Here is a 143505-nt window from a genome sequence, read left to right on the forward strand (position 1 = left end):
TTCACTTCAGCTCCGCTCCACGTCTTGCTTCGTCCAGTCCCTGAATCCAACTCCCCTCTCTCCTCGCGTCTCCCCAATTTATCCCCGCTCTCATTATTCCCCAATTAATTAGCCCGCGTCCCACCGATGCTCCGCGTCCTCGTGCACCTGTTCCTTGCCCAGACATTAAGACGCCACTTCAGCCCTGACAACAACACCAGCCAATCACAGCCGTCTCTGGCTCCCTAGCTTAATTGGTCTAATTATAACCTCATCGTCCCAACCATCACATCTGGCTGTCCCAATCTCACCATTTACCCCCATGCGCATATTTATTCCACTACATCACCCCCCCCCCCCCCCCCCGTGATGAAAAATCTAGCCGTCCCGGCTACGACAATAATTCGACTTCCAGGTAGTGGAGTACAACAATGACATAACAACAACAATGCATCACAGAAGAACATTGTACAACAGCCATACGAGACATAGAGATAACGGAAGGTTCTTCCTTGGGAGTGAGTTCCAGCTGCCAGCCCATTTCTGTGGGGCAAGGGCGGGGAATGCTCCCATGTTAATTCAGGGCTGCGTCCGGTCCTTGACACATGCCCGTCCCTGTCACGGCGACCATCCGCTGGCGGGACCGCCCCCCGCCCCTGTGCGTTCCGGACAGTATCCCGAGGTTGCGGCCGGTCAGCCAGCTTCCGGCCAATAAATCTGCCAGAACCCTCTCTCCGAGTCAATAGGGGTGGTCCTGCAGGCACACGGGAGGCAGACTTCTGAGGCGCGTTCACATGCGACCGTACCACAAGTTCGTCGGACACATCCAATACAGGCCACTCTGGGATGGGAGATGACGCGTCGTAGGGTGATATAAATTTCTTAAGGCGCGACGGATGAGCATACTATGTGCGACGACCAAACCGAATCCGTACACTCTGGTCCCGGAGAGCATCTACAATCTCGACGGGACCCTGCCAGGGCCGAAGGAACTTCGGAGACGTTCCCACCGGTACCATGGGGCAGTGCAACCAAGCCCTGTCCCCCACACGCCAGGGCTCTCGAGGAGGCTGCGTACCATGCAATCGTTCGTTGGCAGCTTGCCGCCGTGCTGTGTTACCCAACAAGGCCTCCTGAGCCTCCTTCAGACGGTCCAATGCCACCTGCATGGGAGCAGGTACCGTCGACGACTTCCCTTGTGTTCGCACACCCAATTTAACCAAGGCCGGTGCCTCCGGTTCGTGACCATACATCAAATAGAAAGGCTAGTACCCCGTCGAGGCATGCGGGGCCAGCCTATAAGCGTCCAGGGTTGCTTGAACGTGTAGGTCCCAATCATCCTGCGAGGAGTTAACCTGGTGGCAAAGCATATACGTTAGCGTCCTATGCAGGCGTTCGGCCATCCCGTCGGTTTGCGGGTGGTACGGTGACATTCAAATCTTATTAGTCCCCAACGAATCACACACCTCTTTAAGTAATAGGGACGAGAAATTCCGGCCTTGATCGGTGAGCAAGTGCTCCGGGGCGCCCTTATCGAGAACGTATCCTTGTAGCAAAGCCTCTGCGATCGACCCCGCAGATTGGTCCACTAGCGGCCATGCCATAGGCCAGCGAGTAAGGTACTCTACACCCACGAGGGGGTGACGGGAAACGGACCCAATATATCCAGGGCGACAATTTCGTTGACACGTGAAACCCGTATCGATTGCAGCGGTACGCGATAGGGTTGCGCCGGCGCCTTCCGCCGTGCGCATTCGTGGCATGCCTTAACATCTCGTTGTACATCTTTATGCATTCCCGGCCAGTAAAACTCTTTCCTCAAGGTCAGCATGGTCTTTTTCTCCCCTAAGTGCATCAGTTTGTCATGGGTATCGCGAATAAGCTTCCCGCGCAACGCCAACAGAACAACAATACAGAATCTTTGCACTTCGACATCCCAGCGAACGAGGAGACCGTCAACGAGTCGCAGAAAGGGGCGATCTTCTGATCCCCTTGAACGAGAGGCCCGAAGCCTCATTCTGGCCAGGGAGGAATCCTCTGCCTGTAAGTGTTTCCACTGGGCCAGAGTCAACCCCAATAAACCCGATCCCACAGCGGGAATCGCTTCTGCTCGAATTGAATCCGCTGCAGCGACCATAGCCGGAACGCCCTGCAGCGGCGGACCGCAATGCAGCGAACCCTCCGCACACCGACACGAACCCGTCGGTTGCGGCAATCGCGACAAGGCGTCAGCGTTGACATGACACGTCCCCTTCCTATGCTGAATTGTGAAAGAATACTCCTGCAGGATTTGGAGCCAACGGCCATCTGGCCCGACGGCTGGTCAACCCGCAACGAGTATTGTAGCGCCGCGTGATCAGTGCGGATCAGAAATTCCCTGCCATACAAGTACGGTCGGTACAATCGAACATAGTGCACGATGGCCAGCAGCTCCCTGCGCGTCACACAATATTATTGCTCAGCCGGAGACAACACGCGGCTGCCGTACGCCACAACTTTCTCAATACCGTCAACATTTTGCGACAAGACTGTGCCTATGCCCGTGTCACTGGCATCCGTGTCAAGAATAAACATTTTCGTGAAATCAGGATATCCAAGCGGCGGCGCGTCTGCCAAAGCGGCCCACAGTGCCTCAAACGAACGTTGTTCTTCGTCCCCCCACCGAAACTTCATGCCCTTACGGGTTAGCGTGTGCAGCGGCCGCGCAATCGTGGCAAAATCTTTAACGAACCGTCGATAATACGACGCGAAGCCCACGAAGCTACGCACTTCAGCTACTGTCTTTGGTACTGGCCATGTTCGCACGCAGCTCGTCTTTTCCGGATCGGTGGCAACCACTGACGCGCTAACAACGTGACCCAAATATTTAACAGACGTCCTCAGCAAATGGCACTTTTGGGGCTTAAATTTTATGTTAGCGCGCCGCACTCGGCCAAAGACGGCACGCAACCGCTGCAAACGTTCGTCAAAATCCTTACTGAAAACAATAATGTCGTCAAGATATATTAAACACGATTCCCACTGCAGTCCGGACAACACGAGTTCCATTAATCATTGGAAGGTGGCCGGCGCGGAGTGAAGCCCCATCGGCAGCACGTTGAATTGGAACAACCCTTGTGGTGTTCGAAAAGCGGTCTTTGGCTTAGACTCCTCGTCCAGGGGCAATTGCCAAAAGCCCGACAACAGATCGAGGGTCGAAAAAAATTTTGTGCCGGACAGGGCGTCTAGTGAATCATCGATACGTGGGAGCGGGTACACCTCCGCAACGGAAACCTTATTGAGTTTCCGATAGTCAACACAAAATGGCATGGCCCCGTCACGCTTCTTAAAGAGTACAATGGGAGCCCCCCACGGGCTGGAGGAAGGAGAAATGATCTTCTGTTCTAACATCTCATCAACGGCTTGCCGAATACAATCCTTCTCCAGCGGACTCACGCGATGGGTATATAAGTGAATCAGGGTTGCATCCCCAGTATCAATGTGATGCCGCAACAAGGACATATGACCAATATCATATTTGCCAGAATTAAAAACATCCTTAAACTCCACGAGCAGCCCATGGAGACGCAACCGCTGCACAGGTGTCAGTTCGGGGTTTTGCATATATAGATCTCGCAACCAGTCCGGATTGTCTCCGCCCAACGGCAATGTATCATCTTGTCCCGTTGCCAAACACGCCTCCCCCTCCGGACCCAGCGCTGCCCGTCGCATGCGCTAGCATGGTACCCTCCTGAATGACGACGGGCTCGTGCCCCGCATTTACAATTTGTATGAAGGGGTCGCAATTTGCCGGTACCATAGTTAAAGCCCCAACCAAAGCGGGCATGCGCGATACCGCGTTGGAGGGCGTCAGCAATATGCCCCCCCTTTGATCGTCTAAAGGCAGGCGTTTTTTAAAGCGCAGTGGCACGAGCATCTGCGTGGCAGGCGGAATGCGAATGGTGCGGCTAACCACGACCTGCACCACGGCGTTCGCCACATCGAATTTAGACGGAGTACCCAAGAAATTAAGACATTTTTCAGATGCAATTCCAAACACCCCTTTTCTATGGAGATCTTAAGCGGCATCCTCTGTAAAAAATCTGTTCCCAGCAAACACGGCACCGCCAAAGCCGTGAAAACCAAAACATTTCCCGTTACGCACAACTCTCCAATCTGAATTGTCGTGACAATACGGCCCAAAATCCCAAGACTACCACCATTTGCTGCTATGCACGGCCCGTCAACGGTTCTAGGGCCTGGGGCGAAGTTGGCAACGAGCGAAAAGTTTGTAAAGAGATAAGGGAGAAGCCCCGGTATCGACAATGACCCTGACCATCACCCCTTGAATAAGCGCCATCACGTCCGACGAGCCCGGCGCAGCGTCCAAAACACGATGTACCAATGCGCCCCACACGTCCTGACTGTGCAAAATATATGAATGCGAGGTTATTGGGTGAGATGACGCAGATGGGTGATGTGGAAAAAGCGGCCATGTATTGAATGCATCGCGACTTACCCGGACACCTCGGTTCGGGGGAAATCCTCGGTTGTAGCTGGTCGGCGCCCTTGGAAGGCCGCTCCTGCGCCGCCAGCAGTCGCGGGCGAGGTGTCCTCTCCGTCCGCACTCGTAGCACGTCCGCTGCGTGCCACCTCTGTACACCGCAGGGTGACGTAGTATGTCCACGGTTGGCAATCCGGCCGTCGCTGCAGTCGGCGGCGTCTCCTCCACCTCCACCGTGCTCCCGAACGCGGTGGCGCTCAGCATCAGAGGCCGTGCACCCGCCACTGCTGGCTCGTCACGGAGATCCAGGTTGACTTGGATGTTCCTGGCGATCTGTAGAGACGACATGTCGTCGTCGTTGTTGCTGTCGTGTAGCGAAAGGACGATGCGTAGCTCCATCGCCAACTGTAAGAGCTTCTCCTGTAGCAAGGAATCTAGGGCCTCCTGGTCCATCGCCAGGTATACTGCCTGTGTGAGGGCCAACAGCGCGCTGCGGAATGCGAGGGGGGATTCCGTGCCCTCCCACTTCCTTTGCTGGAATCTACATTTGGCGACCGACCGCGGCTTGTACACCTTCCGAATCGCCGCGAACGCCCCATCCAGCGTCGAGCGGACGGCGGCCGGAATCCCATTAAACGTCGCCAGCGAGTCGTCGTCGAGGGCAGTCGGCAGTGCCCGAACGCGTCGCCCTCAGTCCATTCGAGTGATTGATATGCCGCTCGGAACCGTCTCATAAACACCGTCCAATCGCCAACTTTGGCCTCGAAGCGCTGGACGTGAAGTCGCCGTCCCGCTCTCGATGGCGGTGCTCCATCGTCGTCCGATTCTGCTGGCCGTTCCCCGGAGGGTGCGGGTCCGTCGTCGGCGCGTTCCGACGCCGCGGGAACAGCTGCAGCACGACTTGACACCGTCGATAGCACTCACTCCGTCGTCATAAAGCGGTCTCCCACTGGGCCATGAGGACTCTCCATTCACCTGTCGGCCCCGGGGTCTCGGCCCCGCTTGAGCCGCCGTTCTGTTCTGCAGACAATTGCTCGACCAGGTCCTCTGGAGGAGTAACAGCCACTTGGCCGGACACGGGAATCACGTCCACGTCGTTGCTGTCGTCGGACGAGTCCGTCGGCAAGTTCTTCCTCTTGGCCGATTTCTTCGACATGTTGGCGTGGTTTTGTAGTCACTTCTGACACCGAATGTAGTGCTTGATTTCACTCGGACAACTTTTGTCTTTCTTCCAACACCACTTTATTTACAGTTCTCCACATGTCCTCAATGCTTCACAGTTCCCCTGCTTGCCACGGCTCGCTCGCCGCTCCTCACTCGACTCACCGCCTTTGCCTCTCCAATTTCTGCTTCTCCGTCAGCTCCGCTGTCACTGCTTCTCCGTTATCGCCACTATCACTGCTTTCTCCACTGCTGGCTGCTTCGTCTCTGCTCTACACTATCACTGTGCTTTCTCCACTGCTGGCTGCTTCGTCTGTGCTCTCCGCTCTCTGCTATCACCGTGCTCTCTCCACTGCTGGCTGTCTTCACTTCAGCTCTGCTTCCCTCTCTCCACTGCTGGCTGACTTCACTTCAGCTCCGCTCCACGTCTTGCTTCGTCCAGTCCCCGAATCCAACTCTCCTCTCTCCTCGCGTCTCCCCAATTTATCCCCGCTCTCATTATTCCCCAATTAATTAGCCCGTCTCCCACCGACGCTCCGCGTCCTCGTGGCCCTGTTCCTTGCCCAGACATTAAGACGCCACTTCAGCCCTGACAACAACACCAGCCAATCACAGCCGTCTCTGGCTCCCTAGCTTAATTGGCCTAATCATAACCTCATCGTCCCAACCATCGCACCTGGCTGTCCCAATATGACCCATACTGTCCTGCCCCCGCGCGATCTCACCATTTACCCCCATGCGCATATTTATTCCACTACATCAGTATGCTAGATTAAGCTCGGCTTCATTGTCTAGGGTTGTATTATCAATCGGGATAATACAATTATTCTCGCTTTAACATTTACTGATTATGTCTTAGTGTTATTATGTCAGGTATCCAAATTCAAATCTCATCGCAGGATACATTTCTTATAATTAAGATTATTACGCATGAACTTAGGAAGGTACCACTCAGACACTTCTTTGTTAAGCAACTTTAATTTTTAAACAAAAACATATCACTCTGATATGCGAACTCTATACTTGGAATTTTCAACACAGTACTCCTGGAAATGTTCTCCTCATTGATCCATACATTTAACCCTCAATGATCACGTTTTCTCAGAGTAACGCGAGCATATACAGTGATAGGAAAAAGTCCTTAAAAATGCATGCGACGATATTCATACGAATGGCAATAAAGAAGCATGTCCCGAAGGCAAAAGTATACGGCAATGAATTAATTGGCAAGATTATGCAATTAACGAAATGTCTTGGAACAATGGTGTGCAGCAGTATGCCTGTTTCAGCAAATACTTATCAATTGACTAAGGCTTCAATAAATTCGCAGGCCGATTATGTGATCAAGAAAAAGATTTCAACACAATATTCTCCCTGTGAGTGTGTAGATTCGTAATGTAGGTTTCTAAACGTTTAGTTTTCATCAATGAATTCATTGGTAATATTTATGCAAATGAAAAGAAACATAACTACTACAATACTTTTAAATGACCGTATCCATGTAACTCAATGGGCAGCAATGTTCTTCACGATCAGTTGATATTTAACGCAATTTATCATTAGACTTCTTCTTATTAGTCATGTGGGTGTGTTGGTTTGTCTCCTTGATCAATTATTTGCATCAAGCAGACGCCGAGGTTGGGCATCCCTTGTATCAAAAATTAGTTTGTTCCCTGCGGAGCGATGAGGGTGTGAATATGGGCGTGTCATACAAACAGCTCCGTTGGTCTCTCTTGCTCGGGGCGTCGGCTGTAGCTGCTTCTGCTGGATGGAAGAGTCGGCACGACGCTCGCCGTCGATGCACGATGATCCCGTCGTCAAATAGCGCCCGCAGATTGTCCGCTGGCAGCTGACACCCTTGCTTGGTGACGCTGGTGGTATTGCGGCATGCTCTCTCCTGCTCCGTGCTCTCTGGCGGTGCTGATTGCGCGTGCAGCTGGTTCTCTGTGATGCTGGCTTGGTCGATGCTTGGCGCTTTCCGCGCTTTCTCGAGGTTGATTGCTTGACGTTGCTCGCCGTCGCAGAACTCTTCTGTAGCTGGCGGTTGACTTCTGTAGCTGACGGTTATCTTCTGTAGCTGATGGTTGTCTTCTGTAGCTTAAAGTATTCTTCTGTAGCTGATCGCAGCCTTCTGTCGCTGGTCGCAGTGTCGACGTATGGGTCGTATCTCTGTTTTTATGTGAAATTCTCTCCCCTCGGCTCGCCTTCTCACAAAGGACCTTTGATTTCGCTCTCAGCCTGTAGGAATAGCTGTTTGTCCGGCCTGTGTGTGTGTTCTAATTTTATTGAAGTAATATAAGTTTCATCAAGGCCTGGTTCCTGTCGTCTTCCTCAAGCCATCCCGCCATCAAAAGGAAACAGATGCTCTAGATTGCCCCCAAGTGCGTCCTTCTTCCCCAACCCTCTGGAATAATTAATCTGGAAGGAGGGGGGGTTCCCCCTGTTCTCCCCCCTCTTCTCTTCCTTCCTGGTGTTACATTCTTTTGCCTCTCACAAAGGGGTGTGTTGTGGCTTTTGAAGTTGTATTCTGTTGTGCGGTTTGGAAGTAAAAAAATGTATTTTGCCTCTTATAGCTTGATACCGTACCACTTTGTAGTTATGATTCTGTAAGTGACTCAAGGTATGTTTGTAGCAGTGTTTACAGTACTTTTAAGGGGAGATGCCCTCTGCATGCGTATGCAAATTTCTATCACGTGCTGCTGGGAGACAAAGGCGGCTGGGAGGCTTTCTCTATGGAATACATTTGATCTCGGTCACGTGATCGACCCACCTCGCCCCATCTCCCCTGGATGACCCCCGGCTTAACCCTTCATAATTATTATATGGTTTATGTTTTCCAAGATTCGTGATTTAACATTGTCCTTACCACGTATGTTCCTACGGTTTTATCAACCTTTGTTCCCCCGTCTGTATCCAGGGATCCGCGCTGCTATACTCGAGTTATATTTTGATGTCCTGAGGTTAGAGGTAACACATTCCTGCGAAGGGAGCTGGTAGGAACGTTAGGTTGCTCGGTCAATGGCCAGGGTCAACAGCGGCGTGGTGTATTCCGCAAAAATGCCCGACTGTGAGGGCGGGCACAAGCCGGCGTGAGTAGGTTAAACGTTGAGTTTTATAAGGCCACCACGGGGTGACCAGCCCCTCCCCACCCAGCCCCACCCCTCCCACCCTCCACCCAGCCCCACCCTCCCCAGCCCCTCCCCACCCTCCCCACCCAGCCCATCCCCACCCTCCCCTCCCCACCCAGCCCCACCCTCCCCACCCAGCCCCTCCCCACCCAGCCCTCCCTCCCACCCAGCCCCTCCCCACCCTCCACTCTCCACCCAGCCCCACCCCTCCCATTTTTGGATGCACGACGGACGGACGGACACAATAATCCCCTGTGGGCTGGTGTAACCAGGAGGTTCCTACCAGTATAACTAAGTCTCAGTCAAGATTCTTGACTGCTGGAATTCATATTCCTTGGTTTCTAGGTAAAGTCACGTAGACAGCAAGATGTAATAGAAATTAAGGTGAATAACATTAGTATTAAAATAATATATATGAGAAGTAATAACCCACTAATGTAGATTGTAGCCTGGTTTTTAATCGGGAGTGAGTGTGTGGTTCTATGATGTTCACTTCTTCGTGTCGCTATATTTTTTGACTTTCTGTTCATTAAAATAACCTCAAACTCGTCTGTTTGGTTATCGCCGCCCGGGAAGTTGGCGAGCCTGTTGTTTGTACGGACTTTGAAGCCGTGTAGGGATTAGCAATTCCCCCCCCCCCCCTTCACTTTTATTTTGGGTTATTATTATCTTTTATGGCTTATCTCCGGTTGCCTGTTTCCGAGTGAGAAGGGCAGCTGCTGTGAGGGGAGGGGGGGGGTTCGCATCACCACCTTTTGCCCCAAGCAACACCGCGATTGTTAAAAAAAAATTGGCAGAATTATTCTTAATATCAATTTTGGAAAAAGGCCTATGTATACAACACTCCCCCTATACCAGCCAATAGGCTGCCCAGGAAAACTTCCCTGATGAATTTGCGTTAATTTGTTTTTTCGTGTATGTGCGTTCGTTGTGTAGCCCGTGTGAGCTTATCTGTGATGAATCGCACGTATAATTGGGCACTCTGCTACGTGTTGATAGAATTGCTACAGAGCCAGGTGCGTTTTTTCATTATTATAAGTGAAGGCAATGATGATGATTAGAGATCGGACCCCGAGCCTCACGTGCACAGTATGCCACGTCCAGCAGTATTCAGAATACAGGGCACACTTACAATTTTAGATTTGGGGTGGTGAGATACATATTACATTTGTAGACAACTTACAAATCTTCAACCCCTTATTAGTGCCTACCTTATTTCAAACGAATTCAAACCTTATAAATCTCAACGTTCATCATACAAAGTCCCATCACAAGAAAGAACAAGCAAATCGACAAAAAACATGTTTTGCCCATATTTAAACGGCTGTACGCCATATGGACATACAAACTAAATTTCCCTCTACAAGAATACGGGTAAAATGTATGCGTTGACAGATATGAAGATATATTTTGTGATAGTGAGGGCAGAGCTTTGGTCTGAGTCAGAGTGAGCGCTTCAGCTATAACTGGGTCCACCAGCACAAGGCCTGTTGTAATATCAGAGGGGCACCGATGCTTTAATTGCAACCACCTTAAGCACATCTCTGTTGACTGACCATTACCACGTAAACCTCGCATTCGCAGCATCTGTAAGTGGGAGAGACATGGCTCTTCAACCTGCTCCGAATGGCCACACCAGAGTGGCCATTTCATGGGTAAACCCACATTAAACGTATTGAAATTCATCAAACCAGCCCTGGTCAACGGTATCAGTTTGGAAGCAATGACTGACCCACAAAGGGGGACATGTACGATGCGGGTGACTGCTGCCCTACACTGTCGAGCAAGGATTAAAGATGCATATGCATTCGTATTCGGCTTCGGCAACACAGAGTCAGCGGCAACCACAGTACTGGAACGGCTGACTAGAAATTGAAATTGATCATGCAAAGTGAACAAAGATAACTTTCCTTGTCGTGCCAGACATGGCGCAACCAGTGGATCTGTCGGTTGCACATACATGGACCAAGCAGACACACATTGCCTACATCCGCACGGATGACCAACTTAAGATTGGCTACCGAAACGAGTCACGTTTCAACCAATTAGAAGTTGGCGACAATCCGAAGCGCCTCACCCTTACTGTGGAGTGTCACTCTGCCAAGAAACCCAATTAACTGGATCACCGTCGGTTTAACACGTAGAAGGCTTTCGCGACCAATATTATTCATAATAAAGGTTTTTGGGTTAGATCGCGTTATTTATAAATGTGTTGTAACCCTCCACCACCCGACACAGCCAATCAGCAAATAAGTGTCACGTTGACAAAATAGTTCACTACTTTAGCCCACCGATGTGTTGAAGAGTGAATCCACAACATTTACAGTTTGAGTACGATGTTTCGCTGGTAATTACATCCAGCATCATCGGGCAATTCGCCAGAATGTTAAAGCCCTCAGTTGCTCCCGATCTTAAATAGAGCAGCAGGGTGACGTCATCATTTAACTCATTTCAGGTGCAGTGATTTGAGGTGGAGGGGGGGTATTGTAATTATACAGTGAGGGAAAAAAGTATTTGATCCCCTGATGATTTTGTACGTTTGCCCACTGACAAAGAATTGATCAGTCTATAATTGTAATGGTAGGTTTGTTTGAACAGTGAGAGACAGAATAACAACAAAAAAATCCAGAAAAACGCATGTCAAAATGTTATAAATTGATTTGCATTTTAATGAGGGAAATAAGTATTTGACCCCTCTGCAAAACATGACTTAGTACTTGGTGGCAAAACCCTTGTTGGCAATCACAGAGGTCAGACGTTTCTTGTAGTTGGCCACCAGGTTTGCACACATCTCAGGAGGGATTTTGTCCCACTCCTCTTTGCAGATCTTCTCCAAGTCATTAAGGTTTCGAGGCTGACGTTTGGCAAATCGAACCTTCAGCTCCCTCCACAGATTTTCTATGGGATTAAGGTCTGGAGACTGGCTAGGCCACTCCAGGACCTTAATGTGCTTCTTCTTGAGCCACTCCTTTGTTGCCTTGGCTGTGTGTTTTGGGTCATTGTCATGCTGGAATACCCATCCACGACCCATTTTCAATGCCTTGGCTGAGGGAAGGAGGTTCTCACCCAAGATTTGACGGTACATGGCCCCGTCCATCGTCCCTTTGATGCGGTGAAGTTGTCCTGTCCCCTTAGCAGAAAAAACACCCCCAAAACATGTTTCCACCTCCATGTTTGACGGTGGGGATGGTGTTCTTGGGGTCATAGGCAGCATTCCTCCTCCTCCAAACAAGGCGAGTTGATTGGATGCCAAAGAGCTCCATTTTGGTCTCATTTGACCCTAACACTTTCACCCAGTTGTCCTCTGAGTCATTCAGATGTTCATTGGCAAACTTCAGACGGGCATGTATATGTGCTTTCTTGAGCAGGGGGACCTTGCGGGCGCTACAGGATTTCAGTCCTTCACGGCGTAGTGTGTTACCAATTGTTTTCTTGGTGACTATGGTCCCAGCTGCCTTGAGATCATTGACAAGATCCTCCCGTGTAGTTCTGGGCTGATTCCTCACCTTTCTCATGATCATTGCAACTTCACGAGGTGAGATCTTGCATGGAGCCCCAGGCCGAGGGAGATTGACAGTTCTTTTATGTTTTTTCCATTTGCGAATAATTGCACCAACTGTTGTCACCTTCTCACCAAGCTGCTTGGCAATGGTCTTGTAGCCCATCCAGCCTTGTGTAGGTCTACAATCTTGTCCCTGACATCCTTGGAGAGCTCTTTGGTCTTGACCATGGTGGAGAGTTTGGAATTTGATTGATTGATTGCTTCTGTGGACAGGTGCCTTTTATACAGGTAACAAGCTGAGATTAGGAGCACTCCCTTTAAGAATGTGCTCCTAATCTCAGCTCGTTACTTGTATAAAAGACACCTGGGAGCCAGGAATCTTTCTGATTGAGAGGGGGTCAAATACTTATTTCCCTTTTTAAAATGCAAATCATATATATAACATTTTTGACATGCGTTTTTCTGCATTTTTTTGCTGTTATTCTGTCTCTCACTGTTCAAACAAACCTACCATTACAATTATAGACTGATCATTTCTTTGTCAGTGGGCAAACGTTCAAAATCAGCAGGGTATCAAATACTTTTTTCCCTTACTGTATAATCGATTGGTAATCAGTCAATGGTTATGATTAGTAATGAGTTGTAGATTAGTAATTAGTTGTAATGTGTGTTATTCTGATTATATGCTACGTTAGTAATCCGTTCAATAGTATGTGTTTCACTGTACTTGCTCCGGTCACAGAGGATTATGTAAAAATCATTTACTAGGATGTGATATGAGGCAAATAATTTCGACACAGCAGGGGTCACAGAACTGCCCATCATAAATCAACTTGTCATGAGGCCAAGAGCCACAAGGGAGAAACATTTGGACATGCTGAAATCGTCCAGACTATTTGCAATATTGTGACACCAAAAGAGATGAACCCGAGTGTTCCACCACAAGAGGTCACGCAGGAAACAGGCTTACCACCAGCATTGGATGAGCAGACCACACTTCGCAGTCCTATCACCGGCCACCAGCTCAATGTGGGACGCAGTCTCTCAGAAAGCGAGCATTTTGCTCACCGTGCAGAACCCCTGAGTAGGCTGTGCAGAAAATGTCGACTTCAAGTGGACAGATGAGCAAAAGGCAGCATTTGAGGACCTCCGATTGTTGCAGCTGTATCCTACCCGCAACACCTCATCACACGATTTACTCAAAGCGCTGACATCTTTCATCAACGAGCACGAACTACCTGCTCGCATCATCAGTAAACCGAGGTTCCTGTTTCACCTTAAGGGAGTTTACCGAGTTCTGCGAAACACATGGAATTAAGCACACTCTCAAATGACCAAACAGCCGCAAGGCAATGAACAAGTGGAGCGTGTGAATAGAATGGTCACACCTCGCATTGCGAAGGGAAGACGATCGTGATTGGGACAGCAATATTAAAATAATTGAACGCAATCTAAACTGTGCTGTCGACTGGATGACAGGAAAGAACCCCTTCCATCTGTTCCATTTCTACAAACATTTCGACGATGGAGTCATGTGCATGCTGACATATGTGGACGATGTAAAGCCTTGGCAACCACCAGCTGAACTTCAAGTGTTGGCACGCCAACAAGTGGAACGGAAACAGTGATATATGGAGGGAGCCTAAGATAATCATCATTGCAGCAATACGAAGTTTGCTATGGGCGATATTGTTTTCATGCGACAGGAGTCGGAACACACCGGGCAACCGACGCGCATGCATCCCAAGTACAACGGTCCGTTAGTTGTCACGAAGGTGATGCCTTCCGTTGAGAAGCTGGATGAATAAACCAACCGATGATATGCAACAACATGTAACGTGTCTCAATTGGAGTTGTGGCACAGCTCTAGTGAGAGAGGAGATGTCACCTGAGACACCATCGCGACAACATCAGACTGACACCTGCAGTGTCAGTCTGATGTTGTCGCACACACCGGCAGTGCGTGCGACTAAAAGAAGAAGTGCTTATTCACCATAAATTGGTTTACGTTGCTGGTATATAGCAACTAAATTTGTTTTTACTGTTAATGTGAATGTTATAGTTTTTATCGCAAATCGAGGCCGATTTAACTGTAATAAAATGCCGATTGTAGACAACTTATATTTTGGGATAGTGAGGGCGAAACTTTGGTGTGAGTCGGAGTGAGGCCGTGCTTTGTGGCTGTTTGTGCTTTTCATTATTGTTACAGAGTTTTATGGTTAAAATGCCATCCTGAGTGCGATCATCTTTAACTACACTAGTTAGTATGGTGCCGAATTAGGAAATAGACGACACATCAGCTCTAATAAAATATCAAATATAACTGAAATTAATATTACTTGAATGTTAATTGACTGACAGGAACTCGGCAATGTTAATTGACGCTTGAGTTATTCGGCGGTTTCCTTTGGATAGGTTTCATTTGCTTTATGCAAGCCACTCACTTTTATTCAGCACATCAAATTTGGTTATTTCTGGCATCATAATAATGTATTTTCTACTTTTGAGTACAAATAAAAGTGTGCATTTAAAAACTAGTTTTTTTTTACCAATTGTTTTACGTTTCAGTGCCATTTGCATTCACTTAGTTAAGACTTCAACGTAATTTCTGGTCATTTGCATATAGTAAGCTTATATAATGTTGAAGTCCAACAAATAAATACAGCATTCGTCTCTCTGTTTATGCAGGTGAAAATTTATTATCAGAGTTGCAGGGTGAGAACATGGAAACGCCAAATATGCAGGCGTCAGGGTTATAATCGCACGCACGACCTCCTGTATACCTGGTTGAGATAGTTAACATCTCGCCACCGCGAGATGTAAACTGCTAAGAACAGTGCTTCGCAAAACTTATCTTTGGAGTTTTAACAAAAAAAATGTCGTCCCTGCTTGGTGAGGAGCTGCTCTGGATGGCCTTTGTCCATCACCTACCCGTGAAGGAACGCATCAGTAATTGATGCTGCCGTCTGGTCAGGCAGTGGCCAGGCCATTGGCCACCTTTTGAGATCTTTAACCCCTACCAGGATGCATTTATTTCCCGCTTAGTGAGCATGGAAAAGGACCGAGAATATCGATAAGCGACCAATTCGTTGACTCTAGAGACAACAATGAGCCGTAAGGGAGGTTGTGACCTGTGTGCTGGTGGTTTCCGATGCGCACACTCCGTGCAACCCGCGACCAAGTAATTGACATCAGCAGACACACGTGGCCAGTAATGATCACGTTGCAGGGTCAATAGCGTCTTTTGGCATCCCAGGTGCAGTAGTTTGTTTGCGCGAACCTCCCACGTCAACCTGCCTCACACGGATGTGGGCACCACCAAAAATCACTGGTGAGATGATCCCATCCCACCACATCAACCATCCTTCGCGCAACACAAACTGAGACCCCCACTGGGGAGGTTGACGCGGATATTTCTGCCTTCACCCGGTGGCGCAAGAGTGGCAGGCTGATGTCGTCGACCTGCAGCTGTCCCCACTTTGTGTAGGTCAGGCCCAAAGCATAGTCCCTGTACGGTTCCCTTCCCGGTAGCTCCACGGGATGAACCGCTGCTATCGTTGCCGGCGTTTTTCGGGATGATAGGCTTACATCGGCCAGCACCCGATGTACACACACACGGATCCTCTGGAGGCAGCCTTGACAATGCGTCGGCATTTTCTGTTTTAGGCCCTTACTATGTATAATTTGATGCTCCTGCAATTTCTCTAGCCAGCGCGCCAGCTGACCTGACGGCTGGTCTATGCGGAAGGAGTACTCTAGGGTGGCGTGATCGGTGCGGAATGTAAATTGTCTGCTGTGTACGTACGGTCTGTATAATTGTACAAAGTACACAATTGCTAGAAATTATCAGCGAGTTGCACAATAACGCTGCTCTGCCAGCAATAGAACGCGACTACAGTAGGCAATGACCACTTCCACCCCGTCCTTCATCTGAGAGAGGACAGCCCCTATCCCCAGATGATTGGCATCTGTGTCTAGGATGAAGAGAAAGAGAAGTCCATCAGCCTTTGGAACTGGCTGGAGCGGTTTGAAGACCAATCGGGAGACAAATTGGTATAGGCCTTGAGGTATACGGAATGCTGTTTTGGGCTTTGAGGCCTGGTCCAAGGGCAATTGCCAAAATCCCAAAAATAAGTCCAATGTGGGAAAAAAATTGCGCCTGACAATGTGTCTAATGAGTCGTCAATACGCTGGAGTGGATATGCATCAGCCAACGTAACCTTATTTAGATGGCGAAAATTGACACGTACAACAGGAATCCTCCCAAGGTCTGTAGGGAGAATTCCTGTTGTACGTGTCATTCACAGCCTGTTGCATGCGTAGTTTCTCTACGGGGCTCATGCGATAGGAATTTAGCCGAATATGGGGAGAATTTCCTTTTTTTAATGTGATGCACCACCAAGGACGTACGTACTCTGTCTTAGGTGGAAAAAGGACATTTTAACCACCTTATTTATATGTGCCTCAAAAGATAATGACTAGTCAAACTGAACACCAAGGTTTTTGACCTCCCGTGTGGGACTTACATCGTGACCATCAATCAACAAACGAGGTGAATAAATTTTAAAAAAATGCAGAGGGGAGCCGATTAATATGGCTTTAGTCTTGTTGACATTTAGTAGCAAAAAGTGTTGGCGCAACCATGAATTCACCACTGTTAGTGATGCAGATAGCGCAAAAGATGCTGTTGCATAGTCTGATCCAAATCAGATATAAATTTGAGTATCATCTGCATAGCAATGGTAGGATAAGCCAAAACATTGGAACAGAATACCCAATGGTGCCATGTAGATGCTAAAAAGTGATGGGCCAAGCACAGATCCCTGCGGAACACCACAGAAAAACCGGTCTAATTTGTGACTTGAACCCATCCTTTGTAACGAAGTACCTACGTTTCTTTAAGTAAGAGTGGAACCACAGCAAAGCTATGCCAGAGATCCCCATTGAAACTTCCACTTGCTCAAGGAGAACCCCGTGATCAATGGAATCAAATACCACGCTTAGATCTAGCAGAATGAGGAGGCTGAGAAAGCCTTTATCTGCTGACAAAAGTATATCATTGACCACCCTTACCAGAGCAGTTTCGGTGCTATGCGCAGGTCTGAACCCTGATTGAAAGTGGAAAAATAGATCGTTTGAGGCCAGATGATGATGTAAACAAGTGACCACAGCTCGTTCCAGAATTTTATACATATACCGAAGGCTGGATATTGGGCGAAACATTTCCAGAAGCTCGGGATCAAGACCCTGCTTTTTTAAACCAATATGGGTCCCGTCAAGACAAGCTCCCAATTTTTTTCTTGTGTATCGATTTGGCCTATGATTCCCATCTTACCCCCATTCACCGCTACATATGTACTGGTGACTGGTGTCAAGAGGCAGCTACTGGGCGGTAACATATCAAATATGAAGTTAGAAATAACATTGGCTGACGCCCCCGTATCAATCAGAGTGCATACCTCTATCCCTCCGATCGAGCCCACTACCCACTATCAACGAGGTACCTGCGGCTGTGGCTACGACTCGCCAAGCCAGCTTCCTCCACTAGGTGCTCGACTCGGGCCACCAGTGGAGAAGCAAGTCCTGACCTTCCCTTGTGGCTTTTATAACCCCGTGATCAACGACACCCCCAATACAGATGTTACATCAAACGTGGTGGTGGTCAGAGGTAATGAGTTCCTAGATGCATGAGGTAAATTATCTAGCCGGCTATCCGGAGTGTCGTGACTCGCCTGGTGTTGTAGCATAACAGCCGCCGATGAAGAGGTGAACGCCATCGTCGCTGATGGCAGAGGGTCGCTCCTGCAATCCTGCGTAATGTGGCCGGGCCAGCCGCAGTGATGGCAAGTGATGGGTGGGCCCCACCGTGAAGTCGCTGTCTCCCCTCTCGGTCCCCAATCTCGAGGTCACTGCGGAGTCGCCCCGTCCGACACCATCCATCTGCGGACTGCCGCCACCACCTCCTCTCGCGGACCACCGCTGCTATTGACTGATGCCGTGATGAGTGGGCTCCCGCCGACAGCACCCCTTGTCCTGAAGCCCGGGCAGGATGTGCAGGCAGCAGTCTCTGAGATCCCCTCCACTCGGGCCACTACCCGGGTCCGTCGATTCATCTCCTCCTGGGCCTGTAGACACCAGGCCACCCACAAGGAGGTCTGCGCCTCCTCCTCCACTATTGGCAGTATCACAGCCATCTCGTGCACCAGTGACAACATTTTCTCCATCACCAAGGAGTCCAGCGCCGCTTCATTCAGCCGAGGGTAGACCGCCTGGTCGAGCACTGCGATAGGAGAGGGGCAACTCGGCTTCATCTCGCCTGTGCTGCTGAAATTTTATTTTGGCATTTGATGGCAGGTTGAAGACCTCCGCCATCTCGCGACAATCCGTTTTCAGTATCGTCCTCCGCTCCGCCGATATCACCTTGAAGATGACAAGGGCCTTGTCATTCAAGGCATTTAGCGTTTAGGCCAAGGCCTAATACGCGGCCTCAAATTGTCGGATGAAGGCCCCCCAGTCGCCGCCTGCTGCCACAAACTCCTTCACCGGCCCCAGCTGGCAAAGTCAGTCGGCCACTCTCTTTTTCGCCGCCTGGGCTGTCTCTGGCGATGGTGCCTCAGTCGCTACTGCTGCTCCGGATGTCGCTGGCTTCCCGGTCTCCGCAGCAGTCGGTTGGACGGCTCTGACCACCAGTTCTCCCGTCGTCATCACCGCCGCTCCCTGTTTGTCCTCCCTCCCAGCAAGCTGTACCACCAGCTGGGAGACCGCGATTGTTAGGTGGTCGATCCACCCCTCCAGCTGCTCCCATCCCTGGGTCGCGAGCGGCACTTGATTTGGCAACCACTCCGGTTGCTGTGGCTAGCCCGCCATTGTTACCACCAGCACCACCGCAGTCTCTCTCACGCTTCCTTGGTTAGTTTCCAGATCCTCTTCGCCTGGGACGTTCTGCTGGAATACCTCGTCATCGCACGTCATCGGTGGGTTTGTTTGTCTGCTTGGGCGCTACATTCTTCTGACCCCCCTCGCTGACACCAGTTGTAAAGACACCGACACACAAAGTTACTCGGAGCCTTTTATTTGACACAGCACCAACACTAGGGCCGGGCTTCTTTGATTGAAGCTCGTACTCTCCCTAAGCGTCTCTTGCTCTTGTGCTCACCCCTTTTTTTACCTTTCGAGCCTGCTCTCTCGAAGCTTCCCTCACCTCACTCCTTTCGGCCAATCCTTGTCCTCCTCCACGAACGGTTGTAAACTGTCGCCTCTCTCGTCAACCCTGACTTCCTGCATTTTACATTTGAATCTCCCCTCCCATCCTTTTTGAACCTTGCCTCCCGATTGATCCATTTGGAGGCCTCTCTGCACCAATAGGAGGCTTTGGCCTACTACCTGACTGTCCGTCTGCCCGTACGCTTGCCTCAGGTGAGTGGTCTGTTGCCTTGGTCATTACATATGGAAGACAGCAAGACACATGAACTGCAATGCTATAACAATGCGCACATATGCACAAGTGTATATATTGCGTCAGAGTTATGTAACGTGCAGACAGTTAGCACTTTAATTGAAAGGATTTATATCAACAATCACGAGCAGAACATTGTCAATAAAAATAGAGATAACTGAACATTTAAATCTAAATCATGAGCACAGTCCTCACCTGCTCGCTCAACTTCAGCGCGTCGGAACGGGCGTCAGAAAACAAATGATGCTACTTATTACGAATATAACTATGTAATCATGTTAAGAATAGCAATAGCAGTAATTATTATTAACAATGGAATTGTTGGTCTTGCGCTGAGGGAGAGGAGAAGCAGAGCGGCCGCTCCGGCGCCATGACGAGCAGCGATATAAGCACGTGACTTGCATTGGCCAGAGGTACCCCACCAACAAGAGCGGCCGCTCTGATTGGACAATACGTTTCCCCGCGGAGTTGGGGCACGAAATTTCGTGAAGGGGCAGAATTTACGAGTTATAACTATTAAAATAAAAAAAAGAAACGCGAATAGGCCCTGGATCGGCGGGACCTGGACCGTTTTTTTTTAATGAAATCTTGAATGCGACGAATCTGTAGAAAATGTCAGCTCGTTAGGCTTCGTAGATCCGAAGATCTACATCATGGGACCTCCTTTGCCAGTTCCAAAATATGATAACAGGTTTTCCCCTTTTTTCTGGCAACAAAACAGGTGTTAAGATGTTAAAACTCAAACCTTTTACAAGGAATTATGTCTGCATTAAGGGGCCGTCCATAATGACGTCACGCGATTTTGGACGATTTTTGACCCCCCCCCTCCCTCGTCACACGGCGTCACAAAAAGTCAGACCCCCCCTCAAATATGACGTCACAAAGCTCTGCCCCCCCCCCAAAAAAACATATTTTGAAAATAAAACATGCTTAAAATCTCTTTAAACTATTGTCATTGTAGTGCGTATTTAATGTGGTGCTGCACTCTGATATTGTAGGAGTGTTTTTTTATTATTTTATTGTTTCCCTTCTACGTGGTGACTTTACTGAAAGAACCAAGAATACGAATCCCTGCAGTCACGAAAGCTTTAAATAAAAAAAATCTTAACACCTGTTTGGTTACCAGAAAAAAAGGGGTAAACCGCTATTATCAGATCCGAAGACATTAAGATTTGAAAGACTTAACAGCCAACAGGGCGATTTCAATAAAAGTGCGTAATAAAAAAACGTGCCATATCCATTCCAACATTTGGAACCGGGGAATCGAATTAGTTTTTTTTTTATATAGAATTAACGATCCCGATCGAGCGGGATGTCCGTGGGCACGTTGAGTTCACGACCGCCCATCCGTTTATCGGCACCCCTCCACCCCCAACATCCCAACACTGTGTGTGGCAGGGGGGGTTGCTCGTGCGTGCCTATGACGCAGCAGCTCACGCCGCATGCGAATTGGTTAAAGCCCCTCGCTCAAATTGTGCACAGGGGGATCGATCAACGCCGCATCGGTGGGTGGGTTCATCGTCGTGTTGTGTTGTTTGCGAGTGTTGGGTTCGTAGCGATGCGTTTGCGTTTTCTCAGTGGCTGTGCACGCTTTGAAGTTTGAGCAATTGCGCTTATTGACGTGACTTTGCGCATTCAAACTGTCGCGACTTAAGGTAAGGAGAATTCTATACCGGTGATCGTATTCACGAACGTCGTCACCATCACTGATATCATCATCACTGACATCATAGTCACCAAAGCCGACATTGCCTTGAACAGCCAGCATAGCATCATCATAACGTTATCATCACATCAAATTCACTCACCGTCACTGAAATATTGGCGTCATTGTCACTCACTGGCGTTGTCGTAAATGTATGTGTTATGAAGGGCCATTGCCTGAAACGTCACCCTATTTGTTTTAGGTCGTTATGCAGCTGCTACGTGGGTTACTGCATCGCGGAATCGTGAGCAATGGCAAGGGCTTAGCAAGGCATTCATCCAGCAGGGGATTGACCAGGATGATGATGTACAATCTTGTCATTTACAATCTTGATACTACTGACTCGGTTGTATCTATATATATGCCTACAAAATAAAATACAAAATATTTTTTTTTAGGAGAGGGTCAACTATTTTTGGAACCCTGTTGGATCAACTTTTTACGCCCACATCCTGGGGGGGGGGGGGGGTGGGAAACTTTCTATAACTTACATTTTTATTTAAAGCTTTCGTGACTGCAGGTATTCATATTCTTGGTTCTTTCGGTAAAGTCACATAGAAGGGAAACAATAAAATAATAAAATATATAACTTGTTGATTCAGGAGGGCTTCTGAAAGGTTTTTATAATTTAGTTTAACACGTAGGCTTTCGCGACCAATATTATTCGTAATAAAGGTTTTTGGGTTAGATCGCGTTATTTATACATGTGTCGTAACCCTCCACCACCCGACACGGCCAATCAGCAAAAAAAGTGTCATTGACTGATTACTAATCGATTATATAATTACAATACCCCCCCTCCGCCTCTAATCACTGCACCTGATATGAGTTAAGTGATGACGTCACCGTGCTGCTGCTCTATATAAGACCGGGAGCAAGCGAGGGCTTTACCATTCTGGCGAATTGCCCGATGATGCTCGATGTATTTACCAGCGAAACGTCGTACTCAAACTGTAAATGTTGTGGATTCACTCTTCAACACACCGGTGGGCTAAAGTAGTGATTTATTTGTCTTTTGTCAACGTGACACTTTTTTTGCTGATTGGCCGTGTCGGGTGGTGGAGGGTTACGACACATTTATAAATAACGCGATCTAACCCAAAAAACCTTTTATAATTTAGTTGACGGACAAACAACGCAGGGCTTTTATAATAAATACCACAGGCTCTTTAATGTCCACCGTGAAGGAGACGGTGTGTATTTAAGGACAGTACAACTGCAGGATTAACCAGGGGTGGCCGGGAGACTGATACTATGAACCTCTGCAACAAGCTGCAAATGCACTACTGCTGGACCATGTCACTCCCCGTATTATGTTATATCATTGTGTTGTATTGTACAGTATTGCATTGTGTAGAGGTGATACATAATGGCCAGCTCGGTGCTGTTCGCGTCCTCCTGGGTCGTGGGGTTCCTCGTCATCGCCATCATCGGTCTCGTCCTGTTCGTCACACGGAGAAGCAGGTGAGTGAGCCTCACCACACCTCACCACTGCTTACCACACTGATCCGCGCCTCACCACGACTCAATCGCCACACCTCATTGCTCCTCACGGTTACTCACCACTCCAAACCAATAAACACTGTGCCATTACACACTCACCACACTTCACCATACCTGACAATTACTAACCAAACCACGCCACTGCATATTGTCTCAAACCTCACCACACCATTATACACATTGCTACATCTCAACAAATCATACCAAGAGCCGCGCCATTCGCCACTAAGTGACAGCGACGTCACCACGGCGCCTGTGCCAGGCCAGGTGCACTTTGAGGCCACGTCAAGTGTTGAAGGCTTGCTTACGGGATACCATATCTACACAACTTTACACCCCATTACACTCCTCACCAAACTAGTAGGCACCGTGGCCAACTGGGCCATAATACTGGTAACACACCCCGACTCCTGTCCCTAACGCCCAAACTCTTTCTCCGGCCCCCTCCCCTCATTTCCTGGCCTTGCGCCATTCCCACCACTCAGTGCCCACATGCCCCCCCACCTCAATGCCGACACCCCCTTCCCCATTGCACACTCACCACTGCTCACCTCAGCACTACACACCTTTCCACCCCATTACACACCTCATCATTACACACCTCACCAAACTAGTAGGTACCATGGCCTACTGGGCCATAATACTGGTAACACACCCCGACTCCTGTTCCGAATGCCCAAATTTCCTCCGGCCCTCTCCCCTCATGCGCCATTCCCACCACTCAATGCCCCTCCCTTCCCCACCCATCGATGCCCTCTGTGCCCCCAGGCGACCAGGAGAGCCTCCTCTTGATAAAGGCCTCATCCCATGGCTGGGCCACGCCATCGAGTTCCGGAGGGACATGTACGCCTTCCTGCGGCGCATGCAGCACAAGCACGGAGACACCTTCACGGTCAGCAGCAGCAGTGGGGGACAGTGGGAACAAATACACGTGGTACAAATACACGGGATATATGATAACCAAATAGGACAGATCAATGGCGTAAGCCCTTACACGAAGATCTGCCTCCGAGTCTTCATTAGCACCTTAACATTTGCATAATTCATATTCTTAGTTTTTTCGGTAAAGTCACGTTGAAGAGAAACAACAAAATAACAAAATATATATAAAACAATAAAAAATTCTCACGACGTTTCGACCATAACTCAAACGGTCATCATCAGGTGTGTCATGCAAACCGACACACCTGATGATGACCGTTTGAGTTATGGTCGAAACGTCGTGAGAATTTTTTATTGTTTTATATATATTTTGTTATTTTGTTGTTTCTCTTCAACGTGACTTTACCGAAAAAACTAAGAATATGAATTACTGCAGTCACGAAAGCTTTAAATCAAAATTTGCATAATTATAACATTTTATTAGCAGTCAATTTGATATCTCTAACTTGCACATGTCCTTTCATTCATGTCCCTCTTCCTGTCTCTCAGTGTAAATCCAAGTATGCACCTCCTCTCTCATGCTTTTTTGCAGCCTCATCAGCGTATATATTACACTTTGTCAATGTGCATGTTTCTGACTCAATGTGTACGATTACACGTTTTATTCTTTAAGACATCAACTTCCTGGCTCTTGGTTTGAGGATGGTGTTGGCAATCGTCAGCTGTTTTGCTGGTTCTTAATGTTCTTAATTGATTCCTCCAGTCTAAATAAAGATATATAAAAATTCTGATTTTGATTCACGTGGCTTCACATTTCAATACGGGACCCACAACGCTTGTCAAATTGAATGCTATTTGGGCTGATCGAGATCGAAGCAATCTTTGTTCTTGATGCCGCATCTCACTGTGCATCGCGATTCTTGTTAAAAATGTGGACGCCCGCTTTAATGTCGCGCAGTCCCACACACTGCAGGCAATTGCCAGCTATTCAAACTTCTGTCCGACCTTCACGTGTGCTCACTAGCAGCAACTCATTTCAGCAGCCTGCGTAGGCCTTACGCGGGACCTTTCATTGTCCTTGTGTGTCTGCCCCCTGCGCCACGGCAGGTGTGCTTGGCCGGGAGGTACTTCACATTCATTCTGGACCCGCATGAAATGACGGCCGTGGGGCGGGAGCCACGCTCCATGCTGGACTTCATGAAGTATGCGTACGAGCTCATTTCAGACGTCTTCAGCGTTAACTACAAAGCCGAGTACCGCAAGCCCACCGGCGCCATGAACATCCGGTGCGGCACCTCGAGTGACAGCTCACTCTCGATCTTGTACCTGTGGGCACAGAGTGGCGTGCAGTGGTAACACTCGTGCCTCACAGCAAAAAGAGCCTCGGTTCGATTCCGAACTCGGGCGACTTTCCGCGTGGAGTTTCTGTGTTGTGTCCCTGTGTGTGCGCAAGTGTCTGCAAAAATCCCTCATCACACAGTGAGCTACGCAGCAATACCATCCAAATGTGGACTTGTCTAAGACACCTTTTTTGTCCAACATGACTCCAGAATGTGTGAAGATTACCCTGTTTCTTGGCAAGAGTTTGTATTTGTACTTGCCTCCTCTGACTTCGCGGTTACCAGACGTCTCACCGTTTCATGGGCCCTGGGAAATGATATGGCTTCTCGAGTAGGTTGTGACTTTGGAAAGTTTGGGAACCCCTGACCTAGAAAACCCCACGTGCTCAGTGGGACCAGTTCGGCACTCCGAGCTTTGAGCCATCCGGCCACCTCCTAACAAGATTTCTTTAACAAACAATAAACACAGACCACACATTGACCGCGATTGTACGAAGGTATTTTTTACATCCCAATTTACATATATTTTATTCAGGCCACTCCTCCCCCTGAACTCAACCAGTGCAGCGAGCATATTGGCGACATATTCCTGCCAAGCTTGTGAGCAACAATGTTTTTGTGTGCATTTCTGTTTAGCATAGGGTGCAATACTGCGGGAATAAGGTCAGGTCCACGTCACAGAGCGACCTTGTCAAATTGCCTTGGAAACTTTCTGTAGTTCCACATGTAACTATCCTCCATAACGGTCCCGACAACATCAGCATTCCCTTCTTCCTACCATGCTGATGTCAATCCCTGCACCTACTTGGCTGGGAGTAACCCCCTGGTTATCATGGGGCCAGGGGGAGGTAATGGGAGAGAGGACCGTGGAGATAAAATGGCAAGTTGGAGGAGGGACGTGAGGAGAGAGCTGTGTATGAAAGTGGGAGCTGTGTGTGATGGAGGTGGAACAAACAGACTGGGACCTTTACTTGTCTCGGCGTGTTGGTGGGGAGTGTCCACTACACACAAGAAGATGCTGGGCATTGGATTGGAATCGCTGAAAGAGGAATAAATCTAACACCCAACATGTTTAATTAACATGTATATGTGTGATTGTGTTCATGTGGGGAGCGGTAATATAGTGGTTAGTGAAGTGACCTGGGTTTAAGTGAAACTCATGGCCAAATATACATATCTGTGTGTTCTCACGCGTGCATGGTCGTGTGTGCGTGTCACCTCACAGCCACCTGCAGGGCGAAGGGCTAGTGGGCCTGACGGACGCAATGGTGCACCAGCTGCACCTGCTCATGGGGCCAGGTTCGTTTGACGAGGGAAATAGACACATGGGGAACGGAGGGCACAGGGACACCAAGTGGCACGAGTCCAGCCTCTTTGACTTCTGCTACAACATCGTGTTCAGGTGCGCCGCGGCAAGCACCGCTCCAATCTCCTGCCCCCCTCTTGGAATTCTTGCGCTATTTACATTGCGTTTCTTCACACCATCACCATCGGCGTCATGATCAGCGCTGTTTTATTGCCCTCATGATTGTTGTCATCATCGCTGACATTCTTCATCGTCGGCATAGTCATCATCATCGTTGCCATTATCATCATTATTGAGTAACCACTGTTGGTGCTGCACATAGGGCCGGCTACCTGACTCTGTTTGGCCAGGACCTAGGCGGGTCGGCTGTGCAGAACACGCGCTCCCTGGAAGTGTTCAAGGAGTTCCGCAAGTACGATCAGCTGTTCCCCACCATTGCCTCGTCCACGCTCTGGCCCGGTATGACACAACGTCCACAATACGTCTCTCAAGTATCTTTTGATTTAATCAGGTTTCTATAATCAGGTCACCATCGAAAATGATAATTTTTTTCCCAGTGGGTTTTACCTGTGGCAAATTAAACCTCAACAGTCAGCGTTGAGGATAGTACTACAGGCCAACAGAGATTTCGACCCGAAAATTGACTCTCATTTGTCCCGTGTGTGCTATCGGTTTTGCAGGTTCTGCTTTGTTCTGTCTCATGTGGCCCATGAGCAATAACTGTAACTGCCCAGCCACCCACTCATATCGTCACCCACCTGCTTACTCACCCGCCCACTTACCCAGCCACTCAATCACCTGCCCACTCGCTCACACACTTGCTCCCCCGCCCACACTGATCTGCTCACCCACTCACCCACCTACCCACCAACTTATGCACCCGCTCACCCACCAACATACCTACTTGCTCGCCCACGCACACACCTAATTTCCCACTCACTTATCCATCCACTCACCCACCTACCTGTTGACCCACCCACTGACTTACTCAACCACCCACCCGCTCATCTGCTCGACAGCCCTCTTGTCCCTCTGCTCACTTATCCATGGGTTGCGTGTTTTTACCAACACCCTCTTCCTCTGCCCCCCTCTCCCCCTTGCTTTTATCATGGCTCAGCCAAGAGGAAGGAAGCAGACCGACTCAAGTCGTGGTTCTGGGAGCACTTGACGGTGTCGCTGCTGCGTGTGCGTGAGCACGTCAGCCCCTGGATCTTGGGCCGCGACGAAAAGCTTGCCGAGCTGCAGGCCGACAAAGAGACCCGGGATCGCACCTTGTTCATGCTGCTCTGGGCCTCGCAGGTAAGGCCCCTGAATCAGCCCTGCAGCAGAGCCTTATGCAAAGTGGGGGGGGGGGGGGGGGTGATGTACAACACTCTGGACACTGACAATATGAAACACGTATTAAACATAAACTATTAAACATTAAACAATGAATAGCAATGTAATTTTTGTTGCCAAAAAGCCACACTGAGTCTAAGGACTCTTATTCAGCTGCGTCCTACATTATGAGTTTTAATTTTAAGATGTTTTCACCCAAAAAAAACCTACTGTTTATGCATGTAAGAGGAAACCAGAGAACTCGGAAAAAATCCATGCATGCATGAGGGTAAATTATAGATGGGACAGATGATATTAGTCGACACTTGCTGTGCCCTTCTCCTGGGCAGCCAGGGGTGTGGTACCTCGACACCCATGAGAATGGCGTCATGCAACATTTGTGTGATCCAGAAACCCTCGCCTCCAGTGCTGGATAACAGACTTGCACTGCCCCGGAGAGCATGCATTCTGCTCGACCTCTCACCCCATATATATGAGAAATGGCACGACAGCCATTATCTAATTGCCGCTTATGTTAAATATTATACCAACATTTATTTTTTGACTCGATTGTAAGAATGTCGTATGGCAAGGCAGGAGGTGACCCCCCCTCAATGCGAACAGGTACGATCAGTTTTGTTGACAAGCGCTGGATTACAGGTGTGCAGCAGAGAGACCACAGGCTTGAATGTCGCCCGTGTGAGCAGGGTAACGCGGGCCCCGCATCGTTCTGGACGCTGGCGTATCTGATGAAGCACGCGGACGCCATGGCTGCCGTGCGCGCCGAGGTGCAGCAGCTGCTGGAGGCGACGGGGCAGAGCGAGGGCGCGGAGACGCGAAAGATCTCGCTGACGCGCGACGCGCTCGTCAACACGCCCGTGCTTGGTGTGTCCACTCACCCGCTTACTCACCTGCTCACCCACCCACTCACTGGCTTACCCACCTGCCCACTCTCTCACTCACCCCGCTCTCTTACCCACCTATTCACACTCGCTTACCCACCTGTCCACCCACTTGCTCACGCACCCACTCATCTGTGTAATCACCTGCTTAAATACAAAGATCCCGATGTATAGCGTTTAACAAATTGTCGTGGCAAGTGCTGTTAGCGAGCAACTATGAAGACTAACACAGTATACGAGTGGGTTGGTGGCCAGCACCGCAGACGGCCGCCTTTGTTTCCCCAGTGCTGGTGTTTTCACACTGCACCAAGTACTTATTTAAGGCTGACTCGGTCTAGGGGGAAAGTGCGCAGGAACTGACTGTCACCGGAGGCGATCACTGTGAAGTAGACGGAGGAGAAAACTAGTTCCGAGACTGTCCGACTTACTTATAAAGAGCCATCTGCAGATCTGCAAACCGACTCATTATTGAGTCCCACAGATCGTTTTAAGCTCTGCGCAATCAATGAGTTGGTTCGCGTCCCCCCTGCTCTGTGGCGCTTCGTGAAGGGTTTGCTTGCACTCCAACCACTCATCAAATAGTCAACCCTGTCTCTGCACAGTACTTGCGATGCTCTTCAGAAAGACAATAGTGATGATCAAGATGGAAGTTTATAACTTGAAGGCAATGCATTCTCCTGGTCTGCCATCTGAGTTTGATCAACCTGGCATCAACGTCAGTAGCAGAGGTGTCGACGTTCATCGCACGTCTGCAAAATAAGACATCGCTACTCGACTATATCCACACGCCGATTCTCAAATCGTACTCGGACGTGCTTGCACCGCTGATTGTCCACCTGGCAAATCTTTCGTTCAGCGAGGGCTGTTTCCCATACCGGTTCAAAATGGCGCAGGTAACGTCGCACCTGAAAAAGGTTGGCTTGAGCTATAGTGCCCCATCAAAATATCGCCCGATCTCAAACCTGAGCACGATTTAAAAGGTTGTATAGCGTCTTTGTCTGAAGCAGTTACATCCCTACATTGCTGCGATGTGTAGATTCAACCCATTGCAGTCGGCATGCCAATTATACAGCATTGAGGTGTCTGAACCAAAGATAACTTGTCCCATAGATGTAACTGCTCAACCCGAGCTATAAATGCGCCGATACTTGCATTGACATTGTGCTGTTCACCTTTTGGCGGTCTCTGGTCAAACAGTGATGAGACGAGACCATCAAGAAGGCTGTCTCTGGTGTAGACCAATCAATTTCAAAGACAATGCCCATATATTAACAGACTTTGTTTGTTTGCATGTTCTACCACAATTATGTGTGGTTAATACAGACTTGATGCCTTGCAAAAGGTATCTATTTGGTGTTTCAACATCTTAACACCTATTTTATTGCCAGAAAGGGTAAAACCTATTTTTGGTACTGGCAAAACATGTCCCATAGATACCACTGATTACCTCTACAGGATCATGGATGACTGGTGTGCTGCAGCGTTTTTTGGCTTCGATCTCTAAGCCGTCTTCGACACCAACGTCCATCGGATACTCATCGGGCGGCTAGTTTCAGTTTTTTTTTATCTTGGTATAGCCCTGTGAGCCATTCGGCTCTTGAATCGGGTGCAACCACAACAAACAAAAACACAAAAACATGAACAAGAAAAACATCTTAAAGGGACTATGTGTGACTGTGCAAACAGAAAATCCATGAAAAAAACAGCAAAATATTCCTGAAAAATGCACCGTACACCAACGCTGTGTGCAAAAAATCCCAGTGGGATTCAAGTCAAACAACAACAACCACAAGAAAACTTAGATTAAGGCCATCAGTCTAACTCCGTACTACAACAAAACAAACATGTCCAAACCAAAAAACTTTTCCAAATCACCAAAAAAATAAAGCCATAATTGCAACGTAACAGTGATCACAGGGACTGTGACCGAATTTTTACAATAAACTACATAAATAACATGTAACACCAAATCCTAGGGCCATAGTTGGCTGCATGAGTTACTCCACAACAACAGAAGCATCAGTTTAAGATCAGCACGCTAAATCAAAATACAGATAATACTTTGCAGCGTCATCCGGAGCAAAACATTTTATTTTATTTTACGCCAATGAATAGCAGTGGCAGCGAGGGGTGTACAACTCCTCTAGAGCAGTTTTGAGAGAAGATCTCATTGGTAGCGATTCAAGTTGGAGTTTATTGGCAATAGCATTCTAGACCCTGGGGGCATCAATAGCAAAGGCCCTTCCTCCAGTTTTTGTACGGCAATAGGGAATGTGAAGCTGGTAAATGAGCGAAGACCTGAGGTCAAATTTGTTCTTTGAAACATTGAGGAGATCCAGTAGGTAGTCTGCGGATTTTTTTGTAAGTACATCGTGAATAAATAAGATCTGGTGCACAAGCTGTCGAACATTAAGAGATGTTAAGTTTGACCCAATCTAGAGATCACAGTGGTGAGTCCTATATGGGCAGTTCAATGTAAATCTTAAGGCCGAGTGATAGATGGAATCAAGCTTCTTCAGTACAGTATTTGGGGTTGATTTATACACGATGTCACAGTAGTCAAGTAGAGGCAGTATGGTAGCTTTTATCAATTCCAAACGGAACATCGGGCGGAAGCAGTGCTTGTGTCGATACAGAAAACCTATTTTTATTTTTGTCTTTTTACTAATATAATCAATGTGATCTTCAAAATTCAGTTTTGAATCCAGGATGACCCCAAGATACTTATAGATCTTGACTTGCTCTATTTGATAATTATTTAAGGAATGCAATTGGGGAAAAATAACTTCCTGCTTTAGTCCTGGTGAGAAGCAGAGCACCTTGGTTTTGGAGGTATTCAGGACTAGTTTAAGAGCAACTAGCTGATGTTGTAGTTTGTTGAAATCACCCTGTAGCTTAGCAATCACGTCATCTGGAGAGCGGCCAGCAGTAATCAGTATCGTGTCATCTGCAAAAAGATTTACTCTGGAATGATCCAGGTCAGTGCCCAAGTCATTGACATAAATAGGCCAAGGTTCGGTGTATCGGGTACGGCACTGGGGTGGATTGAGTCATACCTACATGGTCGATCACAGTTCGTCAAGCTGGGAGATGAACAGTCATCACCTATGCCGTGCCTAGTTGGTGTACCACAGGGGTCTGTCCTCGGGCCCTTCATATTTTCAACATAGTCTCTCCATTCGCCGATGTCATCTCATTGCATGACGTCAAGTTCCATCAATATGCTGACGATACACAATTGTACATCACGGTGAAGTCAAAGTTAAATGTGGAGAGCCTCGGTAACCTCGCAGTTTTCATGCGAGCGGTGCACGTGTGGTTTGCATGGAATGAAATGCTACTTAATCCAGAAACGCTCTTCCGTTATTAGGAAGCCACTGGAGCTGTGCACTTTTAAATCTAGATTGAAAACTCATTTCTTTAGAACTGCTTTTTGTGTTTAGTTGTACTTCCCTCGCACCTCCGATTAGCACGGTTGGCTACGTACGATGCAAAAGAAGTTCATACATATTTGTCACTGATGTTGGCCTTGAGGAAGAATCAAATTTGCGTCACCGGGTTCGTAGCGCAGTGCATCAACCAATGCTCTACCACCCCTCACGTGCACCTGTACACCCACCTGCTCACCCACTCGTAACGTGCGTGCCTGCATGTGTGGCGTGGCTTCACGGGGACTCCTTCCCACCTACCCCCTCGCCCCTCTCCCCCATGCAGACAGCGTAATTGAGGAGATGCTGCGCCTTCGCTCGGCTCCCACCCTCATGCGTGCCGTCCAGCAGGACATGACGCTGCAGGTTCCAGGCGCCAGCGGGCCGGGCACCAAGCTCCGCGCCGGTGATCGCCTCGCCATGTTCCCTCACCTGAGCCCCCACATGGACCCCGAGGTCCACGCGGATCCCAAGGTGGGGGAGGCTGCTGTCCGTGCGTGTCTGTCGTAGAGGCCAGGGCAAGTGCTCCGGTCTCCGCCCACCCGAAGAAAAACACTCGTTAAGATGGAATGATCAAGACGGCCAATTAGGTGGCAGTATAGCGAATAATTATAGTAACAATATTGTAGTAATGCTGTAAATACACCTGCACTGGGATTTTTTGTTTGGTTACATTATTTTGTATGTAGGAGGGAGCCAAAACACCAGGAGAAAATTCACCGTTCTTATGGAGGTTAACGCTTAAAACTCCGCACACATTTTTTTCTGTTGTAAATTGCTGGCCTGCCCTGACTGAACATCTATGAAAAAGAGCTTCATAGCTCATCTGATCCTTCCAGGATAAATAAATATTCCAATTCTTCAAATCCCAATTCTCTGCTACCATCTCATGCTCAAAATTCTGCACATACAGTATTTGTTTAAGAACACCTGATTCCCTGAAATACAATGTTTCCCAGTACTAAAAGACTCAGTCCTCTTAGCTTCTTAGATTTGATGGGTACATTCATTGTGATTTGGTCGTAGGCCACTTGATTGCTGATCTATTTCAATATTAATTTGTTAAATTATCCTTATGACGGTACCCCGGGGTACCAAATAATAAAAAATGGCCGAGGCAATTAATTATTTTATTTCTGGGACACTTTTTTCCAGGGGTGTACTTAACTCCGCGACTGGGGTATCAATCAATCCGAAATCAGTGCTACTCCACGATGTCGAAACGCAGCGAGCACAATTGCGCTGAAACCCTGAACGCTTGTATGCACCATAGTGCATCGTGTACAGCTCATCGAGATGAGTCGATTACCGCATCACCGACCATCAACAGACTAAAAATGACTGCATCACGGACATTATACCGCCATAAGGTTCAAATGTGGTATTCGCTAAACCATTCAAAGCATGATCATGAAAGGCTTGAGACCCAGTGCCTCCGGTAAGTTGACTCAGTCTTAAATAAGTACCTCTGATTGTCTCAATATTATCCTGGAAAATGAGCTTCCCATTAGGCCATTCTATAGATCCACTCAGCTTGAAAGGACAATTGGTCCCATACCATTCGTCCTGCCTTGCCATTACCTGCTCCTCCGTGATGTGTCGTCCCGGCAGGAGTTTAAGTTCGATCGCTTCCTGAACAAGGACGGTTCCAAGAAGACGGACTTCTTCAAGTCTGGGCACAAACTCCGGTATCCCACAATGCCCTGGGGTACCGGTGTGTCCATCTGTCCCGGGCGGTTCTTCGCAATCAACGAGATCAAACAGTGAGTTCACCTTTTGTGATGAGTGCCGGATTAACGGAGGGTCTTGAGGGGATGCGAGCCGGGCCAACATTTATGTTACCCCTATAATCTTGAGCTTTAAGTGGGGGTTCGTCGTGTTTTTGCACATGTGTCAATGTGCGTGTGCCAATGTGCGTGCGTCAATGTGCGTGCGTGCGTGTGTGCGTGGCTCTGCTCAGGTTCACTGTGCTCATGCTGATCCACTACGACATCGAGTTATGCGACCCCACCACTAAAGTGCCAGACATCAACGCGTCGCGATTCGGATTCGGCATCATGCAACCAACGCACGACATTCGCTTCCGTTACCGCTCACGCTTCTGAACAGCGGTCACCACTCCCCTCCTTGCCCAGCCCCTAACCCCACCATGCTGCTCCTTTTCCCTTTCCTCTGTGAAGATGCTGTTTGCATTTCCGACGTTCTCGAATGTAACTCATTCTTAGTTGTGAATTTGACGATGATGGCTGTTGAAGTTGATTTAAGACTGTTCGTGCCTCTTTGATCAACCTGTTTTGATTAAACGTTTGTCCATTCTACCACCTGTCCATCTGTCAGTCAATTTGTTTGTCCATCTGTCTGACCACCTGTTTGTTCACTTGTCTGTCCAACTGTTTGCCTCCCGGTTGTCCATCCACCAGGTTGTTTTTTTCTCCTCATTCATGTGTCTGGTCACGAGTGTATCCATTCATCTACCCTCCAGCAGTCCATCTATCATTCTTTCATCAGTCTGTCATTTAATTTTCCAAGTGCAACCCAGGCCTCCTGTGTTGGTGAGCTTTTTGTAAACTTGTATGAGTGGCGATTATAGGTATGAGGTGGCAGGCTTTCAAACTGCAGCTCCATCTGCTCCGGAAATCGGAATACTTCGTACGCTATTGAAAGAGTCTATAAAAAAAGATTATACGCTGGGAAACAGACAAATGATAAGGCACATATTCTACTTTGTGAAGTTTTTGGAATACGTTTTTACAAAACTGTACTCATCTGTTTTTTGTTCGTAATATTTAGCTTGCCTTTTGTTTTAAAAGATGAGCGATTAGTTCTTGTGTGGAAGCAAAATGGATTTCCGCATCACAGGACCAGACCATGAGGAATGATGATGGCTTGGGAAGATGTTTAGCATTATATAGACCATGACTGATGATGACATTGTAGATTTGTTATTTTTAGGTAAACAAAATACAAAAAATATATTGTATTTATTTAAGGGTAACAAGTACACAAAATAATATATTTCCTTTATAAAAATAAGGCAATTGACCAATTTTTACTCAAAACTAAAGATAATATAACCTTAAGATAACATCAAATTTAACTTCAAATTTGGTATATTTTGCATGTATTCAAAATATTTTAGCACTGACCTCAACTGACAACACGTGTCACCATGCATGTATGTATGTTGAACTTCTTTCGCACCGTACGTAGCCAACTATGCTAATCGGAGGTACGAGGGCAAATGGGTCATTGGCACGATTGTGACGAAATGTGTAAAATGTACGATACAATAACAAACACAATTCGTGTTACTGGGCAGAAAATGTAATTAGATTATATAACCTCCTGAGTGATTTGACCTGTACTTAACCCAATCTAAAGTCAACATGGAGTGATGAAATTGCAACCAAGAGGGGAGGAGTTACCCAAACCACATTCAGATGTATGTACGTTGAACTTATTTTGCAACTTTACGTAGGGATGGTTTCAACGGGTTTTCAATATAAGAGTGGGGGTGTATTAAACAAAAACGGAGTTCACATTATGTCTGGGTGACGAAGCGAATGCAGCATTATGGAGGACAACATTTTGGTATCGTCATCTTGTTCAGCGAGGGCTAAGTGTAAGTCAGACGGAATGTAGTCTCTCCGCAGTACACTTACATTGATGTGTCCAGTGAGTGAATATACTTAATTAGATGTTGTAGGAGAAGAAAGCAAAGCATGTATATTATATTTTAGGCTTTCAGGAGTCCCAGGGGCAGGACACCAATGAAGGTTCATGTCTGGTGGACAAGACTTATCAGGCCGAACCAAGCGGGTCTCCAGAGTAGAGGCCAGACTTGGAGAGAGCACGCAAGTTGACACTGTGTAGAGCAACGGAGGGGAAAAATGATTAGATGCTCGCATGAAGGGATTTATATATATGGGTTTTAGGGGGTAAATCTAATTATCTGAAAGAATCCTGAACTTTAAATATATCGCTTTCTTTGTGTTGGATACCTAGTAAAACATGTGTGAAGCATTATTCCTGCTGAATGAAGAGTATTGTGGTGATGCCAGTTATTGTTATTTTAAAGCATTGCTGATAGTTGGGTGATTAAAACTGATGGAGGGAAGCCAAACAGCTCTTAGCCAACCCACAGTTATATGAACCAAGCACTTTTCAAATATTAATTCCTGTTCTGACCACCATCGAATGACGCGTAACACCCTGCATTGGCACCATCACTGATGCATAAAAAAGTAGTGATCTACAACAGTGACAACCATAAGTGACACAGCATTGATGCTCGACACCATCACTATCACATAAGAATCAGTGATATCTATCATTGTCGCATCACAAGAAGCAGTGACACCATCGGTGTCACATTACAACAATCGGTGACACCATCAGTGTCACATCACAATAAGCAGTGACACCATCAGTGTCACATCACAACATTCAGTGACACCATCAGTCTCAGTGTCACATGACAAGAAGCAGTGACACCATCAGTGTCACATCACAACAAACAGTGACACCATCAGTGTCACATCACAACAGTGACACCATCAGTGTCACATCACAACAGTGACACCATCAGTGTCACATCACAACAAACAGTGACACCATCAGTGTCACATCACAACAGTGACACCATCAGTGTCACATCACAACAGTGACACCATCAGTGTCACATCACAACAAACAGTGACACCATCAGTGCCACATCACAACAAACAGTGACACCATCAGTGTCACATCACAACAGTGACACCATCAGTGTCACATCACAACAAACAGTGACACCATCAGTGTCACATCACAACAAACAGTGACACCATCAGTGTCACATCACAACAGTGACACCATCAGTGTCACATCACAACAAACAGTTACACCATCAGTGTCACATCACAACAGTGACACCATCAGTGTCACGTCACAACAGTGACACCATCAGTGTCACATCACAATAGTGACACCATCAGTGTCACATCACAACAAACAGTGACACCATCAGTGTCAAATCACAATAGTGACACCATCAGTGTCACATCACAATAGTGACACCATCAGTGTCACATCACAGTAGTGACACCATCAGTGTCACATCACAATAGTGACACCATCAGTGTCACATCACAACAGTGACACCATCAGTGTCACATCACAACAAACAGTGACACCATCAGTGTCACATCACAACAGTGACACCATCAGTGTCACATCACAACAAACAGTGACACCATCAGTGTCACATCACAACAGTGACACCATCAGTGTCACATCACAATAGTGACACCATCAGTGCCACATCACAACAAACAGTGACACCATCAGTGTCACATCACAACAGTGACACCATCAGTGTCACATCACAACAGTGACACCATCAGTGTCACATCACAACAAACAGTGACACCATCAGTGTCACATCACAACAGTGACACCATCAGTGTCACATCACAACAAACAGTGACACCATCAGTGTCACATCACAAACAGTAACACCATCAGTGTCACATCACAACAGTGACACCATCAGTGTCAGTGTCACATCACAACAGTGACACCATCAGTGTCACATCACAACAAACAGTGACACCATCAGTGTCACATCACAAACAGTAACACCATCAGTGTCACATCACAACAGTGACACCCACTCACACAACGGCGCCCTCTGTCGCCATCTCCATAATAACTCCATCATCATCACCACCACCACGACCATCTTCACCACTGCACCGCTGCATTATTATTAATTACCACACCGTATTAATTCACCTGCTATACCAAACCCCACGTGCATAAATCCACGCAAACAGCACAAACAATAATCAAGTTTTTTTTCTTCAGTAAAACATACACTCCTAGCGGACCCGCCGTCCTCGACTAGTTACCCTGCCGGCGAAGCACTCTCAAACCGGGCGAAGCCAAGTAGGCCGCACGCGCCCTCTCGACCACGCCGAGATTTATAATTATAAAAACCGAAAGAAGTCAAGGTTTGACAAAGCCCTGAGCAAGACGTCATGTCCAGTGAGTTCAATTTATCTGTCAAGTTGCTGAAAATTTCTTTTATTGCTTCTGTACATGAAATCACCTGTCAACCCATACGTTTTACCCCGTATTCTTGTACAGGGGAATTGAGTTTTCAGCTCCATACGGCGTACAGCCGTTTTAATACGCGCAACATTTGTGTTTGTCTTATTGTTTGTGTTTCTCCCTTGTGGTGGGACTTTGTAGGATGAACGTTGAGATTTATAAGGGACACGGGGTGACCAATAAGGTCTGAATTAATCTGTAATAAGGTAGGGACAACTGGGGTTGACAGATCCGGGAATGATCCCGTTATTCGTTATGTTTGTATACAGTACGATGGGCTTTAAATACCCCAGCTATTAACAATAATACTCGCAAAGATCACGCGTGTATTTAGAGTGTTCATACGTTAAGTACAAATTTTGTACCGTGTACATTTTCGTTTTGTTCATTTTTTTTGTTAAATTCGCGGTGCTGTTCCGTACTGCATTTTGAGATTTTTTTTGGAAAAGCACGTTTGTATTGAAATGTAATTTTGGTTTATCTAGCGTTTAATATTAACAATCTTTCGGGGTTTTTTTGTTGTCTAAAATTGTTGATTTGTGGCTTCCTTCCATCACGTTACAATTGGTCATTAATGTATCGTATACAGTACAGTATTCATTTGAAACCGGGTAAAGAATCCAACTGGTAAAATTTAGGACATCTGGCAGTACTTCATCATTGTGAGGGCATTTTCCTATTTATGAGCCTCAAGGTTGCCTGCATCGATAAATACTGCAGAAAAACCTCGGTGGGAAATATTTATAAAGTAGTTGCAATGTATCGTTGTGGATAATACAGTACAGTATAAGCAACAAAATACATTCCCAGACGTGGGATAGAGCGAGGTTCAGGGTTAAAAGACATGGCACGTGTATAATGTAAAGACTGTATAATCGTTGTTTGTGTAACTTCATGACCCATCCCGACTGGACATCTGTGGAAAAAAAAGCTTCATAGTTCATCTGGCTTCTCCAGGAAAAGTAAATATTCTCATTCTGACTGAATTATTGCCAGCATTGAGCAAATCATTTACTTGGTGTCGAATGTTCATGGGGCTTATATGGACCCAAAACTATACACGTAATTATTCGTAACCCCCTTGCAAATGCTTGAATTGTCTTGATTCGATTCATGAATCTGGGTTTACTGCCTCATTTTATATTGTTTCTTGTTTTGTCTCATTTATACAGTTTTGTCCTCATCATTAGCCTGAAATGTAACATTAGCAAATCGTGCTGCACACAATTTCTTTCAAGCGTAAATAACTCAGACACATTATTGCATTACATGCATCATAAGCGTACACATTTATTTGAATCCATGTATCATCGATGCATCGTTAAATGCGCACATAGAACCCGTTATGTACGCGGATCAGTCTTGAAGTTGGCCCAAAGATCAGAACATTCTAGACACCCGGTCTACAGATCTACATTCAAATTCGCTTTTGCAAAACGGAGATGGTGGCGAGATAGTCATGTGGGTGCGGATTTACAGTCAGAGTTGTATTTGCAAGCACCTTACGTGTGTGCACTTGGGATATCCATGTTCTTAACTGGGTATTGTGGTCGCCTTGGATTGGGAGGACAAAGGCACTTTCCTCCTGGAATTAATGAGATATAAAAAAGACAATTACTGAGACCCAGATGGAGACAAATTGGTGGAGCGACGGGATTGGTTATGGAAAAAGTGAGATAATGAATGTCACTAGTTGGTGGATAATTTTGTATAATATTCTGAGAGCAACAGCATTAGAGACACGAGTAAGAGATTATTGTCCAGGGAAGAAGAAGAGAGAGGAGGATGATATGAGGACAATGATAAATCTAATGATGCAGAGAGCTTGGTGGTATATTGAGAAACAGCTAGAGAGGGCAGCTGGGAGGAGGGGCAAAGAGTGGGAGGGTGCAGAGGTTGGCAGGAGAGGCGGGCAGACGATCGAAGCTGCAGATATTCAGGTTCGAGAGTTCGTGCCAGGGTCAGGAGTAACAGAGGCACGGCTGTGAAACGGTGATGGACACGTCTAGTGCTCAATGGTGCCCATCACATACCGGTAATGCTCGCCCACACACACGCGCACATGCACAGGCGCGCGCACGCATGCCACATGCGTTAGCTTGCTTACTCGCGGAAAGCCTTGTTAATCTGTCCACGTAGCGGGGCTGCGATCACAGTTGCTCATTTCTTGTACGACTCAAATGCTGCCTGCTAGCCTCACAAAAACTGCAACAGGAAAGGAAAAAAAAACATTCACGCGCGATAGCTCGCAAGCAGGGAGGGAAGCGAGCGAGATTGGCAGTGGGGTTGGTTACACGATGGTCTGTTGGAGCATTTTGCAGATGTATTCAGGATCCAGGATTATGCACACGCTGTGACAAATCACATTTATCATTCATTATCTATTCTGCCAATCTGCCGCCAAGTCTGATGCCAGTGTTTGTCGGTCTTTCAACTGGGTGGCTCAGGGGTCTCATAATATCTATGTTAGTAAACACAAATGAGACTCAAAAAAGACTGTGTGAGAGAGATCAAGACTGAGAGATGCAGAGGCAGAGATGGGATGTGAACAGAAATAGTGATTGTTCAAGAAAAATAGAGAATTCTTCGTAGATTTATGAACTGACACCACTTAGATCTGATTCATGCAACCACAGCCAGGTCACGAATTATTACACGAAAATCCAAACACATGAACAACTTTCTTCGTTGTTAAATTTGATCTCTTGTCAATTACCTGACTCTTGGTAAACCTCGCGTTGTATTGCAAGACGGAGGGATGCGGTAAGAGAGATCTATTATTTTGTGACAGCAGAAGTAATTATGTATTGCTTGTGGGCGGCTATTCCTTGTTGGTGATAATGTGATGCTGTGCTGGCTGACCCAAAGATTCCGTGACGTCATTTGAACACGATTAGACCAGTGCATGTCGGCCTCATGGGAATCAAAATTCAGTGGGGGGGGGGAACTAAATTAATGAACTTACAATTTATTTTTCCATCATGAACAACGGCTGAAATTAGCAGCGGATAGGTTCTAATTAGTAACCAAAGCAGAGACAGAGTGGTGAGTGTGCGATAGGGTGCACCATCACGCTTACATATTCACTATATCAGCCTTGATAGGTGCTCGCTGTCTTAACTTGCATCAGCAGACTGTTCATGCTAACATTGGGTTTGGGGGGGGGGGTTTGTGTTGCAGGTGTGTGTGGCTGCTGTGGAGCTCTGCGACCTCGTTACAAGCAGCTAGTAGACAATATATTCCCAGAGGATCCTGCTGTGAGTGAATCACACACACACAGAAGCAAACACACAAGACACAGGCACACAAACAATCTCGCAAACCCCAGCTGACATAGAGGCAACTATAATCCATGGTAAGTGTTCTCTGTTTGTCTCTATCTCACCGCTTTTATCTCTCCTCTCTCCATTGTCCTCTCTGTTTTATTCTTCATTGTCCTCTGTCCTCCATTCGCTTTATTTTCCCCCTCCACATCCCAGGAGGGGTTAATGAAGGCCAACATGGAGAAGCTGACGTTCTACGCACTCTCCGCACCGGAAAAGCTTGACCGGATCGGGGCATACTTAGCGGAGCGGCTCAGCCGAGACGTGGCACGGCACTACCGCCATGGGTACACGCGAATATTAACATAAGCACACGTGGGCACGCAGACGCATACGCTACTCGTTTCAATTAGAGCTCGGATACCTATTTAAGTAATTAATTATTTAACGGCTATTTAAGTAATTAGGTTGGTTTTAGAGAAGGTTTTTATACCATTGACCACATGGAAATTACAGATTCTACGGTAGACAAATACATATGGCTTTCCGTTATTCATAGCTTTTTGTAGATCACGAAAATAATTTTATTCAGTAGAAACTGATGGGCGCCATCTCGGCTCTCGCAAACCAATGCATTTAAGAGATGACCGGCACAGACAAGTTGGTACCAATAGTGGGCTGCGATGGGTCTCCAGCCTTATAGAGGTCGATCTTTTAAAATGACTGCTGATTAGCCGATTAGTTAATAATAACGTCAAGTTTTTAATAGTGTCATTCATGCAAATTGCCACTCACAGATGAGTTGGAAGGCAGCCAGGCTGTGTGCCGGTGTCAACAATTGCCCAAGCTCTGCATTCCTCTATATATTTATGTTTTCAGCCAATGAATGATTGTTTAAGAAACATTGTTATATATTTTTTTATACATATAAAGGATGCATTTATTCAGCTTGCAGATGTGTTCACCACCTGATCGCACATTTCCTCCACGTGTCTCCCAGCTACGTGTTTATTGCCATGGAGGCGCTGGACCAACTGCTCATGGCGTGCCACTCGCAGAGCATTAACCTCTTTGTGGAGAGCTTCCTGCGCATGGTGGCGAAGCTCCTGGAGTGCAGCGAGCCCGAGCTGCAGGTTCTGGGCACCAACTCGGTGCGTTCTTGCCCAGCTGCCTCTCACCCCAGCTCATCTCGTTCACTGGATAAGAATAACAATGATGATGATGATTATAATGATGCTGATAATGCGAACAATTATTTACTTGTCATGTACAGAGTCACCTCTCCCCACACCACCTCCCGCTCCAGAGAACTGATATGTTGTCACAATTTGGAGGGTGCAATTCTAATCATCATCTAATAATATTATCGCCTCATTTTTGCCATCTAGTGTTTTTCCTTATGACTGCTTTCCGACTGAGGTTGAAAGCGTTTATGCATTATCTCCATCTGTCTGTTGCGTTCATGACGCTTGTGAAAAAATATCTAAAGTTTCAAATATGCAAATGCATTTTATCCCCTAACAGCTTCCTGTCAGCTGTCATGCTGCTGGTTGCATATAAAATGCATGTTGCAAACCATTACGTAAACCATGCATGTGATTTTTCATAACTTGTTTTGATCTGGTTGCACATTTCTGTTCGCTATGCTTGCCAAAACGTAATAGAATATCATATGCATATAATTTACATCAAATCTAATTTTTCATGATTGATTTTTGGTTAAGCTACATACTGATCATTAGAAGTACTCAATAATATACGAGCCTATAGCAGTGGTATTATGTTAACCGAAGCTTAAACTAAGTGTTAGAAGTAGCTCCATGTTCTAGCAAACATTTGGACACGAAATATTCACAGAGACATGCAAGGGAGCTTACACGTGTTCTTGCCAACCACAACTTACCCATTAATCAAGACGTCAACAATGTACCTCTATGCCATCTCAAGTCCAGATCCCCCTTCTCTGATCGGGCTGTCACCATCCTAGAATCTCACCCAGATTTGGAAAGAACTCTGACAAACAGAGTGGAACAATGCGGACGTCTCATTCAAGACTCAAATATCATCGCACCTATGTGGCCATGCAAGCCAAACTATGGACAGTATAGTAAACCATTGTAGTCTGCACTCCTTCGATTGACGAATAGCAAAACTACACAAACGCTCTCTTGATGCTCTCTCAAGGCTTGCAGACCTTGGCATTAGCATTTTGCTATTGAACATATTGCCATGTACGAGAATGGAATAGAATTGCATATATTGCCTACTTCTTAATAATTTGTTTCCAAACCACACTTATAACTATCTGCTCAATTTAAGTTATTTTGATATTTGTGTATCCATTCTCACACATGACTCTATTCATTTATAGTGAACATGATAATTTCTTTTAAGCAATTCATAAATGTGCTGTTAAATGCCTTTTATTATTATTATCTCAAGAAAGCTTCACCCAGTCTTAATACTATATGGTTGTGTGAAGTTCTCTCTGGGTCCTCCGGTTTTTCCCTCCACATTTAGAATTATGCGTTTAGAGGACTTGGCTGCTATACGTTTCCAAATGATAAGCCGCCACGTTGTTGAGCTATCATTTTTGGCCAGGTGGCTTCTGAAAAAGAGCTATATAGCTCAGTGAGCCTTACCTAGTAAAAAAAAACAAAGTGTATTTTATAGTTTAGTTTATCTCCGTGTCATTACTCCCACCCCTATCTCCTTCTTTCTTTCCTTCCCTCACCCCATCGCACTCAAAATCTGCGGCGACAGTTTGTGAAGTTTGCCAACATTGAGGAAGACACCCCCTCGTACCACCGCCGCTACGACTTCTTCGTGTCAAAGTTCAGCGCCATGTGCCACCAGAGCCACGATGATCCGGACGCCACCAACAAGTGCGGTCGCCCTACCCTCCGACCTCTCATCCCATCCCTCAAGCCTGATCTCCAATCTTTGACTGCTCCTCCTTGACCCTTCCACTCTTACCCCTCCTCTATTGGTGATGGTTTCAGTGACGGTGTCAGCGTTGGTGGCAGTGTTATCAATAATGTTTATGTTTATGGGCAGTGACTTTAGCAATGTTGTTGACGCAAGATGAAAGTATCGGTGATGCTCGTGGTGGTGCTGGTAATATCGTCATTGATGGTAACAATGATGTTGGTGCCCAGGGTGCGTATGGCTGGCATCAGGGGCCTGCAGGGCGTCGTGCGTAAGACCGTGAAGGATGAGCTTCAGGCCGACATCTGGGAGCCGCAGCACATGGACAAGATCGTACCTTCCCTGCTGTACAACATGCAGCACGCGGACCCAGCCGACAGGTCCGTGGCGCCTGCCAGGCAACGCTACACCACTTCGCACTAAGCTACTCCACACTACGTCTCTCCACAGTACGCCACTACAATGAATGCGTGTGCTGGCATGCGCAGCCGGTCCCCGTCCCCGCTGCAGGTGACGGAGAGGGAGCGAGACAGCCCCGCGTGTCTCGGGGAGAGCTGTCTGCGTGACCTGCTCGGCCGTGCCGCCTATGGCAACATCAAGAACGTCATCCGGCCCGTCCTTGTGTATGGCACACCTCCCTCCCTCCCTCCCATCGCAGGGAGCCAGACTTCCAGCTCCTTCCCATCCCTATCTGTCCCCATCCCTCCCTCCCATTCTGCCATCCCCGTCTCTCCCTCCCCATCTATCTATCCTCATCTCTCTCCCCCTCCCTTCCTTCCTCACTCCCTCCACTCCCTGCTGTCCTCCCTCCCACTCACAACTCCTTTCTCCCTCCCCTCTTCCCTCCCTCAATCTCGCCCTTCCTCCCAACCTCCCACACCCTCTACCTTGATTCCTGCCCGCTTCCCACATTCACTCTTCTCACTTTTCCATTCCCTCCCTCTTTGACTGTGGCTAGGAAGCAGTTGGACAGACCTCAGAAATATTCCCCGAGGTCAATTCCTCCTTAAATCAGTACCTGTTGCTGTATTCGAATATCGGCATTGGGGAGACCAAGGTAGGTGGGTGTGATGTAGGCCACAGCACCCCTTTATGTGTCATACCGGCCTTAATAGGTGCTCCCCACCATACTTGTATGAATGTTCAACCTCTTTCACACCGTACATAGCCAACCATGCTAATGGGAGGTGCGGGGGAAGGACAACAAACTAAACACAAAACGCAGTTCTAAAGAAATTAGTTTTTAAACAAGGTTTAAAAGTGCATAGCTCCAGTGGCCTTCCAGTATCGGAAAGAAGAGCGTTCAAGACGTCCGCAGAAGCGCATCTGAAACCGCGCGAAGCGGTGACCGTCTTTGTTCCATGGTTAGCCAAAAACCGCAGCGAGGATGACCGGAATTCGCGTGATGGTTTACGCTCCTAGACGAGGTCAGTAAGGTATCGTGTGGTTCATTTGTGGCAAGCACTTTGTGTGTTATGAATTAACTCAACAGTCAATGCGAATGCAGGATCTTTGTTTGCACACACACCTTCCAGACACCTGGACAACCATCAGCTCTGGGACCCCAACGCTTTTGCTGTACGATGCTTCAAAATCGTCATGTACTCCATACAGGTGCGTACACATGCAACACCTCCTGTGTCTGTTCCAACAGCATTGCTGTGAGTGATTGACTACTCAGGTGAGACAAAACACAGGGTAGGGGGGTGATAGGACCAGCATCGGGCGGGATCGACAGTGGTCACCTCTGTTCTTCGATATCGGCTTCACATGGTCCTGGCTTACGTCAAATTGACAGACTTATCTACGCCATTGGAATCTGGAATTTCCTTCAGTAGCTCTTTTAGGCCCTCACTAGAGATGAGCGGTGCCTAACTCTCGTTTAAACAGGGATGCACTCTGTTGACGTGGGTCAAGGTGAAGACTACCACTTTGTGGAAATCAACAGCACGTGTCCTGTGGAGAAACTATCCTCACCATGAGAATGTGTAATTTCCACCACCGGCTTAGCGCTGTGTCACCCCATACTTCTTTTAGCAGGGAGACAGTTTATTTGACTTTTAACTTGGACTAGGTCAAGAGGTCATGATGACGATAATGGTACCCTAGCTTCAAACTCGTTAGCACTGGTCTTGCGTGCGTCAGCGAAGTGTGGCTGGCACGGACCCGAGTACAAGGAATTAAATAGGGCCCCCTATTTACTGCCACTGGGCTATCTCACCACATGACTCCTCACGCCAGTGGCACCTTCCAAGAATCTGCCACCCATGCCTTTCCCCTATTCATAACCCGGGACCTGTGCCCCTCCAGCTAGTAGGCCCCGGCGCAGTTGCTCCACCTGCACACTGAACAGCTACGCCCCTAGTTTCTATGTCTAAATTGAAAACTCATTCCTTTAGAACTACTCTTTGTGTTTAGTTTGTTGTAATTCTCCCGCACCTCTGATTAGCACGGTTGGCTACGTACAGTGCGAAAGAAGTTCAACATATACCTACATACATGTTAACCTATGGGTCCTATGTTAGCCTTTTGGTTCCATTATTTGTGGATCTTTGTGTATGTGTAGGGGTCTCTGTGTGGGCCTCTCGGTCACTGTAAGACTAAGGGTTGCTTTGTGAGTTGGTAGGTTACGAAATATGTTCATGGGTGTCGGTAGCGTGTGTGGTTGGCATGGTGCCCAGCACGGGCGATGAAATGTTGCTCCCTGTCTAATTTATCCCCTCCCCCACTCTCCATAGCCAAGCGCCTGGGCCCCTCTGAACCAGGAACCCAAGTGCACTTGCACCGCATGCACACACTCAATAACTACACAGCACCTCCGATTACCACGGTTGGCTACATACGGTGCGAAAGAAGTTCAACATACATACACAACACAGCTTTCCATGCTGTGTGCTGCTGTACGTGCAGGCACAGCACTCGCACCTGGTGCTGCAGCAGCTGCTCGGGCACCTGGACACTCACAGCAAGGACAGCGCCCGCGTGCGTGCAGGGCTGGTGCAGGTGCTTGCCGAGACCGTGGCCATAGCCGCCGGCGGATCCGTGGGTACGCGCATTTGCGTGCGTGTGACTATGTGGAGGAGGTTTGTGGAGGACAATGCTGGGGAGTTGGAGGCAGTCCTCCAGAAACAACGGAGGGCAGGGGAGGGACGCTCACAACAACGAGCGGAGCGTCGGGCGGCTAAAACGCAGAGAGTTGGCACACCACAGTTGGTGCATCTGCCAGTCATCCCAATTAGTCAACCCATGGCACCTGGGTCTATTTCGTGACCTCCTGCCAGCGGGCCTTCAACACTTCACGTGGCCTCAAAGTGCACCTAGCTTGGCACAAGTGCCATCACTGCCACTTAGTGGTGAACGGCGGTTGTTACGAGGCTTCAACCATAACAACAACCGTGATGTTATTGTTGGAGAAGCCTCATGAAGGATGCTACAGAGCAGTAAGAGGCAATTGCCCGTCAACAACACTCGAGGGGGGAGCAGCGATTCAATGGCGAGCGGAGCACCAGATTGACATGGTGGGGAGCACAAGTGGTGCAATGGCCATTCATGCAGTCAGTTAACCAAAAACATCTGGGTCTGGCCTTGACCGCCAGTGTTTATAATTCATTCAGGATTTGAGGCTTTCGTAACTGCAGGAATCCATACTCTTTGGTTCTTTCGGTAAAGTCACGTCGGTAGAAAAAATAATAGATCACGATGTTTCGACCGCAACAAAAGCGACCATCATCAGGTGACTTCATAGTTCATATTTGTAAAAAAAAATTATACTAGAATTTTGGCGGCCTATGGCCGCCTTATTCAATCTCCTGCAGAGGGCTTATTGATGCTTCACACCTCGCCCCTTCCCCGTCGCCCCCACTGATGTCTTCTTCTTCCCACTTTCGATACCTTTTTGCTTCATGCATTCCAAAGGGCTCTTATAATTTAGTTAATGGACAAACGGAATGCCGGGCTTTTATAATAGGTGAATCACATACTACTTAATTGGGAAGCCACTTAGCAACTTCCCCCGACACCTCGACTGGCAGACCAATGCCCACTTACCAGCCGGTGCTGCGATTACCTTGTGCCTTCACAGGGACAGCTGCCTCTGGGGGACCCCTATCATAACACAGGGTACTTTGAGATGTGCTGCATAGAAGGTGTGGTATAAACATGAAGTGATGACGATGATGATGATAACGATATCTGACAGCTGTTGACCATTATGTGCCCCCAGGCCCCACGGTGCTAGAAGTGTGCAACACGCTCCTCCGCCATGTGCGGCTCAGTGTCGACTTCCAGCTGACGGGCCGCGGAGGCTCCCACGAGGACGAGGACACGGAGTACGAGGAGGAGAAGATGTTCCAGGAGTCGCTCATCAAGACCATCGGTGAGGTGGCCGGCTGCCTCTAGGGAGCTCACAATGGCCATGTCACAGAGGTAGTCGTGCAGCTCAGAAGGTGAACACTGTGTATCGGAGCACTCAGATGGCACGGTTGAGATCTCGGATTCAAATCCAGTTTTCAGAGCCACCCGTCATGAAAACTGAGTTCGCAAATATAGCGATGGTCTCAGCGCAGTCACGTATGACTGTATGAAATTTTCAAACAATTTGAAATGTGGTTTATCACTTGCAGGGCATGAGAGGGTGGTGTGATCAGCAGGATACCCCATCATCTTTATTGATCCTATGCAGGTGTTTACACACCACGTCAGATACTAAGTTAAGGCTGACTTTGACCTAAAGGAGACCCAGGACACATTCTGAAATTACTCGCCACTGATGCAGACAAAGACACACAACAACCGCCATTCGCTACTAAGTGGCGGTGACGTTACCACAGCGCTTGTGCCAGGCTATGTACACTTTAAGGCCACGTGAAGTGTCGAACGCCCACTGGCAGGAAGACACGGGACAGACACACACACAGATATACATACCTGTGCACGTAATCGCAACCTGAGACAAAGACACGGGCAAACATACACACACGGGCACACAAAGACATGCAGAAATACACTCAGATACACAAAAAGTGATAGGCATGCACAAGCACACGTACATACATACACACATAGGCAAGCATATGCACAAATGCATACACAACAAGAACAGCAGCCGCCATTTACCAGTAAGTGACTTTCATGTGCAGTTTGAGGCCATGTGAAGTGCGGAAGGCTCGCTGCCAAGAGGTCACGTGACAGGTCCCCGTTTTTATGGGTTCTGACTGAGATGACTGACAGATTCACCACCAACTGTGCTTCTCACTGTGGCAATTTGCTGTGTTTTAGAGACCCAGCACTCTGCTGTAGTTGTAAGCCTCACTCCTCCACCCTCCATTGTCTTTGGAGGTAAAATACATCTCAACTTCCCAGTAGCATCATATTTGTGAGCCTCTTCCACAGACATACACGGACACACTGTGCCGGCTTTGGTGGCATTACTTTGGTCCGTGTGGGACGAGATGACCGGTTGTTTTGTGCGTGCTTCCTGCCAGGTTCATTTGCCACCACACTGCCCAACTACCAGCGCTCAGAGATCATGTTCTTCATTATGGGCAAGATGCCTCTTCCAGGGTGCCAGCCCAGCCTCTGTGCTGGCCACGGCGGGTACGTTTACAATACACACACACACAGAGACATGTACGGTGAAGCACACAGTCATACATTTATATATATACACATATGCTGGCATGTTTGCAAGCACACAGCACACACAGACACACGGAGAGAGACACAGTCACATTTATATACACGTGCATGTCCACATACACTACTTACATTTAAGTGTATACACTACAGAGGCATGCACACACTCACCATTATTACGTAAGCTGGCATGATCACACCCACACTATATGAAGACAAAAATCCCCCAAATAGCGTGAACAGACTGTTGGGGCAAGTGCTGTTAGCAAGCACCTATAAAGGCCGGCATGGCACACGAGGGGGTGGGTGGCCAACACCACGCCCGGCCGCCTTTGTCTCCCTAGTGTCGATGTTGACAGACTACACCAGGCTGAGTCGACCTAGGGGAGGCCCAGAACCGGTTCAGATCATCATCACCGTTGTTGGCCATGAGCGGGAATAGACCTCGGGCTGCCAGGTTCGTAGTGCAGCACGCTAACCGCTACACTACCGCTTCCCACACCATTCACAAAGACAAAGAACCCCCGTATTGCCTTAACAGACTGTAGGGGCAAGTGCTGTTAGCAAGCACCTATGAAGGCCGAAACGGTACACGAGGGGGTGGGTTGCCAGCACCACGCCCGACCGCTTTTGTCTCCCCAGTGGCGATGTTTACACACCGCACCAGATACTCATTTGAGGCTCGCATAATAGCACACACATTGACATGTGCACCTGTGTACACAGGTTTTGACGCACACTTCCACGAACACACACACTCACTCTTATACACACTCAAATCATTGGGTTGTACGTGCATACACACACACGCACATATTTACCAAACTCCACTGCTTTCACACTCAGGAAAAAGGGGGACAATACAAAATAGTGCGCCACATTAACGCACACGATTGCACAAAAGAACAACTAAGACAAAGCCGACGTGGAGTTTGATGCGTGTGTGTGCGTGCCGTTAGGCCAGACTCTGCGGTTCCTTTCATGGAAACTCTTTCCCCTCCCTCGCCTCCCTGGGGCCCGTCCCTGTGCTTGGAGAGGTAGCTTCCCACCAAGTGCCACCCCTGCCTTTCCCTACCCACTATCCCTTTCACTTACTCATGCCATCCCTTTCCCTTCTCATAATCTCCCCCTTACTAACTGCCGCCCCTATTAATGATTTCCCTTTCCACAATCCCCCTCGATAGCGACTGCACCTTCCCTTACTATCCCATAATCCCCCTTTCTGACTACGAACCCATTCCCTTCCCACAATCCCCATGAACCCCCTAAGCATACTGTGTGTGATGTGCCCTGCGCCCTTGCTTGGTGTGGCTAACACAAGCGGTGCACACTGAGTCACCCCTTTGATGTTTCTTGGCATGATTTTTTTCATGTAAGATCATGCCTCTGGAGATCTTTTCGGTCCATTCAAACAGAGCGGCATGCATGTTTATATAATGCTTCAACAGGATCGCGCGAACGATTGTATTCGTGTGCACGTACATGTGTGCAGTGTGAGTGTGTATAACAGTGTGGCCTGTTAATGGAATTGTGTATGTGCGAAACAGTGCACAGGAGTGGTTCACGCAGTGCACGACAAATTTGGCGACATGAGTTCAGTTCCCAGCTAACATGAGTGACATGTGGTGTCTAAACCAGTAAATCATTGCACGCCTACGAACACCACTGTATGCAGCAGTCTTGAATAGATTAAATGACCCAGAGAGGGGGGGGGGGTCTTTATGTGCGGTTGCAGTGAGGAGGCCATGTATCTGATCCAGACGATGCTGCTGCGTTCTGTGCTGCAGGTGAGACCTGTGTGGCGTTTGCACCGTAACCTGTACACATTTGTCCATGCTTCTGGGTGTTTGTACAAGTTCACACTGGTACAGTGAGGGAAAAAAAAGTATTTGATCCCCTGCTGATTTTTTGTACGTTTGCCCACCCGACAAAGAAATGATCAGTCTATAATTTTAATGGTAGGTTTATTTGAACAGTGAGAGACAGAATAACAACAACAAAATCCAGAAAAAACGCATGTAAAAAATGGTATAAATTGATTTGCATTTTAATGAGGGAAATAAGTATTTGACCCCCTCTTATTCAGAGAGATTTCTGCCTCCCAGGTGTCTTTTATACAGGTAACGAGCTGAGATTAGGAGCACACTCTTAAAGGGAGTGCTCCTAATCTCAGCTTGTTACCTGTATAAAAGACACCTGTCCACAGAAGCAATCAATCAATCAGATTCCAAACTCTCCACCATGGCCAAGACCAAAGAGCTCTCCAAGGATGTTAGGGACAAGATTGTAGACCTACACTAGACTGGAATGGGCTACAAGACCATTGACAAGCAGCTTGGTGAGAAGGTGACAACAGTTGGTGCGATTATTCGCAAATGGAAGAAACACAAAAGAACTGTCAAATCTCCCTCGGCCTGGAGCTCCATGCAAGATCTCACCTCGTGGAGTTGCAATGATCATGAGAACGGTGAGGAATCAGCCCAGAACTACACGGGAGGATCTTGTCAATGATCTCAAGGCAGCTGGGACCATAGTCACTAAGAAAACAATTGGTAACACACTACGCCGTGAAGGACTGAAATCCTGCAGCGCCCGCAAGGTCCCCCTGCTCAAGAAAGCACATATACATGCCCGTCTGAAGTTTGCCAATGAACATCTGAATGATTCAGAGGACAACTGGGTGAAAGTGTTGTGGTCAGATGAGACCAAAATAGACCTCTTTGGCATCAACTCAACTCGCCGTGTTTGGAGGAGGAATGCTGCCTATGACCCCAAGAACACCATCCCCACCGTCAAACATGGAGGTGGAAACATTATGCTTTGGGGGTGTTTTTCTGCTAAGGGGACAGGACAACTTCACCGCATCATAGGGACGATGGACGGGGCCATGTACCATCAAATCTTGGGTGAGAACCTCCTTCCCTCAGCCAGGGCATTGAAAATGGGTCGTGGATGGGTATTCCAGCATGACAATGACCCAAAACACACGGCCAAGGCAACAAAGGAGTGGCTCAAGAAGAAGCACATTAACGTCCTGGAGTGGCCTAGCCAGTCTCCAGACCTTAATCCCATAGAAAATCTGTGGAGGGAGCTGAAAGTTCGGTTTGCCAAACGTCAGCCTCGAAACCTTAATGACTTGGAGAAGATCTGCAAAGAGGAGTGGGACAAAATCCCTCCTGAGATATGTGCAAACCTGGTGGCCAACTACAAGAAACGTCTGACCTCTGTGATTGCCAACAAGGTTTTTGCCACCAAGGACTAAGTCATGTTTTGCAGAGGGGTCAAATACTTATTTCCCTCATTAAAATGCAAATCAATTCATAACATTTTTGACATGCGTTTTTTTGGATTTTGTTGTTGTTATTCTGTCTCTCACTGTTCAAATAAACCTACCATTATATTACAGACTGATCATTTCTTTGTCAGTGGGCAAACGTACAAAATCAGCAGGGGATCAAATACTTTTTTCCCTCACTGTATACGTGCACACCTGTGTGTGTACACATGCCTTTACACATGCCAGTATATAGTATTCACGTATATATATACAGCCCTTTCACGTATATGTCAGTCCACTGCTGGACGAGCGCCTTCCCCTGCTCTGTGCGGTTTGGCGAAGGCAACGTAGATGGGGAGAGTGTTTAAACATGGGGAGCGGTGGTACAGCATTTAGCGCGTTGCGCTATTAACATGGCGGCTTGAGTTCGATTCCCGCTCACGGCCAACACCAGAGACGATTATCTGAACCAATCCTAGGACTCCCTTAGGTCGACTCGGCCTCAAATTAGTACCTCGTCCAGTCTGTAAACATTGCCACTGGGGATACAAAAGCGGTCGGGCATGGAGCTGGCCGCCCACCCCCTCGTGTGCTTTGCCGGCCTTCAGAGATGCTCGCTAATAGCACTTGCCCCAACAATCTTTCAGGATACACGGGGGATCTTGCCTTTGTGTGCATGCATCACATGGCTGTTCAAGCCATGAACCTGGAAACTCAGACGATTAACATTGGTGATATCCGAACCAGTCCTGGGTCTCCCCCGAGTTGACTCAGAATTATACGAGTACCTGGCATGGTGTATAAACTTTCGCACTGTGGTGGAGATTAAGGCCGGGGCCTGGCATGGTCCTAGCCCGCACAATCCCTTCGTGCGTCCTGCCGGCCTCAATAGGCGCTCGCTCACAACACTTGCCCCATCAGTCCGATGAAGGCCACACGAGGGACGCTGGTGTTTGTGTGCGCTGCGCGCCAGGTGACGTGCGGTTACCACGTGTCCAACATGACGAGCGGGCTGCCATCTTCCTTCCTCGAGCCGCTGCTCTCCCTCTCTCTGCTGGAGCACCCCGACCTGAGGGTCATCGTCATGGAGATCCTGCAGAGCCTGGTTGATCGTCATGGCAACCGACAAAAGTTTGCGAGCGTCAGGTGGGTAGGCGAGCAAAACAAGAAGGCATAATCAGCACATGCGTACGCCCCTTTTGTCAGTCCACCGCTGGGTAAAGGGCCTCTGTATGTGTTGTGGATCACGGAAGTTATTTGACCTTTAGAGTAATCTTCATTCACACTGGAAGTATGTTTACATGTTGACCCTCTTTCGCACCGTACGTAGTCAACCATGCTAATCGGGAGGTGCGGAGTACCTCAAAGCACACAAGCGCAAAGCACAATTACCAAGTTACCAAATATACATCGTGTCGTACTGTGAAAATTGTTCTCACAGCAAACTCGTTGGCTACACGTTGACATGACCCAGCAGTCGCACGTTTGACGCTTGTTGTAGATGGAGTGCAGTTTGAGCCCAGCATCCGTCCTGGTTAATACTGCCAGTGTATTAACCATAAAACACACATGGTCTGCTTCACAGTGGACGTTAAAGATCCCATGCGATTATTTGGAAAAGAGTAGGCCAGTCTGTGCCTGTGTCATGTTCCAAATGTGCCAAATTTCATCAACTACTCGTGAATAACGCCTCCACTCGGTACACACATCGCAATATCACCCCCTCCTGGCAGACTAATGCCCCAATTGCTGGCCAGTTGTGCATTCACCTGACACCTCACAGCGTCAGCTGTCGCTGGGAGTCCCCCTGCTGCAGTTCGCCTCGAGAACTAGTGCATAGGAGGCACGGTATAAATACCAAGTGACGATGACGATGATGATGATGAATCGCACTCCTTGCTGCCACCGCAGTATCTGGCCCGACATCGCGGTGTTGAATCTCAAGATGGAGAAGTGTTCCCGCCAGGACGTGCTCTTCATGAAGAAGGTGAGGTCGGTGCGGCGGCGGTTTGGCTCTGGCGGGCTTGGTGGTGCGCCCGCTCAGGGGCAACAGCTGGCTTGAGACCACGCGGACGCGAGGTGGCAAGTAGGTTGCAGTACGGCAAGGAGTCCTACTTCGTCAAGTTTTAGAGTACCGGTACCTAGGAGGCCGGCGCAGCGGCCACCGCGCACGCAGCAATGAATCGACTCTTCGATTCAAATCCATTGTAACGCTCACATTAATTGCATGGTTACGCTCACATCTTGCAACATGCCTTGTGTCGATGGGTTCCTATAAACCCTGCGGCTTCTAGGAATTCTGCATTCACCCCAATGGCCAAATATAATGACATTTTGAATCAAACTGTGACGCTGAATCGTGACGTTTCGCTTAGGATGAGCATCGGTTCAATCCTCGCAGCGTATTGACTGACGTCACGTGCATCGCATACAACATTAGCCCCGTCCCTAACTCTGCTTGGCCATCCTGTATATTTCTAATGTCTCGTAAGGCCAGCGTATCACGATTTTGTCACAGCTCGGCATGGTAAATAGCCAGTGGAAAACCACCCGTACCGTGAGGGCCCCACTCGCATGTGCCAGTGGAAAAGGGAGCGAGGAGAAGAGTGATGGTTCTGCGCCGTGCCAGTCCGTGCTCGTACGTCACTGCCCTGTGTGCCGCTTTGTGTCGTCGTTGTCCCCGTTTGTCCCACTTTGTGCCGCGATTGCGCCACGCCCCCCCTGCCGTGCCGCACTGCAGCACAGCCAGCAGCTGTACCGGTACCTTTACCTCGCGAGCCAGCGGGAGGACAACTCGGAGAGGAACTTCCGTGCGCTCTTCGGGACGCTGGCCGTGCTGAGCGTGGAGCTGGCCGGCGAGGAGGTGGTGGTCGACCTCGTCCGCTTGGCCCTCGCCATGCAGGTGTGGCGGTCGGCTTTGTTCCCTTGGCCCTCGCCATGCAGGTGTGGCTGTGGGCCCGTTCCCTTGGCCCTCGCCTGTGCTTTGTTGCGTTGATCAGACAGTTGGACCCTAACTAAGCAGCTCGGAATTCACCGGTTGGCATTTGAAGACAGGTGTCTGAAACGGATGCGAGGAATATTGTGGCAGGACCGGATAAGCAATGCAGAAGTCAGAAAGCGAACATGCCGGCTAAGTGTTGTGTATATGATTAGGAAAAAAACGGCTGTGCTGGGTGGGACGTGTGTGCATGATGAGTGAGGGCCAATTGCAGAGACCCGCATTGGAATGGTCACCATGACTGCAGTGACCAAGGGAAAGACCTAAGAACCAGATGATGGGGTCCTGTCAGGGCAGATCTGGGAAGGGCGGGTGTCTACTGTATATTAGCTGAGGGATCAGGCGGAGGGTTGATAGCTTTGGCGAGGTGGGATCAGCAGATTTGGCCATGCTGATCTGTTTCCCCGTGCCTCCGTGGGTTTGTCTCCCGCGGTCCCCGTGCGAGGGAGCAGGAGGCAGCTCTGCAGGGCGAGGACGGGGCGCCCGTAGCCACGCGTTGCTCCGCGATGGCGCTCGCAGTCGCCTACTGCAGCCTCCTGAGCCAGCTCACCGCCGTGCCTGCCTTCTGCCAGCACGTTACGCAGGTGCACATGCACATACACGAAGAGCCTGCTTGTTGTTGTTGTTTTAGCTCGCTGGAGGGGCACACGAACACACCGAAAGACAAAAGGTCCTCCGTGTTATTGTTTTAGCTCACCGGTAGGTGCGCACACACATGAAGATCCTCCTTATTGTTTTAGCTCACTGGTAGGAGCACACCCACACAACAAAATACAAAGTACCTCCTTGTTATTGTTTTATCTCACAAGTAGGTGGACACGCATACACTGAAAAACAAAGATCCTCCGAGTTATTGTTTTAGCTCACCCGTAGGTGCACACACACACTCACAAAGATCCTCCGTGTTATTGTTTTAGCTCACCGATAAGTCGAAAGACTGTTGTGAGATTAACCAATTAGATATGAATACAACGCCAATTTCGCAATTGTTAAACGGGGTGTGTGTCGTTCACAGGTGGTTGACAGTCGGAGCAAGAGGGCCCCGTACCTGCTTCCTGCGCACGTGTTCACTGAGAATCCCAAGTGAGATGGGGGCTAGACGGATGTCTTTATGCATTTATGCAGTGGGCAGCACTCTGATGTGCAGAGTGTGCATCTGCAGATGTATTAGGCACATCACATGTGTAAGGACAGTACGGGGTTATGTAGGGACAGTACGGCTCCCCGTGGCCATGGTTACTAATTAACATAACGGGAACAGACAGGGTCACGTTAGGGTAATGTGGGACCTAAGTGGCCGGTAATGATGATTGATGCGACAAGCTTTGACATGGTCACGTGAGGGAAAGCACGGAACCGAACCGTCGTGAATTGTAATAAGGGCAGACACAGACAGGGCCAGGCGCGTTGAGAGGGTTCGGGAATAGGGGCGTGGCCGGGTCGTGAGGGGGATAAAAGCCGGCGTGAACCGGGGCTCTGGGCTGCTGCTGTGGGGGAACTGCTGTCGCCGTCGTCACCTTGGAGCGGGTCGTCTTCATTATCCTGGAGTGGGCACCTTGTAGTCTTGGAAGGCTAGAGTTACGTTGTCTCAGAATAGAGTTATCTGAGAAACTCGTTAAGTCATCAGTGAGTCGGCGGACTGTATTCATAATAAATATACGTAAAACTGATCAAGACGGTGTCTCTGAGAGCTACATTACACATGCATACAGATTCCGGAATTCAATACACATTGGAAAATAAGACGCATCCATAACTTTTTGGAGGCATTTTTTAAAGGAAAAAATTTAGTTTTTTGTTATCTTAAGTCAGTCAATTATGAAGGCCCTGCATTAAAATGGGCAGAGAGATGTCTTCTGGAAGATTATTCAGAATGTCCTGGTGGTGTCTTCTGCCCTTTGAGTGGTCATGTATTGCTACGCAGGACCGTCTTACAGAAGGGGACTCGGAATAACTAAATGAAAAACACATCTTCCAGAAGAAACAGATATGAGACACCATCCCACAACTTTTTGGTGTGATATACACGGGAAAAAGTACATTTTTTAATCCGCAGACTGCGGTACATGCAGTATTAGTATCATGAACAAATAACTACCGTGCATGAACGCCACACACGTAGACAGAACGGAGCAGCGCACGCCATGCAGAGCGCAGGCTCATGTCCATTGTCCTTTCTGATGACAGCCTGATCAGAACTTATCAATACGATTATTATTATTTAAGCAATCGATTCGTCGACCGATTATTGGTTCACTTGCTTGTCCAATCAGATGACGTGAAATAACAAAAATGTTCATAATTGCGGATTTTTAAGAACACATTTTTTTTTTAGTTTTCCCGATTTTATGTTTTTCTGCAGCTTGCCACGGACGTTGGACCGGTTGGATCCTGAGCTGTTGCTGCTGTCGGCGAAGATCGGAGAGGCTCTGGGCGGGAGCGGCTATAGCGTGGAGCGACTGACGGTGCCTTACGTGCCGCAGCTGACCGGTTAGACGCGCACGGCTACGATGTTAAGACAAAAGTCTCCCGAGTAGCCTTCTGAAAAGCAGTTTGGGGAAAGTGCTGTTAGCGAGTGCCTGTCAATGCTGGCGAAGTGCATGAGGAAGCAGTGTGGCCGGCACCACGCCCGGCCGCCCCAGGTACTAATTTAAGGCTGAGTCAACATGTGGGAGCCCCGTGACCGATTCAGATAACCTCCACTGATGTTGCCCATGGACGAGAATCGAACCAAGGTGGCCAGACTTATAGCCAAGTGTGTTAGCCATTATGCCATCATGTCCTGCCCGCATACACATGTACATATGTAAATGCACACATATGCATGCTCATGCACACATATGCTGATTTTTTCATGCACAAAAGTCTCCCGAGTAGCCTTCTGAAAAGCAGTTTGGGGAAAGTGCTGTTAGCGAGTGCCTGTCAATGCTGGCGAAGTGCATGAGGAAGCAGTGTGGCCGGCACCACGCCCGGCCGCCCCAGGTACTAATTTAAGGCTGAGTCAACATGTGGGAGCCCCGTGACCGATTCAGATAACCTCCACTGATGTTGCCCATGGACGAGAATCGAACCAAGGTGGCCAGACTTATAGCCAAGTGTGTTAGCCATTATGCCATCATGTCCTGCCCGCATACACATGTACATATGTAAATGCACACATATGCATGCTCATGCACACATATGCTGATTTTTTCATGCACATTTAGTTACATATATTAACATATACGTATGCACATATCAGTGACGTGCGGTGAGGTCAATGGCTGGGGAGGCACTGGCTAGTAGTGTCAGAGCCAGATTCACACACTGAGGGGGGCGTGGCCTCACGGAGGGGGGTGTGGCCTCATTGAGGGGGCGTGTCCTCACTGTGGGGGGCATGTTAGACACGTCCCCCTCAGTGAGGCAGATGTGATGGCTGCCTCCCCTGGTGCTTTTTCATTGCAGTTTCATGACGAGACCAGCGAGCCTAAATATCTTTATACACACACGTGAAATAAGTTACCTGGAGTATGGAAGGCGAGGAAATGAAATGAAGGGGTCTACAAACATTACATTGGTGACATACTGAGATAGTAACAGGCACGCGCTTATTGCCCGTGCTCCATCCAGTTACTGAGGGGTTGCGCAATCAGAGGGGAGGCTGAGCTCGTCGCTGCCTCACCTCTCGTCTCTTCCTGTATTTGTAGCGGAGCTCCGCAAATTTGGCGTTTTTGACTATAAACATGATTGGAATTATACAGAAGTGACATTTATAACACAGATCGGTGGAAAGATCTTAATATTTATTTTATTTGATTATTATTTTTTCATTATTCGTAACAGCTATTTTTATTGGAGTTGACAGGTGAGGCTCTGCCTCCCCTGCCTCCCCTGACCGCACGTCCCTGACACATATGCATGCACATATATACAGCCATATAAAACATACGGTTGGAAATATACAAAACACTAATTTCAAAATGTAACCATGCATCCTCCCTTTGTTCTGCATGAAGTCTACATAAACATCTAACCATTTCTCCAACCCTGAATCTCATCCAATACAGCTGTCAGCCTGAAGAGTCCATGGGTCAGAACAGAAATTAGTACCAATTTAAAGTAGTAAAGCATTACGAGTTCCGATCTATTTATACGGCTAATACAAGTTAAATATTGGATAACCCACTAATTTAAAGTGGTTATAACATAATTCACTGTTATCGGCCACACCAATATGATTGGAATAAATAAAATTAACTATTTATGAAACTAAACAATTTTCATTTTACCATGAAAGGTCCACTGAGCTATATAGCTCTTTTTCAGAAGCGACCTGGTCACAATATGATAGCTCAACAAAATTGCTTATAATGTGGAAATGTGTATCAGCCAAACACTCTAAATTATCTAAACGCACGTTTCTAAGTGTGGAGGAAAACACCGCAGGACCCAGATAAAAATTCACGTGACCACGGGGAGAACATGCAAACTCCAAATATGCAACAGGCTTCAGGGTCGCTATTGAATCCATGACCTCCTGTATGCCAGGAGAGGTAGTTAACATCTCGCCACCGTGGCGCTATAAAGTTATGCTACCTCAGGTGGTATTGACAAGTGAAATATCTGCTCTGGGCTCATTGACTAAAACCTGGAGACACGTTTAAAAAAACACTTGACGCTTTCTCTCCCGTTCATCCCACGCTCGCCGTGTCTTCCTGCTCCGACCGCGATCTTCGCCTTCGGCCGTTTGGCACGTGCGTTTACTCACCATCTGGCTGAGAGCCATGGAGCATCCTCAGACGAGCAGGGGGTCACCCTTAGGTATAACGTGTCGCACGTGCAGCTGTGGTGCGGCACTTGGCACGCAGCGGCTTCTTGCTCAGCCCCATCCTGTGAGCTCGAATCCACATTGTAAAGCTAAAAGGTGAAAGTGCAGGCCTGTAATTACTTGCTCGCTTCACCGCTGACGACAGCAGAGCCTCCACTAGAGGGAGCTGTATAGAGCCCCTTTTAGAGCGCATTTTGGACTTCACTTCCTCGCGTAACCTGCCAATTGACGAACTGTGGTGTATCCATCTGTGCTGCTCGATGGACAGAGGTGGGGGTGGGGGGGGGATTTGAGAAGTTCAACTGCTACAGTGGGAAATCGGATTGACCTGGTGACCTCTGGATTGCGAGCCCTGTGTGCAGCATCCCTCCACATTGTAGATTTCATTACGTACATATTAACGTTGTGATTGGAATTTTTGATTATTTAGGCATTATTAAAGTAAATTATTTTGCTCACAACATATGTGTGGAATTGTGTGCGTAACAATGTTACTATTTCTTCTTTTCTGAATTTTTTTGTAATATTAGGTTTAAGCTAATAATACGAATGAGGCAGATATATAAATGAGATCGTACAAATGAGACAACAAAAATACAATTGATTCTTGATTCGAAATGTGGCTATGAATCGTGGCTGTGAATCCTGACAATTCGTATACTCACTTGGGGGGGGGGGGGGTGGAGAATCTTCGTATCTTGAGCCATGATCCTAATTCAGTCCAGATTAATATGGAGAAAGTAAGATGGTTTCATTTCACTTCACTGAAATATGGGCCTGAGTAAGAAGCCACGTTCTGCCTCATTTGATCACATCGCCAATGTAGTGAAATATTGTTAAAACGGTCGTTTCAGCTCTATGGCTCTGAACAGTTTTGTGGTTTATCAAAAGGTTACGTACTGTTAGCCAAGAATATGTTATATCATCAGTAGCCCACGACCCTCAGGGCTTCAGTTTTTAACGTTTGCATTTACCCTTTTTCCACTGACACATCCGAGCTGACCCAGCCTGGGGTACTCATGGTGCAAGTGGTTTTTCATGAGCTATTTGCTGTGCCAAGCCAGAACCAAACCCTACTATGCTGACCTCGCATGAGATTTAAAATTGGCTTGGGGCCAAGCAGGACCAGGGGCAAGGCTGATGACACATTCATTGCACGTGATGTTACTTCAACTCAAACACACCGTCATTGTGGTCCCCTAGGTGCATCTCGACTTGTTCATTGCGCGTAAAGGCAGTGGTGCGATGACATTACGGCTTGGATTCTGCAGTTAAAATTATTTGGTGCCTCCTGTGCTGTCTCTGGTTGGCTCAGCACGGCCCTTGTATAGCTCTGTTGTACAGTGGAAAATAGATAATAGTGGGTCTTCAAACAACCGTCACTGAGCCTGAACGACCACAGGGTTTAGACAATGTCACGTTCGGAGTTTGAAATTTCTCTGCTCCTCTGATGCAAATTGGAGGTAGAATTTAGCGCTTTCACATTTCGCTTAGCAGAAAATAATGCAGTAAACCTGTAGTTGTCATTCTTAGCTAATCGAATGTGCTGATACAGACCTGCAACCACTGCATAAAAAATATAAGTACAGTGCTTTTGATTCGTTTAGTGATCCAGATTTACATAAATGTGATTGGCCATTGTGGGAAATCCCCTCCAGTAGTGTGCAGTAAATGTCCCGCGTGAGTGCTTGATGGCCAATCGCAGTGCAGCGTAGTGAGCGACTGTGTACCTGTTTGTAGAGCTCAGTGACATCATCTGAATGCCACTTGTCATATCAATGTCATAACCAATTGCTGTATATTCCATGTGTCCTGCTATTGAAGTAATTTTGAGAAGGGGTGAATATGGATTTCTGGAACTCTAGTCAACAAGAGCCTCATATCTTGTTGTTAAACATCTTGTTGTTGAAGATGACACACAAACCTGTTTCAATATATGTTGCTTCAATGAGCCTCTCTCACCCCACGCTAGACGGCAACCCCATCATGCTCCGTAGAGAGTTGGCTCGCCAAGTGACAGTCGTCCTCTTTGTTTAGAAATCCTGCCCCATACACAACCATTGGTGACCAGGCTGAGACCATCAAGCACTCCGGAACCTGGCTTATGCATGGATGGCTGCAGCCTGGATTTGAAACTACGGTGTCAGCAGTGTTGGCTCAGGGCCTTTGGCATGGCCATTATAAGTCTCCAGCGAGATAAATATACAAGCTGTGGACCTGAACCCATGGTCTCTACTGTGTCGGCTCGGTGATCTGACACGGCCATTATGAGTCGCTCTGTGCCACCCGTGGATGACAGTTGTCCTTTTACCCTGAGCCGATTTGTCGCACCACCCCTCCCCTCTCCAGATGAGGACCGTTTGTCCAAGCGTAAAAGCACAGTGGACACCATCTCCATCCAGGTGGAGGAGGAGGCAAAGGGGAGCCCCAACCACGGGCAGGTAAAGCTACCCGGATGAGATAGACAAACTGGACAGACATGGACAGATAATGCGGCTGATAGGTCGATGGAAAGATAGACCAACAGATGTATGCAAGTTCAATTCTTTCTGACTGTACATAGCCAACCGTGATAATTATCAGAGGTGCGGGGGAAAGATGGATAGGCAGATGAACGAACAGATAATAATACAGATAGATGGATGCAGGGGTGGAGCCAGGATTTCAGGCCGGGGTGACATTCAACAAATTTTAATTTCAAGAATGATTAGAGAGTCAGGCTGTTGAACTAGACGCCATCGGTTGGCGACACACTCTGACAGTGCAGTTGCACGGAGTCCGCCAGACCGAGTGTTGTACACTTATACGCAGAATGTCACCCCTGTCACCCCCCCCCTGGCTCCGCCCCTGGATGGATGGATAGATATTTAACTGAAAGATGGCCAGATATATATATGGATAATTATTGTTTGTCGTTTTTTTTTTTTTATGTGCAAAGTTTTGTTCAATCAGTTCACTGCCTTTCTTCCGTTGCAGAAAACCCCGGCGGAGGAGATCACCTTTGAGAGCCTCAAGAAGGCGATCGGTGAGCAGCTCACACGCGGCGACATTGCCCATTGAAACCAGTCGCTACACAAACAAGGAAGAAATAAATCATTCGTATCAGAGGCAGATCTAGAAACTTTCCAGGTTGGTGGTGGGGGGGGGGAGCAGTCCTGAAATCTCAAGCGTTTTTAACGACACATTAATAAAAACAAAAACTCCACACACAATCGATGATTTTCTCTGGTGAATATCAATGCAATGTATGTTTTTTCTGGTCGCAGCGGCTTTTGGCTAACCATTGAACAAAGACGGTCACCGCGTTGCATGCTAGTTGCAGCTGAATTTTTCATTGAGATGTACTTGTGTGTACTTCCGTGTGTGTACTCGTGTATGCGGGATGAGTGTCGGCGTGTTTGTGTGCGCATGTGTGAATATATGGGTGTATTCGCGTCTGTGCGTGCGTGTGTGCACGAGTGCACGTGAATGTGTGTGTCAAAGTGGGGAGCAGTGGCGCAGTTGTTTAACGCATTGCACTACGTACCCGGTGACCCGAATTGGTTAACATCAATGGCAAGTACTATTTGAACCGGTTCTGGGGCCTTCCACAGGTCGACTCACCCTTAAATGAGTACCTGGGGTGACAGAGGTGGCTGGGCTTTGTACAGGCTACGGTGCACTCCTTTGCTCGCCATGCAGGTTCTAATAGGTGCTCGCTAACAGCACGTCGTCCCAACAGTCTGTGACGTCTGCACGGGGATCGTTGTGTGCGCGTAGTGGATAGCGCGAGCCGTGATGAGCTGGAGAGGGAGCGGCGGCGCCAGGTGATGGAGCGCTTCCAGAAAGCGCCGTTTGAGGAGATCGCAGCGCAGTGCGAAGCCAGGGTGAGGCGCGCTCACGTAGACGCTCACCTGAACCCCTGCGTGCTCACACGCTGCCCTACAGTGCTCACCCGTACACCTGCACGCGTATGTGTTCACCTACACGCTCAGCTGTGCACCTAGAAGCTTGCATGCTCACCTATAGCGCTTACCTACGCGATCATCTACACGCTCATGTACTTACATGCTCACCTGCACACCTACATGCTCACCTGCACACCTCCATATTCACCTGCACACCCAGTCACCTGCAAACTCACCTGCACACTCAAAGCACCTGTACACTTACCTGCACACTCACTCACCTGCACACTCACTCAGACACCTATAACTTTGCACCATCACCTGAGCTCCATTCACTTGACGTGGATTGTTTGTGTCCCCGTCTCCCCCCCCACACCCCCTGCACCCCAGGCCAATCTCCTCCAAAACAAACTGAACCAGATCTTCGAAATGACCATACGGTAAGACCAACACGCACAGTGATGAAGGGGCTTCACGAAATGTTGGCACGCATCTGTGATACCTGTCTTTCCTAAAACCACAACAATCAAACTATGCTATGAATAAAGTTTTGCTGCCTGGCGTGCAATTGCGCAGCGGTGACGTCACGGTCACCGTTCCGTGATGATGTCACCCGCATCCCACAGCCGTTGAGCCAGGTTCGTGTGTCACGCATTCATCCTGGGCTTTCCCAGGACGTCCGCTGTCTGGGAGCAGATGTCCTGGGAAATGTTCGTGAATGGGAATCGGGCTCGATTTTCCGTCGTGGGCCAACACCAGCGATGAATATCTGAACTGATCCTGGGCCTCCCCTAGGTCGACTCAGCCTTGTGTAAACATCAGCACTGGGGAGACAAAGGCAGCCAGGCATGGTGTTGGCCGGGGGTGGTACTGGCCACCCACCCTTTCATGTGTGCCGTGTCGCCTTTAATAGGTGCTCACAAACGGCACTTGCTCAAACAGTCTATTAAATGCTATGTGAGGGAATCTTCGTTTGTGAGTGTGTCTGTTTATGTGCGTGCATGCGTGTGTGTGTGCAGGCCTCCCCCCAGCCCTTCCGGCTCGGTTGGTGTGGGTGCCCACGGCCCCGCGTCCCGCCGCTCCGTGCCCGTCTATGAGATGTCGCTGCCCGACCTCTGCGTCTACTGAAGCCGGGGGTTCTTATCCCCCTTGATGCCCGCGGTCCACCTCGGTACAGTGTTGTTAATGTGAAGTCGCCAACGCTGAAACGTCTCGACGGTGACCTCAGTTGAGCCGTCATTCCGTCTCGCAGTCGCGATTCAATCCCGTTTAGGGATTGAGCTGGACCATCCTCATGATCCTCATCATCATCATTAAACCGTCATAGTCGTTAACACGAGTAGTACCATTTCGTAAGAAGTCAACAGTTGCCATCCTATGTTTATACCGGCCCCTGCCATAGGAAGGCGGAATTCCCATTGATGGCTCGGGACCACCAGTGGATATGAGCATCGCCCAACTTTTGCTTGAGCAGCGAGACGCTGACGTAACCAAGAGTGAAAAGTGCTTCCTATGCCTCTGTGCCCAGGCGTCCTCCCACAGCTGCTGTTGTTACCGAATCTGCTACTGACAGCTTCAACTGTTGACTTCCTGGATTTGTCAATTTTCGTGGCCGTTCGGGCTTACTCTAAGATTCGTCGGTAGTTGCTGCTCTTCGCAATGGGTTCAAACGAAATGCTTTATCTACATTTAATTCTATTAGACTTTCATTCGGCGTTTGCGTGCGTGTCCTTTCTTTGCAGTATTAGTACGTAAACTACTCTCGCTTTAAAATATCCACGTTCTCTTAGTGAATATATTTTTTTAACTCTTGCTTGCGTCGATCCATGGCCACAACATTTTGAAGACGGCCGCACCCTCAGCATCTTAGCCTGCGGTGGCTGTGACGAGGCTACTGCACGTTCTTCCTGCGTCACTCGTTGGCAACCCCTCCGTCCGTCTTCACGGCGGCATTATTATTTGCCCCCAACGCACCTGGCCTTGCCGAGTGCAGAGACAAACATCTTTCTTCGCAGGCACATGGAGTGGGATCTCTGGGCACCTGTGGCCCGCATCCTGTGCACTCTAAATATTCGTCATCTTCGCGGAGTGTGTTGTCTGATATATTCTTACACTAAAGTAACATATCACTCCTCATGCATCGTCATCATCAACGTCCTGATCATCGGTGGCAGGTTGAATTAGGATGTGTTCTCCCCAGAGGTTGTGCACAACTTTTTACCGACGTATTTGTGAGACGTTTGGTGATATTCTTGAACTATTTATTTTTACCATGTCTAAACTTCAATGTAGTTTATATTTTAAAAAGTGTATACATTTTTATGAAATTGGTCATACTGAAGAACCACTTTTGCTCCACATGGGCCTATCTTTCCATGTTTACCATTATTCTTTGCATCACACAACTGGTGCACTCATAAAGACCTCAGAAGATGAGAAAGCATACATATTCATATCAAGCACAATTTTAGCTAATGTACTTAATGTAACATGCGCCTTCATGGTGGATTCTCGGTAATAGATTAATAAATTAACAAAACAGGCTGTATCGCCAAGCACAACTTTAAAACGACATTTAGGTCCATCACCCAAATGTCGTTCTTGACCGATGTTCCTGATGTGGGACGGCAGGAGTCACCACAAGCACAGTTAAGCCTGACGGTGGGTGGCCATGACGTGACTGCCTGTAACCCAGCACTGTGGAGGCAGCAGGGGTTGGTGGATCACACACAGATGTTGTGAAACTCCCCGTTGGCATCGAGGAGGTGCCGTACCCTGGCTCGCCGGGAGAATGCAGTCCGACAAAAATGTGGACTCAACCTGTTCCGTCTGCGTGGGATAGAGTGTTGCTCCCTCGCACGCCTGGGTTTTTTTCCGGGTGTTCTGGTTTCCACATCTAAACACTTGTTAATTGGCTAATAACGCCTTAATATATAGAGGACTGTAGAGCTTGTGGTGAGGGGGTGGGGAATTTGGCTCCAGCTTTCCTTGTCTGTGGCTCCCCCTCGCTACTCCGAGTTGTCCTCTCTCTTCGGGAGTCAGCGGATACTGTGCGGAATGTTACAAATTGACGTAATTATTGTTATAAAGCGGCTTATAACTAGAGCTGGGAAAATTTACTCGGGGTGATTAATAGAATAAAGAATGTAATCATCTACTTTTTTGTGGCCGATTACTCTGGGAACCTCGAAAGAAACGTGGCTGCCCCCCCCCCCCCCTACATCCTGCTCCCAAAATTAGGAAAACTCCCCCTACAATCCGCACCTGGCATGATACGGCCGATGACTCCGATGACGTCGCCAAGCCACGCCCATCACCTCTTGTCCAGTGACACACGTGGGAACAGAGGTGAGACTTTTTCACCCAAAATATTTTCCTGTTCGATTGGGTAATTAATCCAATTGTCGTTATATGAATTACTTAACTACCAGATAGCCCAGCTCTAGTTATATTATCAGGCAACCCAGGAGCATTTGTTTCTCTGGCCACCCTCTGCTGATGAGACTCATCGCAAGTAAGTGGATCGATTGGCGGTGACCCGGGTCGCCATCGTGACCTGGGGTTGCCAAAACCTCCATAACTTTGAAACCAGAAGGCCTATGAAGACGGGAGATGTCACTGAGCCCGATACGCACTCCAAATATGGAAATAAAAAACACGCAAAACACCCATAAATCAAGGGGGGCTGATGGGGATTTGTGCATTTCAACGGCTGTTTATTGCTTGTTTTGAAAGTACATCGGGATGCTGGTCTGGTCATTCTCCAGCACGTTCTGCTTATTACGGGAGCGGCCACTCCACTTGTCTGTGGGAGCGAGACCACTTGGAGGCAATGGCACACCGGGCGCTCTCTTGGTACGGCCGGCGGTCACGGTCGTGCTGGCGGGATCGACATCGTCGTCCTCATCATCGCTCCCAGCGTCGCCCTCCGGCAGGACAGGGTGGTAGTACCAGCGATGCTTCCAGAAAAAAAGCCTTAAACTATGCCCGGCCCACCAATATTTTGCAGTGACCCGGGCTACCGCCAGTCGATTCAAGTGACAAACGGTTCAGAGTTTGGCTGCTTTAACAAGTGCTTGTGGAAACCATTGGTGAAGAAGGGTGATTGGTCAACTTATTTTATTCTGCATGCTGATATAGACTCTGGTACGTTCATGTTATTTTATTGCTATTTTGACATTTTGTGTAATCGTTAGCATCTGGGCTGACACCGTCCGTGCGAGAATCCGGCTGCGTTGGTACACGAACCCCTGACCTCGGAAGGTCTGGCGCAGTGCTCCAAAGCAGGCGTCCTCCATCGTTTGACCGATTGGTAAATGTGGAACGGCGGCTTGTAGGGGTCCCCATAATCCCATTGCTGGATCCCCCTCCTCCTTCCCTGTCATATATGTCCATGTCATGTAGGTACATACATTGCATACCAGCATATTGTGTCTCAATCTAGAGTCGTTATTGACGATTAATCGTTTGTCATCCGTGTTTGAAAAGACATTCGCTCCAGTGTTTATGGCTGAAGTATTTTGTGAAGTGAATGCCCCGTGTTGCCGTTTAACCTGCTTGTGTGTGCGTGTGTATGTGAAGGTTTAAACTCGGTTAGTGGACGCGTAGGCTTGGGCACGTCTGTTGTTGATGCCCGTGTTCATGTGGTACGTGTGCGTGCGTATGCGTGTGGGCGCGCGCGAGAGTTTTTCTTGTGCAATAAACCGAGACGATACTAATGCTCCCCGTTACCGCTTGTGTCACGCACTGCTAAATACGTTATTGTTTGGCGACACCACACATCCTCGTCGCTTTCTCTCCGTCCGCGAGCTCCAGCAGCAGCTGGTTGCAAGGTTTGACACGCAACCACCAAGCGTTGTTGCTCTTTAGCCGAACACTCCGTCGTTATTCAGCGTGGTTATTTCAGGTCTAGGTTTATTTTATATTTTATTTTATATACACATTGTATTACTGCGAAGATCAAGAGTTAAAATTAACTATTTAAATGTTGGCACGTAACTGGGAATAATACACTTGGTGATGCTATGGCTTTAATTACCACGTTACCTATTGAGTTGTTATAGTTTGCGTTGGAACCATTAGAACAGCACTGGGGCTCTTTTCGTTTTGGAGGCCTGCTCTTTGTATTTTCAATCCTGAGCCTTCACTGATTTATCACAAACAATGCCCAATGCCAAGCACTCCATTGCTATTCCCCTTGGTCGTTTAAAATCTAGGTTTTATTTTTCATGTGATATACGAATTGTAAAGCCAACCCAAAGTAAAAAATTAACAAAAGTATTTTAATTTGACATAACTGGCAGTAATACACCCAGTGATATGCCTTTATCAAATTACCTATAGCATTTATCAGTGCTACAGTATTGAATTTCAACCATCATAAAGCTATACATCATAAAGCTGTCTATATATTTGGGAGGGCCCTCAAGGTCCAGGGTCCCTGTCCCTGGGCACACGGGGAGGTGGTGCGGTCAGGACCAAGCCTGACCGTGTTCAAGCTCCGTGGTTCACGCACCTGCGCTACAAGTCGTCCGCGTGGGTTCGATTCCCGGCCATGACCAAATGGATGCCAAGTAATGCCCCAGTTCTTGTTGGGGCCTCGTCTTGGTCAACTTAGCCCTGACTGCATACCCGGCGAAGTGCGCTCACACCGGTGATGTGGAGATGCGCGCTCGCGCAATGAGTAGACCCCGGCATCTTCCCTTTCAGAAATAAAGCCTTTTGTCTTTATTGGGGAATTCCAAGCACGGTACAAAGTCACAAACTCACAACAGAGTGGCTCCGTAAAGCCTTGGCTGCGGTGGTTCAGGGATGCGAATTTGCTTCCACGATACCTTTTTACATGTGTACGCATGTAATCATGGAAGTGTACTATAGATGCGTGTATGAATACATAAAGACAAAGATCCCCCATATATCCTTAACAGTGTCGGGGGAAGCGCTGTTAGCGAGCACCTATGATGGCCGGCATGGCACACAAGGGGGTGGGTGGCCAGCACCACTCCCGACCGCCTTTGTTTCCCCAATGCTGACATTTACACAACGCACCAGGTACTCGACTAAGGCCGAGTCGACGTCGGGGAGGCCCATGATCGGTTCAAGCATTCATCGCTGGTGTTGGTCCACGATGGAAATTCAAGTTCAATTCCCGCTCACGAACATTTCCCAGGACATCTCCCCTCCCCCCGCACCCCGCCCCAGACAGTGGACGTTCTGGGGAAAAACCGAGGACGAAGCGGTGACCCCTAGCGGCCACCCCTACAGCTCGTCGTGGTCCAGGTGGTGCCCTGCAGCCGCGTCGTGCCCCAAATCCGCCGACAACGCTCTCAGCCGCCCGACGCTCAAGGCCTCCACATCGGAGCGGCTCAGATGCCCGTCCCCGACGCCGGCGCCACCCAGGAGCCGTACGAACGCCTCGCCGGGCTCCCGCGGGGCCTCCGGCAGCGCCGCGGCGCGGAAGAAGCGGGCAAACGTGGTGCTGTCCAGCGCCGCCTCGGCGCGCATCGCGGCCAGCAGGTCACGCCGCAGCCCAGCGGGGTCGAGGCCGTGGTCGCGCAGCGGCCGCCGGAGGCCGCCCCGGGCCAGCGTCCACGTCGGCGCCGTCATCTCGGACAGCGACGGGAGGCCCCGGCCGGGCACGCGGTGCTCGCAGTCGGAGACGCCCGACGGCGACGGCACGGGCGCCATCAGGAAGGTGATGGTGAGGGCGCGGCCGTAGGAGGTCACCTGCGGGGTTGAGGGATGGAGGAGGCGAGGGACAGATGGAGAGACGTCGGGAGATGGGGTGAGGGGAGAGACGAGAGGAGATGAAGTGAGGGGAGAGACGGAGATGAAGTGGGGGAGAGGAAGGGACGAGGGGAGATGAGAGGAGTGACATTGGGAGATGAGATGGGAGAGGTAGAGATGGAGAAAGGAGGAGATGGGGCTTTGGAAACATGAGACGGGGACAGGGAGATTGGAGAATCGAAGAGGCTAAGATGTGATTTTGATTGAAGACAGTCAGTGTTGGGGTTACGGTTGCTATAGATACAGTGACGTGTGGACATGCCCATATAGGGTCTGGACACATGCCCATTTAGGGTCTGAACACATGTCCACATAGGGCCTGGCTGTTGTTGTCTAGAGATCAGGTAAAACGCGGGGGAGAAATTAATTCCAATTGAACTGTGAAGAGAGATTGATGATTGTGTGCAGGCTGCCCTATATGATGTAATTACAATTGGAGCAATGCACTGGTGGTCTCCATCTACAAGAATGGGCACCACCAATTGTACAACCATCAGGGCATCTTTCTCCTCGATCCGAGATAAGGATTATTCAACATCGCCTTGCCAGGCATGGTGAGGAAAGACTTGCAGGACCTCAGGGACGCTTCTGAAGATGCAGAGGTGGGGCTTTATCCTTCAGTTCCACTAAAACAAAGCACCTGCCTGGGTATTTTATGTCATCAAACAATCCAACCCCTCAAGTCTCCATGAGCAATAGAACAGTTATGGAGAGCATGGAGGAGTTCGAATTTCCTGGGTCATGTGATCACGACCAGCTCCGGTTTGTCAGCGGAGGTCTCACGTTGAATCAGTCGAGCTGCATTATCTTTTCATCGGCTGTGTAATTTTGTGGCAGTTGTCTGGCCAGTTATTTCACATGAAGCCCTGGGCCTTCTCAGCCGCATGCCTGCCCTCTTTTATCGACGCTTGCAATACGTGGATATAGGAACACCAGCCGCTGGCTTGAAACATTCAGGTTGGCCTGCCAAGGATCCATTCTGGATTTTACCAGTCGACATTGTCTGAGGATCTTATGGATCCTTGAAAATAATGGACACGGTCCCATCACTGGGCTCCTCCAGGGAGGCTAGGGTGCGTTTGCCGGGTCATGAAGCTCGCATACCCAGCTCCCGCATGCCGGTGGCGAGATGCTGCTATCTCCCTCGCCTGGTACGCAGGAGGTTGTGGGTTCAATCCTGACCCTGACGATACCTGTTCTATATTTAGAGTCCACGTGTTCTCTCTCTCCCCTTGGTGGTCAAGTGGATTTTTCTCCAGATCCCCCGGTTTTTCCCTCCGCAGTCAGAATCAACACGCGGTCAGATTAATTGGCTACTACGATAAATTCCCACGTGTGGTGAAGATATAAACCATTGTTGATGAGCTATCATGTGTGGCTAGGTCGCCTCTGAAAAAGAACGAACAGCTCAGTTGGACTTTACCTGGTGAAATAAAAGTTTATTTTAGTTTCAATTTACACCAAAGCAGCTCGTTTGGCTGGGCTAATCGGGCGCGGCACAGACTTGAGAAGAGACGCCCGGTTGCCTCGCGACCCAATCCGGCGCTGGTCTCACCTGGAACAGGTGGCCTGCAGGCACGAAGATGCAGCTGCCGGAGCGCAGCGTGGCCCAGCGCCAGGAGGCGCGCGCCGCCTCCTGGTGCGCGAACACGTTCACCATCTCGACGTCGAGCGGGGACGTCGCTCCCTCCAGCTCCAGCTGCGACCATTCCAGGTCGAACGCACCCTGGGCCACCACGCCGCCGTCACCACCATCATCGTCATTATCCGCTGGCAACAGCTGTCGACGTTAGCAACGGTCCTGTGTGGCGGGTACAACTCCCTCACCCACCCCTTAGGTACGGTCTCGTCGCGCCGAATTTTTACTTTCACGGAGTTTCTGTTTCCCTCCCCGCAACCCAACGTCGACCAGGCTTGCGTGTTATAACAATAGAAAAAAAACAACGGTCCCTGTCGTGTCCACACGCACGGCACGCTGCGCTCCGCCGTGCTGCAAGAGCCGGCCACGATGTGCCGGGCGGAGGAGCGCGCACCTGGAAGCGCGGGGGGATGACGATGTAGTCCATGCGCCCGTCCATGGCGCACGTGAGCTGGTGGTCGTGCAGAGCACGCACGGGCTGGTTCATCCTCCCAGAGCTCAGGGTCAGCACGGCGCCCTGCATCCACTGCCTGTGGTCAACACAGCGGGGCAGAGTAGGGGTTGGGGGGGGGGGTTGCTCAGAGACACACACGAATACCTCTACAACCTGGCTTACCTGGCTTACCTGTATAATCTGTATAGCCTGTCTCACCCGTATCGCCTGGCTCACCTAATTAGCATTGTCTTGCGAGTCTCAGTGTTTGTCCCGATGTCTCCCAGCCCCAGTATCGTCCGAGCGATCTCGCCAATGCCCACCCCGCCGCAACCCTTCCTCTCGCCTCGCCCGCTTCAAAAGCGTCGCCCGGCGCTTCTCGGTCAACCTCGCGCGTCACGGTTCCGCCCCTCGGCGGGGGCTCCCCTCGGCGAGCGCACCTGAGCGGGCCACAGTGGAGGCCGCTGGGCACGCGCACGTGACGGCGCATCTCGTCGGGCAGCAGCGAGCGCAGCTGCCACTCCTCGGCGTGGAACGCGGACAGGAAGCGGCGCAGCGGCAGCACGTGCTGCGCCACGCGGCGCGATCGCCGCTTGTCCACCTCCACCTATGACGACACCGCCGACGACGATCAGAGCCTTCGTTTAGACTGCGGGAGGAATCCGGTGAGCTGTGAAGCTCTTTTTCACAGATGTCCAGTTGGGGGCGGGTCACCAAGTTACAACAACAAACACAACAGCAAAAACAAGATCGGCGTTTCGGGGCAATAGGTGGTTTTAATTGGATGCGTGAGCGGGTGGATGAGTGACTGGGTGAGTGGACGAGTGAGCAGATAGATGAGTGGACAAGTGAATGGGTGAGTGGACGAGTGAACGGGTGAGTGGACGAGTGAGCAGATAGATGAATGGACGAGTGAATGGGTGAGTGGACGAGTGAACGGATGAGTGGACGAGTGAGCAGATAGATGAGTGGACGAGTGAATGGGTGAGTGGACGAGTGAACGGGTGAGTGGACGAGTGAGCAGATAGATGAGTGGACGAGTGAATGGGTGAGTGGACGAGTGAACGGGTGAGTGGACGAGTGAGCAGATAGATGAGTGGACGAGTGAATGGGTGAGTGGACGAGTGAGCAGATAGATAAGTGGACGAGTGAACGGGTGAGTGGACGAGTGAGCAGATAGATGAGTGGACAAGTGAACGGCTGAGTGGACGAGTGAACAGGTGAGTGGACGAGTGAGCAGATAGATGAGTGGACGAGTGAATGGGTGAGTGGACGAGTGAACGGGTGAGTGGATGAGTGAACGGGTGAGTGGACGAGTGAACGGGTGAGTGGACGAGTGAACGGGTGAGTGGATGAGTGAACGGGTGAGTGGACGAGTGAGTGGACGAGTGAACGGGTGAGTGGACGAGTGAGCAGATAGATGAGTGGACGAGTGAATGGGTGAGTGGACGAATGGACGGGTGAGTGGACGAGTGAGCAGATAGATGAGTGGACAAGTGAATGGGTGAGTGGATGAGTGAACGGGTGAGTGGACGAGTGAGCAGATAGATGAGTGGACGAGTGAATGGGTGAGTGGACGAGTGAGCAGATAGATGAGTGGACGAGTGAACGGGTGAGTGGACGAGTGAGCAGATATATGAGTGGACAAGTGAACGGCTGAGTGGACGAGTGAACAGGTGAGTGGACTAGTGAGCAGATAGATGAGTGGACGAGTGAATGGGTGAGTGGACGAGTGAACGGGTGAGTGGATGAGTGAACGGGTGAGTGGACGAGTGAACGGGTGAGTGGACGAGTGAACGGGTGAGTGGATGAGTGAACGGGTGAGTGGACGAGTGAGTAGACGAGTGAACGGGTGAGTGGACGAGTGAGCAGGTGAAACCTGTAGGTCTCCAAACGCCTCGCGGAGCTCCTTGTCTCGGCTCCAGGCCACGCACTCTGGACACGACTCTGGGGGGAGCCCCCCAGGCATGAAGCACGGCTCCCCGGGCTCAGCGCAGCGCGCCCACACCTCCTGGGGGCTCGGCTCCCCCTCCACCTCGAGCACGCGGCCGTCGGATTTGCGCTGGTAGCCTGGGGGGGGGTGCACGGAGGGCGTGAGAGCCACGTGGCAGCAGCGGGGATGAGAACACAGAGAGACGCGATAAGACCACGTGTTCTATTATTGTTGTTATTAAGTACACGTCCGTACATAATTTAGCTGGGATGATTCCCCCCCCCTCCCCCCAATTACTGTCAATCCCAACTGATGATGTAGTGATATTGCGTTTGCAGTGGGGCACAAGTACATACAACAACAAAATTCAACTCATTCATCAACAATGCGACCTTAAAAGAAACACCTATACAACAAGAGGAGACGTTTGGAGTAAAAATGCCCTTCTCAGCACACACGTGGTGAGCGATCGACGTGCTATGAATTAGGGCCCTTGTCCGAAACGTCGCCGATTACATATTCCAAACTGTGCCAGTCCGAGTCACGAGAGACGGGGCCACATTTCGGAAGCTCTCACAGCGAGCAGCGCACCACCTTGCGTCGGAGAGTGCCCCCCACCCAAGCCCATAGAGGCGATCGCCGCACTTCTCACGCGGCTCGCGGTCGCCTTATTGCAAGTCCCTTCGGGGGCGCGCTGCACAATTCTCAATCACGGCCTTGCGCGTTTGTGAGCCACATTGGGAAGTTAATTTGATTACTAAACGGATGTTTTAGTCCAGTCATTGGCAGGGCTGTCCCATTGGGGTGCGGAGGACCCGCGGAAATCACACTGTGTGGACAACCTCCCCCCCCCCGACTCCCTCAAACTAAACACGAAGTGTTACATCTGTGACGCCGTCACGGGCCCCTCAAAGCGCGGGGCCCGAGGCGGTCGCCCCCAGGCATGGCTACGGGCCGAGACCCGAGTCCTCCCGACGATTGGAGACGTCAAAGTCGCGATCGCGAACACGAGGCGAATGCCACTTCAAGTACGGTAATTGATGGGATCCGGGGAATCACGATTTAAATTTTGGGAATCGCTCACCAGGACGGTATATTTTATAACGTGGTGGTGGTGGTGAACGTAGCGGCCTCTATCGACTGCAGAGGGCCAGCCGCGTGAATGCGTTGCAACGTGAATCGACAAACGTCGGTTCTGTCGTCGGTTATAATAATAGATTATAAATACTCAAGAAGCCATTCGATCGCCTTTCGTCCCAACTCCTTCTAACCTTGTTCAAGTCAAGAACAGGGTTATGCATTTTTCTTTGGTTCTTTCGGTAAAGACACGTTGATTAAAAAAATAAAGTAAATAAAAATAATAATTAAAAATAAAGTAAATAATAATAACCACGACGTTTCGATCGCAACACAAGCGGTCGTCATCAGGAAAAGGGGGGTTATGCATTCTAATGTATGCCAACTTTAATAGTGCTGTTGCTGGCATATTTGTGTCGTCCCCCCTCACCCTCCGATTATCACGGTTGCCCTACGTACGGTGCGAAAGAAGTCCAACATAACAGGACATAAAACTAAAAGTCAACACGTGCAGGAATTTTCGCCGCACTCACCCAGGGGTCTCAGATGTCCGTCCGGGAGTCCAGAATCCGACCTCCGTCCACGAGGAGGGAACTCCACGTCCATGTTCTGGTCTTTGGGGAACGGGATGTCAGCCTGGGTACCACACAGCCCGGACAGCAGCAGCCAGAGCAGCAGTGGAGAGAAGCGGGAACTCAAGGTCCAGGCGCGAACCGGGACGGAGCCAGCCGCAGAGGTCATTGTGGGATAATTGTTGTTTTAAAAAATATTTTAAACGCCAATTTCTTGATGAACGGGAACCGCGTGTTGTGAAGGGCAGGGGACGCACAGATGCGTTTTGAGACACGGGGAGGGAGAGAGATATCCAGAGGGACAAAGATATTGAGACGCAGAGACACACAAATACACAGCTCCACAGACAGGTAGGGATATAAATACGAATATACAGAGACGCAGAGACACACGGGCGCACAGCAACAGAGAGACAGGCACGCTGAGAAAAAAACACTGTTGTAACTTTACACCCACAAGACAATCGAGACACTAAACAGTCCGACTACACAACTAACACAAACCGCTTTGAAATATAACCAAAACCAGACGAAACTATAATTACAGAGCTACAACTAAAACAGTAAAGCGGAGAGAGAGGAGACAGAAAGAGAATATAAATAGGGCGAGACGGACTTAACTAAAAGACGTGGGCAAAAGGAACATCAAATAAAGAGGCTGGGGTGTGTGTGTGTGTGTCTGTGTCGTGGATTTTTGTGGCCAAGCCAATAAGGATTGTCCGCGTGTCAATGGGGGGATCAACGAGGGGGGGCAGGGGTGGGGATCAATGAGCGAGATCCGGGTCCGTTCTCTCTGTACAAAATCCGGATTCTTTTGTTTAAAAACCGTGGGGGGCTTTGACTGAGGCTCTATTCAGAGTCTGTGTCACTACCGCCACTATATATTTTTTTCTTTTAGCAGGTAACGGCCCACCGAGCCTGCTAGAGCTGTTTTCCAGAAGCCACCTGGCCACAAGTGATGAGAGCTCAACAAAGTTGGCTTATCATTATGTGGGAATGTGTAGCAGACAAGTACTTGAATCTAAATGTGGAGGTAAAAACCGTGTCTGTGGGTGGGGGCTCCCCTAGGTCAACTCGGCCAGAATGAATATTTGCGGTGTGTGGATATGAGCACTAAGGAGTGAAATGTGGAGCTGGCCACGGCAAGTGATACTATGGCGATGGCATTAATAGGTGCTCGCAGTGACAGCACTGGTGTTCCATAAGCATTTGAGACAGCAACATCATACTCTCACACGGATACAATATCCTCACCAGATTCAACCAATATACTAAGATACCATCACATCTTAACCACACCACATACTATCACAACACACCACACACTGCACCACAACACACCACACACTCCACCACAACACACCACACACTCCACCACAACACACCACACACTCCACCACAACACACCATGCACTCCACCACAACACACCACGCACTCCACCACAACACACCACGCACCCCACCACAACAATCCACCACAACACACCACACACTCCACCACAACACTCCAACACAACACACTACACACTCCACCACAACACACCACAAACTCCACCACAACACACCACACACTCCACCATAACACCCCACACACTCCACCACAACACACCACACACTCCACCACAACACACCACACACTCCACCACAACACACCACACACTCCACCACAACACACCACACACTCCACCACAACACACCACACACTCCACCACAACACACCACAACACACCATACACTCCACCACAACACGCCACACACTCACCACAACACTCCACCACAACACACCACAACACACTCCACCACTACACGCCACACACTACACCACAACACACCACAACACACTCCACCACTACACGCCACACACTACACCACAACACACCATACACTCCACCACAACACACCACACACTCCACCACAACACACCACAAACTCCACCACAACACACCACACTCCACTACAACACACCACACTCCACTACAACACACCACACACTCCACCACAACACACCACACACTCCACCACAACACACCACACACCACCACAACCCACCACACACTCCACCACAACACACCACAAACACCACCACAACCCACCACACACTCCACCACAACACACCACAAACTCCACCACAACACACCACACACTCCACCACAACACACCACACACTCCACCACAACACACCACACACTCCACCACAACACCCCACAACACTCCACCACAACACACCATACACTCCACCACAACACACCACACACTCCACCACAACACACCACACACTCCACCACAACACACCACGCACTCCACCACAACACACCACACTCCACCACAACACACCACACACTCCACCTTCAACACACTACTTATGCACACCAAGCTCACGCAACACATGACAACAACTGCTGCAGAGCGCTTGTGCCAGGCTAGGTGCACTTTGAGGCGATCACGTGAAGCGTCGATGGCTCGCCGGATAGGTCACGGGACAGATTCACGTGCCACGCACGAGTTTACTGACTGGCAGATGCATCACCTGTGCTCTCTTAATGAATCTATAAAGCATTTTTTTCACGGATGTCCACTACTGTGCCAACTCATCACCACACCACGACACACACAGACAACATTCACAATACAGAATCTCACACACCACCATATAACGAATAGACAAAGATCCCCCGTATAACCTTTAACAGATTGTTGGGGCAAGTGCTTTTAGCGAGCAGCTATGAAGGCCGGCAAGACACACGCGGGAGTGGGTGGACAAACCCACGCCCGCCTTTGTCTCCCCAGTGGCGATGTTTCAACACCGCACCGGGTACCCGTTTAAGGCTGAGTACACCTATTGGAGGCCCGGGGCCTGTTCAGATAATCGTCACTGGTGCTGGTGTTGAGCGGTAATCGAACTCGGCTCGCCAGGTTCGTAACGCAGCGCGCTAACCACTACACTACCACTCCCCACAACTCACAGCACACACAGAGACACCACTTAATGTGGGAACTCCCATATCTACCAAGCCGTCTGGCCAAAACAAGAGAGAGAAAATAGCTTTATAGCTCATCGGATTCCTCCAATATGAATAAAGATTCTGATTCTTTACCTATAGTTTACAATGACCACATGCCACCCTCTGATTCTTTACCTATAGTTTACAATGACCACATTCCAGCCTCTGATTCTTTACCTATAGTTTACAATGACCACATGCCAGCCTCTGATTCTTTACCTATAGTTTACAATGACCACATGCCAGCCTCTGATTCTTTACCTATAGTTTATAATGACCACACGCCAGCACCTGGGCTGGCGATTTGCACGGTTGGCTACGTACGGTGCGAAAGAAATTCAACATACATGCATACAGGGGTGGCTGTTTCCACCAACTTTGCAGATCCCACATACAAATGCTGGTCAGCAGAGCCAGATTCAATTTGAGGGGCCCACCGAGACTGTCATAGTTTTGGGAGGGAGCCCCCTCTTTGTAAATTAAATTCCTTCCCCCCCACCCCCTCCAACGACTGTTTTCTCACCGCCCATGCCCGATACAAATCGCTCCACCGATATTCACCTTGGTTTATTTAAGTTATCGTTATGACACTCGATCTACGAATTATTAACGCTGCGCCTCGAATGTCAACATGAACAAAGCTGTTTTAATTCGACACATAACTGGTGGTAATACACCCAGCGATGATCTGGCTTTAAATCGCAAGCTTACCCACAGGATGTATCATAGTGCCACAGTGTTGAGTTTCAACCATTATAAAAGCCGTACTGGATGTAGCTTTTGGAGGGGGTTTGGTTCGGATTCCATGCTGCAGTCCCTCAAGCTCCCAGAGTTCCTGCTGGTCAGGGTTCGACTCAACCCATCATCACCATCATCGCTGCGGTGGATAAAACCCGGCTGGTGAAACGGTGGCGGACAGAGATTAAATCTCGGGGCATGATAAACATCGGTGGCGATATCCGAAATGTCCCTGGGCGCCTCTTGAGCAACCCGCACCCCATGGGCACGATGTGGGGGTCAAACAATCACCATAGCTGACACGGCGTGGGAGGGCTCTCGCCCAGACGTCGAGTATTGACTTATGGCTTATATTGTTATATATTTTTATTATTTTGGTTTAACACGTAGGCTTTCGCGACCAATATTATTCATAATAAAGGTTTTTGGGTTAGATCGCGTTATTTATAAATGTGTCGTAACCCTCCACCACCCGACACGGCCAATCAGCAAAAATAGTCTGGCGAATTGCCCGATGATGCTGGATGTATTTACCAGCGAAACGTCGTACTCAAACTGTAAATGTTGTGGATTCACTCTTCAACACACCGGTGGGCTAAAGTAGTGAATTATTTGTCTTTTGTCAACGTGACACTTTTTTGCTGATTGGCCGTGTCGGGTGGTGGAGGGTTACGACACATTTATAAATAACGCGATCTAACCCAAAAACCTTTATTATGAATTGTATTATTTTATCGTTTCCCTTCTACGTGACTTAACCGAAAGAACCAAGAATATTACTTAAGATGTTCGTCCCAGTGCAGCCAAGTGCTGACACAAGGTTGCACTCATTACACACAAAGTGCTTCTTTCCACACATGAACGGCAATACCTCGCTGATCTCGTCAAGGTACATAAACCATCACGCAAACTCCAGTCATCCTCGCAGCAGCAGCAGCAGCGCCTTTTGGCTGGTCATCGAACAAAGACGTCCACTGCACCACGCACTTTCAGATGCGCTTCTGCAGCCGTCTGGAATGCTCTTCTGATATTAGGAAGCCACTGGACAGCGATGCTTTTTTAAATATTGATCGACAACTAATTTCCTTAAAACTGCTTTTGTGTTGTGTTATCCTTCCCAAGCACCTCTGATTAGCACGGTTGGCCACGTTCGGTGCGAAATAAGTTCAACATACTATACATCTCGAGATGTGGCTTTAAGTATGAGAGCAGCACAACTAGCCTGATTGTGGAATTGCAGAGTGCATATATGCCTTTTCACAAACCCTACAATTGTATACAGCCCGAAACCCAACTTCTACTTTAGAAGCACTCACGCTAAACGTAACGAAGACCTTAAACCGTAAAACCAGCCCTCGTTCTAAGTCCACGGATAAAAAATGGAACGGACACCCGGACAAATGAATGTTCCGTGATGATAGACGCGCATGGAACAGCATAATGGCAACAAAATAAACATTTTGGAATAAAAAGCACGACAGAACATTATACATACGAACTGTTTGTGTTGTTGTTGCTGCAACGGACTTGGGCTAGAGAAGAGATGGAGTGATGTGGTACAGGAGGACGTGGAGCTGAGTGGACTTGTCGATGACTGGTACCAGCGGTGTCAAGATCGGCCTCTGTGGAGGAGGCTCGTGAAGGACGCTGCTGGACAGTTGGAGGCAGTCGCCCTCCAACGGAGGGCAGAGGAGCGACGCTCCCAACGAGGGGCGTCCCGAACAGCAAAAAACACAGCAACCATAATCGTTTTTTTGGGGAATAGGTTTTCCCCTTTTTTCTGGCAACAAAACAGGTGTTATAATGTTAAAACAATGCATTCTGACCACAAGTATTGTGGTTAACGCAAACATGATTCCTTGTTAAAGGTTTCAGTTTTGTTGCCAGAAAAAAGGGGAAAACCTCTTCTCGTTGATTTGAAGCTTTCGTGACTGCAGGAATCCATACACTTTGGTTCTTTCCGTAAAGTCACGTGGGTAGAAATGAAATAAAACAAATCACGACGTTTCGATCGCAACACAAGCAATCTTCATCAGGTGGAACAACGCCTGGCCGTAAATGAAGATTGCTTGTGTTGCGATCGAAACATCGCGATCTGTTTTATTTTATTTCTACCCACGTGACTTGACCGAAAGAACCAGAGAGTACCTATTCTCATATTTTGGTACTGGCAAAAAGCACGTTGTTTTGGGGTTAGATGGCCTAAACGTGTCGTTAAACCCGCCACAGACAATTAGTAAGATTTCTCACTTACACAGAACATTACACTCGAAGAGTACAGCGGTGCGCTGTACTCCGTGTAAAAACAGTTCGGGGCCTAGTGGCCGTAAATAATGATCGCAGCGATGACAGGCAGGATCAAGCGAGGTCACTGGGCGAGGGGTCAACGCGTTTGTAGAGATGGAACCCCCCCCCCCCCCCCCCCCGGGGCGTTGTAGTGAAGCAAAGGAGAACGTTCGGGGAAAAGGGGCGCGGCAGAGTCGAGGGGAAATAAAAGGCAGCGCGGAGCGAGGCTCGGGGCTGCTGTGGGGGATTCAGGGTCCGGATTCGTCGTCGCTGTCACCACGGTGGATGGCCCTCGTCGTCTTGGAAGGCTAGGAAAGAAGTGATACATCTTCGCCGTGGCTACTACATCGACGGCTCCTATATCGTCAGTCAGCTATGTAGCGAACGTCGTGTAGCAGCTACAGTCACCCAGATGTAGTCAATCTGCGTCTCCCCGATAACATGCCGAGTCGGGTGGACTGTAATATATAATATATATAACTTAAGCAAGACAGCGTCTCTAAATACATTACACTAGCAACGAATTGGCTGTCGGGTGGTGGCGGGTTTAAGGACATTTCCACTATCTACCCCAAAAAACGATTATGAATATTGGTCGCGAAAGCCGACGCGTTAAACACAGCAAGTGAGCACAGTAGAGGGCACAGGTGGTGCATCAGCCAGTCATCTCAGCCAGTCACCTATGGCACCTGGGTCTGTCCCGTGACCTGCCCGCTTCACGTGGCCTTAATGTGCACATAGCCTGGCACACGTGCCGTGGTGACGTCACCACCACTTAGTGGCGAATGGCGGCAATTGTTGTCAGCATACACTTAAAACCACAAAGTGAATCATGTTGTCTGGGGTGTTGTTTTTATTCGTAATTTATCTGGTAACAGCAGTGTGATTCAATGATCCTTGCTTTTTTTTGGCATCTTAATTTGTACAAGTTTTAAAGAACAAAAATATTCAAGCGTGCACAAACCTTTTCAGAGCCAGTTGCATTAAACACCTTTACACAATTTTAATTCAGACCGTTTTACAGGACGTTACAGATGCCATTCAGCGTCAGACTCGTGTATTGGCAGAAAGGCAACCTCTGATTTGTATTAACTGCAGCCAGGTCTCAACCATCTCGTGTCGTGCCAGGTTTCCTATTTACCAAATAATAAATCTGTGGCAAGGTTCAAGCTAACACAAGAACCATTCTTCGAGGTATTGTATTCAACCAGCAACAGCTATCGGCGATTTCTGATGGTTTCCAACCGACGATCGCTCAAATGGGAGGAAAGGTATAGTTATAATAGGCATTGTTTATATGATCACGTGTCCGAATTGGTACTTCAGGAATCGAAAGGCAAATAAAATGGAACGAATGTTCAGAATTGACAGACGATCACATTTACCTGTGTGCACGTGGCAGATGCCAGTCACAACCCTCCACTGCACTCATGAGAACCATCGCGACCCCGACCACCACCACCTTCATTGCAAACGTGCATGAGCCCGAGCTGCATGCCATTGAGTGTCATGAACGTGGGCACTTGCTTATAGAAGACATACACCATGGGATTGATAAACTACGTTCACACTGGGCAATGTAATCTGAACATCCTGTAAATAACACGAGAAAAATGGTATAATTACAAATGTTGATAGCAACTACCCTTACTTACTATTGTAGATAACCTCAATGTCGCCAGAGCTCACTTGCATGTGGTATGTATATGTGCCACGTTATGCATTTTACATCCAAGCAATGAGCCACTGCACTTTTGATATTTGGATCAAATGTCTAACTGAAATGTCTATTAGTGATTGGTTTTTGTATTATTTATTGTTTGCAAAACTTCTCCAAGATTTGGCTAGGGTTCACATTTTTACCAAGTTTTATGTTTTAAAGTTATTTGTCGGCATCCCAGGTCTCCCTTGCGAGCACAAATCTTGCCTCATGGGCTCTAGCATGCTTATACATAAAATGATTGCGTGTGTAGGGCAGTGGTTATCACAACGCTCTATGAACCTGGCCACCCGAGTTCAGTTCCCAGCGACGGCAAACCTCAATCGAGCGATATGGTAAATGGTCCCAAAGTTCCCTACTTCACAAACTCGCACTGACCAGCGTGGTGAAGTGTGGTCCAAAACAATAATAACGAAAACATGGGGGACACCTCATCCAGCAGTGGATTAACAAAGGGCTGTATATTGCTATGACATGTACGCAGATTGGTCTAAGCACTTTGACTAAATCACCCGGACTTGGCCCGATCGCATCACATCTCGTAAGCAAAGGTAAGCTTGGAAAGAATATGGATAAATTACTTTCTCTGGGCGTCTGGTGGCAAGAGGCTTCTGCATGGCTACGTGATTGACAGTTGAGGGTGGTGCAGAAAAAAAACTGCTGTACAATGCTCCTGCATCTATGCCCCCCCCACCCGCCTTCACCTTTACCACACTGCAGCACGGTGACAGTGTGAAGTATGCTCAAACAAGCCACGTGATGGCGTGGGGAGGCACTCATCTGGCGCCAGGCTCTCAGAAGGGCTGCACACATCTGCGTGGTGTACACGCAGCGGTCTAAACGCGAGTTCGAGGTGAACTGAACAAGAGTCCACTCAAACATTTTTGCGTGGAGACGTCTAAGAAATGGTCTTTTTTTTTAAAGTAGCGTGAATGAGATTTAGTTTGATCACATCGAGTCTGATGTGAACAGACTGCCCCCAGTGTGAACACGGATATTGCAGAGTTCAATAAGCAGGAGATGCGCCAAGTGTAAATGCATGTAACGGGAAACTCCTTTGCAGTTACTGTATTCCAATTGTTATTGTTTTGCATTTTCTTAACGCGTCAATGTCTTCCTTTAATATTCACCCAAGATTACTGTGAGAAAAAGTAACCGAAGGTTTTGCTCATGAAAACCAACGGATAAAACACGCTAATAAAATCAAATATGCGTCTTACGTTGAAGGCGACTTGAACTAAGAGCCGTTTACTCTGCTTACTTGTAAAGAAGCACAAACCGCAGCAGAACACAAGCATCAAAAGCTAATGTAATGACACTCGGTTCCAAACGGAATATTCCTCACACTAAATTATAGGAGCACGATGTAAGTTCAAGTGTGCAAAGTTGGTGGCATTTCCAATTCCCACCACATCCCCTCTGGCCAGACCCTCTGGAACCAAGGTGCAGCTCTTCACTACAACAGAAAATATCCTTCCCAACAAAACATTAGGGCTGTTCAGATTTCCAAATGAAACACGAAATGGAGAGGACTTTCCATTTAGCGATGTTAACCAGACATTTGCGACCAGGTCGGGCCAAACTCCCTCCTGCATATGGAGCTACACCAGCCTCAAACCGTGCTTGCTTTAAGCAGAGATGTATCGTTCGCACAAGCCAACGAGGCCATCACCAGTGCTTCTCCACCCGAGTGCACACGTGTAGCGAGTGACAAGGCTCGGGCGATCTCATTTTCGTGCACTTGGGAGACTTAATTGAGTCTCTAAATGTCAGAGGCAAGACGCAGCAGCAGATATCTGCTTGAGTGGATGTTTTGGAACTCGGCTATATGCCACCAATTGGCCCAGTGTGCCACCTGTGGCATAACATTCCAGGTCTTTAGTCAAAAACAAACGGTCCCCGATGAATTCAACGGTAAAAATAATAACTGTCCATTCATGTCGAGTCATTTTTGCTCGACACGACTCTCATTGTGCTCTCGCCAGGTTAAGGGACAGTGAGTACGCGCGTATAAACAAAAATTCGACGAGGAATGGGTGATTATGACGGTGGGTTATGATGCGTGCAACATACGGCTAAACACATGTAAGCAAGGTGCTTGCGGTGCAGAGCTGGGCCGTCCATTATTCAAGTAATCATTTACTCTACCGATCATCGGTTCGATTACTCAACTAATCCGAAAACAAAACTGTTGCAAAAAAGGGGGCTTTCTACCACATGTCCCGGCTGCGGTGGTGACGGGCGTGATCTGCTCAAGTCTCCAGATCATCATCAGCGGCCTCACAATGGGCGTGGCTTGCAGGGGGGGGGGGAGGTTTTCAGCCTTCAGGAGGCAGGATGTAGGAGGCGGAAAACATTTTAAAAGGGCCCAAGTAATCTACCACAAAAAGGTAGTGGATTACAAATTTTAGTCCATTAATTGACTAACCGTCCCAGCTCTTATCACGGAGTAAAAAATAAAGTAAAATGTGAAACAACAGTAATTCAACAAAAAGTGTCTCACTCACAACGTGGACAGAGTCAGTGCCCGTTGGCGGGGAGAGGGTGGGGGGGGGGGCCCCTTTGGACGCGGCCAGCCCCTCGCATCGGCCAGGCTCCCACTGAGCATGGGGGCCTCCACAGATAACAAAATGTTAACAAAAACAAAACAGTGAAATTAAATAAAAACCAAAACTCGCAGCTCTGCTCGCAACTCCCCACTTGGCAAGAGGTGTAATAAAGTGAGCTACGCTATTAAGCCCTCTCGCCTTCCTTGTGTCTTATCTATTCTCGTTACTGTTATTATTTTATACAGTCTGGGTGTACGCTGCCAAATGGCTTCACCTTGACGTCCGTTTCCGCATGGCACATTCGTACAAGAGCGGCCCCCGGTTACGCTTTCATCTCTTTTTTCCCATTTCTTCTTTTTAGTTTAAAAGTGTTTTTTTAATTAACTTTATTTTACAGAGGCGAATTTGCGCAAACCCTGCCTCCTGAGTGCACGGTGACCGCAGCCCTTAACGATCGAGCGCGCAAGCAAGTGGTCGGGTGGACGAATGGTGGACGGGTAACCAAATAGACAAGACTTGCCCCACAAGGCCCGGCTACACAAAACCGAAGTTCTTGGTCTTGATGGCCAGCAGCAGCTTCTGCTTCAGGATCTGCCGCGAGGAGTAGAGGGGCACGTAGAGGCGCGAGATGCACGTGTTGGCCGTGGGGAGGTGTTGGTCGTCGGGCGGGCGAATGGTGATAGACGGCATCGGCTGGAAGCCCTCCTCACTAGCCGGAAGGGATGGTGACGACGTCCAGAAATATACCTGCGATGGTGGGGGGAGAGGGAGAGGCGGGGAGGGGAGTGCAAGGAGGATTGATGAGGAGGAGAGGGTGTTATAGGGTAGTTCACTCGTAATTTAACGACTCACTCCAACTGACTTCACGATACAGGGTTTTGAGCCAAATTAAGAGTTTATTATTTTGAGTCCCGTCTCACTTTGTCTGTTTTGGTTCATTAGCTATCATGCACATTTGCATAGAATGTTTCATGAAGTGCCATTAACAGGTCTGACATGCATTATTTGAAGCATGAAGTGAGCATAAGAAAGCATTTTAAATCAAGGAATGTCAAGTGACTAAATATGCTAGAATGCATACAAGGTGATATGAGTTGTGTGGGTATTGTGTTTGCGGAGTGTGGCCATGGGTGTGAGACTGTTGATGTAAGTGATGGTCTGTATGTCAGTGTTTTGGTGCTGGTATGCGTGTTGGCACAACTGTTAAGTTTGTGTGTGCTGCGTAAGTGCACTCATGTCAAGAGCATGGCATGTGCACTGGTATGTGTGCTTGTGGTGTGTGTGGCATATAGGTGTGTGCATTATAGGTTTGCGTTTTGATTTGTGCGTGTGGTGTAGTGGGGATGTGTTGTGTGTTGGGTTGTTCATGTGTTAAGTATTGGGTAGTGGAGTGTGTGTTGGGTTGTGTGTTAGGCATTGTGGGGAGCGATAGTGTCGTAGTTAGCGCACCGAGCGATCAACCAGGTGACCCGAGTTGAATTCCCGCTCAAAACCAATAAGTGGCGAATATCTGAACTGGTTCTGGGCCTCCCCTAGGTCGACGAAGCCTTAAATGAGTACCTGGTGCAGTGTATGAGGAGACAAAGGCAGCCAGGCGTGGTGTAAGCCACCCACCCCCCTCGTGTGCCATGCCAGCTTTCATAGGTGCTCGCCAACAGCACTTGCCCCAACAGTTTTGTTAAAGGCTACACACGGGGGATCTTTGTAGGCAATGGCTCGTGTACTGAGTTAATGTGCACGGGTGCTGTGACCCCTGTATTTACCAGGTCCTGCCGCTCGGCCATGTTCATCTTCTCCACAATCGACCAGAACCAGCGCTTGAACTGCAGAAGCTTGTCGGCACTCTCGCCTGCTCATCCACACACGCCGCCAACATCCTCTCACTCACCACCACATTTCCCCACTTGTTCACCGACCCACCCACACTTATTCACTAACTCGCTCGGACATTCACTCACCCATTCTCACTAATGTAGAGAAATGCACTCTTGCTCCCTCAACCGCTAACCTGACAAACTAATCCATCCACCCACTCACGCTACTGTTGGGAGGCTCATTCAAGTGCGCCACGCAATGGGATTCGCGTCCAGCGATGGGATGACCGAAATGAGACCAACGGCTCTCGCTAGGCACGTGACCACGGGTCGAAGAATCTCACGCACGCAGACAAAATCACAATTCGAAAGCGGCGAGCACCGCCTCTCACCGGACTCGTCGTTGAAGGACGTGTAGCTGATGAGCATCTGCACGTTGACTTCACCGCAGCCGTTGACGAGCAGCCTGAAGTCCTCAGCGGTGAGGTCCTCCAGCGCACTCCGAGGCAGCACATCGAGCACGCCACGGCGCATTGCCTGGGTGCGCACGGCAGGAGATGCGGGGAGGTGAACGGGAGATGCGGGAACACCAGGGGGTTCAAAAGGGAGGCATGGGGATGTGAACGAAGGCACAAAAGAATGCACAAGGGAGGCGCATGGGGCACAGGGGACACACATTGACAGGCAGGGATATGCACGGCGAGGTACGCAAGAAGTGCGAGTGTTGCACAGGGACATTTTGGAGAGGAATGGGGAAACAGGAGGAGGAAATTTAATCAAATCATGGGCACAGGGACAGAAACAACAATGCACAGGGACACAGAAGAATAATTCAGAGACAAACGAGGGGACAGAGGAACACACGGACACAAAAACGGAACAAAGTGGAGACAGAAACGCATGCGGGCACATGGGCACACACAGGCACAAGTATACGAGGCAGGGAAACACAGCAAACCGAGGCTATAAACAACCAGAACACGGGGCCGGTCATAATCACAACACCCAACTTGCAACGTGAATCTGGGCAGCAATGAAAACGCAATGGGCACGAGTGGGGCTCGGCGCAGGGAGCAGAGGCGGCGCTCACTCACCAGCGCAGGCTGCTCGGCCGCCACCAGCATCCGGTACTCGGTGTACTTGCGCACGTACTCGTAGACGTTGGCCGGAGTCACCGGCGCCGTCAGTCCCCCCGGCACCAGTTCCATCTACAAGCGGCAGGGAAGCGGCGCGGCACGGCACGGGTCACAGCCGACTCTCGAGAACTCGGCTGGCCACCGCACACGTTCTCCGGCTCCACCTTGCTAATATCCCCACTCTTAATAAAATAAACTGGCGGCTTTGGTTTCAGACGCCGTGTAATGTATGTTTCACTTCTTTCGCACCGTACGTAGCCCACCGTGCTAATCAGAAGTGCGGGGGAAAATACAAACTCAACACGAATAGCTGTTCTAAAAAAATGAGTTTTCAATCTAGATTTAAAAGTGCATAGCTCCAGTGGCTTCCTAGTATCGGAATGAAGAGCGTTCCAGACGGCCGCAGAAGCGCATCTGCGAGTGCGCGATGCGGTGACCACCGTCTTTGTTCGATGGCTAGCCAAAAGCCGCTGCTGCGAGGATGACCAGAGCTCGTGTGATGGTTTACGCTCCTTGACGAGATCAGCGAGGTACAGGTAGTCCTCTACTTACGATGGAGATGCGTTACGACGACCCCATCGTAGGTAAATAAATATCGTAAGTCGAAGATGGCCTAGCCTACCCAGGAGTCTTAAAGAATGGTGATAATTTAGCAAAACAGAGCAATATACAGTACCGTACTGTATAAACTATATACTGTATGTATTTATTAATTACAATACTGTATTCTTGGTTCTTTCGGTAAGTCACGTAAAATGTAAAGTAAAAAAAACAAGGTAAATTATTAGCCTACCGATATGAACTGCAATTTAACAGAAAGTTTTTTCAGGAAACAATCCTATCTGCTATAAAAACTTTTAACATGCATTGAACGTATCGGATCGTGGTAACCCTGAAATGAAATCGCTAAAGCTACGTATCATACATGCATTGAACGTATCGTTCGCTGCTGCGTTTGCCTGCCGCGCAAAATTTCAAATATTTTACAATTTTGTCGTATTGCCATCGTAAGATCGAAATATCGTAAGTCGGACCATCGTAAATCGGGGACTATCTGTAATGTGGTTCATTTGTGGCAAGCACTTTGTGTAATCAGTGCGACCTTATAATGTAAGAGACTCATCAACATTGGAATGCATGTACATTCAAGAAGCTGTTTTTGTAATCTCACTTGCACCATTTCATCTACGTCTCAATTGCACCGCCTCGCCTGTCTGCAATCGCATTTGTTCCAACTTCTCCCATTCCTTCTACATTGTTTGTTTCGTTTGCCGCATCTCTCACATATGCTGTTCGTCTCATCTGTAACCGTCAGTCCCATTTTTTTCAACCAAGTAAAAATGATCACCATTTGGAAATAATCGTTCCATATAAGCGCAGTTTGATGCGTGTATCCACACTAACAGACGGACTAATGGATTGATGACATTGTACTTACTCCGAAATTGACTCATTTCTTCGGGTCATTGGACTTTTCAGTCCAGCTCCCAGATAAGATTCTAGAATGCTTCGCCTTTGCAAATAGGACAGAGTGGCGAGAGCTATTTAAGTCTGTCTTGAACGTTCACCTCGTTAAATTGTCCTTTACACCCTAATTCTGGCCATTCACCATGGATCGGTTTATTTCCTACTTTCCATACGTGGGATCGACGACACCTGAAAAATGTAAATTATTAGCCGGCAGGCGAGAAGGCGCGTATACCGGTGTGCTGCACAGCTGCCCGCCACCCTCCTCCTTGCATAGGTCGATGGAGAAGGTGAGGTCCATGGCCTTGAATACGGCATCGGCGTCGCAACTCTGCGCCGCCAGGATCAGCTGACGCAGGCTCTCGTACGTCACGGGGTCGAAGAACGCAAAGTCGTGCCAGTTCACCTGCACGCGCGGAATCCGCGCTACGGTTACAACCATGCTACCGTTACCAGCGCGCTACCGTTACCAGGGTGTTACCGTTACGAGCGTTACTGTTACCAGCGTGCTACCGTTACGAGCGTTACTGTTACCAGCGTGCTACCATTACCAGTGCGCTACTGTTAATACTGCAATATCGTTACCAGGATGTAAATGTTACCAGGGTGTTACTATTACCAGCGCATTACTGTTTACACTGCGCTACCGTTACCAGGGTGTTACTATTATCACCATTCTATTACCAGGGTGACGGTGCATTTTGTGCTAAACGCATTATAAGTTAAATCTTGATTTAAAGCTTTCGTGACTGCAGGAATTCACGCTTGGGTCTTTCGGTCAAGTCACGTAAATAAAATATAATAGATCACGACGTTTCGATGGCAACACAAGCAATCGTCTTCACGTGACTTGACCGAAAAACCCAAGAGTATGCGTTTTAAGTTTTACACTATGGATTGGTAAAGCTGTGCTACTACACCAGGGGTCACTCACCTTACGGCCCAGGATGACCTTTATGACGTGGCGGTTGAGAGTGATGGGACAAAGCTCGTTCTGCAGCAAACACAGCCCCAAAATCCTGCAAGAAACGCAGACACGCACCGAGGCACGCACACGCGGTGATTCAACTGCTGCCGAGTCAACGATCTTGTGTGATGCGTAACAATTTAAAATAGCAGGAATTTATTCTGTCACCACCAGGGAAGGGAAGCAAGACGGGTTTAACTGCTCAAAATAATCCGATTGAGATTTCCGAGAGTGTAGACATGGAATTTACATACAGGACCCGAGTGATACTGGCATTAAAATATCCAGAGAGAAATCCAGACCTCGGCCTTGAATAGACACTCAACAGTGCCAAGCTCAGTGCTCCGACATGACCATTATGAACCTTTGAAGACAAGCATCCAGTCACAAGGCTTGAACCCAACATCTCTGCCGTACCGCTCGTTGGCTCAACAGAACCATTTCGTGCCTGCCTCACTCAATCAGACCTTCTACAGATGAAACCTGCGTCAATCCCGTATTGCTGATAACGTGGTTTTAAACCCCAGAACCTGGCACAGTGACTGGCATGCCCATTATGAACCACCCGAGAGAGACCCCGCCCCAGGGCTTGAATTGCGCAACTAAACAGGGTACACTCTGTGGCTCTGACAACAGGCATTATGAGCTCGTCGGCATGAGCAGAGCCATCCCTAGGGTACGACAAATTGAGGCGACCGCCCTGGGCCCGCGCTTTTGGGGGGGGGGGAGGGGGGCGGCCTGCGCTTTGACGTCACGGCATCAGAAGTAATACTTTCAGTTCGGTTTAAAAGTGTCAGGGGGGCTCACAGTGGGTTTTCCTCCGGAACCCACCCCCCCCCCCCCATGGACGAGCCCTGGGCACGAGATACCGGGGAGCGATGGAAGTCGAGCGCCCTCACCGGCCGACATTGCGGAAGCAGTTGAGCCGAGCCTCCGTGTTCTTTCCGGCACGCAGGGAGTAGAAGCCGCGCTTGCCCGGCTGGTAGAATAGCGGGCTGTTGTCCTCCGAGTCATCCGAGTCATCTTGATCCGTGTCCATCACGCTGCGGCTGCCTAGTCGCTTGCGCCCATCCTACACATGACCACACGTGAACAAACGTACGTACGCACACACGCAAACACGTGGATGTCAATGCAATGGGGCATTTCATCATGAGGTATGTAACTCCTTGAAACATGATTCCGCCTGCGAGAATGCATTTTTTAACCACTCATGGTGATTGTATGGCAACAGTTGGTGAGGATACTGTAGCTTGCGATTAACGGATTGAACGTGCAGATAAAAAATAAGGAAAGATAAGACCGTCCCCTGCCACAGGAACGAGGAAATTTCAGCACTAGCTCAGGACCAGCAGTGGAGATGAGTATCACCCCACAATGTAGGATGGTAAAGGTTACCTCGATTGTCAACCAAGTCATTATTGAGAGAGACATGTTCACCTCCTGAGTTAACACCAACGCCAAGGAGTGCAAGGGGCTTACCTGGGGTCTGTCCGAGTCAGGGAGGATGGGCAGATCCATCAGAGATTCTGCTGCCCCGTCCCTGTACACACACACACAAAGACAAAGATCCCCTTATAGCCTTAGACTTCTGCGGCACGGGGGTGGGTGGCCAACAACACGCCCAGCCACCTTTGTCTCCCCAGTACTGATGTTTGCACACCACAGCGGGTACTTATTTGAGGCAGAGTCGACCTCGGGGAAGCCCAGAACTGGTTCAGATAATTGTCACCGATGTTGGACGTGCTGTGCGGGAATCGAACTCGGGTCGCAAAGTTCATAGCACAGCGTGATAACCACTACACTACTGCTCCCCACACACACCTATAGGGCACACACACACACAATCACGTACAAAGGTTTAGCCTTGCACACACAGAGGCACAGTGTGATGAGATGCCTGTAACCACACGGTGTGGTATGAGACACCCGTAACCGAAGGTGTGGTGTGATAGCCGTGCGGTGCGGCGCAGGGCGCTCACCGCCCGTGCGAGATGATCAGCTCCATCGCCTCGTCCACGCGCGCCCTCAGGGAGTCCTCGCTTGCCAGGAGCAGCAGCAGCTGGGCAGGCGAGAGATCTAGCAGCATGCCCGTAATCTTCCCAGCCAGGGCCTGTGTGCAAACACACACAATCAATTACCAGAAAGGCACTTCGTTGTTTTTCCTACCTCCCACTTATATTCCAATTGTGCTATCGGCACAGGTTTTGTCTTGAAATATGAAATTGCATGTGCAATTGAACCTTATGGCGGGACCCCCGAGTCCCATAAGCCCCCGGCTCTCCCATAAACTGTTGAAGGCGAACGATACGGCAATCTCGACGAGCTATACACGATGCGCTAATCAAAGTTTTCAAAGTTTTGTTTCTTCTGCGCATTCGTCCTCGCTGCGCTTGGACGACATGACAACAGAATGATCCGCGCCAGGTGGGTCGCGGCGTTTATGCGCGCGGTGGGATGGAGTCACCAAAATTGTTAATTAATGACGATTTTGACTTCCGTTTATTCGGGACCCCGGGGTCCCGCCATGAGGTTCAATTGGCGAGTGCGAACGTGTGTGTGCGCAAGCGACTGTGTAAGCGAGCGCGTGTATGAACGACTGCAAGGCGTGTGCGCAAGCATTAAGTGTTGGCGAGTCTGAGCAAGTGCGAGTGGGGAGCAGCGGTGCGCGTGTGTGTGCGCGTGCGTATGTGCGAGCGTGTGTGTGTGTGTGTGCGTGCGTATGTGCGAGCGTTACGGGCTGCAGCGCCTGCACGCGTGGATAGAGCCGCTCCCCGAGCGCCTGCCGATGTGCCGGGAGAGGCTCGTACTCCTCGGCCGGGCTGCCCTCCGAGCTGCTGTGGAATGGCCGCGCCTCGATCGATAGCTGCCGCCGAGACTCCCTGCACCACCATCGTCGTCGTCATCATTATAATCGTTAACATCACCATCATCATCGTGGTTATTAAGCCATGCAGTGATTCACACCACCACTCCCGCCACAGCGATTCGATGCATTGTCAGATTATATTTATTCTCATCCCTTCTGTCTCGTTTGTACAGTTGTGTTTAATCTATTAGCCACAATGGAATATTAGCATATTATTTGCTACAAGCATCTTGCCACGATGAGCACCACCCGCATTGGCACCAATTGTCATTATCACCAGAACCGTTTACAGATTCACTGCCATTAGCATCATCACCAACATCAGGCTGCACTGTCAACATCACAGCTATCATTGTGCTTCTCGTTGGTATATTGAACAGCAGTTACCACCACCAGCATTGTCACCATCCTCAAAATCAACAACATTCTTAATACCTTTGTGTATAGCTGTGCATAGCTGATGTATCGCTATTTGAAAGCTGTGTGTGGCTGTGTATAACTGTATGCATATGTGGTTGTACGTGTGGCCGTGCGTGCGGCCACGCGTGTGTGTGTGTGAGACCTCTCTCTCTCGCGCCGCGAGCCGGCCCTCAGGCCGCCCGCCCTGCGCTGTTCGCGCTCTCTCTCCCTCTCCCGCTCGCGCTCGCGCTCGCGATTCCGCAGACGTTGCATCAGGCCTGCGTTGGCGGGCGTGGTGGGGGGGGAGAAGGGATGTGAAGGAGAGGGGTCAGGGTGGTAGGTAGGGTTGGCAAATGAGGAACACGAGCAAAGCAAACGAACGTCGCTCTTCCGACTCAGACGGATGCCTGGGCAGGAAAGCGCACAAAACAAAACATGAGCAGCGTATAAAGATGCATATGGTCGTGTAGATAGAACAGTTGCATTGGTTCATCATGGGACCTCCTTTGCCAGTACCAAAATATAATAGTTTTTTCCGCTTTTTTCTGGCAACAAAACAGGTGTTAAGATGTTAAAACACCAAACTCAAACTTTTCACAAGGAATCATGTCTGCATTAACCACAATGCTTGTGGTCAGAATGCAAACAAAAAACACTGATAATATATGCATTGTCCTTAAAACTGATTGGTCCACACCAGCGGGAGCAGACAGATGGCGGTGTCGAACAGAGTAGAAGAGCCACCGAAGAACAGACGGTTAAACCCGGGCTGAGAGTAGGCGCCAATGTGTTTGTGACCAGAGTAGATATCGGGCTAGAGAAACGACCATAGAGCAATCCATAGTGTAAAAATGGAGAGCACGCCATCTTCCGTGACAGCGTGCGTGCGTGCGTGTACACGTACTAGCGGGCAGTCCCTTGCTGGCCTGCTGGATGAAGTCGAGGCTCGGCAGCTTCTCGTTGGAGAGCAGTGCCTGGGCAACCGCCGTGTAGAAGCTGCGGGCGACGCCGCTGCCTTCCCCCGGCTCATCCTTGAAAGTGACCTTAACACGGTGCACGGCCATGGGCGTGGAGGCACTGCGCCGCCCAAAGTGGTTGTTCAGCTGCCGCATGGTCTGCTGGATGAGCAACTCGCGGTCGCGATCCACCTACACGCAGTGCAGGTGGCACAAGAGGGCATCGAGCGAATGGTGAGTGAACAGGTCAGCGGGTGGGTGTGTCGAATGGCTGACACTGTAGAACAGATGGCAGTGTGGAAGACTGGGTGTGTGATTAGTGCACCGTGCTACAAACACGGCTGCCGGAGTTTGATTCCCGGCCACGGCTAATATCAGGCCTTGGGCATCTCCTAAATCGACTCAGCCTTAAATGAGTGCAAACATAAGCATTGGGGAGACAATGGCAGACAAGCATGGTGCTGGCCTTAATTGGTGTACGCGAACAGAAACTGCCCCAATTGTGTATAAAAGCTATACGGATCTTTATAGTTGCGACTAGATCTAGCACCTGCCAAGGAAACATGGAATCGCTAACCCTGGTTCGGGGCTGCCAACAGAGACAAGCATTTTCCCCGATGCTCGTTTGAGCTTAGGAGATTTTACTTGAGGGCGACAATAATAAAGTGTCCACGGAATCCACAAAGAGAACCACTGCTGCAGGATTTCACAGACTATGTCACGCCACTTGGCGGCGACGGCCATCTCTCTCTCTCCATCGGCGTTGTACTTGCAAATGTTGGCCCTGGCCGGCAAGCTCACTTCCAGGGTGAGGTCGCGGGACTGTGCGTTACGCAGCTTCTCCATCTCCCGGCGGAACTTGGACTCCTTCACCTCGAAGCCGCCCAGCTCCGTGAGGATCTGCGGATCGAGGTAGGTGGGTGGGTAGCAGGTTAGTGTTGGCTCGCCACAAATACGCGTGCCAGTGAAACACACTTGTCGGTTATTGGTAATAGATGGAATTTTGTCTTCAGCACGAACGGCTCAATAAGCTATTAGGCTCTATTTTATGGGCTTCCTGTGACGGTACAGATGTTATACAGTACAGATCTTAGCTTATAATCGCAGTTACAAAGGTCGTGATACAAAGGGCAATAGGGAACCGGTCGAAAATGTAAACAAAAATGGGGAAAGGGCAAGGAAGAAGGGGAGAGAAAGACGAACAGGGGCACTACCAAGCATGGTGAGACAGGGTAGGGAAATGCTGGGTAGTAGGACAAGGCAGATAATGGGCAGAGGGGGTAGGGCAGAGTAAAAATCAGAAGCTACAGCAGGGCAGCAAAGGGCAAGGCAGAGAAGGGCAAGAATGGACAAGGCAGAGAAGGGAAGCAAAGGGCAGGGCAGAGAAGGGCAGGGAAGGGCAGTGCGTACCGATCCAGGCTCAGCCCCCACGTCCTCCATGAAGACACGGCCAAACAGCTCGAGTGAGAGGCGCCAGCGCCCCAATAGCATGTCATGCGAGATCACCATGCCCATGAAGCTGCACTGGGACCTGTGCACGCAAACACACACACACACTTGTTAAAAGAACACACACAATACATTTGAAAAATGTTTGTAGAGTTAATGTGCAACCGAGAAACACACGGATGATCATAATATGCACACATTTACATTCAACGTACAAACACACCACACACTAAAAAACACAAATCAGTTAATACTCCATGATCGTAAGCGCGTAGACACATTATTGTGCACGTTGTGTTAAAATGTCACCATGAATAAAGAAACGTATAAACAATATGTAAATATACCAATGTGCACAAACATTCACACAAACACGAATGTAAAGACATTCACGCACAAGCAACAAATGAAGAACGGCACTCACAAAACACAAGGCACGGGGGCTCGAACCCTGGCTCTGAGGTTCTGGCTCAGCTCTACGTCACGGGGACGAGAGTGCAGACCAACGCTCACCTGAACGCAGACAGCGCCGGCTCCTCCGACTCGGCTGCCCCACCACCACCAGCTGCTGCTGCTGCTCCTGCAGCAGCAGAAGATGGTCCTGGCTTCACATCGGCGGCAGCAGCAGCCGGCGGCGGAGGGGGGAAGAGAGATGGACGGAACTCCACAGGCACCAACGCTGGCAAAGCCGCCTGCTGCAGTTGCTGAGGGGGTGGTGGTGGCGGTGGCGGCGGGGGCTGCTGTGTGGTCGGCGCCTCCGGTGTGGAGGTGCTGGCTCCACCGGGCCGGCGCTGGCAATCGCCGATGCCGCTCACGCTCGCGAGGTTGGTGGAGTAGGACATCTTGGTGGGGAGGACCTGCGTGGGCACCAGCAGAAGAGAGGTGAAGCTGGTGCTGGCTGCCGGTGCTTTCGTTCATTCGTGTCACCACCATCACACCACCATCATTGCAAATATTCTCTCCAAGCACAGCATCATAATCGCTACCATCACCACTCCAACCAATATCACCAACAGTATCACCAATGTCGTCTTGACAATGACCACCACTATTACCATCTGCTCCTCCACATTTACCACCACAATCACCACCTCCATCACTACCATCATCAGCATCCAGGCTGTCATTACCATCACCACCATGATCATGATTTACTCCACTCCCAGAAAACACCACCACTGTGAACATCACCTACACCGCGCATTTTTCGATTAGTACGGTTGTCTACATACGGTGGGGAAAAAAAATTCAAGACACATACTACAATCATGACTATCAAAACCACCACAATTATAAGTGGGGGTCGTAAAAGACACCACCAGCACTGCCACCACCACCATAACCTCACCCCCCCCCCCCCACCTCGAGGCAGCTCCTGGCCGCGTCGTCCCGGGGATCCGGTTTGTCTGTGGCCGCATGGCTCGAGTAGAGCCCTTGGCTCGGACGCCCAAACAGGTCCTCCTTCCGCGCGTTCGGCTGTGGGCGCCCAGCAAAAACAAAACTTCAGACACGTCTTGCGCTAGGTAGCCACTGAACGCGGCAGATTTCCTGCAGTACTCTCGCTGACAGCGGCACAGGGGAGTTTGGCGCATGGACACCATGGATTAATCATAACGCCACTATTATTAGTATGATACAGGCAAGCTGCATTGTGGTTTAATTCTGAGTCTGAAATCAACACTTGGATCACGAATGTGGGGCGGTGACATGGCCGAGCGATAGGGCATTTGTATTTTGTCACACAGGTTCGCGGTTCCAGCCGAGCAGCTGTCCCAGATTAATACTACAGCTATATCAGCCAAAAATTGTATAAATCTGATCAATTACTGGGAAGCCACACGGCAACATCACATACTACTGGCAGACTAATACCCATTTGCTTATCAGTGCCAAGTTCACCTTTCCCCTTCACAGGGACAGCTGCCAACGGGCGGGGCCCCCTGCCGCAGGGCAACTCAAAATCTTGTGTACGAGAGGTGCGGTATATAAGTAAAGCGATGATGATAATGACGATGATGATGACTGTGACGACCGCTGTAGGGGGTGGCACCACGCGCCGTCACCTGGAGGAGGTGGGGCTGGTCGGCCAGGGGTAGCGCCTCCGACAGGGGAACCTCGAAGGGGTTCGGGGGGATGCAGCCCAGGAATGTCATGGAGTCAGAGCGGCGGAAGAAGGCGTGGTGCGGTCCCGACTCCGACGGCAGCAGCTCCTCGTCCTTGTAGGGCAGCGAGCCACCTGCACATGTAGCGCCACAGGGGGTGGTGGGAGTAGCGGGGAGATGCATGAGAGTACGCGTGTGTGGGGAGGGTGTTTGTGTGTGTATGGGAGCGATAGCGGAGTTGTCCGTGCACTGTGCTACAAACCCAACTAACGACGAATAAAATCGATATTGAATATGTAAACAGATCCAAGGTCTCCCCCCAAGGTTGACTTGATTATCTGGGGATTAAACATCAGCATTGGAGTAACAAAGGCAGTTGGGCATGGTGTTGGCCACTCACCCCTTCGTGTACCGTGCCGGCCTTCATACGTGCTTCGCTGATAGTCCTTTCTCCAACTGTCTGTGTAGGCTATAAGGAGGATCTTTGTCTTTGTATGGGTTGGTCCCCCATGACCTTCTGTCAGCAAGCGATCACTAACCTGCACGTCTTCAAGGCAGTATTAACCAGGGTGTCTGCACCGTGATGACATCTGACGTCAATATATAAACGCTGTTCGTATGTCACCAGCGTCGCTACTATATTCTGATTCTCCGGATTATAAAACACTCGGGAAAGAAACACCCCAAACTTTGTAGTCATAAAAAAAACAAATCTTTAAAATTCAATGTCCTGGTAAAGTGGAAAATATACCGTGGAAGATGCTGGGAATAAAGTGTGTTATAATCCTGAAAATATGGTCATGGTGGAAGGGGCTGTGTGGTGGAAATAAAGTTTGACTGTACCCGCTGCGAATAAAGTTAGTCAAATCATGTCGCACACATGTAATAGTGGAAATTGACCATGGTAACAATAAAGGTCCCATTCCCGTAAAACATGAAACCAATTATAATCCCCAGAAGACGGAATATATATATATTACTATGGCCACGTGTCTCACTCATGTTGCTGTCCTCGTCGTTCTCGTGCTCCGAGTCCTCTGTCTCCAGACTCAGCTCGAGCAGGTCGCGCGCCCTGCAACACGCCAAAGCACGCAGCCACCACCACCAGTCATCGCTCAGCACATCGCTCGGCACAAATCAACCACAACACCTTGCCGATCTCGTTAAGAGGCATAAATGATCACGCAATAGCAGCGGCTTTTGACTTGCCATCGAATAGAGACTGTCACTGCAACGCGCGCGTTCAGATGCCCTTCTGCGGCCATCTGGAACGGAAGCCACTGGAGCTATGCACTTTTATTTAAAACTGATTTTTTTAGAACTGGTTGTGTTTAAAGTTTGTCCATCCCCCGTACATCCAATAAGCAGTTGGCTACGTACGGTGTTGAAAGAAGTTCAACATACATACGGCACACAGTGATGACAGTGGTTCCTTCCCATCACCAGATCATTAATCCATAGGCCCCACTACTCTTAACGTGTCACAAAGCGCCACAAATTTATTTCATCATGGAGAAATTAATTAATGATAAGTTGACCAAGCCCCAGGGCAGGATTGTGAGTTTGGTTGCAGTGGTTCGAGCGTGTGGTTTGCAAAGCAGTTCATGATTTTGAACTCGCTCGACAACCAGTGCTGTTTTCGCAAAGCAACTTCTGATCTCACTTACACTTGCATGACACGTTTGTTTGCAGCATGCCATTCAAACAAAAGCGTTCAACTATCTGAATTGGAATAAGCCAAACTCAGTGACAAATGAAAAATTAAGTTGTATTCATGACGACACAGGCCGTCGACTTATCACAATTGAGAACCAGGTTAATCATGCATGTTGGATTCAAACCCAGGACCTCAGTGCCACAGGTTCATTGTCTGACATCACTTACTATTAATATCCCCAGTGGCAGCCGTCCCTGCGAGGTAAAGAATGAATACAGTGCCCACCAGCAAGTGGGATTTTTTTCTGCCAGTAAAGGCAATGTTGGCATGTGAATTGTAAATTATCAAATTTCACAAATTTGGAGCATAAAGCCAGCACACAAGGCATAATCTTGTTTTCGTATAATGTCACAGAATCTAAAACAAACCCTTTGAAACAGGCTGTACATATAGGGATAATACAACCACAGCATTAACCAGTGCGGCCAGCCTCTGCAATGGCCGGCAGTCGTTTTACCGCTTGGCCACTCCACCAACATCATCATCGTCATCCCCCTGCGAGAGTGCGCGTGCTCTGCCCCGCCCCGCGTACCGCTTGCGGTCCAGCTGCGGCGTGTCCAGCGTCGTCTGCTGGTTCACGGCCTTGATCCAGTAGATGAGCGCCTGGAAGACGTACGCCACGTGCTTGAGCGAGCACACGTCCAGCAGGGGCAGGATGTCCGAGTGCTCGTCCTTATGCGCGCGCATCAGCGACAGCGCGTACGTCAGGAAGTCGCCACGCGCCGACAGCAGCCCGTGGCGCGATGACAGCAGCGTGGCCCGCCTGCAGGGGCACAGCGAGGAGTGAACTCCGGACACTCAAACGTGAACAGACGGCGAAGGACCACACGTGACGTAAGATGTTACGGTTATGGCGAGTTCAGAGGGATGGAGGCTGGTTGTCTAGTATTCATGCGTATTGTTCCCGTGACGTATATGGTTACGGATTAGAGCTGGGGTACAACTAGTAAACTAGCACAGTAAAACCTTGGATTGCGAGCATAATTCGTTCTGGAAACGTGTTTGTAATCCAAAGCACTCGTATATCAAAGCGAATTTCCCCATAAGAAATAATGGAAACTCAGATGATTCGTTCCACAACCCAAAAATATTCATGTAAAAATTATTAATACAAAATACCTGTTTAGATTTTTATTATTTAAATTTAATATAAAGTAATCAAATTAATTAATTCAATTGAATCGTGGCTGGTGTCAGGGAGACAAGAGAGGAGGGTTATTGTGTAGGACGACATTCACTGTCACTAACGGAATCACTGCTATCTGTTGGTTCACTCGAATTTTTTTCCTTTTGTGCGACTTTAACAAGGAACCTATCCAATCACACTTGCTTTTGCCTCCTTTTGAGGATTTCGCGGAAATGTGACATTGCATTGTCGTTAAACAGATTCATCGCTCGCACTGCTACAGCCTTATTCGGGTGGTGCTTTTCTAAAGAACAGTCAGTACACTTGGAAACAAAATAAAAAAAAAATGCTTTACGCACACACACGTGGTCACAACACTATAGTAAACAGTATACACTCGAACAGATGTTGACTATACGAGTGAGGCACGCCGACTGAGACCGAGCATGGGAGACGATTACCCACAATCCCACAGCGAGAGAGAGAGACGAACCATCGGCTCAGTTGTGATCACGTGACGCTCGGCAGACAAAGCGTATACATTCTACTCGTATTCCAAGACCTCGCTCGTTTATCAAATTAAAATTTATTTAAAAAATTTTCTCGTCTTGCAAAAACACTCGCAGATCAAGTTACTTGCATCTGGTTGGCATGTGTGGTTCTTGTTCGTGGAAGGCTCGATAACGAGGGGTAGTAATACCAGTGGCTAGTTGGCTAATTAAGTCAGTGGTGGAGTGAGTAATGTCCATTTGTCCATTGATCTCTCCCTCTCTCTGTCCATCCATTTCTCCCTCTCTCCATTCGTTTATCCATCTGTCCTTCTGTATGTCCCTCCATCCATCCGATCTTCCCTCTTTCCGTCCGTCCGGTGTCTCACCTCTGCGTGGGTGCGCATCGTTGTGCGAGCGAGCGCAAGTTCGTGTGTGCCCACCTGCGTGACTCGAGCCCACGTAGCGCCGCGTCGTCGCGAGGGTTTGGCCGCTCGCGTTCGCGCCGCGCGGGGTTCTGCGAGGCGTGGAGCGGATGGCTTGGATGCGACGGGTCGCCTGCCGACGCCAGCGCCGAGCCGTAGCGCAGCTGCGCCTCCGTCGAGTCCATGACACTCACCATCCAGTTCCACGTCAACACCAGGTGCTCCTCCACGTACTTCTGCTCCCGGCGCGGGCAAAACGCACTGGGTAAGACTCGCGATCAAGCGGTAGGGTGGCGACTGCTAGCTCCGCACAAACGCCAAGCTATATCGGCCACCACTATAGACCCCCACACAATTTGGTGTCAAGACAGTTGGATACGCCCCGTGCCTCCCCGCACCCCCACCTGCAGGTGCACGGCATCCTGGAAGCGCAGCGTGAGCGAGCTGGGCAGCTGCGAGGCCACCAGGTGGTAGTACTTGGGCAACAGGCCCATGAGATCGGACACCTGGCGCACCACGATGCTGTAGGCGCGCGCCAGCCCGCTCGCCGATGTCAGGTAGCTGCTGGAGTTACCGGCTTCCAGCGCTGCCGCCGCTGCCACAGCATTCGAGCCGAGCGTGGTGCTGCGCCGCAGCGAGTTCGGGTCGATGTAGATGAGGCCACCTGAGCCTGGGTTGCGGGTCAGGGAGTAGGGGTAGGGTACAGGAGGTAGGAAGGGCACGACAAGTGGCAATGTGAGAAAAAACGAGAGAAGGTAAAAGCAGCGACGACCAAGGCTGGAGTTAAGCCGTGCACGAGACGTTATCTCGTCCAACATGTGACACCTACATTCTAAAATGTGACCATATGCTCCCCTGAATTTGCTGCTGCGCAAGAGAGAATACAAGGGCTCTGACAGCCACTTCCCAGAGTCCCCCAGGGCAGCTACCAAAGAAGTAGTGCCACTTTTAAAGAAAGGCCAGATTTAAAGCCAAGCTTCCTGATCGTGCTCAATGCCAAGGCAGATCAAATACATTGGCAAGGCTAAGTGATTTAAGCAATGGTTATTGCAAGATTGCATGCTTAACAGTGATCCGCACGTGTTTGCGAAAGTGCGTGCGTGCGTGCGTGTGTAAGTGCATGCGTAAGTGCGCGCGTACTCTGTGCGACCGTGTTCGCGAACGTGCCAGTGAGCGAGCGCGCGGACTGACTGGTGACGGAGGTGGTGGCGGCTGAAGTGGGAGGCGGTGGCCGCTGGGGTTGGGGCGTGCGCACCGCCCACTGCATCGAGCGTGGCGCCTGAGCAGCGCTGCTGGCATGCGCACTATTGGCTGTGCGTTCCAGCGGCTCGTCCTGCAGGAAGCCGTCCTGCTCCTCCTCCTCAGTGGGCGAGCTGCTGCTCTCAGAGTCGCTTGACTCGTCCGACTGAGAGTCGTCCTCCGAGAAGAAAGCCGGCACGCTGCTTGCGCCTGCTCACGTACGGCAAACCAGTTAGCGGACGAAGCGACGATCTGACCGACGAATCAATTAAGCAACGGGTAAACAAGTGGACGAGTTAACGAGCTAAGCGAGGGGCCGGGCGATGCTGCCTACCAGCCTCAGAGCCGGCGGTGGCGGCGGTCACCACGCTGCGCCGCCCGCTGGCATTGTCCTGGTTGCTGTGGTTGCTCTCGCTGTCGCTCTCCGTCTCAGCAAGCAGGTCCAGCTCCATGTCGCTTGCTGACCGCACGCACACGCGCACACATGGTGACAAATGCACGCAAACTTGCACGCGCGTTTACATACATGTGCATACGCACACAAGAATATGCAGACAAAAGTACAAAGCAGGCAGCTGTACATACACTCACATACAGACACAAATATAGACACACGCAAAGATGCACGCAAGGGTGTATGCATAAAAAAGCTCACACGCATACACACAAACACTCGCACAAAGAACTGTTCCAACGGATGCCAATTGTTCCTCCATTTTGAAGTCACTGTGCCAGCCCCTCCCCGTACCATCTTCATCGTGGTCATCATGGTGCCCCTCGGCCTCGGGATTCTCCTCCGCCTCCTCGTGGTGGTCCTCTTCACCGACGACGCCCTCAACCACCTCCACCTGCCAGCCACGGCGAGAGCACCACCAGCAGAGCGCACGCACCACGGATTGGGCTTTGCGTTCAATGCAGCCTAAACTAAACTAAAAACGTTTATTTCACCAGGAAATGTACGTTGAACTTCTTTCGTACCGTATGTAGCCAACAGTCCGAAAATAACTATATAGTTATTTTTCAGAAGCAACCTGGCAAGAAATGATAGCTCAACGAAGTGGCTTATTATGTAGAAATGTATCAATGTGGAGGGAAAAACTGGAGGACCCAGGGAAAAATCCACGCGACCGCAGGGAGGAACGTGCAAACTCCAAAAATGCAGGCACCAGGGGGGTTAGGATCGGACCCACGACCTCCTGCATACCGGGCGAGGGAGTTAACATGTCACCTCCGTAGCCTGGCAATGCCCTTACAGCTATTGCTTTTCGCTTCGTAGTTTATACGTGGTGCTCTTCCGAATAACGTGGTAATCCAGAAGCATTTTTTTAACAAGCTGGGAACCAGAAGGTTGAAACCAGTATAGAGTTTGCCTACTTAACGAAATACTGCTGGATAACAATGACCTGGAAAGCAAGTAGGCTGATGAGCTAAAACACTAATGTGGAGAAATATAAAATATATGTGGAGAAAAAGAATGGAGTTCTTACATTTTCTTCTCATAGCTACAGTTACTTTGTAAATAGACTATACTTGTGTGCTTGTGCATTTCATCTAAGAAAGCATTCGAGTCTTTATACATTTTCAATTGAGATGTTGAGTCAGTTTGCTGTTAAACAGCGGTTGGTGTCATGTGGTGTAGTCGGAAAAAAATCCGTATACAAGAGGGGATTACACTGGTAACCATGCACACAAAGGCTCACAAACAATTGCTCGACTTTTAATAGGGTTGTTGTTTTTGCTCTAATTTCTATTTTCCTAAATGCTGTACTTTGCTTTTGTTCTTTTGGTGATCGAGGCCACTCTTTGCAACTGAGAATGTCCTTGTCAATGGAGTTCTCACCTGGAATTTTTTTTTGTATGCAACAAAACTGCAGCCCTCTCGTGGTCATCTCGAATGTGTGATAAAGGGGAGTGGCGGGTGAGGTGTGGGGAGCATGCCAGCAAGAGGGCACAGTGCACAGATGGGCGAGGAAGGCAGCGGTCGGGCAAGTGGACTAGCGAGTACGTGGGCGAGCGAGTGAATGGGCGAGCAAGTGAACTGGCGAGCGAGTGGTGGCGGGGGAAGGGGTGATCGGACTCTGACCTCCTCGACGTCAGCAGACACCAACTCGTCGGCCTCGTCATCCCTGCCGCGCGCCACGGGAGCGGGGCCTCCGCGCCTCTGCTGGGCCGCGTGCGCCATGTACGCAGACTGCTGCGAGCTCCTGAATGAGCATGCAGGAGCATGCACGCGCGAATGCAAGTTACACTTGTACGGACGCACACGTACTTGAGCGCACAAAAGACAAAGATCCCCCGTATAGCCTTAGACGGACTGTTGGGACAAGTGTTGTTCATGAGCATCTATGCTATGTAAGCCGGCACGGCACATGAAGGTGGGTGGCCAATTCCACACGCAGGAGCTTTTTTCTCCCCACTGCTGATTTGTACAAACCGCACCAGGTACTCATTTAAGGCCGAGTCGATCTAGACGAGATCCCCTTAAACCAATTAAAATATTTGTCATCGTTATTGGTCCTGAGCAGGAATGAAACTCGGGTGGCTGCGTCAGGAGAAAAGCACGCCAAGCACTGTGCCGCGTTTCTCCGGACAATTTGACACAAGCTAATCCCCCCCGCTTACTTTAAAATATTTTTTAAAAAACCTTCATCTGCAGTGTGACACCACCACTGACGCGGCCTCCCTTGCCACTGGCCACACAATCCCCATTTACCTCCCCACCGAGTGACATCACTCAGCCACCCCCACACAGACCACCTCCTACCCCCAACCCACCTCCGCTCGCCCTGCCCCCACAGTGGCACCCGTCCCACCCCTGACCTGCTGCTGTCGTCGGCGGCCGGGCGCGGTGGCAGTGGCTCCACGGAGAAGATCTCCTCGCTGCCCTGCATGGCGTCCAGGCTGGTGCTGACGAGCGCAAATGGCGCCGTGGGCCGCGCCACGCCCATGCGCACGGGCACGATGAGCGACTCAGCCACGTGGCACAGCTCCTCGACGGCCAGCGGCAGCAACGCCTGGAACACGCGCTTGCACTTGCCGATGGGCTGTGGCACGAAGTTACTGCGGGGGTGGCGGTAATGCAACAGGGGCAAGGGGTTTGGGGAAGGACGAGGAGTTTAGCAGTGCAAAGAAATGAAGAGCAGAGGAGGGGACAAGTGACATGACCTTTGTTCTGACAAGCCAAGATGCTTGTCACCAAGCTACAACACCCAATCATGTTAGCACAATCACTCTTGCATCCACCGTCGTAACATTCACTAGCCTGCCCCACCCCCGCTTACCCTACGACCTCTACACTATCTGAGATGGCTACACATCTAATTATTTTGTGCTGGTGGTCCAGCATATGGCTGAGCTTTTGTACATGCAATACACACATTCGTGTGTTGGTGAATCCGACTACTGAAACCCACCAAGAACCTTTGCCCACTCCCAACTCTGCAGCGCGGGCCTCAGAAACCACAGTCCACGGGAGGCAGCGTACGGTTGTTGCTCAGTTGGGCTGGAAGTAGGGAGATCCATGTGAGCCAAACAGATAGGGGTGTTGGGGAAATGTTGGAGGTGCCGAAGGTCACAAAAGAGGGGACGTGTCCCTGCACTCACTTCTTCTTCTTGGAGGAAGCCATCTCGACGCTCAGGATCACAAAGATGCGTGCCACCGAGCGGAGGAAGCGGCGCGTCACGGCCACCGCCTCCTCACGCCGCCCGGGCGTGTACTTGTTCTGCAGCTCCGTCACCAGTGTCGTCAGCAGCGTGTCCAGCAGCTGCACGGGGGTGAGGACACAACGAGGTCAGGTCGAGTCACATCAAGTTCAAGTTTATTTTGTTTAGCCAGGTGAGAATTCAAAGAGACTAGGATAGTCTAATTTACAAGGGACCCGAGCTGCCCAAATTACAAAAGCAAAGCAAATTAAGTGCAGCGATGCAGCAACTAGAAAACAGAGGAAAAACATGTTACTTGAGAAAAGTTAAATATTGCACAAACATACATCAATGTAAATGATTAATTCCCACTTCACAGAAGCATCAAACAAGCAGTGTCAGGTCATGCGATGTGATGTAATGCCACATCAAGGCACAGCAGAATCTTCAGGTCAGAATCAGCATCTTTATTTTTACTGGAGGAATCCGATGAGCTATGAAGCTCTTTTTCACAGATGTCAAGTATGGGCAGGTCAACAAGTTATAGGTTATAGGTGCGAGGTTAAGGAACGGGGGTCGGCAATTCGCACCCCCATGTCGGAGCACTTGACGAGCAGACAGTGGGTGAAGCAGTCAAGGCGGATGGTGCCGCTCTGCTGGGACAGATACACCTGCTCCTCTGCCAGTAGGTGTGCGATGCGGCTGCTGGCGCTCAACCTGAGTACACACGCGTACACATCCATGCACATAGGGGCTTGCACACGTGAGTGCGCGAACTTACACATACTCGTACACGCACGCATACACGAGACCACACGCACGAGACCACACAAGTACACGTGCTCATACGCGCAGGTACACGAGTACACACGTACACACGCTTGTACAAGTACACGTAAACACACGCACACTTGGCCAACAGCAATGCACACATACCTAAGCACACAAGTGCACTTGCACTCAGGTGTGCACACACAAGCTGCACAGACAACCACGTACACAGAGACACAAACGTACACAAACACACATGCATGCATGCACCAATGCACATAAGTATACATTGAACCAACACAGCGACACAAACCCAGGGTTTGTTGACCATTTCAGTGTTTGTTATGGGTCAACAGTGTTTGTTATGGGTCCCCAGTGTTTGCTATGTATCTCCAATGTCTGTTGTGGGTCCCCAGTATTCTGCGGGTACTGACGGGTCCTTGTTCTCCTGGGATCCGAATGTGATCATGGACTTCACGGCATTCCAGTCCTTCAGGACGCGCTCCAGGGCCTGCTGAGCGAACCGGGGAGGCTCCAGGTCGTGGTCCGGCATGTCTGCTTCTGAAAATACCCAGCGAGATACACATCAGGACAAGCACATTGCCGTAAACACCCCACAGCTACACCACACAAATAAACGGCGCTGCCACACGCGCACCGAGTCACCGCACTTAGAAGCACACGTGAAAACTCGGCTGGTTCAAGGTGAACCTGCCCTCATCGTCATCAGCAGCGAGGAATCCACTGCCTCCCCAGGCTTAAGCCATCTCTCACGGCCGTACACATGTAGGAATCCACCCAGCCCATGCACACAAGCCGATTTGATCATGCCATCTCCCTAGCCAGTGTCTTCCTTTGGATTGCCACTCCATCGTTAATCTCGACCACTAGCTATCATCTCTGATAGTGACGTGTCCTGCCCATGCCCATTTTCTCAGAGGCCCATTTCCTCCCACAACTCATGGTGTGTTTCGAAAGGAAATGAAGCACATTGTTTTCTTTGTGTAGCTCTGTCTGTGCGTGTGTTAAGGCTATACGGGGGGGGTCTTTGTCTTTGTGTGTAACTCCGTGTCTGCGTGTGCACGTGTGCATATGGGTGTGTGCGTGTATTTCCGCGTCTGTGTGTAAATGGACAAATCCTGCAAGCGAGGGACCGGAATCAGCAGTTTTACCATCGGCGCCAGCCGGCTTGCGCGTGCGCTCGTCCCGCCCACGAGGGGGGCGGTACTGGCAGTGCTCCACCATCTGTCGCGCCACCGTCTGCACCAGGAAGAGCAGCAGGTGCTCCCCCCTTAGAGAGGCCAAGCACACAGACGCACACACACAAGCACGAACACGCACATAACCAGTCGTCCGTTCAGCTGTGCAGACTTGGCATGTCAAGATCAATTAATTCATTAAAACAGATTCTTACTCTCAAGGTACGTTCTTCGAACATTGTGTGCGAGTAGCGATGCTGATGTGTAGGTATGCTAATGCAACTTAGGCTAAGTGAGCAAGCAAAACTACAACATGATTTAAAGCTTTCGTAACTGCAGGGATTCATATTCTTGTTTTATATTTTTATTATTTTGTTTCTCTTCTACGTGACTTTACCGAAAGAACCAAGAATATAAAAAAACAACACAAGACAAAATGAGAAACAATGGATTATTGTTACATTTCTGGTCAGGACTGTCACAATAGGGAGGGGAGGAATGGGAGTGAGTAAGAAGTGGGAGAAATGAAAATTACGAGCACAAGGCCAGTCGGAACGGGGCACAGAGGCAGATTCTTTATGCACAAGTTTTGAGCACTGCTTTAATAAATGTTGCCAGCTTTCTAGAGGGCACGTCCCCAACAGCAACACAACTTGAAAAACCGTTTTGAATATTTTTTAGCATTATCATGCCAATTCCCCTCCAATATCACACAGTTGGACTGCCAGAGAGATAGAGTATGGTCAGAGCTAATGCATCACTTTCAACTTTGGTTGGAACATTTCTGATAAAAAAGCAGATTGAATGAACAATTAACAAAGTGGTGGGGGGGGGGGGGGGGGGGGGCAAGATACAAGCCATATAAAGGGACGGGCAAGGGTCAGGGATCAGAGGTGGAGGGATGTGGTTACCTGCTGTTGGGCCGTGTGACCAGGTCCGTGGTGGTGAGCAGCCGGTGCAGCAGCTCCAGTCGCGCCGCTTTCTGCCCGGCGATGAGCGTCTTGCACTTGCACTTCTCCCAGCAGTCGCAGTACGCCGTGGGCGAAGTCCTCTTCAGCCTGAGCGCAAGTTCAGAGTTCAATGCAACAGAAACAATTATTGAAGACCAAATTCAAAATTGAGCACTTTACAATTACACAATTTAATGCCATGCCAAAGATTTTTTTTACAATTAACTGTACCTGGCTCCATGTTTATATGCTAAAGATAACACACAATAGTGTTCTTCTTTGGTTCTTTCGGTAAAGTCACGTAGAATGAGAATAAAATTATAAAATAACACAATAAAATTGTGTTATTTTATAATAAAATTGTGTTATTTTACGTGACTTTACCGAAAGAACCAAAGAAGATGAATCCTTGCAGTCACGAAAGCTTTAAATCGAAACACAATAGTGTGCTTACAATTTCACAATGTTTAAAGGAAGACTGAAGCCCAAAACAAACATATACTTTCAGCTATACACACGGTGCGGGGGGGGGTGAGGAAGAGGAGTGGGCGTCTACGCACTTGCAGTCGTGCCCCTTGTGGCAGACGCGGGCGCACTCTGTGCAGCAGCACAGCGACTCCAGGAGGCCGCACGTGCGACACTCGAAGATGTCCTGCCAAGGGGAGAGGGCGTTAATGTTAACCCAACAGAGCCAAGACCACGAGAGACTTCGCTCTCTTCACCTGTGCACGCAAGAGATTGTTGTGTGCGTGTAGAACTTTCTTTCGCACGGGACGTGGCCAACCGCACTACTCAAGAGGTACTACTGGCTCGTCCTAACATCCTTAAGGATCAGTCTTACCAGGGATGCTTGGCCAAAGTCTCATTTGTCTTCCCATGACCAAGCACGGAATTCACTCAATGCCTACAGTGCATATCATTCAAGGGTCTTATTGTGCGAGACACTATCACTGGTCACTCCATTGCTGCTATATAATTGCATAAATTTTGCACAAACAAAAAATTATTCACACCTGTGGTTCAATGCGAGTATTGTGAGACAACAATCGAGTTTAACCTAGGAATTGATGCTGCTTTATACACCTGCTAACTACCCATGCTGCTGAGGCTCACTTGGTTGATGTGCTCAGCCCCTGTCCATGTGAAGCTGCAGGTGTCGTTGCAGCAAAGCACGTAAAGCGGCGAGTCGTCTGGATTGGTGCCCGTGGGGCAGATCATGCTCATAAAGTCGTCCCGGTTCTCAGTCTGAGCGTCACCTGGCACCGGCACACAGACGCACAAGTAGGAGGGAGCGAGCGGTCATTACACCGAGGACAAAACAATAAATAACAGTTCACTGCTCTTATAATGTGCAGATGTGCAAGGGGCACAACGATATTTGATAATGTGATTAGCCTGTCAGAGCCGAATAATTCTGGGGAAAAAATACTGCACCTAAGTAGCAACGTCATGTCTCTTTCTCCAAGGAATTTTTGTTACAATCCCAGACACGAGTTAGAAAATAATTAAAAGCATCTTTCATTATTGAAACACTTGTGGTGATAGTAAGCGACCACCCAAGTTATTGATTTAACATTTTACATTTTCTTGTGCTTGTCACATTGACAATTTGATGCATATACTCTTCCGTGTAAGAATCAATTGTAAGCGACTCATTGTCGTTGCATGCCCAATAGGGGGAAAGACGTGGAAGCAGAACGAAAAGTAGAGCAGTAGAAAAAGTCAGAGTTGGAGGGGCCAGAAGGGAGAATAAAGACGGAGAGAGGGGGGTGAGAAGGGACAGATGGAGTCACGGGTGAGTGCGGTGGTGCCTGGCCGTGCCCACCTTTTGCCACCTTCTGCGCCGTCTCGAGCACGGTGATGGCGGCCGGGTATGCTCGCCCGCTTACCGCCAGCATGAATGGCGTCATGCCTCTTGCATCCCTGCACACACAGCAACGCACGTACGCCATTAATAGAGCGTCCACTCATGTACTCAACGTAACAAAATATACTGGTCCCAAAGAAAAGTAAATACAGCTTAAAGACTCAGAATGACCATGACAAGAGCCCTCAGCCCACATAGGCGAGATCTGGATTTATGCCCTGGGATTGAGTGCCTCTTTTTATAGGCTCGTAATGGTTGTGTCCAAGCCTTGAACTGACACCAAATAAGATCCTGAATTGTGGGAATGAAATTCTTGGTTGCGTGATCCAACAATCCACCCAGCACCTATGGTAACTTGTTGAGCAATCATTTGTGGCCAGGTAGCTTCTGAAAAAGAGCTCAGTGGGCCTTATATGGTAAAATAAAATTATACTCTTTGGTTCTTTCGGTAAAGTTACGTAGGCAGAAATAAAATAAATCACGATTTATTTAATTTTATTTCTACCTACGTGACTTTACCGAAAGACCCAAAGAGCATGGATGGATTACTGCAGTCACGAAAGCTTCAAATCAAGATTAAAATAAAAATTGTTTTGTTTCCTTTTCATGTAATTGGGAATTAATGCAATTCAAATGGACTTTTATAAACCAAAAATCTTTGCATAGGTCAGAGTGCAGGAGTACTTCAGGAGAGAAAGGCTAAGGCAGTGAAGGAACAAGAGCACGGGTGGTGTAGCTATGGGAAGATTAATGCACGGAGGGTCTTTCAGGTCTGCAACCCAAGGGCCTTGGACTTTGAGAGCCCCCCCCCCCGCCCCCAAATTTTTTTTTATCTTTAGAATGGTTGAAATGCAATACTGTAACTCTATGATAAAGCCTGTAGATCATTTAGTAATTATTAAAGCCATAGCATTACTATGCCTTTCAACCAGTTACGTGACGAATTTGAAGTGTTTGGCATTGGGCATGGGGGTTGTACCAAAAAAAGTGATGGAAGGGATAGAATGTACAAAGGGGGCACTCCCGCCAAAACTATATCAACTCTGAGCCCCTCAATCAAACTTAACCTGACTCCGGGCATAGCGGACGGGACCGTACTTGGCGGAGAGCAGCTCGCGCATGTAGAACTTGAGCAGGCTCGTCTCGCACAGCAGCTTGAGGATGGCGTGCGCTGTGGCCTTGCGATCTTTGGGCTCCGACGCGGACGCCTCCTTCGAGGAGCCTGGGGAGCACACGATGAGACGAGCGTCAGCGAGGCCAGCAGAGTCGGCACAGCCTTCCGAGCCTGCTGGATGCCCGCGTTTCCAATTTATGGACGCCAGTTCCTGTATCTGTCAGCATTTTTCTGTACGTCCATCAGTGTCTGAAAAAGCTAATAGCAGTGGGCTTTACTTGGTAAGATAAAACAAATAAGGTAGTTTTATTTGTATATTTTTTAGCTATTTGTTTACTTTTATATACTTTGCACTCCTATCGTGAAAGAGCTTCATAACACATCAGATTCCTCCAGTATAAATAAATATTCTGATTCTCTCCTTGTGTGTCAGTGGTCATCCTCGGGTTTCATCAGGGTGTCCTGTCCATGTTGCGGTCCATGTGGTGTCTGTCGGTGTCAATCCTTGTGCGCATGAGTGTGTTTGTCCATGTGTCCATCAGTTGTCTATCAATGTCTGTCCATGCATCTGCCAGAAAATATTTATTCTGTACACCGGTCAGGTGTGGTAGTATGAGCCTGTGATCAAGGAGGCAGAGTTTAGGGGTTAATCAAAGGAGGTCCCACAAATGCAAAGGTGAGAACACCTGCCCACTGACAGTCTAAGCTGTGTATGTGCGGACGTGTATGTATAATTCGGGAGTGGTGGTACTGCGATTCACACAACGCACTATGATCTCGGTGACTGGGTTCAACTCCCCATCATGGACAACAAGATTAACAAAAGGTGTCTGAACGTGGCAAGAGCCTCCCTTATGTCAACTGAACCCCAAATACGAAGGTGTGCAAACATCGGCTGGGCGTGGTGCTGTTCGCAACACCCCCTGAAATGTCGTGTTAGCTTTAATAGATGCCTTCATGTTTGTGCTTGCCAATTACCCGCCAGGCTGGGTGCTCCGGTTGATGGCCCTGGTCCTGCAGAGGACGAAGCTGATAAAAACAAAACAGGACCATATTTAACGAACTCTTATTTAGTTTATTCACATTTTCACTGTTTGCATTCCCGGCTTTATCCCGATCGTATGATCGGCATCATGCCATGAGGAGTAATCGATTCAGAACAGTGAATCGTCTTGTTAAAGAACGTAATGTTTGTCAAGATATAACATGACGACATTTTTATATTCTAAAAGTTAGAATTTAAGTTAAATCATTTGCAAAATAAAATTTACTGCGCCAGTATTTTTTTGCAAGTTGCTATTGGTCAGCGGCTGACATCTACTGGCTTGCTACAAATAAATTACAGGTATTGCCTGGATTACAACCGAGATTCTTCACGGTTCCAGCTCATCACTCTGCCCCTTGAGCCACCGGGAACACCACTGACATGTTCTTTAATAAATTTCATCACCTGATGTGCAATCTGAATATTCCCAGTCCGTCACCACATTCGCAGCCCTTACCACTTACCCCCCCACCATCCGAGTTGATGCTCTTCCAGCTTGTCTGAGATGGGCACTACTACCACTCGACTTGTTCATCATCTCTTCCTTTCTAAACCCATTCGAAGTAAAAACAAATATTTAGAATTCCTTTTTGTGTTTTAGTTTATTGTTCTGCCCCCCCCCCCCCGCACCTCCGATTAGCACGGTTGGCTATGTACGGTGCGAAAGAAGTTCCGTACACATACCCGGGTCGAACTGCGGTGGCTCGGGGAGCCAGCTGAAGGTGGGGATGGGCGGCGGTGGCGGCACCTGCTCCGCGTGCTCTGCCGCGGCAGCGGCACCTGCGTCGTGCGAGCCCAGGCCGGGGGGCGGCCGCGGTGGGCGGCGCATCATCTCCCTTAGACGAAGGCTGAGTTTAGGGGGCAAGGAGGGAAAATCGCAAACGGCCATTATTATTAGAAAAATTAAGGATACAAAAAACTAGGATTTTAATACCAGATCTCAACATGGTCAGCTCAGAAGACTGAATACAGCTGTCATGAACCACCTGAGTTACTCAAAAACAGACCTTCGACACAGCACAGCAGCACCTTATAAACCTCATGTCAGCATAAGAGAGAAATAAACCCAAGAACTCAATGGTGTCAACTCAGAGGGAACATTATAGCCATGATGAACTCCCTGGGTGAGATACTCAAACCCAGATCTTTCATCTAAGTATCTCAGCAGTATCAGCTCAGTAGCTCCAACATGGCATTAATGAGCCAACTGATAGATCAACTCCTGCACTTACAACACAGGATCTCAAAAGTGCTGGATCAGAGGCTTTGGCCATAATGAACTGAGTGGTGTGCAGTGATCACTCAACGATTTGGAGGCAAGGGCTGGAGGATCATGCAGCTTCGTAAAACACTCAAACCCGTTGCTTTAACACTTCAATGTGGAACCAACATGAAAAAGAGCCTTAAGACAGATAATACAATTGTAGTATTCACATATGCAAATTTGGACCCAAGATGTTAGCAGATTCAGCTCAGGACCCAACAACACCAATTATGACGGAAACCCGCCCCCGAGATACTCCAACCAAGAACTCAACACGGTCCCTCTCTGCAGTGCTGGTCGGCTCAATGGCTTGGCCACTGCCGTCATGAGCCCCGTGCCGCACCATCACCTGCGCGTGCTGCTGCTGGAGACGCCGGCGCGACTCGTGTTGCACGACACCACCGAGATGGCGTTGGCAATCGCCTCGACCGCCGACATACGCTCGAAGAACGACGTGCGATCCGAGCGGTCGGACTCTGCCACGCGAGAGAAAGGGAACGTCGCAAACGTGGGGAGGGGGCAGAGGGCACACACAGGAGACGACGTTATCAACACAATTCATGTTACAATATATTGATTCGTCTATGAATATTGTTTTATGGTCAATGCATTGAACGGTGTACATTAATTATATTCGATTTGTTGATGCAAAGTTTTTACAAATATTGAATTTAATGAGACGCAAACCAAATGAAATGGCCAGGAGGTACATCCGAGGACAGAAAAAGATGGCACAAACAAGACTAAATGTAATAGATTTTTTTTCATAAAATCAAGGGGTAAAGTTGCGTAAACAGAAATTTTTGCCATATTCACGGTCGAGGCAAGGAGAAAGAAATAATGGAATGGTCATGTGAGATCATCAACACAGCATGACATCGCATCACAGCATTACATCCTCAAAGAGCAGGACATCAACACTCCGCACGATAAGCACCTTGCATGACATCATCAACACAGCACAACATTGTCAACATGACACAAGATCGTCAAAACATCGTAAACAACACTCCACGTGACAACACCTCGCATAACACGGACCAGGGGTCAGGCTCTGCAAGGACTGCTTCGTGACGAAATTGATTAAGGACACCGTCTTGTATTCACCACGGTGCAATGCGCGGCTCTTGAAAAATTGAGGGGTTTTTTTTCACCGAATTCGAAAAAAATGGCTGTTATTTTGGTTGCCGACCCCTGACATGGACACACAGCATGAAATCATCAGTGATGGACATTACCAACGGGGGAGGGGGCATCACCGTGGGCGCTCGCACCTTCCTCCTCCTTGGCCTCCTTGTTGGAGGTGGGGAAGCAGGTGGAGACGCACGCGTGCAGGACGTTGCGGTTGCCGTCGCAGCGCTCATGGGGGATGTTCTCCACCTCGCCGGCGTCCAGCTCCATGAGCAGGCTCTGCTCCATGCCCAGCAGCGCCAGTCGGCAAGCCTCGTAGTCGCACCGCAGCACCGGCGTCAGCAGCGGCTGCTTCTGCTCGGCGGGAAATTTAAGGTACAGGGTTCGAGCATCGATCACCTGTATGTCGAACTTCTTTTCGCACCGTACGAAGCCAACCATGCTAATCAGAGGCGCGGGGCAAGGACAACAAACTAAACACAGGTCGGGGTAGAGCAGAGCGCGCAAAAATGCCTCGCGCTGTCCCCACAATTTTAAATCATCCCCCATGCTGCTGCTGCTTCCACACAAGCTGCCCTCCGTGTTCTAGCTATCTCTCAAAGCTGCTTCCGTCCTCCTCGCTGCAGCCCCCCGCCCCCTTCCACCTTTTTCCATCGTGCATGCCACCTTAATTTCAGGCCACTCTCTGTGTTATGACTTTCCTTCGGGGTAACCCTCAAAGCCAACTTTCCCCCTCTACCCCGACCACCTTCCATATTGTCACCACCCCCTCCCCCACCTGGCACTCTCCAAACAGGAGACTCGTAATGACCCCCTTATAAATCACCCTTCATGCTAGCCGCCTCCCCGCCGCCCGCGGCCTCACCTCAATGGCCATGACGATGACGGTGGCCTTTTTCTTGATGGAGGAGTTGGCGGGCAGGTTGGTGAGCGCGTGCAGGCCCACGCCAAGCGAGCGCACTGGCGGCAGGTCCAACCAGTCAGGGTCACGGATGCCGCCCATGCAGTCGCGCGCAAGCGGGTAGAGCGTGCCATTACCGTCGCGCAGGATCACCGGTGACTCCTGCACACACGGGGGAAAGGGTTAGATCGGTGTTTTTCATTGCAAGGCCCGTGGGACGCTGGCGGCCCCGAGTGGCCTTTAGTGCGGCCCCCTGACAATACACAAATTTGAAAACACCCCATGCAGCTGATGTGATGGCCCCCTCTAACTGATGGCCGCCCATAGAAAATGAGTGAAGAACACTGGCTTATGTCATTACTCAGGACCAGGCCAGTCCGGGTAAAGAATACATTTGTTAGGTTTTTAGCAGTGTAAGCGTCTCTCTGCTCAAACGAGCATTGGAGAGGCAGTTATCTTGGGTGGACAAGACGATGTTGCTGTTGCACGTAGGGAGTGGTGGAAATTCCTAGTTCCAACGACATGGGATGGTCTCTCCATAAGAAAGCTGCTTTTTACCTTCAACAAAGTGGTATTTATTGTAATGATCCATAGAAGTAGAGGCTAAGTTTACCTCCAACCAAGATACAAAACTGGAATGTTCCAGTTGCTTCTCCAAGGTGGAGTAAGGCGAGGGATAAGTGCTACGAATGTTAGGGAATATGAACTCATTATCTAAGTACCATTAAAGCACCATGTTTGTGGCACCCAGCCCAAAAATGTCAGCAGTGCTGGCCATTAAAAGCGATTGCTGTGCCATTACAAGCCACTGTGCCAATGCTTGGCTCGGTGGCTTAAACGTGTCCATTATGTGCACTGTGAGAGAGCAGACTCTGTATGAGCAGGTATGCATATATGTGTGTGTGCACGCATGTTGCACCTGTCCAGCGCTGTAGATGGCAATATTGTGCTCGTCCTGACCCAGCAGAGCAGCACTGCTCGTCGGGAAGTTGTTCTCCTGCTCAGGTTTGCATGTCGCCAAGTCGAACAAACAGTAGCGAACCCAGGTCCCTGATCGCAGCACAGTGTGCACACCTGCACCGCACGTCACACACACGCACGAGACGTACATCACACGTGGCATCTAATGCACATCACCACTTGTTACATACACACATGCACAACACATCGGGCCCGTCACCGTCACAGGTGCTCGAGTGTGATGGACATCAGCAGTAGGAAGATGTGTGCAATGTACATCAGTACTGTGGAGACATACGTGTGCAATGTACATTAGTCATGTGGGAACATACGTGTGCAATGTACATCAGTACTGTGGGGACATAGGTGCGCCGTGTTCATTAGTAATGTGGAGGCATAAGTGCCCGATGTACATCACTACCGTGGATACAAAGGCAGCCGTGCCTGGTACCTGTTGCGCACTCTGCCATCCTGCAATGGTACTCACTAACAACACTTGCCTCAACAGCCTGTATACATCTAGACAGGGGGGACCCTCGTATGTATGCGTACACTAATACAGCATGTGTGTGTGCGTGTGTGTGCTCACCCTTGGCATCCACATTGAGTGCCAGGATGTCTGCCTTGTCCGGGACACACATCTTGCGCGGCGCTCGCTGGAAGCAGTCGGGCACCTTGGGGGCCCCGCCGCTCTTCACCACCTACGCAGGGGTGGGGGGTGGAGCGGTAAGTGCAGCGACCGAGTGAGAGATCACGCGGCAGCTCGACCCACGGGACACCGCACTAGACATCCTCCATACGGAGCGCAGTGCCCAGAGACTCTCCGTCGACGATGCCATCCCTCGTAACGCGCTGGGAATCGGGCACGTAAAAACTTCCGCGCCACCTCACGACTCGATTGATTGCAGCAATTCTGGATAGCGGTTAACCAGGTCGTTATTCTTTGGCCATGTGGTGAATTTAGCGCCGCCGGTGGCTCCAGACACATGAAGAAAATATATACAATAAAGACGCGTTGTACATTAAATATGAATCAATGCATAATTACACGCCTGCGAATGATGTAAAATTTTATTACACGCAAATTTTCACCCGACCACTCAATGAAAGGTCCCGATTCTGGGGTAACAACTGAATTAAAGAAAATATTCTTTGAAGTCTCATTTGTAATGGCTCGTTTGTAACGTACACCCGTAAACATTTGTATTTACTTCTCTCTAGTTTACCCTCTTCGCCCAACGGTATACTTGCATACAATTTGCATGAACTGTAAATAATACAATCCTTTGACCCACAGTTGAAAGCATGATTCTGAGCAGAGGATTCCATTTTCAATGACAGCGACGATAACAATGAACCGATGCCCCTATGACTCACATGACAAGCGTTTAGCAATCATCAGGCGCGCACAGCGTGTAACGGACTCTCCCACCCAGCTCGCACCTGCAGCTCGTCAATGCGGAGGAGGCGGCAGTCCTGCAGGAGGGACGTGGGGTCCGGGTCGGGCCCTGGGGCGGGGGGCACGACCACCGCGCTGGCAACTGGGCCGTTGGCGCCGGGAAACCTCACGGCCACGTACGCCCCATCCACTTTGAGCACCTGCGGGCAGGAAAAGTGGGTGTGGAGGTATAATTAGGGTTGGCCTGGCACAAATGTCATGGGTGACATCACCGCCACCTGGTGGCAAGTAGCTGTTGTCGTTATCTTTGTCCACTTGTCTTGTGTGTATGCTGCGTGTGCTTACATTTTGCTGTATATTTCACTGGCATTCATTGAGCTTAAACAATCTACGACCATATCACCCTAAATGGACTGCCATTGTCACATCTCCTAAGCTAGGCATGTGATCCTGGTTAGTGCATGGGTGGCATAATGCCTGTGAATACCAGGTGTTGTAGGTTTGGTCCTGTGAGGTGGCCAGGCTATGGCAGGACAGCAATAGATTCTTCAATAACCCTTTGTATGCGTCTGTTTTCTCTGAATAGAGAATCTTGATTTAACACGGGCACAGCCGTCGACAACATTCAAAGTGAAGGGGAGCGCAAATAAACCTCTCGCCCCACATGGTGTGTGGGGGTGAGGGCATGACGCTCGATGGCTTTGAAGTTGTTGTGTGCGAGCAAACGAGGCCACGACTTCATTTTCAAGAAACGATGATTATTAATAATCCAATTTCCTTTAACTTTGTCATTGCATTTCAAATTAGTATCTTATTGTTTTTGTCCCCTACTGTATTTCAAGTATGAATAAAAATTACCGATGACATTTTCAAATAGAGTTCTCAACACAAACCTTCTCGAAGTCTCCAACTCATTGCTACTTTAAAAGCTAAATTCATATCATGCACATCGCGTAAAAAAAATGCATGGTGTCGTAGAACTGAAGTCCATTACTCTGGGAAACATTCTGAAAAGTACCGATTTAATGGGAAATAGCTATTTTTTAAGTTTAAATATTGTGCTTTTATTTCAAATATAAAAGCAAAAATGAACCATCATAATCATCACAATGACATATCACAAAGCGATGTGATCATCATAGACCTTGTAACCTACGATCGTAGTTCCTCCAGAAACTACGTACACACCTTGCCCACCGGTACACTCTTCACGTCTTCCACAAACACCACCTCCTTGAGGTTCCACTGCTCCTCGTTGTGCTTCTCCTCCTCACGAGAGCTTGCCGTCGGGCGCTTGCGTTCTGGCAAAACAAAACGAGGGCAGCTTCACATTCACCGGATTCGCTCGCGTACCACCACACAAACACCTTGACACCCCTTTTCCACTGGCACAGCCGAGCCGTGCTGAGGCCATGCCATCGAGGGTTAAGGAGGCGGCAGGTTGTTTTGCCACAATAGAAACTGAGCGGTGCTGCTAATGCGCAGCAGGCAATCTGCGAGGCTGAGACGCATGTAGATGACATTGAGTCGGCTTGTGTCCTCAAAGGGTACCGACGGACACCACACGGGGCAAACACGTTATTAGCATGGCATGGAAAATTGCCAGTGGAAAAAAAATCGCCCATACCGTGAAAGCACCGCGCTGGTTCGCAAGTGCCAGTACTTGAGATCACAATGGCAAGTGACAATTTTTATGGCAAAACAGTCCAGCTGACCGTCCAAAAGCCAAGGTTATGTACCAACAGCCCAGGTGACATCACAGGAGCCCAGGTAATGTCCCAAGAGTCCAGTTGACAACTCAACAGCTCAGGTGACACCCCCAAAGTCCCCAAGAGCCACTCACTGTAGGGCAGCGATGCGCTGCTCGCGATGGATGAGGTGTCACTGCAGGTTGAGGCAGGAGACGGGGGAGGTCCCATCTCTGTGCGCACGTTGTCTTGCTTCTGCTCGGACCTGCTTGAGATCACACATGGCAACATCCATTATTTAGCCGGGCGACGCTGCATTGACATTCACTGGAGATAACTATTTCCAAGATAAGAATGGATATTGTTACAGAGGGATGGTTCTTACATTAAAATCTCTCAGTCGTCAGACTCAAGTGAGAAGGCTCCTCGAAATAAATAAATAGCTTTTTAAATAACCATGTGAGGGAGTGACAGAGTAGTGAGCAATTGAGTTCACGAGCTAGTGAGCGAGTTTCTGATCCATTGAGTCTGTGACCTCATGCTCGGGTAAATAAAGGAGTTCATGAGATAAATATTAAGTGGGTTAAGACACTAGTGAGCGGGGGAGTTAACGAATGAGCGAAAGCGTTAACAGAGCGAGCAAGTGAGTTCGTGATCGAGCTCGCGAGCGTGCGCACTTGGTGTCGGAGGCCTTGGCGAGTCGGTCGAGGGCCCGCAGGCCGTCGGGCGAGCACACGCGGAAGCGGCAGCAGTCGTTCATGTTCCACACGGACTCCTGCAGGACGCCCACCTTGGGCACGCCGGAGCTCACAGAGAATGCCACCGCACCCGCCTGGTACACTGGGTTGTTGCGCATGCACACCTACTCGCACACAACAAAGATGCCCCCCCCCATATATAGCCAAAACATATTTTCGTGGCAAGTGCTGTTAAGCGAGTACCTATGAAGGCCGGCATGCCACACGAGAGGATGGGATGCTAGCACCACATACGGCTGCGTTTGTCTCCCCGGTGCTGTTTTTACACATCGCACCAGGTACTCATTTATGTCTAAATCTACGTAAACGATTATTATCGTTTTTACCACATCATTTACACATTTTGCACTCTCCATTTTTGTTTTATCCAGGGCACCCCTACTTTACATTTTCTCCAACATTTGACTTTCGTGTAACAATGGGAATAATGTTTTTTTAAAAACAAGGTAATCACAGTGAGGCCCTCTATGCAGGGCCAGATTAAAGCAGGAGGCTTTAGGTGCTGCAGCAGCCCAAGGCCTCGGACTTTGAGGAGCTCCTCAATGGACACAAACACACTGATTTGCTATCATCAAAACACAATACAGCAGCACTATGATAAATCCTATAGGTCGCGTGGAAATGAAAACAAAAGCATCACTGTGTATTACAACCAGTCACGTACCGATATTAAAATGGTTTTAGAGGTTTCAACTGCGATGTAGTTTTATAATTCATCACATCACTTTGAAAAACTAGAACTGAAATAACCAGGGTGAATAACAACGGAGCGTTTAGTACTGTGCATGGGTGGTGATAAAACAATTGAGGGGGGGCGGGAGGAATTGAATACGCAAAGAGGCGGTCAGCCCCCGTAAAACTACAACAGCTCCGTAAGGCTCCCCCCACCGCACCCCCATCAAACCAAATCCGGCCCGTGCTCTGGTACGGCGGTCAGTGCCGACGAACCTGAGTTCCCACGGTGATGTTGGTCATGGAGGCGACGCCGGCGCTCGTCTTGGACTTCTTGTTCTTGGCGCGTGCCTTCTCCAGCAGCTTCTTGCGCTGGCTGAATGGCACCACACCCCTGCGGAGGCCAAAGCAGAGGTGCACGCAAGGCTGCAATGTCTCCGGATGTGGAACGTTGAACAGGTTTTACCCGACAGACTCAAATTTATTTTTCGCTTATTTTTCTGAATAAAACGCAATTCAGTAAAGGGTTGATGCCTGGCCTGGCTCGCTGGAATTTCTGGCAAGCTGCTACATGGATGAAAAACTATGTATATGCATCACAAATACTTCTCTACATTATACCGCACATTATAAACACATCTACAATGCATAAAATATATTTTTATGCAATTATTATATCTTAAATACAATGAAAGAGCATAACATTTTTTAAATCTACATTGCCGTTCCGTGTATTTGTGGAGCTGCGCTGTACTGCGTGGTATGGTTACGTACTCACCACTGGGGTGTATTGCCCTCCAAGAGGTAAACCACATGGCATCCTCATTTCAATAAACCCAGAAATAAAGTGAACAAAAAAATGAGAAAAGAAAATGCTAAAAAGGGAGAAAAAAATAACAATAAACCCTGAAAAGGTGTGAAAAAAATAACTGACAGTCTAACTCTAACACTAAGCAAAGGTACACCGCAAAGGAGCGGTAATGTGCTGCAAAGCAAGTGGCAGGCCGTGGGTACAAGGGTAACGCTTCCACGCCTGCTGGCGCTACCAGCATTGTCCTCTCGTGGCGCAAGAGGCTGCGTTGATTTATTTCATTATTTATCCAGCATTGGTGTGGCTTCATGAAGTCTGGCTAGCCGGGTTTTACTGTAATGTGGAAAAAATATATAAGTGACAGAGCGCCAAAGTGTGTGGTGTTGGATGGAACAGATTCCTGAGTTCCATACAACAAATAAGTACAGTACAGCAAGCAGCATTTCGAATTGCTAGTTAACAAATGCATGAATACTTTCAGTTTAATTATCATGGGATTGGTGGTCCGGTGGGAGATGAAAGATTTATTTATTTACTTTTGGACAACTCAAACTTTGGCTTCAAAAGGATTTACACCGTGGGTTCCATCCAGATGTCCAAGTTAATTTAATCAGAATGTATCTATATATTTTAGTCGGTCTTTGTCTAGCCAACAAAATCCTGTGACAATTTAGTCCAGTCTGTGGACTTTTTCTAATCATTATTTTAGTCTAGTTGACTAAAGCAGTCTAAAAAGTAGCTCAATCTTTGTACTTAAATTAACCACGAACTACCATTCGTGTTCATTATTTCATTCTGAGCTTCTGCAGAATTTTCCTTTGGAATATATCATTGTGCTTAACTGCTTCACATAACCTTTATGTTTACGAGTTCAATTTTGTATCCTCCTATTCATTTATATTATCTCCATATACAATGGTCATATTAATATCGTCTTCATCAGAGCAGTCTTGCTCTAGCAGAGCGGCTCAAGTGCCACGTAGGGCTAAGTGCCTCTTCCGGGATAGGAGAACGAACCCATTCCAGTTAGGCACCTGGCAAGAGGCGGGACTAAATGTGCTCCCTTCACCAACACGCACTGACCAGCATGGTAAAACACGGCCAACTCTCCGCCATGACCGACCGCACCTAAACAATGCCCCCCCACCCCCTCCAAATTTCCAGCCGAACTGAATCCACCAGCTCACGGCACCAACTGGGTAGGTGAAGCAGAAACGTTGGAAGCTAAACATTGTAAAAGATCCAAAGTGTGACCTCGTTGCTTTGTTAAGGTGCACGATAAGTCTTCACTTAACAGGTATTCACAGTATTTTCACTAAAGTGTGGTTCTTAGGGAACACCTTTCAAACAACGCGGAACGCGCCCGTTATAACACAGAAGGCGCCCATTTTAACATGGTTTCTGAGTGGCCGACAATGAACTGCTTTCTTGCAGTTGCGCGGCCGAGCAGTTCGGTACAGTACGCGGAATGATACAGTACGCAGCGGCATACCCTCAGTTCCTTGTCCCGCAATCTCAATGCGTGTGCGTAATTAGTATCTTGCCAAACTTTATGGTTACATTATTTACGGCGAAATCGTTTGTTCAATGCATTTTTCGCTTAACGCGGCGCTTTTAGGGAACGCATCTACCGTGTTAAATGAGGATTTACTGTACAACAGGGAGGGGGGGGGGGTGCGTTGGCGTACCACCAGTGCAGCGAGCCCGACTCGAGCCGCACGCACGTGTACAGGGCGCAGCAGTGCAGCGACGCGATGCGGTCGCCCTGCAGCTCGGGGAAGAGCTGCGCTGTGTGCTCCAGCTTGCTCCCCACGGGCGTCAGGCTCTCGTCCATCCACGTGGCCACCTTGCCCGACTCCGTGGCGACGGAGGCGCGGATGCTGCTGGCCGACAGCAGCACCACCACCTCGCTGGCGAGCGCCAGCCCCGGCGCGCGCGGGTGGTGCACGGCCGGGTTCTGCAGGCGACACGGGAACGCGCGCGAATAAGCGCCGGAGAATGACTGACGGGACGGCAAAGGCAGGAGATCTATATATGTTCAACTTCTTTCGCACTGTACATAGCCAACCATGCTCATCGGAGGTTCAAGGAAAGAGGTACGGAGGCACACACAAACGATACAGTACACGGAGACCGCCACTGCAAGATTGATACAAGACAGTGAAGTATCTACAAATATCAAGGATGCCTACGTACGGTCCCGAAAGAAGTTCAAAATACATAGCCATAATAACGTATGGGCAAAGTGATGTTAGTGAGTACCTAATATAGCCGGCACTGAAGATAACAACATGCCCAGCCACCTTTGTCTCTCCAGTGCTTGAATTTACACATTAAACTACTCATTCAAGTCCAAGTTGATCTCGAAGATGCCGCGCACCAATTAAGATTTCACTGTTAGTCAGAGCCAGGAATAGAATTCAGAACACGTAACTATATGAAAGAACACAGCTATAAAAGATGAAACAGGACACCCAAACACAAAATGACAGATGAGAGATGACACACACAAGCAAGGCTTGGAAACTTATACCAGAAACAACGCACACAAAGGGTAAAAAGGCATATTGACAAAAGACATCTGCACAGCAGACAAGTCAAACACACAAAGGATATACGCACATCCATAAAACAAAGATCCCCCTATTTAATAGACTAACGACAAGCTGTTAGCGAGTTCCTATGAAGGCTAGCACGGCACACAAGGTGGGTGGCCAGCACCACGCCAGATCGATCGCCTTGGTCTCCCCAATGGCCATGTTTGCACACCGCACGAGGTATTAATTTGAGGCCGAGTCAACCCAGGGACGGTCCAGGACCGGTTCAAATAATCGTCACTGGTGTTTTAGCCGAGTGGGAATCGAACCCATATCGCAGTCTTCATACAGCACAACTGTTCCTCCCCTCGTACACACACACACTGCAATACACATACGCAAGACCACTGGACACACAAAGCACAAGTAGACACACGGAGATCGAGGTGAGCGTGCTGCATGCCTGTGCATTGCGGTAGGGTTCAGTCTCCGCCCACTTCCACTGGTAGAGCTCCCCCTTGCTGCTCACGGCCACGAGCTCCGAGAAAAGCGCTCCGATGAGCACAAAGCGTGGGGCGCCGTCCTAACGGGACGAGAACACACACAAGCACGCATACATATAGATGACGCAAAGCGTTGGCGCAAGCGCTGTCAGCGAGCACGTGCCGATACATGCACACGTATACATTTACTCGGGTAAGCATATATGCACAGACATGTACAAATGCAAATTAACATATACAAACACCCCCAGTGTAGCCTTAGCAGACTGTTGGAGCAAGTGCTGTAAAAGCGGTCACCGATGAAGGCCGACACTGCACGCTTAGGGGGTGGTGTGGGAAGGACTACGCCTAGTCGCCAGTCCCAATGGTTGCACAGCGCAGCTGGTACTCAACGAAGGCCGAGCCAATCCAGGCTTGTTCCCTGCGCTGCCGTACCTTCTCGTGCCACCACTGTAGCTCGTCCCCGAGCGACACAGGGCTCTGCGCGCCGTGCGCTCCGTGCTTCTTGTCTGCAGCGGCCGCAGCGGCAGCGGCCGCTGCGGCAACGGCGGCGGCCGCGGCGGCCGCGGCGGCCGAGTCGGCGTCGCGACCTCCGGCGGCGCCACCCGCCCGCTCGCTGTCGAAGGACGCGCCGTCGAGCCAGCGGCGCTCACGCAGGCGCAGCACCGATTCGCGCTCCCGCAGGAGCTCCGAGTCGCGCTCTAGAGGAAGAAGAAGAACTGGTATGCGGGGGCGGTCACACCAGTGGGAGAGTTCAGGGTCAGCCGCCACACGGGCCACGCGCAAGCAAGCAGGCAAGCAGCACTCAAGTGTCTCCGTCAAGGGACCGTCCGCCCCTAGTCAGTCTATGTGCTGCTGCGTCTCCATTTGATAGTAGGCGAGTGTCTATGCAGGCGGCGAATTTGAGCCCAGGTTGTGTTCATCCATTGATTTGTTGGTTGGCCTCGGTGGATTAAAAAGGAAATGTATGTTTACTCAGGGAGGCCTTTTGGTTTTCTCATGATTTTGAGAAGGATCCTGTGTTGGGATATATAAAAACGTTCCACTGGCTGTGAATCAAATTGCCATACTGCCATGTCCTGGCTGGCATACAAATCTAAGCAATCCACCAATGATTTCCTCCCCGAGCACTGGGTAAGAGAAACGTGCATCGCCATGCCTGGCCACGTTCACCGAGCTTGCGTTGTTTGTGCTCACGGAGTTTGTCAAAGGCACACCGCGATCTCTTTTCTGTACACTAAGCAAGGGAGTTAAGAGCTATTTTTATTTATGCTTTCTACTTCCTGAATGGTGGGGACACCACAACGTGTAACGTGCAGAGAATAAAGAATCACACTTCTTGTAGCATCTTTATGACTAATGTATACAACACCTATCAGTGTGCCCATTTGATTTATTTCCTGATGTTAACACAACTTACTTGCTGCAATTGTAAATCTGCCAGAGTTGTTTTCTTTACTTATGTGGGTGTTTTAGTTTCATAAGTGCCAATGAACAAAGGCATTCAAGTATTGGTTGTAACTTTGCTCGTGTTAATGTGGCAAACGAACATGTCAGGAGGTGCTGCAAGTCATCTGTGCGGGTGGGGGATCATGTTGAGATGTGTGAAAATCCAAATCCGTCCAGGTTGTGAAGTGGCCACAATATTGCGGGACAGCAAGTGGGTGTGAACCGTTGAGCGATAGCCCCTCGGTGTATGGTGCATTTTCTCTCGGTATACCAATTTTCTCCTATATGCAAAACATTGCCTGTAAAAGAAATGGCTAAACAATATGGAACCACCTTGACAAGTAGTCTTGAGACTCTGTAAGGCGTTGCTGGATAAACAAACGATAGTTGTCCGAAATTTAAGCTGGTGGCCAACTAGTGGAGGTAAAAAATAATGTAGCTTAAGATCAAAGAGAATACAAATGTGCCGACCTAAATATTTTACTTTTAAGGCAGTGTAATTGATGTGTCAAGGTTTTCGTTACATCTGTCACCTCAACTTGCTTCTCAAGTGGGTTTTATTTTAATTCAAAACAAAGTTTTGTACAGATGTGCATCTCCAACTATTGCAACTCGTCAACGCACACACCTTGCATCTTACAATTAAAAATATACCTTCAAGAACATGTGGTCTGAACTGTCCCACAACATTGCTAAATAAACTGTATTTAAATGTCCGCAGAGCTGTAAATGATGACCAAACACAATACACAACTGTTGCCGAGTCTCCATACCGAGTTTGTCAATGTCGGTCATAAACATTATCGTAATAGTAGTCTTCATGATCAACTTAACCTACCATCCAAAGCCACCTTTATGGCTATCAATCATTAATCATCACCATCCCCATCACATCAATCAGCAATTATTCAAGTGACCACGAGCCATCGTTACCATCAGCATCACGGCTATCATGATCATCATAATCACAAAGCATCGACACAATCAATCATGAGCACCATAATTATCGATTAAAGATTTAACAAACAGAATCACCAAGGCATATAAACAAAACTGAACTTGTAAAAGAGTTGAGCATCCTATCTGATCGCAAGAAGAAATCAGAGTCTCAACATTCTCTTTCAAACCAGGCCAGCAATGACAAAGACAAAGATCCCGTCAGAGCAGGAGGCTGGCACACACTGTGGTCCAACACAGTCAAGACACCGTTTAAAAATCTCATTGTGACCGTTTTCCTCGAACTGTTGTTTATCATAGCACACCATGGATAGATTGCGAGCGGTCTCCGTTAATCCCACGAAAAACTAGGGCAAGTTTAGGGCAATCGCCTCCGGCAATTGTTTCGAGCAAGTTGATGCAACAATATTTTCTATCGCACTAAAATTACGTGCCCAAACGTAGACTAATATGATCACTGCTCCCCCTAGTGTGAAACTGCAGCAGCTTCCAATCAGATCGCAGAGGTCCGTGACAAGAGGTCTGTGATTAGAGGTTGTGTGCTCTTCTTTTTAAGGACAGGTATCTGAAGTAACTGATCATTTGAAGCACAGGTGGGATCTAGACAGATGAAAATGGAATATCGTATTAATAATTGCTCACAGGCAACATTATTTGTTAAATATTTCATTACTCAAAGTCACTGTGGCACCGACCAGCTAACATTGATAAATGCACTGTCAGTGACAACTGCCAGCAACCACCATAACATTGTCCTGGTATTACATGTACATGAATATATCTCATGGCCTGTATGGAGGGGTGTGCAGATACCCGATGGAGAATTCCATGGGTCAGGGGGTCACAGGGCTGAAGGGTGTCCTACCTCGGGATCCGAGTCGGGAGAGCGCTGAGCGACGGAAAGACGGGTATCCGAAGTAACTGATGTCGTCCGAGAACATGGCATCGGCGTCGATGATGACGCTTGGGTGCGCCAAGTGCATATCCGCGTCCAACAAGGACATCAGGTCCTCTGTTGCGCAAACATAAGCACACACGTGCACACACGCACGAAAAGGAGGGGAGTGCAGAATCAAGTTGGACTTTGCGTCCGTCCATACACAGGAAAATCGCACGTACTACTGTGACCTAATGCATGTATTATACACTTTTTCATGCAAGAAATAAGAGAACAAAACACCACAACGCCCAAGAACGAACAATGACCACTTCACATTGTAATTTAACAAGGTTATGGAACAAGTTTTTTTTTTAATTACTCATGGAGCTTTAGAATGACTTTAGTTCAAGAGTGACCCGTGCAACATTAGTCGCGGAGCAGAGCAAATGTCACCACCGTGATTATTAATGGTGCCTTATAACAAACATAGAGTACTGTAACGTTTCAGGCAAAGGCCACAGCAGGCAGCACAGATGTTTTAGCAGAGTAATGCACTCCTTCAGCAAATCCGCACCGCCCGTTTTCAACTGCAATATAAACAGTCAATTCGTTTATTAGATTTGGCAACCTCGGACCGGTTTCGACTTCACCAAGCCTCATCAGTAAAGAGGGGAGGGGGGACACTCAAAAACCAATGCCACTTGTTTCCCCAATCTCATGGGCTGTGGCCTCAAGAGCAACTCATCTGGAACACGGCCCAGAGGTGATTAAGTTCAATGTAATTTTCTCTCCTGTGATCAAACAAACAACCCCCCCCCCCTCTTTACATAATTCATAGATGGGGAAAGCGAAAGAAAGTTAACTTTGAGCCCAATTCATGTGTTGGTAGAAAGGACATCTTCCGCCAATATTTGGATTTTCCAAAAGGCCACAATGAAGCTATTTTCTGCCAACTGCAACAACCAAAAAGATTTTATCTTGTGTATAAATATACACATGCACAACTGGGCTGTGTGTCCCAAACGATAGACACAAGTTTGAAACTATGTAAAAAAATTCTATTTTACGGTCAAGCGTGCCACCATGGTGCTCCAATTATGTACAGCAGTGGCACAGCAGCAATGCCACCAGTCTGCCATCGCTACATCTGAAACCACATTTATAAGGTCTCCATTTATTCTGCAGCTTCTGCCAACATCCTGATCGCTATTAAGAGCTGCTTTCATCTGGTAGATATAATCTATGTGCTGCTATTAGGTTGCATTATGTTTTATGCCAAATATTAGCGGAGATTTCCGTAAAATCAGCCGAATCTTCAGGGGGTTTGTGCTGCATGTTTCCCCCGGGAGCGCAGACGGGCTCGCACGCACGCACGCACGCACGCGCGATACTCACCGCCCGGGAGGTAGGACTCACTGGCAGTGTCATCGCCATCATCGCCGTCATCGTCGTCCCGGCTCAGCAGGTTGTTGACGGCGAGGTTCACGTCCAGGTTTGTCCTCTGCAGTTCACGGATAATGACGTTGCGCGACTTCCCCTGTAATACCATTTGTGCCTGTGTGGGGGAGGGGAGGGCATGAAGCGAGGGAGGTGGGAATAGTAGGATGGACGCAGTGGTGGAAAGGGAGTGGGGGAGCAAGGGAAGGATGGAAGGATGGGGATGGAGAGATGAGAATGGGAGGGATAGGGTTAACATGCAGTCCAACCTGAAAATACATCAGAGAGAAACTGGGATGGCCGCTTGCAATCAGATCTGAGGTCACATGACTACTATTGACGATTGCCCTGAAGTTTCTGAAGTGTATGATCGCCTTTAGAATGTACTAAATCCCGCACGAATGTGGCTCAAGGAAAACGCAATAAATAAATGTGAAAACCGGCAGACCACGGCAAGAGAGGAATAGTGGGAGAAACCGAGCACGAGGCGGTGAGAGAATGCGAACTAGAGGAAGAGAAAGAGAGACAGAGGAAACAAGGGAGAGCACAAGAACGAGAGAGACTGCGATAGAAAGAGTGAGAGGAAGATAAACACAGCGAGAGAAAACGAAAGCTTGAGTCCGTGAAAGAGCAGAAGAAAGAATAGATGGAAAAAGAAATAGTGCAATGGAAAAACCGAGTGTGAGAGAGGAAGAAGCGAGTGTGAGAAGCGAGTGTGAGAGAGGGGGAGAAGCGAGTGTGAGAGAGGAAGGAGCGAGTGTGAGAAGCGAGTGTGAGAGAGGAAGAAGCGAGTGTGAGAGAGGAAGAAGCGAGTGTGAGAGAGGAAGAAGCGAGTGTGAGAGAGGAAGAAGCGAGTGTGAGAGAGGAAGAAGCGAGTGTGAGAAGCGAGTGTGAGAGAGGAAGAAGCGAGTGTGAGAAGCGAGTGTGAGAGAGGAAGAAGCGAGTGTGAGAAGCGAGTGTGAGAGAGGAAGAAGCGAGTGTGAGAGAGGAAGAAGCGAGTGTGAGAGAGGGAGAAGCGAGTGTGAGAGAGGAAGGAGCGAGTGTGAGAAGCGAGTGTGAAAGAGGAAGAAGCGAGTGTGAGAGAGGAAGAAGCGAGTGTGAGAAGCGAGTGTGAGAGAGGAAGGAGCGAGTGTGAGAAGCGAGTGTGAGAGGAAGGAGCGAGTGTGAGAGGAAGGAGCGAGTGTGAGAGTGGAAGAAGCGAGTGTGAGAGAGGAAGAAGCGAGTGTGAGAAGCGAGTGTGAGAGAGGAAGAAGCGAGTGTGAGAGAGGAAGGAGCGAGTGTGAGAGAGGAAAAAGTGAGTGTGAGAAGCGAGTGTAAGAGAGGAAGGAGCGAGTGTGGGCCGGCTGGAGACGCGTGCGAACACGTCCGACCTGTGAGATGAGCTCCTCGGGGATGGCGGAGGCCGGCACGACGGGCTGGCTGCCCAGCAGGGCCGAGCTGCGGTCGCGCCCCGTGCGGATCACCCGCGTCTGCCGCCGCGAGTCACGTGCTGCCGCAGACGAGCGGCCCGACGTGCCGCCCACTCCTGAGCTCCACCGCCTAAACAGGGGACACGTCCATCACTGTCATCGTCGTCGTTTTTGTCATCTTCACCATCGTTGTCGTCCTCGTCATCATCGTTTGGCATATGACGTCCTCAGCGATTCATATTTATTAGAATACTTTTCAACAGCGGACCACACATCGTAGTCAATGTTGCCATTAGGCTTGTAACATGGACACACTACGCGGATGAGAATCCAAAAGTTAAAACCGGTCCAAGATGTCACATTTATCAAGTGGAAAACAATGGCAAGACTGAAGGACCTCAACGCTATTTTATAGTATTTTCCAGTGGCATCTTTAATATATCATTAATTATATCCTTACTAATTATAACTTATAATCTACAGCCTTGGCCAATTCACTTTTTGAAGGCCTCCTCATGCTGTACCTGTCATGGGGTTGTTGGACCACACTTCACCACGTTGATTAGAGCGGGTTCGTGAAGGGACAATATTAAACGGGTTTCTAGCATAGTGCACTGAAAAACTAGGCACTGTGCAGCCCCCCACCCCCCACTATTATCTTCAACTCATCAATGAAGGATTATCATGAATAACTAATTTGTCTGAATAAGCTCCACAGCACCAACAGTAATGATGAGTGCCAGGGCTGGGTTACCCGAGGGGGTGTCCAGCAAGCCGGCCCAGAGAGTCCGACCCCGACAGAAGCCACGGAGATTCGTTGTTTCGACCGAGGCGAGACGAACGCCCGGCACCAGGGGCCCCACTCGGCTTAGAACTGACCACACACGCACGAATGCACACAGCAACAAGTGCAGCATCCAGACACACACGTGCACACATGTATACAGACACGTACACACATGCCAACACACACGGATATACAGACACATACCACACATGCAGACACACCCTCAGAGCACACGGAATACATATACACAAACACCCAAGCGCAGACACATGCACACGGGCAGAGAAAAGGGAGGAGAGACACCAGAGGGAACACTTTCACTGAAATGGCGTGCGCGGAGATTGCGACGCAGTGCCAAGGAATTCCCGCTGCCGATGAAACCGCTTGGCTGGGCGAACGGTTTTCCAGTGACAAGCGGAAAGCCTGGCAGGACACGCCGGTGGTCCCGTCTCAACGGGGCATCGCGCACGATGCACGTGTCCGCCGTGCACGTGTGTGTGTTACAGCGCCGATAAGGGAAAGGTGAAAACGTGCTGGGCACATTCGCAACAGGCCAACGCTGTCAAAGGGCATCCCACACCGCCGTGGAATAATGTGGGTGGGGGGAACTGGGATAAAAAGGGTGGGAATATTCTGAGTTATGGTGGTCAGGGGTCATATGCACAAATCAAACTATCAACCCCGTTAACACAAAAAGTTATATTCTAGGCTGAAGTATCGGCCAGTAGCCACCCTTCCACAGCATTGAGAAGGCAAAGCGAACGGCTGATATAGATGGATATTATGCAAAGAAAATTTAAAATTTCTAAGTGAACACAAAGTGCTTTCTACTAGTGTTAATAATTTACTATGAGTAGACAGAGAATTAACAAAACACTTTCAAAATTAAATCACTTTCAATCAAAAGTAACAGTATTCAATTATGCATTTTGAGATTTTTTTTAATATACTTTAGTGCTTGTGAACCACTGGCAAAGCAGCTCCTTAATTTTCTGTGAGAGTGAAAATACATCACAGCTGACGAATGGCAGCTCAGATGACCACACGCCTATACCACATGCCTACTGAGTTCATGCACTCTGAGCTGTTGGTATGCGACAATGCATGGGGAGCTGCGTGTGTTTGGAGTCGCATTGCCCTTTAAGGGCTGATGAGGTGCGAGGGAGGGCGAGCGTGCGAGAGAGGTGAGTGCAGCGAGGTGCGAGGGGGAGGGAGGCTAGCGACTGCGGGCGTGAGAAAGTGCAGGACCAAACCTGGTGAGCGAGCACTTTAGCAAGGGGGTGAGAGCGAGGGCGGTGAGCTAATGCAGTGAGTAAGTGAGCTTGCATATGAGCAAGGGTGATGAGCGAGGCCGGTGAGCGAGTGTGGCGAGGGAGTGAGTGCGCGAGTGAGCCTACCCCTCCGAGCTGTCCGGCTTTCCAAGCTCCAGCCGCTCGGGGTGGATGGAGAAAGAGATCCGGCAAACGCGTCCATCCTGCGGTGGGGAGGGGGAACATGAGCGTGTGCGAGGGAGGGAGTGAGGAACGATGGGAGAAATGGACGAGGAGATGGAGAAGCAAGATGTGGAGTTCAAGGGGGGAGAGTGATGGAGGGAGATGGGGAGATCGAGGGAAAGGTGAGATGAGAGAACCAGGAGGGGGACGGGATTTGATCAGGGGTAGGGGTAGAGACAAGCAGGTGACGAGGGAGAATATGTTGGGGAGCCAATAAGGAAATGCGAGTGAAGACAAGAAGAGATGTGGGGAGAAGAGGGGGAGATAAGGAGACAGGTAGGAGAGGAGTGAAGGCGATTCGATTTCTGTAGCCACTGCTTGGGAGTTCCACAACCAGGGGCACCCGTAGGGAGTTCCACAACTGGGTGACCACCACAAGAACATAACTGAGATCGAGTTCAAGGTTCACAAACATCCTGCCAGCCAAAACATTGCACATTCTTTGTCAGCGAGTCATCCTTGCTCTTTTATAATGGGAGGCTGCTTATTGCTATGCCTGGGAAATATCATGTCTTTTTCTCCAAGAACAAATCATGTTTTCACAAAACCATAAAGGACAAAATTCACCACATAGCTGACCAACACCAATGCCCAGGTGTTAATTGTTTTGTAGTGTCAAAATAAATATTTAAAGAAAATCTCTTTTTTTATCTTCAAAGTGTAATGCCGTGTCGTGTACCAAGACAATTATGAGCTGTGCATTTAAACGCTAGCGCGTAGGTGGGAGCACACTTATTTTTAATGCATGATCATTTGTGCGCTCAAACCCCTAAACAAAAGAAATGTTTCGTTAATGGCCTCCTTTGTCAGCGTGCATGTTATTTTGTCCGAAAGCTCTTACCTCCAAGAGGAACGCGGCATGATTGGGTCCAACGACACACTGCTTGATCGGGGACTGCTCCAGACAGCTGAGCGCATGATGGCTGTAAAACCAAAATAACAATTCCCATTAACCTACACCCTGTTTTAACGGTTGAGAGCAAACAGACATGCATTGACTCGTGCCACAAGTAGCTTTAGTTTGACAATACAGCTATGGATTCTTCAAGCTATCTGTACAGAGCATTGAGTATTAACCTCTGGTATGCTTATGTTTTCTCCAATATGCAAAAAAAACAATTATTCAAAAGCAAAACACATTGCCTGACCCCAAAAAATCTATTATGAATCAATTATTCAAGGAATTGCCAAAATATCCCAGTTAAAAACACTCCTAAAAAAGTCGACTTGTTTCAGTTTTTGTGGTATTAAATAATGGGAACTTTTAGCCAAAAGTGAGATGCAACTATGAGATTCAAGGCTTTGGATTACAACAGTGACAAAAAGCGTACATGAGTGTTTTGCATAAAAAAATACCCAGGACACCATCGGGTTGCTATCGAAAACCAGTGGTCGTTTGTGCGTCTCGATTGCGGATGCTACAACCTTCACTTCCGGTTTTTCCGACTTGGGTGACCTATGCAGGTGGCTTCATTAAGAAACTGGCACGATTTGGCAGTGGCCTCATTATCAGTGCTTTCTTCCCAGAAGAGCTGGTCTGGCAGGAGACCAGAACTGTTGGCACTGTTGTCTTCAGACTTCATGTTAAAATGTATCTGAGAGTTTTATTCCTAGCCATGACTAAAATCAGTGGTCAAGTAAATCTGAAACTATCCAACCACACTTGGAGAAGCAAGAACTATGGTCAAACAACACACAAGATCAATAGTGTGAAGCCTCTATCCAGCAGTGGAAATACAAAGGATTGTACATTGTTACTATTCACTTAATATAACCATAAGCATGGGCAATGAACATACTTTTTTTAAAGGGTGGACAGAAGTCAATTGAGCAGGCATGGCAAGCAGGAGGTAACAACCGGCTACCCTTTTTGCATACACTCCAAATCACAATCGGAGGCCCCCAGCTTCATAAAAAAGTTATTTATAAAACAGGCAAGGCATGTGGTTGTGCAGGGACTATTTAAATGTGTGCATGTGGCAAGCACTTGCCTCACAGACGAAGACTTGGTCAGTTTATCTGACACCTCCCTCAACCTGAAAATACACACACAACGCATGGGAAGGCTGGCACGGCAAAAGTGCTTCACTCAGAAATTAATTTCAGTCAGGTGTGTCTGGGTTGGTGAGCCAGGAAATATGTGCATCTGACAAACCACATTCATAATACCTCTTGCTATGGATATGGCTAGTAGCAATATACCTACTCCAGGCCTAGCAGCAAACTAAAATATTCCGGGAGAAATTAAGGCTTGGTTGTACTTATTGTTATGACATATGGTTGATTTACGGCACAGGCCGAGTAACACCTTAATGATTAATGACAGAAACCTAGCCTGAACATCTATGAGCTTTATAGCTCATCGGATTCCTCCAGCATAAATAAACATTCTGATCCTGATAGCCTGGTGTGGTGGTGGCTCGAGCACATTCCCTCCAAATTGGAAGCCATGAGCTCATATTCCAGTTTTGGGTCAACTCCGTTGTGGCGAGATGTCATCTCCCTGGCATGGTATGCAGGCATGGGTTTGATCCTGGATCCTGACGATCCCTGTATATTTGGAGTTTGCATGATCTCTCCCCAATGGTTGCACAGATTTTTCTCCAGGTCCTCCAGTTTTGCCCTCCACATTTAGAAATGTGCTGCTCCGAATTCTCACATATGATATAAGCCACTTCAATAAGCTATTATGTGTGGCCAGTCACCTCTGAAAAATATATAATAGACCATTGGGCTTTTCCTGGTAAATTAAAAATTTAGTTTATCTTGGTTCATGGTCCATCCATCGTTTATAAGATGATTACTCACTTTGTGGGAATCAAGTGGTTAAATGGAATGGATCGCAATATGGAAATTCCACAAGGAAAGGGCTAAACACAGGAGATTAGCTCCACTCACAGTAATCCCAACTGGGAAACCAATTACTTTTTGAAGAACAGAAATTTATTTCAACAGTATTAGGAAAGGACCTTCTTTAGAGGGCACTTAGAAAATAATGACCGAGTTTTAGGATAGTAATTTTGTAACATGTTGCAAAAACCCTAGAATTCAGAGAATGAACACATTTATATGAAAATGTTTTAGTACAACCAGGGCAAATGCACAAATAGTGGCATTGAAAGCCAGAAATGGGGTTAGACAATGTTTAGCAAGATTAAACGGCTGACGTCAGAATATTTATCTATTAAGCATGGAAAGCATGTGGTTAGGAAGACCTGAGAAAACGTTATCATTGTAAAGTCAGATTAAACATTTAAACAAGGTGACGAGATGGCCTATTGAGACCAAAAGTCCAATTTTAAGGTAGACCCACATTACAAATGGTATATAGGCTAAAAAAAACAGCACATAGGGCAAGTAAACATGTTTCTACTCAGCCATGTTTAGGGTTTTTTTGTCACATTTGGGCTCTGACAACACACTTGTGGCCAATGATTAAAAACGATGACTTGGCTATCTTTAAACTCCACTGCCCCACTGCAAGGTGGACATCGGTGATTTCCCCGCAGAATTTACTCGGGCTGAAGAAGCAGGAACTCAATCACTAAATCGTGACATATACTCAGTGTCATCTGCTCCATGAGCAGATGAACATCGGTAAGGCAGTTTCTCATCTCTCTTCTCAAACAGACGACCACCGATTTATTAATACGGTGTAAGCTGCTCAAGTGGGAAAGAGGCTCAACACAATCACTACGGTGATGATATCCATATGTATGTTTAATGAGGTCATGAAATGACCTGGGGTTGTCAATTTAATAATTTACCATTGTGAGCTAGGTTATGTACATATATAACTGGGTGTCCATTTCGAAGAAGGCTTAAGCTGAACACTCTTAAAATGAGCCAAAGGTGTCAATAGAGCAGTGAGCAAACGATCATGCATATATCAAGTTCGAACCTATTCAGAAAGTATATATTTTTAAGACAAGTTGAACACAATCCTAAAATAAGCAGGTATTGATTTAATACGAGGAAGGTAAAGTTGTTATGCATATTTGACCAGGTGAAATCGCATTGAGAAAGTCTCTTTTTACAATTAAGACTAAGGTAAAAGTGCAGCACTGCAATTACTTGCTAATGTTGTCTATTTAGCCTACTCTTCTATTCTGGCAAACAGTCTTGGAAGAAGTGTAAATACCCACATTTGCCCCTATAAACTGTGAACTGCCGTTCCATTTAATGTGGGGTACCCATTGATACTGCAGAGTGGACAGAGGCAGGGAAATTAAAGAAACTTGCACCATTGTTTCAACTGCCTCGTTAGGACGTGGAATTGAACCGGTAAACTCTGCTAGTTCAGTGTGCTAACCATTACACAGCTTCTGATAAAGGAAGTGTTAAATCAGATTGTTAAAATTGCTGGCGCTGCATTTTTATTGTAATGAGGGCTTTAAGGGGGGGGGGAACAACTATTTTGAGCTGAACACTTGTCCCAGATGCCTATTTAGAGAAGTCACAGCAGCGTGATGTTATGTACTTATCCAGGAAAGCCTCACCAAGTCCGTTGACTTTTTCAGGATAATCCTGCATTGATAGGAATGCTGGACCATTCAATTTTAAATATTTTTGTTAACGAGCTCTGTGTCTGCGTGTACACGGTGAAAACTAACCACACGCATGCCAGGGAATGATGCACAAAGGTCGGCAAAGACGCCTCTAGATTTTACATCATTTGGAACCCCTTACGTAACCAAACGGGTTTACAGATGTAAACCAAAAAACTAATGTTATATACGCGCTGGCTGTTCCGTTAAAGAGATACATATTTTAAACGGCTAAGCAGGTATAATGATGGGGACTTCACCGACACCATTCCGATCAATTTAACACGTCAATACAGTGGCGTTCAGAGGGTGTAACTTAGGAGTATTTCTGCTGAGTAACGAAGCTTCAAAATCATGGACGCCAACCTGGTGGATCCACAAGAGGTCAATCTACAAGAGGTGAATCTACAAGGGTTGTTTCCTGAGCTGTCTTGCATTAACATCGATGCTTCTGCAAAACTCAGTGAAATTAGGTCTTTGAATATTATCCCTTCGTTTGCGTTGATGATTTTATCTCGGTGGTCCAGCTTCAATGTCCACCTCTCTGATCCATGCGGTGTAGACCAAATGCGCAAACTACCCAACAATTAATCAAGGATGCAATGCATATATAAATAATGGGTGACTTAATTCAAAAGGAGGTAAAACGTGCAGCAACGTGATGAGGGTGTGTAGATTTGTCAGTGGAGTGAGAAAAATAGATACGCGTCTAATCCAATTTTCAGCCAGCAAAGACGGAAAAATAATGAATACATTTCATATGTTAGAGAAAATGGGAAATGGGCGTGGATACGACAAAAGTATTACATTTGGAACGAGATTAACTTGAATATAACCGACAAACCTCAGATTGTCACAGGCCTGTCCTAAATTTGTTTTAATAAATCGATGCAAGTTGCACTGCACTTCAACATAGCCAAACTGTGTTAAAGCAAAACCATGTTAAAATTAAAAGTGTAAGCGGGTTTTTTGGGCTAACTCTTAGATTCAAAATTGACACGGAGGTCTCCACCTTCAATAATTAATTACGAAATGCTAATTCACAAATGGTAGCCCAAGGGGATAAAGATGGGACAATGCAAAATATAGATAATTAAATAACGAGGGTATATGTTGTACGCAGATCTCTAAACCTAAAATCATATTGCACCAGAATGAGACAGTCTTTGGTATTAAAGGGAAGTTCTAAATGTCATACGAAGCAGCAATTACACATTTCCTACGATTAAAAAAGGTTATAAAAAAGGGTTTTGTGTGCACTCCCTTATTCCATACGGATCAGAAACATGGTCATAGACGAAAACTGAACGACATTTAAGCACGCAAAGCATGGGGTAGAAGCAGCTTTGCAATCACACCGAAACGGAGGAACGTATATGGGATCGGAGTAAACGCTAATGTTCAAGTAAAATTGGCTTGGTAAAGAAGAAGGATGGAGCGAGTGGAACGCCAAGGGGCGGAACGCG

The 143505-nt window shown here is 48.7% G+C and overlaps 4 protein-coding genes across 21 annotated transcripts in view; 2 read left to right on the forward strand and 2 right to left on the reverse strand.

The window, feature by feature from the left end:
* The first annotated feature begins 21173 nt into the window (after positions 1 to 21173).
* On the forward strand, positions 21174 to 34410 carry LOC116946581 (7-alpha-hydroxycholest-4-en-3-one 12-alpha-hydroxylase-like). 3 transcript variants are annotated; one of them, XM_032961634.2, is made up of 11 exons: positions 21174 to 21214; positions 22757 to 22878; positions 23686 to 23809; positions 24907 to 25085; positions 26365 to 26541; positions 26768 to 26904; positions 27563 to 27744; positions 28470 to 28647; positions 32379 to 32566; positions 33704 to 33855; positions 34053 to 34410. In XM_032961634.2, exons 2-11 carry the CDS (start codon positions 22784 to 22786, stop codon positions 34195 to 34197), a joined length of 1557 nt encoding a protein of 518 aa, XP_032817525.2. In that variant the 5' UTR covers positions 21174 to 21214; positions 22757 to 22783; the 3' UTR covers positions 34198 to 34410. The 3 variants fall into 3 exon arrangements, with proteins under 3 accessions (XP_032817525.2, XP_032817524.2, XP_075926198.1); XM_032961633.2 differs by lacking the exon at positions 21174 to 21214 and adding an exon at positions 21222 to 21364; XM_076070083.1 differs by lacking the exon at positions 21174 to 21214 and adding an exon at positions 22296 to 22400.
* Positions 34411 to 37729: 3319 nt separating this feature from the next.
* Positions 37730 to 69709, forward strand: EFR3B (EFR3 homolog B). 4 transcript variants are annotated; one of them, XM_076070085.1, is made up of 24 exons: positions 37730 to 38119; positions 41366 to 41442; positions 41665 to 41795; positions 42449 to 42599; positions 44212 to 44333; positions 44607 to 44756; positions 44865 to 44999; positions 45912 to 45990; positions 47287 to 47422; positions 48599 to 48751; positions 49860 to 49971; positions 50970 to 51047; positions 51746 to 51797; positions 54261 to 54433; positions 55199 to 55274; positions 56028 to 56189; positions 56738 to 56869; positions 57301 to 57368; positions 58648 to 58775; positions 63442 to 63533; positions 64069 to 64117; positions 64852 to 64958; positions 65370 to 65419; positions 65999 to 69709. In XM_076070085.1, exons 1-24 carry the CDS (start codon positions 38113 to 38115, stop codon positions 66105 to 66107), a joined length of 2529 nt encoding a protein of 842 aa, XP_075926200.1. In that variant the 5' UTR covers positions 37730 to 38112; the 3' UTR covers positions 66108 to 69709. The 4 variants fall into 4 exon arrangements, with proteins under 4 accessions (XP_075926200.1, XP_075926199.1, XP_075926201.1 ...); XM_076070084.1 differs by lacking the exon at positions 37730 to 38119 and adding an exon at positions 38150 to 40220; XM_076070086.1 differs by lacking the exons at positions 37730 to 38119; positions 50970 to 51047 and adding an exon at positions 38151 to 40220.
* A 973-nt stretch (positions 69710 to 70682) lies between these two features.
* On the reverse strand, positions 70683 to 78154 carry LOC116946579 (uncharacterized). Its single transcript, XM_032961630.2, has 6 exons — positions 77381 to 78154; positions 75717 to 75907; positions 74278 to 74444; positions 73799 to 73934; positions 73321 to 73491; positions 70683 to 71705 (listed from the first exon to the last, which is right to left on the reverse strand). The coding sequence occupies exons 1-6, from the start codon at positions 77586 to 77588 to the stop codon at positions 71238 to 71240; spliced, it is 1341 nt and encodes a 446-aa protein (XP_032817521.1). The 5' UTR covers positions 77589 to 78154; the 3' UTR covers positions 70683 to 71237.
* A 6126-nt stretch (positions 78155 to 84280) lies between these two features.
* The window catches only part of UBR5 (ubiquitin protein ligase E3 component n-recognin 5), a 59980-nt gene continuing 755 nt past the window's right edge, over positions 84281 to 143505 (reverse strand). The window contains exons 2-58 of one of the 13 annotated variants that reach the window (XM_076070095.1): positions 139484 to 139528; positions 138334 to 138415; positions 137397 to 137473; positions 135967 to 136086; positions 135174 to 135342; positions 133783 to 133921; positions 132352 to 132498; positions 129516 to 129799; positions 129041 to 129160; positions 127729 to 127997; positions 125506 to 125623; positions 124477 to 124661; positions 123955 to 124067; positions 123300 to 123412; positions 122156 to 122311; positions 121302 to 121413; positions 120672 to 120826; positions 119717 to 119914; positions 118980 to 119205; positions 118070 to 118196; positions 117141 to 117304; positions 116390 to 116440; positions 115396 to 115519; positions 114256 to 114353; positions 113544 to 113686; positions 112991 to 113082; positions 112392 to 112538; positions 111454 to 111572; positions 110716 to 110842; positions 110101 to 110227; positions 109472 to 109632; positions 108689 to 108928; positions 107952 to 108072; positions 106617 to 106716; positions 106203 to 106328; positions 105770 to 106078; positions 105034 to 105299; positions 104648 to 104865; positions 103123 to 103353; positions 101854 to 101945; positions 100835 to 101007; positions 100134 to 100247; positions 99285 to 99628; positions 98733 to 98853; positions 98124 to 98222; positions 97271 to 97514; positions 96530 to 96644; positions 95836 to 95980; positions 95081 to 95211; positions 94581 to 94641; positions 93998 to 94170; positions 93066 to 93150; positions 92367 to 92537; positions 90623 to 90736; positions 89921 to 90065; positions 89478 to 89563; positions 84281 to 88461 (exon numbers count right to left, since the gene is read on the reverse strand). In XM_076070095.1, the coding sequence (XP_075926210.1) occupies positions 88249 to 88461; positions 89478 to 89563; positions 89921 to 90065; positions 90623 to 90736; positions 92367 to 92537; positions 93066 to 93150; positions 93998 to 94170; positions 94581 to 94641; positions 95081 to 95211; positions 95836 to 95980; positions 96530 to 96644; positions 97271 to 97514; positions 98124 to 98222; positions 98733 to 98853; positions 99285 to 99628; positions 100134 to 100247; positions 100835 to 101007; positions 101854 to 101945; positions 103123 to 103353; positions 104648 to 104865; positions 105034 to 105299; positions 105770 to 106078; positions 106203 to 106328; positions 106617 to 106716; positions 107952 to 108072; positions 108689 to 108928; positions 109472 to 109632; positions 110101 to 110227; positions 110716 to 110842; positions 111454 to 111572; positions 112392 to 112538; positions 112991 to 113082; positions 113544 to 113686; positions 114256 to 114353; positions 115396 to 115519; positions 116390 to 116440; positions 117141 to 117304; positions 118070 to 118196; positions 118980 to 119205; positions 119717 to 119914; positions 120672 to 120826; positions 121302 to 121413; positions 122156 to 122311; positions 123300 to 123412; positions 123955 to 124067; positions 124477 to 124661; positions 125506 to 125623; positions 127729 to 127997; positions 129041 to 129160; positions 129516 to 129799; positions 132352 to 132498; positions 133783 to 133921; positions 135174 to 135342; positions 135967 to 136086; positions 137397 to 137473; positions 138334 to 138415; positions 139484 to 139528 (8545 nt within the window). In that variant the 3' untranslated portion in view covers positions 84281 to 88248. Of the gene's footprint in view, positions 88462 to 89477; positions 89564 to 89920; positions 90066 to 90622; positions 90737 to 92366; positions 92538 to 93065; positions 93151 to 93997; positions 94171 to 94580; positions 94642 to 95080; positions 95212 to 95835; positions 95981 to 96529; positions 96645 to 97270; positions 97515 to 98123; positions 98223 to 98732; positions 98854 to 99284; positions 99629 to 100133; positions 100248 to 100834; positions 101008 to 101853; positions 101946 to 103122; positions 103354 to 104647; positions 104866 to 105033; positions 105300 to 105769; positions 106079 to 106202; positions 106329 to 106616; positions 106717 to 107951; positions 108073 to 108688; positions 108929 to 109471; positions 109633 to 110100; positions 110228 to 110715; positions 110843 to 111453; positions 111573 to 112391; positions 112539 to 112990; positions 113083 to 113543; positions 113687 to 114255; positions 114354 to 115395; positions 115520 to 116389; positions 116441 to 117140; positions 117305 to 118069; positions 118197 to 118979; positions 119206 to 119716; positions 119915 to 120671; positions 120827 to 121301; positions 121414 to 122155; positions 122312 to 123299; positions 123413 to 123954; positions 124068 to 124476; positions 124662 to 125505; positions 125624 to 127728; positions 127998 to 129040; positions 129161 to 129515; positions 129800 to 132351; positions 132499 to 133761; positions 133922 to 135173; positions 135343 to 135966; positions 136087 to 137396; positions 137474 to 138333; positions 138416 to 139483; positions 139529 to 143505 lie in introns of all 13 variants that reach the window. The other 12 variants (XM_032961624.2, XM_076070094.1, XM_032961623.2 and 9 more) reach the window with 12 other exon arrangements.

This window comes from Petromyzon marinus, chromosome 27 (genome assembly GCF_048934315.1).
Source record: "Petromyzon marinus isolate PM22_M1 ecotype Great Lakes invasive population chromosome 27, UKy_Petmar_22M1.pri1.0, whole genome shotgun sequence".
Taxonomy (NCBI): Eukaryota; Metazoa; Chordata; class Hyperoartia; order Petromyzontiformes; family Petromyzontidae; genus Petromyzon; species Petromyzon marinus.

Coding starts and splice junctions, on each gene's coding strand:
- EFR3B (XM_076070084.1), top strand. CDS start 40,181: ATGGACACGTCTAGTGCTCAATGGTGCCCATCACATACCG. Junction 41,443..41,664: donor TATTCCCAGAGGATCCTGCT/GTGAGTGAATCA, acceptor TCCACATCCCAG/GAGGGGTTAATGAAGGCCAA. Junction 48,752..49,859: donor GTCGCTCATCAAGACCATCG/GTGAGGTGGCCG, acceptor GCTTCCTGCCAG/GTTCATTTGCCACCACACTG.
- LOC116946579 (XM_032961630.2), bottom strand. CDS start 77,588: ATGACCTCTGCGGCTGGCTCCGTCCCGGTTCGCGCCTGGACCTTGAGT. Junction 75,908..77,380: donor CGGACATCTGAGACCCCTGG/GTGAGTGCGGCG, acceptor ACCCCCCCCCAG/GCTACCAGCGCAAATCCGAC. Junction 73,935..74,277: donor CTCCACTGTGGCCCGCTCAG/GTGCGCTCGCCG, acceptor TGTTGACCACAG/GCAGTGGATGCAGGGCGCCG.
- LOC116946581 (XM_032961634.2), top strand. CDS start 22,784: ATGGCCAGCTCGGTGCTGTTCGCGTCCTCCTGGGTCGTGGGGTTCCTC. Junction 26,542..26,767: donor TGCTACAACATCGTGTTCAG/GTGCGCCGCGGC, acceptor TGCTGCACATAG/GGCCGGCTACCTGACTCTGT. Junction 27,745..28,469: donor TGCTGCTCTGGGCCTCGCAG/GTAAGGCCCCTG, acceptor CCGTGTGAGCAG/GGTAACGCGGGCCCCGCATC.